The sequence below is a fragment of the Hyperolius riggenbachi genome, chromosome 4, assembly GCF_040937935.1.
Source record: "Hyperolius riggenbachi isolate aHypRig1 chromosome 4, aHypRig1.pri, whole genome shotgun sequence".
NCBI classification, from domain to species: Eukaryota; Metazoa; Chordata; class Amphibia; order Anura; family Hyperoliidae; genus Hyperolius; species Hyperolius riggenbachi.
Window position 1 is genome coordinate 474,462,549 of NC_090649.1, and position 106,894 is coordinate 474,569,442.

Below are 106,894 nucleotides of genomic sequence, written 5' to 3' on the forward strand. Positions count from 1 at the left end.
GGTCCCGGCTTGATGACATCATCAAGCCGGGACCCGGGTAACCGGCAATATGGGGTGGAGTTCAGAGCGGGAATCGGAGGCTCGGGCTGCAGGCTCATCGCTGGAACGAGGTAAGGTGAGAGGCTGCTTGCTGCTCAATTTTTTTAGCCGATCTGTGCACCGAGGGGGCTGCCTGGTGCGGGGTTGAGGGCTGTTATATGGCCACTGGGGGGGGGGGGGGGCTGTTATCTTGGGCTTAAAAAACTAGCAGGCATCAGAAAGGGAGGGGGGAGTAGATCTGATGATTGGGGAACATCTGGTTGACCTGGGGGTGGGGGGGGGCGGGATAGACTAATACTGGGGCACATCTGGCTATAATGGGGGAACATTTTATCCTGGGGAACATCTGACTGTAATGAAGCGTGTTAATATTGGGGGTGCTACTGTCTCTATACTGGGGGGCGCCACATACAAGGGGCACATTTGACTATACTGGGGGACTGATATTGGGGACACATCTGGCTATACTGGGGGGGATGCTTCTTGGGACACATCTGACTTGGGACATAAAACTGGCGGCGTGGTTTTTTTTTTATCACAGATGCGCTTTTTATTTTTAAATTAGAATTGGTAAAGACTGAGAAATAATGCATTTTTTATTTTTTTCCTCTCTTTCCCATACAAATGACTAGAAAGCAAAACATTTTGTTGGACTAAATACCCCCTATTGAAAGCCTAGTTTGTCTTGAAAAAAATGATATATAGATCATTTAGATGTAGTGAGTAGGAATAAAGTTTTTGCTGATTAAACAGGGACATAGCTAAAGCGTCAAATCAGCTCTGGTCCATAAGGGGAAAACAAGGTCTGGATGCGAAGTGGTTAAGAATAAATACATTGTATTTATTCTTTTCCGGGTCAAAGAGTTCACTTCCTGACTCGCGTCAGGAAGTGAAAAAAAAAATCGCTCTGCAACGGCACTTAGAAAAGTGCTTTACAAAAAATCGTAGCCCGAAGGTAAGCGTCGGGAGGGGGAAAAAATCAATCGCAAAACGCTGGCCTCAGCGATTGCTATTTTAGATGTGAACAACGCCTCATTGATGTCACTGAGCAGATCCAGTAGCCATAGCAAAATGATAGATGTTCTTATTAGGCTGTGGCATATACATCGCTTTTCGATGGCTCTATAGTATGGAGAGATTATAGCAACGCCACCATTAGGGCTTGCTCACATGGATTGTAAATGCAACGCTTTCTGTGATCTATGAAACGGGCATGTTTTTTAAATAACGGTGACCGCTTTTACCGTTGTTTGTATAAACTCATCAGTAGATACAGTACCCTTGTCTCATATTATATGCTACGCGTAGCGTCCAGTGTCTGCTGCATTTGCATGCTCCTAAATTCCCCTGGAGTAGCTTTTTTCAGCCAGGGACTCCAGGATTCCTTGTGGGATTAGCAGGGGTTTCCCGGCATTTTTCCCCTTAGGAGGTGAGCTTCCTCAGCTGGCAGCTTGAGAAAGTTTCAAAATGATGTCCCAAGCTTCTCAATGTCCTCTCCACTCACTGGGTTAGGTTCATCCAACAAGATCAGATTTTTATCCTATGAATGCCAGGCCTACCCAATGAATGAGTTGCATAACCTGGTAGAGAAATCTTATTGCTCTCCAGGGCTCCATAAAAACCAATTTCACTACAAGAGTATTGGGAGGCACTGCATTGCTTCAAGATGAACAGCATTAATGCGGATAAAATGGGTACGACTGTTGCGGTAAATAAAAGTGATTACAGGGCAAAGACTAAAGGCCCAATTCCCACTTAGAGCGGATGCAAAATGACACGGTAAGCGCATCTGCTGCGCTTCATCAAACGCCCGCACTGTCCGCTTTACATCAGCTCTGTCCAACCACATTGATCGCCGATACTCTCGTGACTCCTGATTCAGCCACTGCTGACCTCTCCGCTTATTCCAGAAACTCACAGAGCATGGGGCTCCCCATTGGATTACAATAGGTCAATTCTCCCTAGCAACAAGGAGAATTTTACTGGTCCACCATAAACCAATGAGAATCATCCCTGTTGCTGAGGATTCCTATTGGTCTTTTGAAATCCAATGAGGACTAGAGATGGCCCGAACGGTTCGCCAGCGAACGGTTCCAGGCGAACTTCTGTGGTTCGCGTTCGCGAAGAACTGCAAACTTTTCCGGAAGTTCGATTCGCCCCCATAGTGCTTCATGAGGGTCAATTTTGACCCTCTACATCACAGTCAGCAGGCACATTGTAGCCAATCAGGCTACACTCCCTCCTGGAGGCCCTCCCCCCTTATAAAATGCAGGCAGCGTCAGGCATTGGACTCGCTCGTGTGCCTGCAGTAATTAGAGAAGGGAGAGCTGCTGTGCAGAGACCTATAGGGAAAGCTTAGTTAGGCTCTTGTAGGCTTGTTAGCTTGCTCCTTGCTGATTCTTATTGCTAAAAAAACACCCTCAACAGTTCTTTTGAGAGCTAATCTTGTTCTTGTGATCTATTATTTTTGTGTGTGTCCCACTGACACTTGTGTTGCATAGACAGCCTTGGTAATTCCTACTGTGTGTGCCACTGCCAGGCCCAGCACATTCAGTGACTACCTGTGTGTGTGACAGGTGCACATTGTAATACCCATCACTGCATATACTTACCTGTTGTTCACTTCAGTGCAACCACCTACTTACGTGAGCGCACGCAGTGTCACTGTGCCTGTCCGGTACCTGTCTGTGTGTGACAGGTGCACATTATAATACCAGTCATTGCATAATTGTTCACAGTACCTGTGTGCACTGATGTCTCTGTGTTTTCCGCTGTGTGTTGTGCACTGATGTCTCTGTGTTTTCCGCTGTGTGTTGTGCACTGATGTCTCTGCTGTGTGTTGTGCACTGATGTCTCTGTGTTTTTTGCTGTGCGTTGTGCACTGATGTCTCTGTGTTTTCCGCTCTGCGTCGTGCACTGATGTCTCTGTGTTTTCCGCTGTGTGTCGTGCACTGATGTCTCTGTGTTTTCCGCTGTGTGTCGTGCACTGATGTCTCTGTGTTTTCTGCTGTGTGTCGTGCACTGATGTCTCTGTGTTTTCCGCTGTGTGTCGTGCACTGATGTCTCTGTGTTTTCCGCTGTGTGTCGTGCACTGATGTCTCTGTGTTTTCCGCTGTGTGTCGTGCACTGATGTCTCTGTGTTTTCCGCTGTGTGTCGTGCACTGATGTCTCTGTGTTTTCCGCTGTGTGTCGTGCACTGATGTCTCTGTGTTTTCCGCTGTGTGTCGTGCACTGATGTCTCTGTGTTTTCCGCTGTGTGTCGTGCACTGATGTCTCTGTTTTCCGCTGTGTGTCGTGCACTGATGTCTCTGTGTTTTCCGCTGTGTGTTGTGCACTGATGTCTCTGTGTTTTCCGCTGTGTGTTGTGCACTGATGTCTCTTTGTTTTCCGCTGTGTGTTGTGCACTGATGTCTCTGCTGTGTGTTGTGCACTGATGTCTCTGCGTTTTCCGCTGTGTGTTGTGCACTGATGTCTCTGTGGTTTCCGCTGTGTGTTGTGCACTGATGTCTCTGTGGTTTCCGCTGTGTGTTGTGCACTGATGTCTCTGTGTTTTCCGCTGTGTGTCGTGCACTGATGTCTCTGTGTTTTCCGCTGTGTGTCGTGCACTGATGTCTCTGTGTTTTCCGCTGTGTGTCGTGCACTGATGTCTCTGTGTTTTCCGCTGTGTGTCGTGCACTGATGTCTCTGTTTTCCGCAGTGTGTCGTGCACTGATGTCTCTGTGTTTTCCGCTGTGTGTTGTGCACTGATGTCTCTGTGTTTTCCGCTGTGTGTTGTGCACTGATGTCTCTTTGTTTTCCGCTGTGTGTTGTGCACTGATGTCTCTGCTGTGTGTTGTGCACTGATGTCTCTGCTGTGTGTTGTGCACTGATGTCTCTGAGTTTTCCACTGTGTGTTGTGCACTGATGTCTCTGTGTTTTCCACTGTGTGTTGTGCACTGATGTCTGTGTGTTTTCCACTGTGTGTTGTGCACTGATGTCTCTGTGTTTTCCACTGTGTGTTGTGCACTGATGTCTCTGTGTTTCCCGCTGTGTGTTGTGCACTGATGTCTCTTTGTTTTCCGCTGTGTGTTGTGCACTGATGTCTCTGCTGTGTGTTGTGCACTGATGTCTCTGAGTTTTCCACTGTGTGTTGTGCACTGATGTCTCTGTGTTTTCCACTGTGTGTTGTGCACTGATGTCTCTGTGTTTTCCACTGTGTGTTGTGCACTGATGTCTCTGTGTTTTCCACTGTGTGTTGTGCACTGATGTCTCTGTGTTTTCCACTGTGTGTTGTGCACTGATGTCTCTGTGTTTCCCGCTGTGTGTTGTGCACTGATGTCTCTGTGTTTTCCGCTGTGCGTTGTGCACTGATGTCTCTGTGTTTCCCGCTGTGCACTGATGTCTCTGTGTTTCCCGCTGTGCACTGATGTCTCTGTGTGTTTTCCGCTGTGTGTTGTGCACTGATGTCTCTGTGTTTTCTGCTGTGTGTTGTGTACTGATGTCTCTGTGTTTTCCGCTGTGTGTCGTGCACTGATGTCTCTGTGTTTTCCGCTGTGTGTTGTGCACTGATGTCTCTGTGTTTCCCGCTGTGTGTTGTGCACTGATGTCTCTGCTGTGTGTTGTGCACTGATGTCTCTGAGTTTTCCGCTGTGTGGTGTGCACTGATGTCTCTGTGTTTTCCGCTGTGTGTTGTGCACTGATGTCTCTGTGTTTTCCGCTGTGTGTCGTGCACTGATGTCTCTGTGTTTTCCGCTGTGTGTTGTGCACTGATGTCTCTGTGTTTTCCGCTGTGTGTTGTGCACTGATGTCTCTTTGTTTTCCGCTGTGTGTTGTGCACTGATGTCTCTGCTGTGTGTTGTGCACTGATGTCTCTGAGTTTTCCACTGTGTGTTGTGCACTGATGTCTCTGTGTTTTCCACTGTGTGTTGTGCACTGATGTCTCTGTGTTTCCCGCTGTGTGTTGTGCACTGATGTCTCTTTGTTTTCCGCTGTGTGTTGTGCACTGATGTCTCTGCTGTGTGTTGTGCACTGATGTCTCTGAGTTTTCCACTGTGTGTTGTGCACTGATGTCTCTGTGTTTTCCACTGTGTGTTGTGCACTGATGTCTCTGTGTTTTCCACTGTGTGTTGTGCACTGATGTCTCTGTGTTTCCCGCTGTGTGTTGTGCACTGATGTCTCTGTGTTTTCCGCTGTGCGTTGTGCACTGATGTCTCTGTGTTTCCCGCTGTGCACTGATGTCTGTGTTTCCCGCTGTGCACTGATGTCTCTGTGTGTTTTCCGCTGTGTGTTGTGCACTGATGTCTCTGTGTTTTCTGCTGTGTGTTGTGTACTGATGTCTCTGTGTGTTTTCCGCTGTGTGTCGTGCACTGATGTCTCTGTGTTTTCCGCTGTGTGTCGTGCACTGATGTCTCTGTGTTTTCCGCTGTGTGTTGTGCACTGATGTCTCTGTGTTTTCCGCTGTGTGTTGTGCACTGATGTCTCTGTGTTTTCCGCTGTGTGTTGTGCACTGATGTCTCTTTGTTTTCCGCTGTGTGTTGTGCACTGATGTCTCTGCGTTTTCCGGTGTGTGTTGTGTACTGATGTCTCTGTGTTTTCCGCTGTCTGTTGTGCACTGATGTCTCTGTGTTTTCCGCTGTGTGTTGTGCACTGATGTCTCTGTGTTTTCCGCTGTGCGTTGTGCACTGATGTCTCAGTGTTTTCCGCTGTGCGTTGTGCACTGATGTCTCCGTGTTTTCCGCTGTGCGTTGTGCACTGATGTCTGTGTGTTTTCCGCTGTGTGTCGTGCACTGATGTCTCTGTGTTTTCCGCTGTGTGCTGTGCACTGATGTCTCTGTGTTTTCTGCTGTGCGTTGTGCACTGATGTCTCTGTGTTTTCCGCTGTGTGTTGTGCACTGATGTCTCTGTGTTTTCCGCTGTGTGTTGTGCACTGATGTCTCTTTGTTTTCCGCTGTGTGTTGTGCACTGATGTCTCTGCTGTGTGTTGTGCACTGATGTCTCTGAGTTTTCCACTGTGTGTTGTGCACTGATGTCTCTGTGTTTTCCACTGTGTGTTGTGCACTGATGTCTCTGTGTTTTCCGCTGTGTGTTGTGCACTGATGTCTCTGTGTTTTCCGCTGTGTGTTGTGCACTGATGTCTCTGTGTTTTCCGCTGTGTGTCGTGCACTGATGTCTCTGTGTTTTCCGCTGTGTGTCGTGCACTGATGTCTCTGTGTTTTCCGCTGTGTGTCGTGCACTGATGTCTCTGTGTTTTCCGCTGTGTGTCGTGCACTGATGTCTCTGTTTTCCGCTGTGTGTCGTGCACTGATGTCTCTGTGTTTTCCGCTGTGTGTTGTGCACTGATGTCTCTGTGTTTTCCGCTGTGTGTTGTGCACTGATGTCTCTTTGTTTTCCGCTGTGTGTTGTGCACTGATGTCTCTGCTGTGTGTTGTGCACTGATGTCTCTGCGTTTTCCGCTGTGTGTTGTGCACTGATGTCTCAGTGTTTTCCGCTGTGCGTTGTGCACTGATGTCTCCGTGTTTTCCGCTGTGCGTTGTGCACTGATGTCTGTGTGTTTTCCGCTGTGTGTCGTGCACTGATGTCTCTGTGTTTTCCGCTGTGTGCTGTGCACTGATGTCTCTGTGTTTTCTGCTGTGCGTTGTGCACTGATGTCTCTGTGTTTTCCGCTGTGTGTTGTGCACTGATGTCTCTGTGTTTTCCGCTGTGTGTTGTGCACTGATGTCTCTTTGTTTTCCGCTGTGTGTTGTGCACTGATGTCTCTGCTGTGTGTTGTGCACTGATGTCTCTGAGTTTTCCACTGTGTGTTGTGCACTGATGTCTCTGTGTTTTCCACTGTGTGTTGTGCACTGATGTCTCTGTGTTTTCCGCTGTGTGTTGTGCACTGATGTCTCTGTGTTTTCCGCTGTGTGTTGTGCACTGATGTCTCAGTGTTTTCCGCTGTGTGTTGTGCACTGATGTCTCAGTGTTTTCCGCTGTGTGTTGTGCACTGATGTCTCTGTGTTTTCCGCTGTGCGTTGTGCACTGATGTCTCTGTGTTTTCCGCTGTGTGTTGTGCACTGATGTCTCTGTGTTTTCCGCTGTGTGTTGTGCACTGATGTCTCTGTGTTTTCCGCTGTGTGTTGTGTACTGATGTCTCTGTGTTTTCTGCTGTGTGTTGTGTACTGATGTCTCTGTGTGTTTTCCGCTGTGTGTCGTGCACTGATGTCTCTGTGTGTTTTCCGCTGTGTGTCGTGCACTGATGTCTCAGTGTTTTCCGCTGTGTGTTGTGCACTGATGTCTCTGTGTTTTCCGCTGTGTGTTGTGCACTGATGTCTCAGTGTTTTCCGCTGTGTGTTGTGCACTGATGTCTCAGTGTTTTCCGCTGTGTGTTGTGCACTGATGTCTCTGTGTTTTCCGCTGTGTGTTGTGCACTGATGTCTCTTTGTTTTCCGCTGTGTGTTGTGCACTGATGTCTCTGCTGTGTGTTGTGCACTGATGTCTCTGAGTTTTCCGCTGTGTGCTGTGCACTGATGTCTCTGTGTGTTTTCCGCTGTGTGTTGTGCACTGATGTCTCTGTGTTTTCTGCTGTGTGTTGTGTACTGATGTCTCTGTGTGTTTTCCGCTGTGTGTTGTGCACTGATGTCTCTGTGTTTTCTGCTGTGTGTTGTGTACTGATGTCTCTGTGTGTTTTCCGCTGTGTGTTGTGCACTGATGTCTCTGTGTTTTCCGCTGTGTGTTGTGCACTGATGTCTCAGTGTTTTCCGCTGTGTGTCGTGCACTGATGTCTCTGTTTTCCGCTGTGTGTCGTGCACTGATGTCTCTGTTTTCCGCTGTGCGTTGTGCACTGATGTCTCTGTGTTTTCCGCTGTGTGTTGTGCACTGATGTCTCTGTGTTTTCCGCTGTGTGTTGTGCACTGATGTCTCTTTGTTTTCCGCTGTGTGTTGTGCACTGATGTCTCTGCTGTGTGTTGTGTACTGATGTCTCTGTGTTTTCCGCTGTGTGTTGTGCACTGATGTCTCTGTGTTTTCCGCTGTGTGTTGTGCACTGATGTCTCTGTGTTTTCTGCTGTGTGTTGTGTACTGATGTCTCTGTGTGTTTTCCGATGTGTGTCGTGCACTGATGTCTCTGTGTTTTCCGCTGTGTGTCGTGCACTGATGTCTCTGTGTTTTCCGCTGTGTGTCGTGCACTGATGTCTCTGTGTTTTCCGATGTGTGTCGTGCACTGATGTCTCTGTGTTTTCCGCTGTGTGTCGTGCACTGATGTCTCTGTGTTTTCCGCTGTGTGTCGTGCACTGATGTCTCTGTGTTTTCCGCTGTGTGTCGTGCACTGATGTCTCTGTTTTCCGCTGTGTGTCGTGCACTGATGTCTCTGTGTTTTCCGCTGTGTGTTGTGCACTGATGTCTCTGTGTTTTCCGCTGTGTGTTGTGCACTGATGTCTCTGCTGTGTGTTGTGCACTGATGTCTCTGAGTTTTCCGCTGTGTGCTGTGCACTGATGTCTCTGTGTGTTTTCCGCTGTGTGTTGTGCACTGATGTCTCTGTGTTTTCTGCTGTGTGTTGTGTACTGATGTCTCTGTGTGTTTTCCGCTGTGTGTTGTGCACTGATGTCTCTGTGTTTTCCGCTGTGTGTTGTGCACTGATGTCTCAGTGTTTTCCGCTGTGTGTTGTGCACTGATGTCTCAGTGTTTTCCGCTGTGTGTTGTGCACTGATGTCTCAGTGTTTTCCGCTGTGTGTTGTGCACTGATGTCTCTGTGTTTTCCGCTGTGCGTTGTGCACTGATGTCTCTGTGTTTCCCGCTGTGTGTTGTGCACTGATGTCTCTGTGTTTTCCGCTGTGTGCTGTGCACTGATGTCTCTGTGTGTTTTTCGCTGTGTGTTGTGCACTGATGTCTCTGTGTTTTCTGCTGTGTGTTGTGTACTGATGTCTCTGTGTGTTTTCCGCTGTGTGTCGTGCACTGATGTCTCTGTGTTTTCCGCTGTGTGTTGTGCACTGATGTCTCAGTGTTTTCTGCTGTGTGTTGTGCACTGATGTCTCCGTGTTTTCCGCTGTGCGTTGTGCACTGATGTCTGTGTGTTTTCCGCTGTGTGTCGTGCACTGATGTCTCTGTGTTTTCCGCTGTGTGTTGTGCACTGATGTCTCTGTGTTTTCCGCTGTGTGTTGTGCACTGATGTCTCTTTGTTTTCCGCTGTGTGTTGTGCACTGATGTCTCTGCTGTGTGTTGTGCACTGATGTCTCTGAGTTTTCCACTGTGTGTTGTGCACTGATGTCTCTGTGTTTTCCACTGTGTGTTGTGCACTGATGTCTCTGTTTTCCGCTGTGTGTTGTGCACTGATGTCTCTGTGTTTTCCGCTGTGCGTTGTGCACTGATGTCTGTGTTTTCTGCTGTGTGTTGTGCACTGATGTCTCTGTGTTTTCCGCTGTGTGTTGTGCACTAATGTCTCTGTGTTTTCCGCTGTGTGTTGTGCACTGATGTCTCTGTGTTTTCCGCTGTGTGTTGTGCACTGATGTCTCAGTGTTTTCCGCTGTGTGTTGTGCACTGATGTCTCTGTGTTTTCCGCTGTGCGTTGTGCACTGATGTCTCTGTGTTTCCCGCTGTGTGTTGTGCACTGATGTCTCTGTGTTTTCCGCTGTGTGCTGTGCACTGATGTCTCTGTGTGTTTTCCGCTGTGTGTTGTGCACTGATGTCTCTGTGTTTTCTGCTGTGTGTTGTGCACTGATGTCTCTGTGTTTTCTGCTGTGTGTTGTGCACTGATGTCTCTGTGTTTTCCGCTGTGTGTTGTGCACTGATGTCTCTGTGTTTTCCGCTGTGTGCTGTGCACTGATGTCTCTGTGTGTTTTCCGCTGTGTATTGTGCACTGATGTCTCTGTGTTTTCTGCTGTGCGTTGTGCACTGATGTCTCTGTGTTTTCTGCTGTGTGTTGTGCACTGATGTCTCTGTGTTTTCTGCTGTGCGTTGTGCACTGATGTCTCTGTGTTTTCTGCTGTGTGTTGTGCACTGATGTCTCTGTGTTTTCTGCTGTGTGCTGTGCACTGATGTCTCTGTGTGTTTTCCGCTGTGTATTGTGCACTGATGTCTCTGTGTTTTCTGCTGTGCGTTGTGCACTGATGTCTCTGTGTTTTCTGCTGTGTGTTGTGCACTGATGTCTCTGTGTTTTCCGCTGTGTGTTGTGCCCTGATGTCTGTGTTTTCTGCTGTGTGTTGTGCACTGATGTCTCTGTGTTTTCTGCTGTGTGTTGTGCACTGATGTCTCTGTGTTTTCCGCTGTGTGTTGTGCACTGATGTCTCTGCGCTTTCCACTGTGTGTTGTGCACTGGTGTCTCTGTGTTTCCCGCTGTGCGTTGTGCACTGATGTCTCTGCGTTTTCCGACGTGTGTCGTGCACTGATGTCTTTGTGTGTTCCGCTGTCTGTTGTGCACTGTCGTCTCTGTGTTTTCCGCTGTACAGAGATGTAGACAGATTGTGAGCGAGCCAACAGCTGGCAGTAGTTAGGGAGTCCCTGAGCTCAGGCTTCAGCTGTACGATCTGTCCCCAGGGAGGCGACACCGAGCCTCTTCTAGACATACCTGTAATTATTAACCCTTTAAAAAGCAACTATAATTTACTTTCAGGGAGTTTCTTTGAGTGACAAACTTTTTAATTGCTTGTTTATCGTATTATAGGATGTTACTGTATTTTCTGTGCAGGTTTTGTAGATTTTTCCTCCAGTGGTTACTTGTACATCAGTGAATTTAGCATCTCTGGAGAATGACTGCTTAAAGCAAACCTGAAGTGAAAATAAACTCGTGAGACAGATAATCTGTAGAACTATTCCTAAATAGAATTTTCCTGGAGTCCCTGATTATTATTGAATACCCAAGGAGCTCGGGGTGACCCAAAACTACTAGGAAACAATAGGGGACTAGAAGAGATTAAAAAAGCCCTCCTACTAAAATGTCAACACTCTGTGTAGTTTGCCTTTAGGCTTTGTTCCCACTGCAAATCGCTAAACGCAAACGCTGGGCGTTTGGCGTTTTCCTCAATAGTATTTTGAGCGTTTTTTAACTGTATGGGATAGCATTTTTCTGCGTTTTGCGTTTAGCGATTTTACTGCACGTGTGTTGCTCTCCCATACGGGAAATGCCCACTACACAGGAAACAGAGGTGTTTTATGGGTAAACTGCAGTGTTTTATGGGTAAGCTGCAATATTTACTGACTAAAAGCACTGGAAAAACGATGAGGATTGTAAATAGCCCAGCGCTTCTGGGGCAATTTTGAAGCGCTCCTATCTTTAACATTGAAGCGCTAATCGCTCAAAATCTCTCAAATGGTGCAGGTTACGCGTTTGCGTCTCAGCTAATCGCTGCAAAACGCTTAAATGAGAACAGCTACATATACTTAACATTGACCAAGCGCTTTTCAAAATGCTAGCGATTTCTAGCGATGCTGAAATCGCCTGAAAAGCGCTTTAGTGTGAATGGGCCCTTAGGGCTTGTTCAGACCTAGACCGTTTTTGCTATTTTTTTAAGCGCCAGCGATTTTGAAAATCGCATTAAAAGCGCTTGTGCAATGAATCCTTATGGGACTTTCCGCTGACCAAAGCGCTGCCTGCTCCATTTTTTAAATTAGCCGATTTTGCTACAATGGAGGGTATAGGAAAAACGCAAACCGCTCACAAAATTGCCTTTGCGGCGATTGTGTTTGCGCTTTTAAAGGACTTATGAGGCCAAAATCTGTAAAAAAGTAAAGTACCTGCATGTTCTTTAAATGCACGGAGGACGCCATCCGCGCCCTCCGTGCAGTTCCGCCGGGTCCCCTTAGTGATATCGCCCCAACGTGCGCTCGCTACCTCAGGCCGACTCGGGCTCTCCAGCCACTCCTAATATGGCCGCCGGAGCTGGCCGCGGCTGCGCAGTCCGCATTGCCGCGAGTGCAGCTGCGCAGCTCTAGGGCCAACCCCTCCGAACCATGCATCGCGTGGATTGTGGGGTTGGCCCTAGAGCTGCGCAGCTGCACTCGCGGCAGTGCAGACTGCGCAGCCACGGCCAGCTCCGATGGCCATATTAGGAGTGGCTGGAGAGTCCGACCCGGCCTGTGGGGTCGCGAGCGCACGGGGGGGGGCGATGTCACTAAGGGGACCCGGCGGAACTGCACGGAGGGCGCGGATGGCGTCCTCCGTGCATTTAAAGAACATGCAGGTACTTTACTTTTTTACAGGTTTTGGCCTCGTAAGTCCTTTAAGAATAAATTCTTTGTATCATTCTTTTCTGAGTCAAAGAGTTAACTTTCTGACTTGGGTCAGGAAGTGGAAAAAGAAATCACTCTGCAAAAGCGATTAGAAAATCGCTTTACACAAAATTGTGGCGCGCAGGTAAGCGTTGGGAGGGGGGGGGGGGAATCACTCTCAAAATCGCAAAAAGCATCCGTCAGCGATTTCGATTTTAGATGTGCACAATGCTTAAAATTTACACGTGCAGAGAGCAATGTAATGATTACTGGGATTTTTTAATCCAGTGTGTTATGCTAAAAGTATATTTCCCGGATCGTCACTCGGACAGCACCCCTGGATGAGACTTGTCTCCCTCCCCACCGTGGACAGGAACTGCAAAAGAAGAATTTGCATAAGCGACAGGCAGCCTGCTATATAAGCTACTTACTTGCTGCTATACTTCAGTATAGTTTCCTGTCCCGGACGGAGCGGAGGGAGAGGTCTCCAGGGTGCCATCCGTGTCAGTCGGCAGGGGCAGCGTGTAGCAGGACTCCCATCAGAGCTGAGCAGTGATCAGTGGGGAGTCCTGCAGCGTATGGGAGGCTTCTCCAGTGAAGGCGGCTGTGTTATGCGCGCAGGCGCGCGCATGAAGAAGTTCACTTCCGGTTCACCCGGAAGTAGTCACGCGCTGGCGTCCCGCGTGATCTGAGGTCTGCAGAGCGGCAGGGGCCGCGGCGGTTAGAAGCGAATCAGCCGAACAGCTGATTCCAATTAAGATGCCTGACCAAGCGGCAGGGGCCGCGGCGGTGATATGCAGTCAGCCTGCAGGCTGATTCATCAAGATATGTGAGGCTGATTAACATAAATTATGCAACAAGGGTAGCATTGATTGTCTTCAGCTGGGTCTGCTTATGTGTATTTAAGCTAGAGGTGAGTCCATGATTCAGATGTTGCTGGCAATCATGGAGGACGCTTCAGGTTCAGCTCCTTTGCAGTCTGCGAAGTCTGGCCAAGACCCCTCTCTGGCAAGTAGATGTGGTACCTGAAATACTCCTGCTTGTTTGATATATAATATAAAACCTCTAGTAATATTTGTTCCTTGTTTGTGTTTTTTTATAGCCTAAAAAACATGACAAGTCGGACAAATCTGATAAAAATGAAAAGTCTGAAAGGCCTGACAAGGCTGCTGCTCAAACCAGTCAGCATGGTTCAAACAGATCTGAGAAGAAATGTGCAATATGTAACGGTCGTTTATCTTCATCTTCCAAAAAGCTGTGTCAGAACTGTACAGAAAAGGTGGTTAAAGATGAGTCACCCGTCATATTTAAAGATTTAATGGGCTGGATGAGGTCAGAAATGTCTACAGCAATAAAAGAGATTAAGGAATCTGCCATTGCTTCAAATCCTATAGTTCCTTCGGATGTCCCAGGAACTGGTGGAGATATGGACACAGTGCCTGTAGTTACTATTCCAGCATCTCCTGTATTGGATTTATCTCAGCCGGGGCCCTCCGGTTCTAAACGTAGAAGAGAAAGCGAGGTGGAGGATTCAGAATTATCTGAGGGAGAGATTTCTGAATTGGATCATCCATCAGATGGGGAAGTCTCTAATTCTGATAGATCGAAATTTGCTTTCTCTGCTGATTTAATGAAGGACTTATTAGGTGCTATGTATGATACAATGGGTATCAAGACAGAGAAAAAATCTTTGACGCCTTTGGATGAGATGTACAGAACTTTGGCGGAACCCCAGCCTCAGTTTATCCCAGTCCATTCCACCTTAAAGGGTATGATTAAGAAGGAATGGGATAACCCTGAGAAGCGGGCCTTCTGGCCTAGATCCTTATCCAATCGTTACCCTTTTTCTCCAGAGGATCAGGGGTTTTGGGGTCCTCCGCCTAGGTTGGACCCATCTTTTTCAAAGGTGTCAAAGAAGACGGACTTATTATTTGAGGATTTTGGAAGTCTGAAAGATCCAATCGACAAAAAGATGGACAACCTTCTGCGTAGAGCATGGGAATCCTCTTCCTTGACATTTAAGCCCGCTGTAGCTTCAACAGCAGTGAGTAGATCATTGAAGACATGGCTGTTAGAAATGCAGAATAAGATCGCTTCCGGTGTTCCCCGAGAAGAGATTCTTAACGATTTTCCTAAAGTTTTAAATGCCTCTAATTATATTATAGATGCTTCAGATGACACAGTAAAACTTACGGCCAGAACGACTGCCTTAGTTAACTCAGCCAGAAGAGGTATATGGGTTAAAACCTGGAATGGTGACAATTCCTCGAGATCAAAGCTGTGTGGTATTCCATGTGAGGGGGGGCTGCTTTTTGGATCAAAATTAGATGATACACTAGATAGAACATCAGATAGAAAGAAAAACTTTCCAGAAAAGAAAAGACCATTTCAGTATAAGCGGCCATTTCGTCCCCCCAACAGATCTGAGCAGGACTCCAAATCTTCCAAGGGTAAACGTTGGGCCCCGTATAGACCGCAGAAGTCAAAACCCAACTTCAATCCTGCCAAAAGACAGGATAAGCAATGACGCCAGGATCCCAGTGGGGGGGAGGGTTGCAAACTTTTTGGAAGTATGGCAGCCTCAGTTCACAAGTCAGTGGTTGCTAAAGATTATTTCAGAGGGGTACCAGATCGAGTTCAGTCATCCTCCTCCTCTAAGGTTTTGCATTACTCCACAACCCCAGGATCAAAGAAAGTGTCTGGCATTGCAGAACGAGGTCCTGTCCCTACAGGAGAAGGGGGTAATAAGATATGTACCAAGCTGCCAGAGAGGAAAAGGGTTCTATTCTCATGTGTTTCTGGTGAAAAAGCCACAGGGAACTTACCGGTTTATCCTAAACCTAAAAAAGTTAAATCTAAATGTGAAATACAGAAAATTCAGGATGGACAATATAAAATATGTGATTCATCTCTTGCAGAGAAACGATTTTCTTGCTTCCATAGATCTCAAGGACGCATACCTTCACCTGCCCATCCATCCATCATCTCAACAGTATCTAAGATTTGCAGTGCTCATGGAGGAAGAGGTAAGACATTTTCAGTTTATTGCTCTTCCTTTTGGACTTTCCTCTGCACCATGGCTATTTACCAAGGTGATGTCCGAGGTTTTAGCCGAGCTTAGACTGAGGGGAATCAATATCCTCGGATATTTAGATGATTTTTTGATTTGGGGCCCTTCAGCTGAAGTGGTAAGGTCACAGACATTATCGACATTAGACTATCTCCAGCAGTTGGGTTGGCTTATTAATTGGGAGAAATGTTCCCTTGTTCCATCCAAGGTCATAGAGTTTCTAGGTTTTAACATTGATACTAGAAAGGAGAAGATCTTCATGCCTGATAGAAAGATTTTTGCCATTCTAAACGCTGTTTTTTCCTTTCAGAACTCAAGAACAATATCGCTGAGGAAAGCAATGGCAATACTCGGACTCCTAACAGCCTCATTTCCCGCAGTACAGTGGGGACAATTCCACGCAAGAGTACTACAGTTGTGGATACTCAGATCATGGAACAGGAGCCTCACAGTGTTAGACAGGAGGATCTCTATTCCTCACAGCATAAAAGTGTCTCTGTTGTGGTGGCAGGATCGGGTTCACTTTTTAACAGGTCGTTTGTGGAATTACCCGGAACAAAGGATAATCACAACGGATGCCAGTTTATGGGGATGGGGAGCACACCTGGATGCTCGTCCAGCCCAGGGACAGTGGTCTGTACAGATCAGCTCAAGGTCATCAAACAGCAGAGAACTGGAAGCAGTATGGATGGCACTATTACACTTCAAGGATCAAATCAGAGGATCGCATGTAACTATAAAGACCGACAACAGGGCAGTTGTGGCATTCTTAAACAGACAGGGAGGCACGAGAAGTCAGATATTATGGAAGCAGACATCAAAGATTATGTTTTGGTCAGAAAGCAATATCGAGTCTCTACAGGCACGTCACCTAAAGGGGACATCGAACCAGGTGGCGGATTATCTAAGCAGGGAGAGGCTGGACCAGAACGAGTGGTCACTCAACCAGAAGGTCTTTCAGATGATAATTTCACAGTGGGGATGTCCAGAACTGGATTTATTCGCCAGGAGAAAGAATTCAAAATGTCGGAAATGTTGTGCCCTATACCAGGAGGATTCACCTTGGGCGGTGGATGCGTTCACAATCAGTTGGGAGGGTATGATGATGTATGCTTTTCCTCCAATTCCATTACTTTCAAGAGTATTGAAGAAGATCATTCAGGACAAGGCGAGACTCATATTAATTGCTCCAATGTGGCCCAAACGTCCATGGTTCACATTACTTCAGTCTCTAGCGATATCAGAACCAATAGTACTCCCACTGATACAGGACCTGTTGTCCCAGGGCCCAGTATTGCATCCAGATCTGAGTCTACTTCATCTATCAGCCTGGAACCTGAGTGGGAAATACTAAAGTCCAAGGGCTTCTCAGATGATCTGGCAGAAACATTACTCAATAGTAGGAAAATGGTAACTCGGGGAATCTACCAGAAGGCATGGAGAGTCTTTAAGGACTGGTGTGCAAACAGATCTTTTAACAATAGATCTCTTAGGTCAGTTTTGGAGGTTTTACAATGTGGCTATAAGAAGGGCCTCAGTGTTAGTACTCTGAAGGTTCAGGTATCAGCCCTGAGTGTGTTTCTGGAAAGAAAGTTAGCACAGGAAGATTATATAGTTCGTTTTTTTCAGGCACTGAGAAGACTAAAACCATCTATACGATCAAGAGTACCTGCTTGGGATCTCAATACGGTCTTACAGGGTCTATGCGAGTCTCCATTTGAACCTTTATCTCAGGTCTCTGACAAATTCCTAACATTAAAAACCATATTTCTTCTAGCCATTACTACTGCAAGAAGGATAGGGGAGCTACAAGCTTTATCCATAAAGGAGCCGTATTGTGTTATTTCAGAAGATAGAGTAACATTACGCCCGGATGCAGCATTCCTTCCTAAAGTGGTTTCCTCATTTCACAGAAACCAAGAAATTTATATTCCGTCATTTTGTGAGAATCCCACAAATGATAAGGAAAAGAGACTACATTCTCTAGACGTAAGAAGATGTTTATTACATTATTTGGAAAGGACTAACTCTTGGAGAGAGTCAGACGCAATTTTTGTCCTGTTTGCAGGCAGGTCAAGAGGAAATAAGGCTTCTAAGACAACCCTAGCACGTTGGATCAAGCAAGCAATTGTATCAGCATACCAGGTGCAAGGGAAGACGTTAACTTCTTCTGTCAGGGCTCATTCTACAAGAGGTATCTCTACGTCATGGGCAGAGAGGGCAGGGGCCTCTATTGATCAGATATGCAGAGCTGCAACATGGTCGAGTCATAACACGTTTGTGAAACATTATCGACTTAATGTATCTGCAGGCACAGATTTATCCTTTGGAAGGAAGGTTCTGCAAGCAGTGGTCCCACCCTAAGCCTGATCTCTAGTATATCGTCTCATCCAGGGGTGCTGTCCGAGTGACGATCCGGGAAAGACAACTTTACTTACGGTAACGTCTTTTCCGGTAGTCAGGAGGACAGCACCCCTACAACCCGCCCTTTTTGGGTGGAGTATCAGAGGTTTGTATAAGCATTATTAATGTCCGTATTATCTTTTATATTTACTGAAGTATAGCAGCAAGTAAGTAGCTTATATAGCAGGCTGCCTGTCGCTTATGCAAATTCTTCTTTTGCAGTTCCTGTCCACGGTGGGGAGGGAGACAAGTCTCATCCAGGGGTGCTGTCCTCCTGACTACCGGAAAAGACGTTACCGTAAGTAAAGTTGTCTTTTTTGTTATTTATGCAGTGCCCACATTGCCTGATATGCATGCAATGTTTTTATTATTATTATGTATTTATATAGCACCGACATCTTCTGTAGCGCTGTACAGAGTATATTGTCTTTTCACTTCACTGTCGCTCAGAGGGGCTCACAATCTAATCACTACCATAGTCATATGTCTATATCTTGTAATGTATGTATCGTAGTCTAGGGCCAATTTTAGGGGGAAGCCAATTCACTTATCTGTATGTTTTTGGGATGTGGGAGGAAACTGGAGTTGTGGGAGGAAACCCACGCAGACACTGAAAACATACAAACTCCATGCAGATAGTGCCCAGGCTGGGACCCAGAGCTGCAAGGCACTAACCATTACGCCACCGTGCTGCACTTCATCTATAATGCAAGTTGCGTTATTTGCGTAACACGCTATATAGATTGCACACAGCCCGGTAGACATTATGTTTGTCCTATATGCACATGTAAGGTTTTGTGAACATTCCCCTATGTAACAAATAGTTAGGAGCTAAATAGTTTTATTTATAGAAAATGATGCATCAGTCTAACAACAGGGACATTAGAAGCAGAAAGAGGAACACGGTTATTTGCTCTAAACAAGGTATGCTCCCCTGAGGGTCTATTTGGAGCTATGTGTGTTTACGAACAGAACTTCAGCTTGAATATCAGAAGGTACACACACTCGGGACCAGAGAGACTGAGCTCACCAGGGAAAACAATTGTAACCAGAGACATCATCCAGGAAAGTAGTGAACCTGGAGGGAGACGGCAGGTGAAAGATAGAATGGAAGGAGCAGGAAGGAAAAAAATGAGAGTGCTGAGAAAGGGCAAAGAGAAGAAAACCCTACTCAGGGGTCTCAAACTCAATTTACCTGGGGGCCGCAGGAGGCAAAGTCAGGATGAGGCTGGGCCGCATAAGGGATTTCACAATCGCGACGCATCGCCGCCTCTGCCCGCCCCTCTCACTCTTCCTTCACAGAGAGGGCGGGGAGAGGTGGCGATCCGTGCGGCGATTGACGTGAGGAGGGGCAGAGCTGAAGCTGAAAGCTCTGCCCCTTCCAGGAAATGTCGGCGGATTGCCCCCCGGGCGATTTGGGGGCTCTGCAGCCCTTGTTTAGCGGCGGGGATGCGGCGGATAACTTGGGAGCACTAAAGCGAACTATAAGGAAGCTTTTACCGGTGAGGGCCACAAAATATTGGATCGAGGGCCGCAAATGGCCCACGGGCCGTGAGTTTGAGACCCCTGCTCTACATAGTCAGAAGTTACATAAAGGGCCTGATTCACAAAGCTTTTCTGTTAAATTATCTCACCTTATTTATTAACTCACAACTTATCGCTCCTTAAATTACTTAACTCATGGTTTACCTGTCCTTATCTAACTTAACTCCTGGTTTAGCTTTCTTATCTAACTTAACTCATGGTTTAGCTCTCCTTATTTGACATAACTCATGGTTTAGCTCTCCTTATTTGACATAACTTATGGTTTAGCTCTCCTTATCTATGTACCTCATGAATTAGCTCTCCTTATTTTTTTTTTTATCTCATGCATTAGCACTCCTTACAGTTAAGGTGAAAAATAAGTAACCTTTGTAAATCAACCCCCAAATATCTTATCAGGGTTAAAGGACAACTGTAGGGAGGTTGCCATGTTTTTTTTTCCTTTTGTGCTGCACCAGTTGCCTGGCTGTCCTGCTGATCCTCTGTCTCTAAGGCCTCATTCACATCAGGGCCGTTTCTGTGCGCTTTTCACAGCGCACTGCCCTGTGCGATCAGCAAGGTATTGATTTGTCCATGTAACTAAATGTAGCTGGTTCACATCTATGCGCTGCGCTGAGCAGCGTTACAGAAACGTAGGGTTGCATGCATTTCTGTGCGCTGAGCTGTAAAGCGCACAGCAATGCAAGTGAATGGGTCCACTTTTTTAGCGCATAGAAGCACGCAAGCGCATAGAAGCGCATGCGTTTTTTACCCCTAATTGGAGAAAAAAATACATTTACATACAAAAACACAGTTTTATTGACAACTGCTGCTGCTACAGTAAGCAAAACGTGCTTTAAAGAAGCGCAGCGCAACGCACAGAAACGCGGACTAAAGCGCGCACAAGCGCATGCGTTTTTTACCATGCGCTTTAACACGTTTTTCAGCGCAGCAGATGTGAACGAGGCCTAATGCTTTTAGCCATAGACCCCGAACAAGCATGCAGCATATCAGGTGTTTCTGACATTAATGTCCGAACTGACAAGATTAGCTGCATGCTTGTTGCTGACGTTTTTCAGACACTACTGCATCCAAATAGATCAGCAGGGCTGCCAGGCAACTGGTATTGCTTAAAGGGAAATAAATATGGCAGCCTCTATATACCTCTCGCTACAGAGTACCTCTGGTATAAAAAGACACAGCTTGGTTTGATAGTCTGTCTTAAAGTGTACCCGAGGTGGCGCAGGGTGGGCACATAGGACACAGAGGCATGTTCCCTGGTCCATGACTTGCCTCTGTGTCCCCATACGCTACTCTCTGCCCCCCCCCCTGCACCGCTCTATCACCCCCTGAATTGCCGACATGCAGCTTGTCTGTAATCTCAAGGGGAAGGGACGGGATGCCCAATGAGAGCTGGGTAAGGGGAGAGGTGCTCCTGTAAAACACTCACTGCGGGCGTTCCTTGCACCCCCTTCCCCAGTTCTCATTGTGCAGCTCTGCCTCTCCCACGCCGCTCCCCCACATCCTTGCTGTGTCGATACACACAGAGCAGATCTTGCATTGTCGTGACCACAGGGGTCACTGAAACCGAAAGTACAGGATATCTGGCCATAGGAGCGGCGGAGAGCGGCAGTAAGTAAGGCTACCTGATCTGGATAGCACAACACCCTGCCCTTACTTCACTGAGCTGGAGGCGGGCCAAGGCAACACAGTTAGGGGTGGCCAGAGCCTTGCCTGAAATATTTAAAAAAAAAAAAACTGCCATGGACGCAATTCCGAGGGGGTGGAGCATTCTCCTGCCTGCATTATTTATGTCAGATCCCCTCAGTCCTGTATCATTAAGACAGAGACTGGCATGACAGGCTTTGTCCTTTTTTAGTTTATGTACTAAAGGGAACAGAGCTGACCAAGTGTACTCTGCCATTCAATCGGAGAGGGATCTACCTGATGCTTGAATCTGCTGACCATCTGCCAGTGTATGGGCACCTTTAGACTGTGGTAGATTTCAGCCACTTATGAGGCTGATGTATGAAGCTGCGCTGCTGTAGCAGCGCAAGCTCCATGATAGCACCGCAAGCTACATTGAAGTCTACACTATGCGCGGTCTAGCAGTGTAGCGTGCCTTCCTTAGTTACACATGCTGCTTTCACAAGGGGCCCATACACTCAGCCGATTTTCTGGCCGACCGATCGATCAAAATCGATTGATCGGTTGCAAATCGGTTGGCCAATCGACCGATCGACGGCCGATTTCGATGGATTTCCATCGAACTGGCAGGGTGGAAAATCTAGGTCGATCTGATGAGATTGCTAATCATTTTGCATTGGCCCTAATAGAAATCTGATGGCAAAAAAATGCCATCAGATCGAATTTCAATAGATTTCAAACTAAAATCTATTGGAATTCTATCCTGGTAAAAAAAATTCTATAAACACATCAGATAGATCATCAGATGCATTTCTTATCTATCTGCTGCTAATCTGACGAGTGTATGGGCACCTATAGCAACGTGTGTTCCTTTATATGCCGGCCGCTGCTGTGAAGTATCACGACTATGTCAATTAACAGCGGCCGCTCTAGTAAAGTATCGCGGTCGTAATACGTCAAAGCAGCGGCCGGCATTTAAAGAGACTCTGAAGCCTAATACAATCCTTGTTTTTACCTTAGTTATAGTTATGTTCAGCAATATCAAGAGTCCTGAAACCCTGCATTCCCGCGACTGAACGAGGGCTTTATATCCCCCTATGTTCGGGGCAAAATTCCATGACTTTCCAGGTCGTGGATTTTGCTGCCCGGGGAGGCAGAGCTTTGAGCTGTAGCTCTACCTCTACTGGAGTCAATCTGTGCGCGAATCTCCGCCTCTCCCCGCCCCTCTCAGTGAAAGAAGAGTGAGAGGGGCGGGGAAAGGCGGCGATCAGCGGAGATTAACTCTAGTAGAGGCAGAGCTAAAGCGCTGAGCTCTGCCTCTTACAGGAAGCGCTCCCTCATTTTTGCCCCTGGGATTTCGGGGGTGTAAAGCCCTCGTTCAGCCGCGGGATTACACTGGGTATTGCTTCTGGCTCTGGGCTGGATCACACTGGGTATTACTTCTGGTTCTGGGCTGGATCACACTGGGTATTGCTCCTGACTCTGGGCTGGATCACACTGGGTATTACTCCTGGCTCTGGGCTGGATCACACTGGGTATTACTCCTGGCACTGGGATGGATCACACTGGGTATTACTCCTGGCACTGGGTTGGATCACACTGGGTATTACTCCTGGCACTGGGTTGGATCACACTGGGTATTGCTCCTGGCTCTGGGCTGGATCACACTGGGTATTGCTCCTGGCTCTGGGCTGGATCACACTATGTATTGCTCTTGGCTCTGGGCTGGATCACACTGGGTATTGCTCCTGGCTCTGGGCTGGATCACACTATGTATTGCTCCTGGCTCTGGGCTGGATCACACTGGGTATTGCTCTTGGCTCTGGGCTGGATCACACTGGGTATTGCTCTTGGCTCTGGGCTGGATCACACTGGGTATTGCTCTTGGCTCTGGGCTGGATCACACTGGGTATTGCTCTTGGCTCTGGGCTGGATCACACTGGGTATTGCTCTTGGCTCTGGGCTGGATCACACTGGGTATTGCTCTTGGCTCTGGGCTGGATCACACTGGGTATTGCTCTTGGCTCTGGGCTGGATCACACTGGGTATTACTCCTGGCTCTGGGCTGGATCACACTGGGTATTGCTCTTGGCTCTGGGCTGGATCACACTGGGTATTGCTCCTGGCTCTGGGCTGGATCACACTATGTATTGCTCCTGGCTCTGGGCTGGATCACACTGGGTATTGCTCTTGGCTCTGGGCTGGATCACACTGGGTATTGCTCCTGGCTCTGGGCTGGATCACACTGGGTATTGCTCCTGGCTCTGGGCTGGATCACACTGGCTATTGCTCCTGGCTCTGGGCTGGATCACACTGGGTATTGCTCCTGGCTCTGGGCTGGATCACACTGGGTATTACTCCTGGCTCTGGGCTGGATCACACCGGGTATTGCTCCTGGCACTGGGATGGATCACACTGGGTATTACTCCTGGCACTGGGTTGGATCACACTGGGTATTACTCCTGGCACTGGGTTGGATCACACTGGGTATTGCTCCTGGCTCTGGGCTGGATCACACTGAGTATTGCTCTGGGCTGGATCACACTGGGTATTGCTCCTGGCTCTGGGCTGGATCACACTATGTATTACTCCTGGCACTGGGTTGGATCACACTGGGTATTGCTCCTTGCTCTGAGCTGGATCACACTGGGTATTGCTCCTGGCTGTGGGCTGGATCACACAGGGTATTGCTCCTGGCTCTGGGCTGGATCACACTGGGTATTGCTCGTGGCTCTGGGCTGGATCACACTGGGTATTGCTCCTGGCTCTGGGCTGGATCACACTGGGTATTGCTCTTGGCTCTGGGCTGGATCACACTGGGTATTGCTTCTGGCTCTGGGCTGGATCACACTGGGTATTGCTCTTGGCTCTGGGCTGGATCACACTGGGTATTGCTCCTGGCTCTGGGCTGGATCACACTGGGTAGTGCTCCTGGCTCTGGGCTGGATCACACTGGGTATTACTCCTGGCTCTGGGCTGGATCACACTGGGTATTACTCCTGGCACTGGGTTGGATCACACTGGGTATTACTCCTGGCACTGGGCTGGATCACACTGGGTATTGCTCCTGGCTCTGGGCTGGATCACACTGGGTATTGCTCCTAGCTCTGGGCTGGATCACACTGGGTATTGCTCCTGGCTCTGGGCTGGATCACACTGGGTATTACTCCTGGCACTGGGTTGGATCACACTGGGTATTGCTCTTGGCTCTGGGTTGGATCACACTGGGTATTGCTCTTGGCTCTGGGTTGGATCACACTGGGTATTGCTCTGGGCTGGATCACACTGGATATTGCTCTGGGCTCTCGGCTGATTGGCCATCAGAAACTTTTTTTGTGATAGTGAAACTGACTTATGTGGCCTTGTTTGGGAGATGAAAGCAGAGGGGGGGGTTGTTACGTCAGAGCTCAGTTACACAACCTTCTGACAAATTCCTTCCCTTTCCATAATGAGATCACATGTGCAAACACCACAAACTACTTACCAGGCACTTTTTCATGCTGCTCTGCTGGTGTGACTCAGGAGGCCCTGATGTACCAATAATGGACAGAAGCTCTGCATTTATCAAGAGTTACGCTGTGTACCGATTCTTTGCCTATGAAGCTGCCCGTGACTCATACAATGTATTGGCAGATCGACCAAGAGTCAGCTGTCTGATCAGGCGCCATAAACCGCAGGCCAACTCCTGATCAATTCCAGCATGAAATCTTTCGGAATTGGCCTAGTGTCTTCGCTTCACCACCACTGCCCCCCCCCCAGTGTAAAATGTTCTCCATATGTGCATACTTTACCTGTTGGTGTTGGCCGCTTGCTCCGTGCTCCATCCTATGTTTAAATACATGCGCCCTGTATATGTCGACAACCACTTGGGGCATGTGTATGTAGACAGAGCCAGCAACGGACACTGACAGGTATATTAGGCACGCATGGGGCACTGGGGGGCACATTTTGCACTAGGGGAGACAGTGCCTGGGGGTTCCGTTGCTCATCCCCATATCGAACCAGTGCTGGTCGTAATGGAAAAAGCTACGCTTACGGATCATTACGCGTAATTTTACGCTATTACGAAATTACGCTTACGGCATAGACATTCAATTTCGGTACATGTCTGCAATTACGCATTGCCATTACGCGTAAGAATACCGTAATTCAGGTTGTTACGTTATAGGCTTACGCGTAAAATCCTACTAGCAATTAATGCGTAAGGTCATGCTGCCAAGCGGAAAAGTTGACGCATAGATCAATGTTAGGTAGCCGCCGACTTTAAGGGTTAATAGCAAAGCCCCCTTAAGTGCTAAGAGCCTCAAATTTGGAGAATATCTTAAGGAGATCAGAAGGAATAAGAGGAAAAAATTTTTTTTCAAAAAGACCTTATAGTTTTTGAGAAAATCGATGTTAAAGTTTCAAAGGAAAAATATATACATTTAAAAACCCGCCGACTTTAACGGTTAATAGCAAAGCCTGCTTAAAATTTAGGAACACCAAATTCACAGGGTATATTAAGGGGATCAGTGGGAATAAGAGGAAATTTTTTTTTTCAAAAAGACCTTATAGTTTTTGAGAAAATCGATTTTTAAGTTTCAAGGGCAAAAATGTCTTTTAAATGCGGAAAATGTCAGTTTTTTTTGCACAGGTAACAATAGTGTTTTATTTTCATAGATTCCCCCAAGTGGGAAGAGTTTTACTTACTTCGTTCTGAGTGTGGGAAATATTAAAAAAAGACGTGGGGTCCCGCCTCCCAGACCTCTTTAACCCCTTGTCCCCCATGCAGACTGGGATAGCCAGAATGCGGAGCACCGGCCGCGTGGGGCTCCGCACCCTGACTATACCAGCCCGCATGGTCCATGGATTGGGGGGTCTCGGAAGGGGAGGGGCAGCCAAGCTTTCCCCTCCCCCTCCGAGCCCTTGTCCAATCCAAGGACAAGGGGCTCTTCTCCACCTCCGATGGGCGGTGGAGGTGGAGGCCGCGATTTCCTGGGGGGGGGGGGTTCATGGTGGCATCTGGGAGTCCCCTTTAAAAAGGGGTCCCCCAGATGCCCACCCCCCCTCCCAGGAGAAATGAGTATGGAGGTACTTGTACCCCTTACCCATTTCCTTTAAGAGTTAAAAGTAAATAAACACACAAACACATAGAAAAAGTATTTTAATTGAACAAAAAACATAACCACGAAAATCCTTTAATATTCTTAATTAACCATTAATACTTACCTGTCCCTTTAAAAGCCAGTTCCCACGCAATATCCTCGGAAATATACTAATCAGTTACAATGTAACAAAGTTATTACAATGTAACAACTTTGTTACTTTGTAACACCGCCGCACCCGACGTCACTCGCCGCTCACCCGCCAGCCGCCGCATACACGCTAAGTCCCCGCCGGCTCCCGCCGTCCACTCCGCCCACACCTGTCACCCATATACATGCTGGCACCCATGGGTGCCAGCATGTATATAGGTGACATGTGGGAGAGGCGGGGAGGGCAGCGGAGCCGGCGGGGACTTAGCGTCCCTTCACCCGACAGAGCTCTGAGCTATATAGCTCAGAGCTCTCGAAAGCATCTTTGTATTTGGGCTCCAAGGAGCCCCATTGGTCCTTAGCAGACCAATGGGGTTCCATTTTTCCTAATGCCTCCATGGCAGCACCTATGGGTAGTAGTCCCGCCCCCTACCCTGATAGGACAGGTATCTAGATAAATTAAAGGTAGTAGGACTCCACCCCGTCTAATTTTTTCGTCCTTACCTTCGACAGGTGTTCTAGGAGCTGTGCACCCATATCTGCAGTGGTTTTCCCCCAGGTTCAGCCTCTCCTGGGGAGTGGGCCTAATAAACTCTAATAGAGTCTTATGGCCGACCCCGTTTCTGCTGGTCTTTGGGGGTCCATGATGTGCGTCCAGGCTTCCGGAAGGGCTGTCAGGTGGGAGGCTAAAAGCTTCTCTTTGCCGCTCGCCGCACAGACTTTGGCTGGCTAAATGCCGGTGTAGAGGGCAGAGGGTCCAGGCGCGTTTTTCTCCGCCGCTGCGGCGGTTGCACTGCACTGATTGGGCGGCCGGAGAGCGGCATGACGTCACTTCCGGTTGCGCTCCTCGCACCCGGAAGTAGGAAGTGGTCCGACCTGGGTCGCTCTCTGGTGCGCTCCAGGCCTCCAGCACAGTCCTGGGGGTGGAGACTGCCTAGGGGAAGGGCTGGGGAAGCCTTTTAGAGGCAGACAATGGCGGTTTTGGCGTCCTACGTGCGGGAGCGAGGTCTGCTGCTGCTGGAACCGAGCTGCCACTGTGGAACACTTGGGAGTGTACTTCTCCGATCAAGGTGGGTAAAAGAATGTATTTATTTTTTGCCTACCTTACACTTCGCATACCAATCAGCCTCATTGCATGCTGGAGTCTCAGTTTGGGTTTTGTCTCTCTGGTCTGTTGCAGATTGACTCTTTATCCGATCTCCAGTATGGACCCTCTAGCGCCTAATACAGACCAGCCTCACACTGACAGGTAAGTGGTGCTTAAGGTAGGTTTGTGTTTTTTTTTTAGGAAAAGAGTGCGAAGATTCTAAGACATACAATTATGTCTCCTGACAGCCCCAGAAGACTGCAATCAAGCCATTCCTCGGAGGTGGCCAGTACCTCGAAGAGGAAGGATCATCCCGAGGGCGGCTCTCCCAAGAAACATCGCAAAAAGAGATCACGCAAGCACTGCTGGGCATGTGGAGAAAATACTTTGCCAGGGAAACTGGTCTGTGGAACGTGTTTCATGCAAATGTCCCGGGAAGAACAACCACCTGTGGAAGTATCGCAGTTAATTAAGCAGGCGGTACAAGAATCCATGGCAGAGTACATAGCAAACCTGCCACAAACAGCGCCTACCTCAGAACCGGTACCTTCAACCGCTCAACAACAGGCGGAAACAGAGATCCAGGAAACAGAAGTGGGGTTTAACTTCGCCCTGGTAGAGCCTTATGTTAAGGCGGTGAGACAGCCCATCGAGTGGGAAGAGGAATCAGATGAGGATTCAAAACAGGATAAGAAAAGAAGGACCTACTACAAGCATCTTAAAAAATCATGTACACCATTTCCAGTTATGGAGGAGATAAACCAAGTCATACAAGATGAATGGGAAAAGACTGAAAAGAAAGTAGCAATAGCAAACAAGCTGGCCAAGCTCTACCCGTTACACGAAGAACATTCAAAATCCTTAGACAATGCTCCCGTGGTAGATGCCTCAGTAGTCAGGCTGGCCAAACACGTCACGCTTCCACTGGAGGATGCCATATCGTTTAAGGACACTATCGATAGAAAGATGGACTTCGACCTCAAAAAAGCGTACACAGTCTCTGGCGGAGCAATGAAGCCTGCAATCGCATTGACATCTGTAGCGAAAGCCATACATGCCTGGACAGACAATCTGGAGACTGCGATTTCAGGTGATACCGATAAGGAAACCCTAATCGACTCGCTACAAGAATTCAGACTAACAGGAGACTTTTTGGGAGAAGCAGCGGTGGACATCATACGCTCAACAGCGAGGTCTATGCTCCTCAGCGTGACCACTAGACGAGCTCTGTGGCTTAAGTCGTGGGCGGCCGACCCCAATTCAAAGCAGAATTGGTGCAAGATCCCGTTTGACGGAGGCAACCTATTCGGCGAACGCATGGACAAAGCGATAACCAGAGTCACTGGAGGGAAGTCCGGTCTTATTCCGCAGGACCGAAGACCCAAGAGACCATTTACTGGTCAGCAAAATAGAGGTCAGCAAGCGCGCTTCAGAAGCTCCAGATCCTACCGGCCCGGAAGAGATTATAAGAAGACCTGGCAGGGGGGTCAAGCGACCCTTACTAGGCTGAATAAACAAAAGGCCTCAACCTCTTCAGGCACTTCCGCAAAGGGCTTTTGATGGTGCGCTCGCCCGGGTATGCCCGGTGGGTGGAAGACTTCAGGCCTTCGGGCAGATCTGGGCGGACAACTGTCGGAACCCTTGGGTGATATCCACAGTGAGAGACGGGCACAAGTGGACATTCAAGCGAGACCCTCCAGATTCCCTATTTGTACCCACAAGAATTCCAAACTCGCAAGAGAGAGGGACTATCTTAACAACATACATCCAAGACTTACTGCGGAAGAAGGCAATTCTAGCAGTACCACCTCAGGAGAGAGGACAAGGAGTCTACTCACCACTGTTCTTTGTTACAAAGAAAACAGGGGAGCTAAGACCAGTCTTAAACCTAAGAACTTTGAACAGCCTAATCAAGTTACCACGGTTCAAGATGGAGTCGCTGCAGTCGATAATATTAGCCACCAGAGTGGCAGACTGGATGCTATCGATCGACCTAGAGGACGCATATTTGCATATCCCCATAAGACCGGATTATCAGCGTTTTCTGCGTTTTGCTATAGGAGAGAAACACTTCCAGTTTGCCTGTTTGCCCTTCGGAATAAGTACTGCCCCGAGGACTTTTACAAAGGTGCTAGTCCAGGTAATAGCCCTACTACGTCTGAAGGGTCTTCCAGTTTATCATTACCTGGACGACATTATCCTGCTAGCCCAGAGTCAGACACAGATAATGAAACAGCGGGAGACTTTAATACAGACTTTACAACAGTTTGGATGGCTGATAAGTTGGCGCAAGAGCCAGCTACTTCCAACACAAGATATAACCTTCCTAGGCGTGAGATTTCAAACAACCTTCAACTCAGTCAGTCTACCAGAGGAGAAAAAGGCAAACATAATCAGGAAGGTGGAACACACAATCTCGTCTCCTCATCTTCGTGCCAGACAATGCTTAAGTCTACTGGGGACATTGACAGCAACTATACCCATGTTGAGATGGGCACAATGGCACACCAGGCCATTCCAGTGGAACTTCTTGAATCAATGGCGCAAACAAGAGATGCAACAGTGGATAGAGATTACACCGTCAATGAAAAGCAGTCTAACATGGTGGATGAATCCGATGAATCTGTGCAAATACCAACTGATAGAGGAGGTGAAGCAGTTTATGATAACAACCGACGCAAGCTCCAGAGGTTGGGGAGCATACTCAGCAACCCAATCGATACAAGGTGTATGGAAACAACAGCCATGCAGGGAGCCGGCGAATATCTTGGAACTGAGAGCTATTCTACAGGCACTACGCTATTTTCTTCCCCAGATCAGCAACAAATCTGTCCTTATCAGGAGCGACAACCGAACGGCTGTAGCTTATATAAACAGACAGGGGGGAACCCGCAGCCTCAGACTGCTACAACAGATGGCACCGCTAATGCAGTTTGCAGAAGAACATTTGAGCAATCTCAGAGTGTTGTACATTCCGGGGCCGTCCAACAGGAAAGCGGATTATCTGAGCAGAGTGTCTATCGACAACAACGAATGGACCCTGAACCAGAAGGTGTTTCAGACCCTATGCGACCGTTGGGGCAGTCCGGAGATAGACCTGATGGCGACAGCACAGAACAGGAAATGCATACGCTTCATCTCCAGGAATGCATGTACGTTGGCAGAGGGTACGGATGTAATCACAACAGCATGGAACTGCCGACTGGCCTATATGTTCCCTCCGATCCCGATGATCAACAGAGTGCTCAGGAGACTTGCGAGAGAGAAGGTGACTGTAATCGCTGTTATACCATTTTGGAGCCATCGACCCTGGTTCCCACTGTTATGGGAACTAAAGATCAGACCCCCGTGGATGTTGCCGACAACACCAGACATTCTGATACAAGGGCCTATTCGGCATCCGGATCCTCAGAGACTCCATTTAACGGCCTGGCTCTTGAAGGGGAGAGGCTAAGGGAGGCTGGTTGTTCTGAAAACGTCATTACCACCATTCTAAAATCTCGGAAACCTTCGACAAATAGAGCTTACCATCAGATCTGGAGCAAGTTCATCGATTACGCAAGGGACCACAGTTTTGATCACAAGTCCCCAGAACCCTGCAACCTACTGGCATTCCTACAGACCGGTCTTGAGAGAGGGCTCAGCTATGCGGCACTAAAGGTGCAGGTAACAGCTTTGTCGGCCCTAACAAATGTAAGATGGGCTTTCAACCCCCTAGTAATCCAATTCTTGAGGGGCATAATGAAAATCAAGCCGCCTAGGAAGAATGTTTTCTCAAAATGGGACTTGCCAGTAGTACTACAGGCCTTATCGGGGGCTCCGTTCGAACCACTAGAGTCCTGTTCACTGTGGAACCTCACGATGAAGACGGTATTCCTGACTGCGGTATCATCCGCGAGAAGAGTATCTGAACTGCAAGCAATCGGAACTAAGGAGCCATATCTCTGTTTCTTCCCGGATAGGGTAGTCATTCGACCTTTACAGCATTTCATACCCAAGGTCTCCACAGTGTTTCACTATAACCAGGACTGGACGCTTCCCACTTTCCAGGAGGACCAGTCATCAACACCTCACAAACTAGACGTGGGGCGTATGCTCAAATGTTACCTTGAAGCAACTTCGGAGTTCCGCAAAACGGAAACATTGTTTGTAATACCAACGGGTTACAGAAAAGGCGAGGCCGCCTCTTCAAGAACGATTTCATCTTGGATAGTAAAGACGATTCAAGCGGCATACAGGGCTGTCGGTCAGGAACCTCCAACAAATATTGTGGCGCACTCGACCAGGTCCATCTCAACCTCTTGGGCAGCGTATTCAGGAGTGTCGGCGGACCGAATATGTCAAGCGGCCAATTGGAAAACAATTAATACGTTCATGCAGCACTATAGGGTTAACCTAGCTGCAAATTCCTCTATAGAGTTTGGAAAGACAGTATTGTCTGTTAATTCTTCAGTTAATCCATAATGACATAAAATTTTGTTCGATTATTCTGTGAAGTAATAAATCCTTTTTGTTTGGTGCACAGGCAATGGTCTCCCTCCCTCTATTTTTTCTTGTGACTAGTTAGATCCCATAGGTGCTACCATGGAGGCATTAGGAAAGCGGAAAATTGTATACTTACCTATCGGTAATTTTCCTTTCCTGATGCATCCATGGCAGCACATAGGGCCCACCCATATCTCGGTAAGTCCGACAGGTTAGACGGGGTGGAGTCCTACTACCTTTAATTTATCTAGATACCTGTCCTATCAGGGTAGGGGGCGGGACTACTACCCATAGGTGCTGCCATGGATGCATCAGGAAAGGAAAATTACCGATAGATAAGTATACAATTTTCCGCTTTATACATACCCATGCTGGGTGGGAGAAATCTCTCTGTAAATGGACAATTGTGTGTAAAAAAAATCAAACAATTGTCATTTACAGAGATATTTTTCCCACTCAGCATGGGTATGTGTAAAAATACACCACAAAACACATTATACTACTTCTCCTGAGTACGGCGGTACCACATGTGTGGCATTTTTTTGCACCCTAAGTGCGCTAAGGGGCCCAAAGTCCAATGGGTACCTTTAGGATTTCACAGGTCATTTTGCGACATTTGGTTTCAAGACTACTCCTCACGGTTTAGGGCCCCTAAAATGCCAGGGCAGTATAGGAACCCCACAAATTACCCCATTTTAGAAAGAAGACACCCCAAGGTATTCCGTTAGGAGTATGGTGAGTTCATAGAAGATTTTATTTTTTGTCACAAGTTAGCGGAAAATGACACTTTGTGAAAAAACACAATTAAAATCAATACAACAACTTGAGACATGACATTCTGCAGCTCACCACAATAACACACTGTCTGGCTGCGAGTCTGTGGCCGTCCTCCATTCCAGGACAGCAGTGCCACCTCCTCCCTTCTGCTGTGCAAGTCAAATATAACACTGCTGGTCTCCTGCTCCCCCCTGCTCACTCACTGTCAGGCTCCTCACACTGAACAACAAGCTGCTTTTCCCCATGATGACCTCTTCACCACTTCTTGCTTCTCCTCCTACTCTGACTGCATGCTGTTAGTGTAAACCCAGTACAAACATGCTGCCCCTGAAATCTCTGCGCCGGATGCCAATGTTTCACCTAGCTTTATGAGAGAACCGGCCCTGGTACAGAATGGGGTATAGTACTGTATTAGCTGGGCCTATTTTTAACATTGCGTCTCAAGCAACCAGAAAGCACACTTATCCGGCATCAGACGGTCCCCATCGAGAATCTACTGTAAGTTGCACATGACAGCCACACTATTTGAATAAAAAGGGTGGGTGGGGGGGGAAATTAATCAAACGTACGGGATATAAGCTTCCCTGGAACTGGTAAGTAGCTTAACAAAAGGAATTCATATAGCTGGCAAAAATCACTAACGCATATTAACTAATTTCAGCACCCTCCGAGTTTTCTCCACTTTGTGCCACAATTATGATAATCTTTCACCTAGAAAATGAATGTAACAGCCAGGAATGCCCCCCCTCCCGTGCGACTGTAATTTCCCAGGAGCCCGGCTGTAAGTATTATTATTAGGAACATAAAAGATATAGCATACGTGCCGCAGAAGGGAGGTCTCATGACTGCACCGCCGGCATCAGCTGTTACATACCAAGGACTGAGACAACTCAAGCGGAAGACTGAGACTTCTCCCGTCAGTGAGGGGACGCTGGGACAAGTTTATCAGAACCAGTGGAATGAAAATCAGAGCAAAAATGGCTCACACAACAGCTAATTATTAGGTTTCAGATGTTAAATGAAATAAGGACACTGATTCGTAGCGGTAGGTGACCAGTCAATAGATTATTTGGGCAAAAACTGAAATATCTGCTGGAGAAACATCTAATTTTTTGGTTCATTTTCTTACAACAGAAAAACATCTGCATTGTTCGTTACACATCGTATTCTCATTTGTTTGGCTTGAGTGCCTTCAAGGCCTCCAACAGTTATACAAGAAATAATAACCTCCAGTGGCGTACCTAGGGCATTTTACACCCGGTGATGGGTATTATAAGGAACGGAATACGGCATACTAAGCACCCCACGTCAGGTAATGCTAGATATAGGTACCACCAGTATAAGTAATATAGTTGTCCCAGTAAATGTAGCATAGTTGCCCCAGTATATGTAATACAGTTGTCCCCAGGTACAGGTAGCTAGTTTCGTTTCCCCAGTATAGCTAGTATAGTTGCCCCCAGTATAAGTAATATAGTTGCCCTCAGTGTAGGTAGTATAGTTTCCCCCAGTATAGCTCTACTGTATCCTCCCGACACGCCTACTTGCCGCTGATATATGGAGGGGGAAAGAGGCAGAAGGAGGGGACCCAGGTGAGGGAGGGAAGGTTCTGGCACCCCTCCCCACCGCTGTCACCGCTGCCCCTCCTTCTAGCGCTGCTTCCCCTCCTGCTCTGCCGCTGTGGGGGGTCGTGGCGACACTCCCCTCCCAGTCAGACACCCAGTGCACCCAATGGTAGGAACACCCCTGGTAACCTCAGAACCCCGCTACTCTTCCTAAACAGAACTCACTCACCTCCTTTACTCCTTCTCCAATTCTAATATTCCAAGTCTAATGTCCTCAGGTATTTGTCCTACGCTCCATTGCGATTCAATATTCGTTCTAGACGCTCCAGTGTACCCTTATATTGTCGCGTGGCATACCAGTAGTTGTGTATTAGAAGAGGGACATAAAGTGTTGCAAGTCTGGGGTTTCAATCTCTTTCAAAAGGAAGGATTTCCACTTTTTAAAGACATTTTTGTCGCCTTTTTCCCTTATGTAGATATACATCCAACATGTCTAGGGTCATCATGTTCTTCAGTTCCTCTTTCAAGAAATTGAAGAGTGTCTTTCTACTGGGTGTGGGCAGTTCTTATTCACATGTGCCCACATGCCCATGGTTGGGAGTGGTGTGACTGAAAAAAACGATTTTACTTGCACTGAGTTGAATACGTACAGAGTTTTCCTACACTGGATTAATGAACTTCAGGATGGTATGCAAAGCCTTTGGACCATTCATAGGCCTACCTCGACTTAGTATTTAAAGAGGAACTCCAGTGAAAATAATGTAGTAAAAAAAGTGCTTCATTTTTTACCATAATTATGTATAAATGATTTAGTCAGTGTTTGCTCATTGTAAAATCTTTCCTCTCCCAGATTCACATTCTGACATTTATTACATGGAGACATTGTTACTGTGGGCAGGTTATTTAGCTGTTTCTAGCTGCTCTGGCTGTTAGACAGCTAATAACAGCTGTTTCCTGTCTCTGAACATTGTTACATTGTGGCTGTTTGCCAGGAGTACCGCGGTCTTCAGAGGTTCTTGTGGGAGGGATTTCAGCACAAAATCAGTCACACAGCGCCCCCTGATGGTCTGTTTGTGAAAATCATTGTCTTTCTCATGTAAAATGGGGTATCAGCTACTGATTGGGAAAAAGTTCAATTCTTGGTTGGAGTTTCTCTTTAACTGTGTTTTTTTTTTTTTTTTGGGGAGGGGGGTTGATACTTCAAGTGTCCTTTAACACAACCTTCAGTTGGTTGAGATGACTAGTTTAAGCCTTTTTGGCTTAACAAAGTGCAGATTTATGCATTCTTACCATTTTAGGTCACCTTTCGTGTGCAGCCTCCTTATATGTACAGCTGCTGTTGTGCAGTAACCTGCCCATGAGCAGCAGCCCCCCATTTCAAGCGAAGCCTACTCTTCATGTGCAACTCCACTGTGTGAATAAGACACTGATTTTCTATTGAGTTTCCTTCCCTTAAGCCCCATATACAATCCAAATGTTGAATTGACTTCTTATCAGTCTTAAGGTGGCCACACACCATACAATTTTTTAAATATCTGTTCAATTTAAGAATTGCAATAAATATTTCTGACTGATTGTAACATTTTAAAAATATGACCAATGTACCACACACCTATGTTCAATTTTTCCCCAATTATGATAAAAATGATTGGAAACTCTGAGAAAATTGCCGGGGTGTGTATATTAATAAATTGACAATTTACCACACACCATACAATCTTTAGAGAAATTGAAGAAAAATATCTGGCATTCCGGATAGATAAAAATCGAAAGAAACGGGAAATCCGATCGGATTTTTCAGTCGAATGAAAAAAAAGCTTTCGATTTTTCGGGAGATCCGATCGTTTTTATCGAATTGCCGTAAAATCGGATCATTTTATTGTATCGTGTGTGGCCAAGGTGGCCACACACGATACAATAAAATGATCCGATTTTTTTACAGTAATTCGATAAAAACGATCATATCTCTCGAAAAAATCTAAAGCTTTTTTTTCATTCGACTGAAAAATCTGATCGGATTTCCTGTTTTTTTCGATTTAAATCGATCCGGAATGCCAGATATTTCTCTTCAATTTCTACTAAAGATTGTATGGTGTGTGTTGGATTGTTAATTTATTAATATACACACCCTAGCAATTTTCTCTGAGTTTCCAATCATTTTTATCATAATTGGGGAAAAATTGAACATAGGTGTGTGGTACATTGGTCATATTTTTGAAATGTTACAATCAGTCAGAAAAATTGATTGCAATTCTTAAATTGAACAGATATTTAAAAAGTTGTATGGTGTGTGGCCACCTTTATGGTGACCACTAGTGTTGGGCGAACAGTGTTCGCCACTGTTCGGGTTCTGCAGAACATCACCCTGTTCGGGTGATGTTCGAGTTCGGCCGAACACTTGATGGTGTTCGGCCAAACCGTTCGGCCACATGGCCGAACTAAGAGCGCATGGCCGAACGTTCCCCGAACGTTTGGCTAGCGCTGTGATTGGCCGAACGGGTCACGTGGTTCGGACCCGAACGCGCTCTGATTGGCCGAACTGTCACGTGGTTCGGGTAAATAAATACCCGAACCACGTCATATTTCCGCCATTTGTCTGTGGGTTTAGCTTTGGGTAGGCAGGCAGGGTAGTTCGCGCTCCAGCCACGCTAGCCAGGGTCCCCCCAGTCATTGTGTCGCTGCTGGGAATAGTAGTACACCGCTCGCTCAGCCACACTATATAGCATTCTGTTTACTGCCACTCTGTGTCTGCTGGGAATAGTAGTACACCGCTCGCTCAGCCACACTATATAGCATTCTGTTTACTGCCACTCTGTGTACCTCGCTCAGCCACACTATATAGCATTCTGTTTACTGCCACTCTGTGTCTGCTGGGAATAGTAGTACACCGCTCACCCGCCACTGTATAGCATTGTGCTCTGTGTCGCTGCTGGGAATAGTGGTACACCGCTCACCCGCCACTGTATAGCATTGTGCTCTGTGTCGCTGCTGGGAATAGTGGTACACCGCTCAGCCACACTATATAGCATTCTGTTTACTGTTCTGTGTCTGCTGGGAATAGTAGTACACCGCTCGCTCAGCCACACTATATAGCATTCTGTTTACTGCCACTCTGTGTACCTCGCTCAGCCACACTATATAGCATTCTGTTTACTGCCACTCTGTGTCTGCTGGGAATAGTAGTACACTGCTCGCTCAGCCACACTATATAACATTCTGTTTACTGCCACTCTGTGTACCCCGCTCAGCCACACTATATAGCATTCTGTTTACTGCCACTCTGTGTCTGCTGGGAATAGTAGTACACCGCTCGCTCAGCCACACTATATAGCATTGTGTTTACTGCCACTCTGTGTCTGCTGGGAACAGTAGTACACCGCTCACCCGCCACTGTATAGCATTGTGCTCTTTGTCGCTGCTGGGAATAGTGGTACACCGCTCACCCGCCACTGTATAGCATTGTGCTCTGTGTCGCTGCTGGGAATAGTGGTACACCGCTCACCCACCACTGTATAGCATTTCTGTACTGCCACTGTACTGCTGCCAGTCAGCGTGTACTTTAAGGATAAGTGAAATGAGGAAGAAATCCGGTGAAAGAGGGAGGGGCAAGGGAAGAGGTGTTTCCCCTGACGGTTCACGTACAGGCCACAGGGGAGCACCCAAGAAAACCCACTCAATACCGCCCATGTTGTCCAGGACAACAACCCTCACAAATCCAAAAGAACAGGACCAGATAATTACTTGGATGACCTCTCAAGCGTCCAGCAGTGGGTTAAGCAGCACCAGCACATCACGCACGAGGTCCGAGTCCTCAGCCAGTTACAAGGAGCCAGTGGGCACAAAGCTGACACAACCGGCAGCGACACCACGCACACAACTGCCAGATAACCAGTCCGATGAATTACCTCAGGACACAATGGGGTATTCGCAGGAGCTATTCCCAGCCCAACAAACTTCCACCTTTCAAAGGTCAATGGAGGAACAGCCAGAAATGTTGTGCCCGGATTCACAACCATTAACTGTGGGAAATGCACCGCGCACTGAAATACAAGGCGAGTCCGAGGAGGACTCGGAAACCCAAATCCCAGAGCTAATTGGGCAGGAGGGGTTGCAATTGCAGGAGGTCGGCCGACAAGATCTGGAAGACGACGTTGGAGTGAGCTGCGCAGAGGTTGTTCTGGGGAGCTCTACTCCACGGCGGCGGCCCCCCACAATGACATATGACGAGTTTCAGGAGATGGAAGAGGAGGGTATGGACAATGTGGACAGAGACCCAGATTTTGTTTGTGAACGAGAACATCGCCGTCGTAGCAGCAGCACAGATGAGTCTGTTGAAGAACCCACTGCTGCACGAGTTCGCCTTGTGCCACAAGGTAGGCGGCGCGCAATTTCAGGCACCACAAGCGTGGAAGTTCAAGTGAGAGGCAAAAGAGGCGCAAACAGAAATCGCCAGCAAGGCAGGTGCTCCAAAGTCTGGGCTTTCTTTGAAGACTGCACTGAGGATGGTACTATGGCGATTTGCAAGGTGTGCAAGACCCGCCTGAGCAGGGGGAAAAGTATTAACAACCTCTCCACCACCAGCATGAGCCGCCACATGCTATCCAAACATCCCACTCTGTGGGCAAACGTGGCAGGACAGGGTACCAGCAACACTGCCTCCCTTGGGGTCACCAGACTTACCACCAGACCCGCCTCAGCAGCAGCAGTAGCCCAGCCATTGCGTGGTTCACAACATTCACAAATATCAGACGCTGACACTGTCACTTTCCGGAGTAGTGCTCTTGAGGTCTCCCAGTGTTCACCAAACACAACAACCAACAGCCCTTCAGTGTGCAGCCCTACGATTCAGTTGTCTGTCTCGGAGATGTTTGATCGCAAGAGGAAATTGCCAGCAAATGACCCCCGGGCCGTGGCAGTAACAGCCAGCATAGCCAAGCTTCTGGCCTGTGAAATGCTGCCATATCGAGTGGTGGAGACAAACAGCTTCAAGGGCATGATGTCAGTGGCCATCCCACGTTACGTGGTTCCCAGCCGCTACCACTTTGCGTGCTCTGCAGTGCCTGAGTTGCATGAGCACGTGGTCAGCAAAATAACCCGAAGCTTGAAGAATGCCGTTGCCTGCAAGGTTCACCTCACCACTGACACCTGGACAAGTGCGTTCGGCCAGGGTCGATACATCTCCCTTACCGCGCACTGGGTGAACCTTGTGGAGCCTGACAGCGATTCCTCACCTGCTACGGCGTGGGTGTTGCCCACGCCGCAAACAGCTGCACCGCCGTCCCTCCCACTGGATAACAACAGCAGCACCTACCTCTCTGACTCCTTCTCCTCCAACGCATCTCAAAGCTGTACCTCATCCGGAAACGCTAACCCAGCAGCAGTAGGATCGGGGAAGCATTGCAGCACAGCTGTTGGCATGCGTCAGCAAGCGTTGCTGAAGCTGATCTGCCTTGGGGATAAGCAGCACACAGGGGAGGAAATTTGGAGGGGAATAAAGGAACAGACGGATTTGTGGCTGGCACCGCTGGACCTGAAACCGGGCATGGTTGTGTGTGATAATGGGAGTACTCTAATTCGCGCTTTAAGGTTGGCTAAGCTGACACACATCCCTTGCCTGGCGCACGTGATGAACCTAGTAGTTCAGCGGTTCCTGAGGACATACCCAGGCGTGGCCGATCTTCTGTTGAAGGTGCGACGAGTGGCCAAACATTGCAGAAATTCCAGTACTGCTTCGGGGGCACTCGCCAAGATGCAGGAGCGCTTCAATCTCCCCCAACATCGCTTGCTGTGTGATGTCCCTACGCGCTGGAATTCTACGCTGCACATGCTAGCCCGCTTTTGCGAGCAGAAGAGTGCAGTGGTCCAGTACATGACGGCGCAGTACCGAGGCGCATCCGGACAGCTGCCAAGCTTCTGTGGATCCGATTGGGCCAACATGTTGGACCTCTGCCAAGTCCTCCAAAATTTTGAGCAATCCACGTTGCTTGTGAGCAGTGACAACTCTTCAGTCAGCATTACCATACCACTGCTGTGTTTACTGAAAAGGTCAATGTTGAAAATCAAGGAAACAGCTGTCATGATGCAACTGGGGGAATCTGAAGGAGAAAACGATCAGCGTGATGGTACCAACATCAGGCCATCCACATCAGGAAACGCTGGCCCCAGCAGCTATGACGAAGAAGAGGAGGAGGAACAGCTGGAGTTGGAGCAGGAATTTCCTGCCACCACTGACGAGGGCCAGAGCGGTGCACGTTGGACTTCCACAATTCAGCGCGAATGGTCAGCAGAAGCAGACCAGGAAGAAGGTGACGACTATGATGCATCACAACAACTATCACAACGCTCACAAGAGGATGATGAGGATTCTGGCAGGACTCATGGCTCAATTCATGCTTACTGCATTGAACGCGACCCACGCATTGTGCGCATTCTGGACAACACCAATTACTGGGTTTATACCCTTCTGGATCCACGGTACAAACACAATGTTCCAAAACTGCTTGAAGAAAGAGTCAGACAGGTCAAAATGGAAGAATACCAGCAGGCCCTTGTGGAGACTTTAGAGAGGAGATTGACATCCTCCCCCTCCTCTAGCCAGTTGTACGCCGACAGACTGACTTCCGCAAACCCAGGACGACCAGGAGGGCAGCAAACAACACAAGCCGCAGCTAGTGCCCAAAAGGGAATGGTATCGGCAGTGTCCTTGGAGTGGGAAAATTTTATGACACCCATGCAGCAGCAGCCCACAGAACAGCAAGCGTGCAGATCCACCTCCAACACTGATCGCCTGGAGAAGATGGTCAAGGACTACATGTCAGATGGCGTAGCTGTGTTGAACAATCCATCTGCACCCTTCAACTATTGGGTATCTAAGCTAGACACCTGGCACGAACTGGCAATGTACGCAATAGAGGTGCTGGCTTGCCCGGCAGCCAGCGTTATGTCGGAACGCTGTTTCAGTGCTGCCGGAGGTATCGTCACAGATCGGCGTATCCGCCTCTCCACAGAAAATGCAGACCGTCTGACTCAAATTAAAATGAATCAATCCTGGATTGGAAACGACTACGCAACACTCCTGGACCCCAACCAAGTAACATGAACAATGACCATCTGTGATGGGTTAGCGTTTCCGGTCCCTGTTTATTGAACCTCTCATCTTTATTACATTTATGACTGCATGGCGGCAAAAAGCATTGCTATATCCGCACGCTATTTGTCCTCATGCAAGGCCTGGGATGCTGTGTCTCAAAAAGCGTGGCCTTCTCCTCCTGCGGCTCCTCCTGTTCCCTCACGTGTGCTGCTGCTGCTGGGTTAGCGTTTCCGGTCCCTGTTTATTGAACCTCTCATCTTTATTACATTTATGACTGCATGGCGGCAAAAAGCATTGCTATATCCGCACGCTATTTGTCCTCATGCAAGGCCTGGGATGCTGTGTCTCAAAAAGCGTGGCATTCTCCTCCTGCGGCTCCTCCTGTTCCCTCACGTGTGCTGCTGCTGCTGCTGCTGGGTTAGCGTTTCCGGTCCCTGTTTATTGAACCTCTCATCTTTATTACATTTATGACTGCATGGCGGCAAAAAGCATTGCTATATCCGCACGCTATTTGTCCTTATGCAAGGCCTGGGATGCTGTGTCTCAAAAAGCGTGGCCTTCTCCTCCTGCGCCTCCTCCTGTTCCATCACGTGTGCTGCTGCTGGGTTAGCGTTTCCGGTCCCTGTTTATTGAACCTCTCATCTTTATTACATTTATGACTGCATGGCGGCAAAAAGCATTGCTATATCCGCACGCTATTTGTCCTCATGCAAGGCCTGGGATGCTGTGTCTCAAAAAGCGTGGCCTTCTCCTCCTGCAGCTCCTCCTGTTCCCTCACGTGTGCTGCTGCTGCTGGGTTAGCGTTTCCGGTCCCTGTTTATTGAACCTCTCATCTTTATTACATTTATGACTGCATGGCGGCAAAAAGCATTGCTATATCTGCACGCTATTTGTCCTCATGCAAGGCCTGGGATGCTGTGTCTCAAAAAGCGTGGCCTTCTCCTCCTGCGCCTCCTCCTGTTCCATCACGTGTGCTGCTGCTGCTGGGTTAGCGTTTCCGGTCCCTGTTTATTGAACCTCTTATCTGTATTACATTTATGACTGCATGGCGGCAAAAAGCATTGCTATCCGCACGCTTCTTGTCCTCATGCAAGGCCTGGGTTGTGTCTCAAAGCGTGGCCTTCTCCTCCTGCGCCGCCCTCTTCCTGTTCCATCGCGTGTGCTGCTGCTGGGTTAGCGTTACGGTTACCGGTCCCTTTTCCTGGAACCTCTTCTCTGTATTACATTTATGACTGCATGGCGACAAAAAGCATGTTACCTGTGCAAAGAAACATGACATTTTCCGCATTTAAAAGACAGTTTTTCCTTTGAAACTTTACAATCAATTTCCTCAAAAACTATAAGCTCTTTTTCCAATATTTTTTTCCCTCTTGTACCCACTCCCAAGGTGCACATACCCTGCAAATTTGGGGTATGTAGCATGTAAGGAAGCTTTACAAAGCATGAAAGTTCGGGTCCCCATTGACTTCCATTATGTTCGGAGTTGGGCGCGAACACCCGAACATCGCGGCGATGTTCGGCGAACGTTCGCGAACCCGAACATCTAGGTGTTCGCCCAACACTAGTGACCACTAAAGATCCAATCTTTTTCATCCAATCTTACCATTTCTATCTAATATAAGGGAACTGCCTATAGTATCCAATTAATATATTCCATCAGTTTACTCTTCTACTACATAGATTTGGTAAGATTGGATGAAAAAGATTGGATCATTAGTGGCCACCATTAGCAACTGCTTGAACAATAGCAAGAGATTTTTTTTAGGCGTTTTCACAAGAAAAGTTGTGAGAGCCTAAAGGCCCATACACACGTCGGATTTTTTTAAACGACGGGTCGTTTAGACGTCCCGTCGTTCAGTCGTCCGGACGTCAAATCGGGCGTGTGTGCAGTCCGTTGTTCAGCTGATAAGACTGGTCTTGAGCGATCCGCCTGAACGACGGGACGTCCAAACGACCCGTCGTTTAAAAAAATCAGACGTGTGTATGGGCCTTAAGAGGCCGCTGCTGAGTATGGGACTTTAGGCTTTGGAATGCCACTTCCCCCACAAGGCATCGGTGCAAGTTTTGGTTGACCCCCATTTACCCCAGTACTTGCTATATCTAACCTGCGTTCCTTGTTCCGACACCCAAGGAGGCTTCTGATTGGAGACCAGCAACTCCACACAGTCTTCACTTTAGCCATCATGTTCGGGGTTCCTGTCAGGCCTTCATGGCTACCACAGCAGCACGGGGCCCACAAAGTCACCATCAACTTGACGTTGTCCAGGTCTTACCACAAGGAGGTAGCGAGAACGGAACCATCTGCAGCCTTCTCATTCCATTAGCTGCCTCCTCTCCCATTTACAGCAACATTGCACAAGGGATGGTCAATGAAGAGAATAATTACGAGTTGGAAATGGACCAATCAAATTTCACCTTAGTGAGACTCGAATGGTCTATATTCAAGCTGCTTTCATATAAGACTTGCATCAACTCGGAATATTTGCATGTCGTTCACCATCCCTATCGAGCATTGGTTTGGCTGCTAGCTGCGTATCTATGAATATGCCACTGGGAGATTTGGGTGCAGGGTAAAGCCGACATACAGCTTATCCTGGTCCTGTACAAGTTCCCACAGCGCCAATTACTATTCCCCCTCCAGGTCGCAATAGATAGTGGGGGAATTATGTCATTCGAGTTCCAGCTATCACTAGTGGCCGAATTACAGTGCTTTAAAAGTAACTTAAAGTGGAATATAACCCAGCATTTCAACTTTGCTCTAAAACATTATTTACAGCATATTATATGCAACCAGCATTTTTTTTTACTAGACCAGCATTGGAAGGGTTACACACAGAGCTTTAAAGTTCCGTGGAGAGAAATGCTGCCGCAGCCGAAGTTTAGATATATACATTTAAGTAAACACAATGTAACAAGTGTGGAATGTGACACACACTCTGACTGTGCAGGAGCTCCCGGACACAGAGAGAGAGTGAGTCACATTCCCCACTTGTTACATTGTGTTTACTTAAATGTATCTATCTAAACTTCGGCTGCTGCAGCTTTTCTCTCCACGGAACTTTAAAGCTCCGTGTGTAACCCTTCCAATGCTGGTCTAGTAAAAAAAAAAAATGCTGGTTGCATATAATATACTGTAAATCATGTTTTAGAGCAAAGTTGAAATGCTGGGTTATATTCCGCTTTAAGCTCGGTCTTCTGATGGCGCCAAAGTTACTCACTGTAATTCCTGTAACGGCCTATGGTGGCACCGGCTACTCCCAAATCTCCTGCGCTGTTCTAACAGCGATCGTGCTAATGTTGTACCACTCAAGGCAGTGCAGCACTGAGCAGCCATAAATCTCCGCCTCTCCTCCCCCACCTGCTTGCACCAACATGTTTTTACATGTATGAATCACGCTTTTGGTTAATATATGGCCAAAAATTGATTGAAAGTGAATGAACTGGATGTGCTGGGGAAAATAGATGCCCAGCAGATTTGATCAAAGAATCAGCCAGAAATGTTGATACGTCTACGGACAGCTTTGGTTTCTGAGTTATTGACCAGCAGTGTTAGCAGCTGATAGACTGCACTGAACTATAATGGAGCATATTGTGTTAATGTGTCACTGTGACATTGGCAGGTATAATGTCACTTGTGTAATATAGTAGATTAAGCAGATCTAAGCTCTGATGTTAAGGTCTCCTGTTTTAAATTGTCCTGGTCCAGGAAGGTTAGTTATAGAGAAACTGTAACCAAGAACAGAACTTCATCCCAATCAGTAGCTGATACCCCCTTTCCCATGAGAAATCTATTCCTTTTCTCAAACGGATCATCAGGGGGCGCTGTATGGCTGATATTGTGGTGAAACCCCTCCCACAGTGTGATGTCAGCGCCTCACAGCACTGAGGTCCTGACATCACACTGTGGGAGCCTTGTTGCATTGTGGGAAATAACAGCTGTTTTCCACCTGCCAAAAAAGCAAGCAGCAGCTACTTCCACTGACATCACCTGCCAGCAGTAAAAATGTCACCATGTGGTAAATGTCAGAATGTAAATCAGGGAGTGGAAAGATTTTACAATGGGCGAACACTGACTAAATCATTTATACATAATTATTGTAAAAAATAAGCACTTTTTTATTACACTGTTTTCACTGGAGTTTCTCTGTAAGATATTAGTTCCTATCTGAAAAACATTAGATATTTACGGCCAGTATTACACCTGGCCATTGCGGTGCAGTGCCCCGCCCCAATCGCACAACAACGCACAAATCATCATTCATATGACCCTGCAGCAGAGTGCGCCGACAAGGTCATATGCACAGCACCGCACACCCCTCACTTCCCCTCACCATGTGATGTACTCCCTGCTGGACAGGATGTACGTCACTGGGACTCCCAGGTTTTCCCATCATATTTCCATCGTTTCACGCATCCGCACCGTCAACATATTTAAAATCAGAGTGTCACCTATTGACTTACATTACTTCCACCGCCGCTGTGTCGCGGCAGAAGTCCGACCGTAATGCGCAGTTGACTTTGCGGCGGCTGATTGGGCACTTCTAGCGTAATGCGGCAAGTTTGCATTGCCTTGCATTGTTGCTTTGTTACCCTACAGTAAAACAGGGTAATGCAGCGCACACTTGCAAGGCAAGTGTAAAAGGGACCTTAAAGGGAGGGTTCACGGTAAAATAAAAATACTAATCCACTTACCTGGGGCTTCCTCCAGCCCGTGGCAGGCAGGACGTGCCCTCGACGCCGCTCCGGAAGCTCCCGGTCTTCTCTGGTGGCTCACCCAACCTGGCCAGGCCGGCTTCCAGGTCGGGCTTTTGTGCGCTCCAACGTGCGTCTCACGCCATCGCGCTGACGTCATCGGACGTCCTCCAGGCTGTACTGCGCAGGCGCAGTAGCTCTGCGCCTGCGCAGTACAGTGAGTAGGACGTCCGATGACGTCAGCGCAGCCACGTGAGACGCAAGTTGGAGCGCACAAGAGCCAGGTCGGGTGAGCCACCGGCCTAGGTGTTATTTTTTTAAACATGTCCGTGGATCTCTCCTTTAAGCCCCATCCGCATGGATCGTTCCCACGTCACCGTCCTCAGCCTTCTCTGTCGCCGATACCGGGTCCCGTAACTTCTTCCAGTCGACGCAAGTGCAGTGCGCTCCCTCCGTACTGAGCAGGCGCATGCGTAAGGCAGGCGCCGGAGAGAAGGAGGGAGTCACTGTGCATGCGTAAAACTGGCCGCGACTGGCCAAAGTTACGGGACCCGGTACCAGGGACAGAGAAGGCTGAGGATGGCGGCGTGGAAGCGATCCATACGGATGGGGCTGGGGGAAGTCCCAGCCAGATACGTATAAATCTATTATCTTATTTCGTCTCTGAGTCTCACTCTCTATAAAAATCCAACATGTCAGATAGCGTACACGAATGCCCACCTACCTAGGCTGAGTTATATCTGGTGTGGATATGTATGCCAGCGTGGGTGTTGGGAAAGCACAGTTCTGATTGGAATAAAAGAAACCAACAGGAAGCATAAGCTCCGAACTTCCAGTTCCTGTTTTATGCTAAAAATAAATTCCAGGAAGCTTAATATAACTCCACAATACACAAGATTTTTTCATCGCTATTCAGTAAATGCAAACGTTCCAGTAAGTGCGTTCATCTGTTATTAAGTGGCAAACCAGTGTAGCCTGATGATGTCAGAACATAGTGAGGATGGCTGAAAGGTGAGTAATCTGACAGGAGAGTGACTGTACTGACGTGCACACACCCACACGTGCCCAGTGAATATTGTTTTAACAATTTAAAGTGAACCTGAGGGGAGAGGTATCTGTAGGCTGCCATATTTATTTTCTTTTAAACAATACCGGTTGCCTGGCCGCCCTGCTGGTCTATTTGCATGCAGTAGTGTCTGAAGTACACCAGAAACAAGCATGCAGCTAGTCTTGTCAGATCTGGCAATATTGCCAGAAACACCTGATCTGCTGCATGCTTGTTCAGGGGCTATGGCTAAAAGTATCAGAGGCAAAGGAACAGCAGGACAGCCAGGCAACTGGTATTGCTTAAAAAGAGATGCATATGGCAGCCTCCATATAACTTTCACCTCGGGTTCAGGAACCACTACAAATCGCTAGCGCAATCGCGTTTTGTAAGTGATTTCACGAGCGTTTTCTGGCGATTTTGGTAGCGATTTTAAAAAGTGTAAGCTTTTTGCCAGCGATTGTGATAGCGATTTGCAATGAGCGATTTTAATTCTGATTGGTCCTATCAATTTATTTAATTTTTTTATACAGTGTGCAGTGATTTAAAATTACACACCAATCGCTATGTGTAGCAATTCATGAGCGATTTGCCAGCACTTCAATACTTTACATTGAAGCTCAAACACTCCCAAAATGCTGCATGTTTTGTGGAATTTGTTAGATTTATTCACATTGGCAGAGCGTTTAGGGAAATTGCTAGCGATTTAAAGCGATCCCTAAACGCTCAAAAAAGCGCTTTAGTGGGTTCCAGGCCTAAGACTGCTCAGGATTCGGTGCTAAGGTCCTGCTGTGACTGCAATGGGAACTCTGCATCACAAACTTTTCAGCAATCCTGACTATGCAAAACAGTATCTAATATGTAACCCAGAACTTGACAACCTTCAGTAAATCGACACTGCATCTTCAGAAGGTGTCAAGTTCTGGGTTACATATTAGATACTGTTTTGCAGGGCAGTTTTTAATCAAAGGCATTCCAGGCCATTGGTTCTGGGGGGTGCAATGCTCCTGGTTAAGCTCCTCCCTCAAATTAAGCCCTGTCCTCCATTGCACCTCCTTCTGTCCCCAAACCAAGCCCTGTCCTCCATTGCGCCTCCTTCTGTCCCCAAACCAAGCCCTGCCCTCCATTCCGCCTCCTTCTGTCCCTAAACCAAGCCCTGTCTTCCATTGCGCCTCCTTCTGTCCCCAAACCAAGCCCTGTCCTCCATTGCACCTCCTTCTGTCCCCAAACCAAGCCCTGTCCTCCATTGCGCCTCCTTCTGTCCCCAAACCAAGCCCTGTCCTCCATTGCGTCTCCTTTGGTCCCCAAACCAAGCCCTGTCCTCCATTGCGCTTTCTTCTGTCCCACTTTGTGCCTCCTTCTGTCCCCTACATGTGGTAGGAGATGCTGGGCACTAGGCTGAGCGGTGAACTGCGCTATACTCTGTATTTACACACTAAGCTGGGGGAGTGCAGGAAGGGGGTGTGCAACAAAATGCGAGAAGATCAGCAGGTTGCTTGTATCTCGGGATCCCCTTGTATTATGTATCCACCTTATACGGTACTACGTACGTACGCGTACTGACAGCCACTGTGAGATTGGCAGTGATCATGGGCTCACAGAGTTCTGCCATCATAGTAATAGCAGAGCGAGTGGCTTACATCGGCGGTAGCGGTGTGTTTGTGCGGCTGTTCGTAAGCTGTTAAATTGATATATTTAAAGTGTTAATATGAAGTAAAATGAAGCAGGATTGAAAGGACCAGTGTGGTTCAAATTATAAAACAACATATTTTTCTTATGAAATCTTTATGGCATGCGTAACTAGGGGTGTGCCTGAGCAGGACAGGAAAAAAGGGCGCATGCGGCATGTGGACTAAATGGGCGCCGCCATAGGCACCAATACAAAATTGTGGCTTTGGGGCGCCATACCGGAAATTTGGGCGCCCAAATCCCGCTATTTTGTAGTGAGCCTCGTTTTTTTCTTTTTTTCTTGCCCCGTCAGCCCCGTGCAGTGAGTAAGCGGTGTCTCTGACAGATTGCACCGGGGGAAGAGGCACAAACAGGATGCGCTGAACCCCGCATTCCCAACCACACATTCACGCCAGCCGGGGGCTGTGTGGACTATGCCATGTACCCGACCCGGGGGGGGGAGGGGGGGCTGCCAGGAGGAGCAGGACAGCTACCATGCCAGTTGTTGGTGAGGTCAGATTCCCACAATGCAGAGCAGTTTGGAGCCGCACACACGCCGGGCCACGTCTTTCTCGGATACGAAAATAAAGGTGCTGTTAAGATTCTCGGGTCTGCCTGTCACTGCAGTGATCAGCTAGCAGTGGATTTGATTCACTTTGCACATTACTATGTGTATGCATGGGAGTGTCCCATCACCTGCAGGGTGATTGTTACATTAATGGAAGCATTTAGGATCCTGAGTTCCCAGCAACCTTTGCTGTTGCATTGAGCTGTCTAGGCTAGCTCTAGCGCAGCTGTTACTCAGTTCCCTGATCCCTGGTGTGTGCATCTTGTGTTCCTGTCCCGAGTTCATGGAATCCTTGCTTGTATGTCTGTTCCAGTCCTGAGTTCTGAGTTCCTGGATAAACCTGCATATCTGTTCCTAGATAAACCTGCATATCTGCTATTACTTATCACAATTAATTGATCTATATCTTGTTTTTTCCGCCACTAATTAGGCTTCCTTTGGGTGGTACATTTTGCTAAGAATTATTTTTTTCTAAATCCATTTTAACAGGAAGATTAAGAAAGAAGTGGAAAAAATTCATTATTTCTCAGTTTTTGGCCATCATAGTTTGAAATTAATACATGCTACAGTAATTAAAACTCAGGTATTTTATTTGTCCCGGTTATTACACCATTTAATTAAATTATGTCCCTATCACAATGTATGGTGCCGATATTTTATTTAGAAATAAAGGTACATTGGTACTTATACATTAGCCGGGCGCATCCTCTAGGTGGCGACAAAACTCCACCAGAGTTACATCTTTCCCCATGGCGGCCTGGAGGGGGAATAGTAATTAGCGCCACCTGCCGGATACGCCCGGCTATCGGATAAGTAGCGGTGCATTTTTTCAATTTGCGACCATCACTATTTGCAAGCTTATAATTAAAAAAAATATAATAATGTACTCTCTTGCCATGCATATTTAAAAAGTTCAGACCCTTAGGTAACTATGTTTTTGTTTTTTTTAATTGTAAAAAATTTTTTATTAAAAAAATGTATTTGGGTAATTTTTGGTGTGGGAGGTAAACAGCTAATATTAAATGTAATATAATGTAATTATTTAATAAAAAAAATGTATGTGGGTGTAGTTTACTATTTGGCCATAAGAGGGCCGCAGTCAAAAAGTCCTGGAAGCAAACTATTTCACTTCCAGGAACTAGAAAGAGGACGGGAAACATTTTTTTTTTGCAGAAAGACCACGGCCTCTGATACGAGACAGTCGTTTTTTTTTGCGGGGGACTTCGATCGATGAATGGGAACTATATTCCCATTCATTGATCTGGGGGCTAACGGCAGGCGGCGGGAGCGCGCGCCTCAGGCAGCAGCAGCAGCACAGTCTATCTGGACAGATATATCCGTCCAGATAGACTTAAGTGGTTAATATATACAGTATAGATATTATATTGTACTAACACTGTTACTGTGCGCACTTTTTTACCCATGCCTTTAATTGGCGTACTCGTGCCTAAGGGCTTGGCAAGGGGTGTGGCAGGGGCATTGCTTAAGTTTCCCTCTTTCTCATCTCAAAAAGTTGTGAGGTATGAGTATGGTTGAGGTGACCCAACAGGAAACTCATAAGGAAATTCCACTAATGTGATTGGTTTTGACAGCAGAACTTTTCAGCTACATACCCACGTAATGTATTTTTGCGGAACGTGTGATCGTTTCCGTGATCTCACGACATGGGTACATGTGCACGATTAGACGAATGACGCTTTGTGACGCGTGGCAGTAACGACTGTCACGGAGGAACGGGTGTTTAAGATCCCCGACGACTCCCGCGATTGTTTGAACTATGGTTCGCGCCCATTGCGTGACGTTGCGTGGAACACGGGTAGGATGAGGAATCCGGAAATGCTCGTTCGTCAGGCCGCGTCATTGAGCGTTCCCTGACAGCTAGCAGTGAGTACGGGGCTTAAGGTTTCAGATAGGTTGTAGTTATAATACCCTATATGCTATTGTTTATTTATGCTATTAATCAATTCTTTTTAGGAATATGTGATGTCAATCGTGATTGTCAGGTTACCTAGTAGGGAATATAATCGCTATTGTTACAGTTATGCAAAGCCTATGTAAGGCAAGTGATAACGACGAGGCTGAGGGCGGAAGTAACTCTGATGGGTAGGGGTAAGAGTATAACTGCAGCCGGCGTACTGGCAACGCTATCCTCTGATGAGTCCTGGTGACGAAATGCGTAGGGCGGAGCCAGTACACCTGACGTGGATCACGTGTTTGGATGGTATACAGAAGTCCGGGGAGGTGCGGGAGCCAATACAGCTGGACGCCGTGGACGATTGGTGAAGCAGATCAACTGGACCCGTGAGACTTGCCGTTATGACATGCTAATATCCCTATAGGGAGCTTGTAAGTGTTTGGAGGGCGCGAGAAGCGCAGTTGATTTTTACTGTGAGCTAACATATTGCGCTATGGACATTTTTTATCTGTTTTATTAAAGGCCTTTTTATACTTGGATGTGGATATCATCACTGAAGGTCCTAGTGATACATATGTATTGTGCGAGATTGCCACCTGAATACGGTGGTGCATATCTGGTGAGCTTTTCTGATTTATGAGGTGGTGGGCACCACGCATGGGCACTGTTTATCACCTGCACGGTGGAGGCATGCCAGCATACCTCTTGTGACAGTATTACGCTATGTAAAGTTGTCTTTTGTAGGAGTGATCATTGGAAGCGCGCAGTGGAGTGCATCGCAACAAAAGTCAAGCTATATACAGGATTGACCACAGCGCTCCCCATAGTGAAGACCGGAGCTGTGCGGGGAGGCTGCGCCGATTGCTGGATCCAGGCTGGGTAACGTATAAGCGGGGGAGCCGCGGGGATCGGGGGGTGCTGGAGACTTCTTCTAGCTAGCCTAGTGCTAGCTAGAGGGTTTACAGCCATTTGCCACATTTATTAAAAAATCGGGCAAAAAGTAACAAAACCTCCTGAGCGGCGTAACACTCAGGAGGTTAAGCAGCTGGAAACGGGCACCAGAATAGAATAAAATATACTAAATAACTGTTTAAAATAGGAGGTAATGGTTGACTTACCTCCCATAATAAAGTCCAGATTCAGCATAAATCAGACTTTAATCAACAAGCTCCAAAACTGGCAGCGTGTTTCGCAGGCTTTCACCCGCTTCTTCGAGCAACTTAGCTGAGCTCATAGCTAGAAATAGCACCTCCATGACCCCTTTTGTTGTTTTTTAACATCTAGGGAGAAAGACATCTTAGCCTGAAGGGTACCTTATCTAATCTCCCCATACAGTGATTGCCTTGCTGGCAACCCATCTTTGTGAGCATTATTTCACTACATGTAATATTGGAGATTGTCTGACTCAACTTACTACACTGTCAGGGGCTCTCTTTTTTTGTTTTACAATCCCCTCCCGACAGGTTTAAACTACAGTGTTTTCTGGCGATTTGAAATTCAACCTTTATTTTTTTGTTCACATCCTGAGTTCATGACTGGATTTGTGGATTGGCCACATAGGCCCATGCCTTGTGCGCTGGGGAATCTGGGGCTGTGCATCGGCTCCAGCTGTCCCCCCGCGCGGCCACAAGACATGCAGATCAGCGCCGGTGTTAGTGTAAAGACTCTGTAAAGACTGTTGATTCTCACTGCCCCCCACACGCCCGCCTGGCCACCCACACAGCGACGGACTTCCTTCTGCATAAAGTTCCTCGCCCAGCACCGGCGCTACCTGCAGATCATTAGCAGCTCAGGATAAAGAGAGGGCTACAAGGGGGAACATCTAGCTACCTATACTGCGGGCACATCTGGCTACCTGTTTTTTGGAGAGGGGGATTGGGGTGTTGTTGGTCAGGGGGTGGCTAGTGGTAGTGGGCCTTGGACGGTAAAAAGTACAAATCTGGCCCTGCCTGAGTTTCAATCATATGGCTCTTCAACAAAGCAGATATTCTGGACTATTCTGCTGCAACAGGAATACTGCAAATAAAATGTCCTGCCAATAAAAGAAGGAGCATGACTCATTCTGTTTACCGAGGCTGTCCTTAGTGAGGCACTGCTGTGCACAGACCATTCACTGTATGTATGTATACATCCACCCACTGTCATTACACAGATCTATAAGCTGTGGAATGTGGGCAGCAGAGCTGGCACTTCAATGAAGAAGATACAGGTGAGTGACTCCTATCCAAAATCAGACAGCTAAGCTAACCTAATCTGAGCAAGGTAGAAAAAGCCCATTGTGTGTTTTTCACGCCCCCCCCCCCCCCCTCAATAAAGCTTTGTCTATCATGTAACCTGCCTCCTTCACATAAGCATGACTCACTTGGTTACGTGCGAGGTCTCAGGTTGCCATGGCTGCAGAATACAGACATGTAGTGAGAGGACGCAGGCATCCTCTGTCAGTACATACATGGCCTGATGTCTGCAAGGAATTCAAACGATTTGAGCATCACTAGATTTATTTACTAAAGCATCTTTCCAGTGGCGTAGCTGGAGATTACGGGGCCCCATAGCGAAACTTTCATGGGGCCCTATAGCTGTAGGCACTCTTCGGCCCCTTTCACACTGGCTGTGGCAAAACAGGGTAACGCTAAACCAATGTAAGTCTATGGGGCATTTCATGCTTGGTGCAGTGCGATGTGGGGCAAGTCTCCAATATGACGCACAGGCAACAGAGCGTTACGGGCCAGCATGTGCGGTGACGTGGAGCGACCGGAAGTCATGCAAGTCTATGGCGACACTGCTTCTTTAACCACTTGAGGACCGTAGGCTTACCCCCCCCCCCCCCCCTAGTGACCAGGCTTTTTTTTCCTAATTAGGCCACTGCAGCTTTAAGACTTTGCTGCAGGGCCATCTAACTCAGCACACAAGTGAGTCATCCACCCCCCCCCCCCCCCCCATCCTCCTTTTCTGCCCTCCAATAGAGCTTTCTGTTGGTGAGCTCTGATTGCTGCTGGGGTGTTTGTTTGTTTTTTTGTAAATATTTATCTTTTTCATTATCAATAAAAGTGACTTCTTGCAACTTCAGAGGGGACAGCCGTGTCATACACCTTAGATCGCAGCGCTGTACGATGTAAATAGTCGCCATCTAACTGTCCCTAGCGGCGATTGCCGCTGGGAGACTGATGACAGAGAAGAGCTCCATCATTCAGGTGGAGATGCGCGCGCATTGGCACGTTTTTTCACTTCCTTGCAATACATATTTCCGCCACAGGAAGTGAGCGTTAGAGAGCCTCTTTCAGGGCTCGTGTCCACTATCGCGAATCCGCATGCGTCCAACGCATGCGGATTCGCACATGTAATGCAAGTGGACGGGCCTGTTTCCACTGTAGCGTTGTTGAGGTGCGTTTTTTTCAGCGGTGAAAAAACGCACAAAAGAGCCGCAGAATTAGCCTGCAAGTGGAATGCATGCGAATCGCCGCTAATGTATTTAATAGGGAAATCCCTGCGGCTTTGGTATGCGAATTTTCATGCGAATTTGCATGGAAATCAATGTAAATGCACACCGGCACTGCCATGGTTAAATTCGCATAAAGCATCATTCATGCGAATTTGCATGAAAATTCGCATACACCCACATGTGAAATTCGCATCCGCATGCGAAGTTTTACCGCGGCAATTCGCACCCCAATAGTGGAAACGAGCCCTCAAGCTCTCAGCATACATGAATCCCATTTCCGTGCATTAGCCCAGGTATTTGGGATGGCTTTTTTTTTTGGCATTGCGGTGCGATGAGATAGTCTGATCGCACCGCACTGAAAACGCTGGTTAGCAGCGTGAAACCGCCCTTCAGCAGTGCCACCTGGATATGACATAGTTGGGAAATTTACATTCTCATGCATTCTACATTGTGTATACCTGTAGTGTATGGACACTGAAACAAAGTCAGAGGGTGGAGGAGCATAGGAAAGTTAATAGTGAATACATCAGGCGCCACATGCAGTCCCCCCCCCCCCCCCTTCATACACACACACTCCAGGGCCCCACAGCAGCTGCGTTTCCACTGGACACACTTGTATCCAAGCAGACATTTGCCACCTTATACAAGTGATTTCTTCAGTTAGAATAAGTTTAAGGAAATGTGGAGGTCTTTGTATGTACCTTAGTACTCTTACTCCTGACAGTAGAGAGTCTAAATTTCACCTGTCTGCTTTTTTTTTTTCTTTTTGAAAATAGTAACACAGTGAGACTGAAATGTGTACATCCTAAGGATCCAACACCCAGGTCCAACCAAAACAATTTGGTGTATGCAGTTCAGGGTATTGAGTACAACGATTTCTGAACTGCAACATCCGCTCAGCAGGAACACAGGCTTAAGGTTCGTATACACGTCCGATAAAGATTGTTTGTTACGAACGATTCGTGACGTTTACACGATATTCAAATTAGACCGAAAAGATCGTTCGTAATGAACGATTGTGTACACACGTGAACGATATAAGTATAAAGTACTGAACGACGAACGATAAAAAAATGCGTGCGCAAACGGAAGTGACGTTATGACATGCAATAAGAACATGCGTACTACTCCACAGATAATCATTATCGGACGATCTTTGTACACACTGCAACGATTGAACGATTATCTTTTCCAAAAAATCCGCCGTGTTGGATCGGTCGGATTGAACGATAACGGTCGTTATCGTCCAAAAAAAACGATCGTTGGAAAATTTGGAACGCACGATTATCGGTCCGATTGTCGTTATCGTTCGTTTGCGAACGATCGTTATCGTACGTGTGTACTCAGCTTAAGAGTTTTACATGTCAATGAGTGACCACAAAGGCAGCGTGAAGAGACCAAATTGCAGTACAATATATTTATATTTTAAGTGTAGCTATGTAGGAAGTGTGAAATAAAAGTGACACAGCAACAATTAGCCACTTCTTCAAACACAGCATACAGCAACCAAAACAATTTAAGGGAATCTGAAGTGAAAATAAACGTATGAGCTAATGCATTGTATGTGTAGGACAGGTAAGAAATAGGACATTACCGTAGTAGCAAAGCGACAAGTGTTATATTGTTTCCAGTACAGGAAGAGTTAAGAAATTATAGGTAACTATGCAAAAGAGCTTCTCTGAGCTCTCTGACCCAACTTGGGTAGGAGACAGTCTTATTTTCTGAAGCACCTATACATCAATGAAACAGTGAGAGGCAGCTTCAGATGAGGTTTTACTGTGGGGAAGTTCAAAGGGTCATTAGCTCTGCTCTATTTCATAGTTTAAAATACAGAGTATGGTTTGTAATTGCAAATATGAAATGATGCAATGTTATTTAAAAAAAAAGCTAACTGAAAATAAAAATATGAGACTTTTTTCTTTGCTACTAATGTTCTACCAATTATCCGTACTACAAATACAATTCATTATATCATAACTTATTGGGGTGTTTTTTTTTGCTTCAGTGTCACTTTAACTAGCTATATACAAAGATTTGGAATTCACATTACAGGTAGTGATGGTCATGTCTAGGAGAACTCATGGAGAAGCATGTGATTTGTTTGATCAGCTGATAGATTTACTGATCACATCCTGCTTTAGCACATGATCATGACTAGCAAATCAGAGACTTGCATATCTATCACCTGACCAAAGTGATCACATGCTTCTCCATGAGTTCTCCTAGACATGACCATCACTACTTACTGGGCAAAGCAGGGCAGAGAAGGATCAGCAACAGGTTGAAATTGGAGCAAGAAGAACAGGAAACAAAGGTGGGTCCAGTAACCATGGCAGCCAACACAAGACAAACTGAACTAAAACGGAGCCCAGGCGCATCTGCGCAGGTAAGTATCTATTTTATTTCAATCCGTCTGGGGTACACATTAAGTTCCACGGAAAGCTGTAGTTATTAAAGTGGAACTGAAGTAAGAGGTACACGGAGGCTGCCATATTTATTTCCTTTTAATCAATACCAGTTGCCTGGCAGCCTTGCTGGTCTATTTCTCTGCAGTATTATCTGAATAACACCAGAAACAAGCATGCAGCTAGTCTTGTCAGATCTGACTTTAAAGCCTGAAACACCTGATCTGCTGCATGCTTGTTCAGGGGCTATGGCTAATAGTATTAGAGGCAGAGGATAAGCAGGGCTGCCAGGCAATTGGTATTGCTTAAAAGGAAATACACATGGCAGCCTCCATATACCTCTCTCTTCAGTTCCCCTTTAAAGGGAAGGTTCAGGGAGGGTGGGTAAAAAATAAAAATCAATTTCCACTTACCTGGGGCTTCCTCCAGCCCGTGGCAGGCAGGAGGTGCCCTCGCCGCCGCTCCGCAGGCTCCCGGTGGTCTCCGGTGGCCGACCCGACCTGGCCAGGCCGGCTGCCAGGTCGGGCTCTTCTGCGCTCCAAGGCCCGGAACTTCTGCGTCCCACGCCGGCGCTCTGACGTCATCGGACGTCCTCCGGGCTCTACTGCGCAGGCGCAGAACTACTGCGCATGCGCAGTAGAGCCCGGAGGACGTCCGATGACGTCAGAGCGCCGGCGTGGGACGCAGAAGTTCCGGGCCTTGGAGCGCAGAAGAGCCCGACCTGGCAGCCGGCCTGGCCAGGTCGGGTCGGGCACCGGAGACCACCGGGAGCCTGCGGAGTGGCGGTGAGGGCACCTCCTGCCTGCCACGGGCTGGAGGAAGCCCCAGGTAAGTGGAAATTGATTTTTATTTTTTACCCACCCTCCCTGAACCTTCCCTTTAAAGGGAACCTGAAGTGAGAGGAATAGAGAGGTTGCCATCTTCATTACCTTATAAGCAATGCCAGTTGCCTGGCTGTCCTGCTGAGCTTTTGGCTTTAGTTAGTGGCATAGCCAAGGAGCTGTGGGCCCCGATGCAAGTTTTACAATGGGCCCCCCCAAGCAGTCTATACATAACAATTGATACAGTGCACCAAAACCTGCCAATGGCAACTACAGTGTCAGAGGTACAAGAAAGGGGGTGGGGAACAGCTTGTTAATGATTACCACTATTCAAAGCATCTATAGAAGTGATTCTTACCAGCACAGGACCAATAATGAGCTGATGCTGCGGTTGAGGGAGGGCCCCTCTACCCCAAGGGCCCTGGTGCGGTCGCAACCTCTGCACCCCCTAATGCTACGCCACTGGCTTTAGCTGTGTTAGGGTCACACACTTGCAACAATCATGCAGCCAGCGGAGTCACACCTGAGTCACAGCACCTGATCTGCTGCTCATTGTGAGTGAATGAAATCAGAGACGCTATGCTAGTGCGATCCGCAATTACATCACACATCATTCTGGCAATGCACTGCTGCATGGTGTACTGAGCAGTGCAATCCCAATCAGTGCAAATGCAAATATTTCCGAGTTCATACAGGGTTATGTAAATTTTTATGCAAATATATGCAGCTTGGAAATGTACCAATCAAGTCCCACCAAGGTTTAAATTGATTGGTCCACTTTCAAGCTGCATATGTTTGCATAAAGAATTTACATAATCCTTCCTTTTCATCTCATTGGCCATCCCTACTTTGCAGCAGAGCGTCCAGCACCATCGTGTGTTTCTGTAAGCCGTATGGAATATAAGAAAGCAAGTTTAAAGTGAAGCCGAACCGAGTAAAATTATTTAAAATAAACACATGATGTACCTGATTTAGGCCTCTTGCACACTGCATCCATTTCCGATTCCGCTTTTTAATCGGTTTTTACCTCCGATTCCGATTTTTAATCTGTACTGCATGCTGCGTTTTTTTATCCGTTTTTCTGTTGAATGTATTCAGGGAAAATCGGAATTGAAAATTGGAATCAGAATCAGAAAATGGATTTGCAGTGTGCAGGGAGCCTATATGAGGTCTGATTATACCAGGGGGTGCATTGTACACTCTCCGAGCTGCATTACAATACTGGCTGATTATACGAGGTCTCCTTATGCCAGTGAGTGCATTCAGGCCCGTTTCTAGGGCCGTGCGGCCGCCCTGAGCGCTATTAGGAGGGGGGCGCTGTAATGGAGGGGGGAGCAGCAGCCGCGGGGAGGGCAGCCCAACCTTTCCCTCCTTTCCTCTCCCCAGACCGCGCTCAGTGCTCCCCCCTCGGACTGCAAAGTTGGCGCAGGGAAGCGCTCACTGTAAATAGTAACTCACCTCCGAGGTTCCAATCGCCAATCACTCACTCGCCGCCGGTCTCCTGCATAGACGCTGATACACGCTGCTTCCTGTTAAACAGGAAGCAGTGCGTGTATCAGCGTCTATGCAGAGCAGGAGACCGGGGGGAGCACGTAGGGTGGCCGGGGAGAGGAAGGGAGGGAGAGGTCGGGCTTCCCTCCCCGAGGCTTCGGCTCCACACTCCATTATAGGAGGGGGGCACCTACCTACCTAACCTATATTTGGGGGGCAGCTACCTAAGCTAACCTATACTGGGGGGCAGCTACCTATCTAACCTATACTGGGGGGCACCTACCTAATCTAACCTATACTGGGGGGCACCTACCTAATCTACCCTATACTAGGGAGCACCTACCTAATCTAACCTATACTGGGGGGCACCTACCTAATCTAACATATACTGGGGGGGGGGGGGGCAGCTACCAATCTTACCTATACTGGGGGCACTTATCTAACCTGTATTGGGGGCACCTACCTAGCTAGCCTATACTGGTGGCAACTATACTGGCTACCTATATTGGAGGCACCTACCTGGCTAACCTATACTGGGGACAACTATACTGGGGCACCTATGCCTGGCTACCTATACTGGGGGACCTATAGCTGACCTGGCTACCTATACTGGGGTACCTATTCCTGGCTACCTATACTGAGGGGACCTATACTGAGTGCAACTAAACCTGGCTAGCCTATACTGCGGGCACCTATACCTGGCTCCGCGGGGGGCGCAATTTTTACACCCTCGCCCTGGGTGCATTTTAGCCTAGAAACTGCCCTGAGTGCATTGTACCCTCTCCCAGCTGCATCCCAATACCTGCTGATTATACGAGGTCTCCTTATGCCAGTGAGTGCATTGTACCCTTCCCCAGCTGCATCCCAATACCTGCTGATTATACGAGGTCTCCTTATGCCAGTGAGTGCATTGTGCCCTCTCTGAGCTGCATCCCAATACCTGCTGATTATATGAGGTCTCATTATGCCAGGGAGTGCATTGTACCCTCTCTGAGCTGCTTCCCAATACCTGCTGATTATATGAGGTCTCCTTATGCCAGGGAGTGCATTGTAGCAGTCACTCCTCCTGGCTCAGATCCCGCAGCAGCAGATTAGGAAGCTAAATGCAGCTCTAACCAGGCCCAGATACAAGGCATCATTTAATAAACCACAATAGATTTGTCATCTCTTTTTCATCACACACATTTACATCAGCTCGCAGCTACGGAGGCCGCAACCTGCAATTAACACCGACTGTTCAAAATAGTAAAGAGATGATGCACACCGGATCTTCCTCTGCAGCCAGAGAGTAGCGAGGTTCTAGGGAAACATAGCAGCAGAGAAAAATACGAAATATTAAGAATAATCCTCTATAATAAAACCTAACTGTCCCTGCGTCATCCTGTTTCATCCAAGAAGTTTCAGCATGTAGTGTTGGTGGTATAGTGGTTAGGATAGCAGCCTACAGAGCGGTAGGCCTGGGTTCGATTCCTGGCCAATGTATGTGAGTTGGCTTTTGACATGCTACAAATCCCTAAGCAAGCTCATTATTCTCTTGGATATATCATAATGGTACATGCTAGGCTGGCTTCAGCATGTAGCATTGTAGTGTGTTGTGTTGGTGGTATAATGGTTAGGATAGCAGCCTACCGAGCACTAGACCTGGGTTCGATTCCCGGCCAATGTGAGTTGGCTTTTGACATGCTACAAATCCTTAAGCAAGCTCATTTTTCTCTTGGATATATCATAATGGTACATGCTAGGCTGGCTTCAGCATGTAGTGTTGGTAGTGGTATAGTGGTGAAGAGAGTTGCCTACCATGCACTCAGACCTGGGTTCAATTCACGGCTAAGCTATGTAAGCTGGCTTTTGAAATACTACAATTCCCTGGAAGATGAGACCCTCCAAAGGTAGGGTAGATATACCTGTTTTCAGGCAGAAATCAGTTTGGTGGGGAAACAAATTTGAATCACGTAAAATTTTGCAGAATTTTAAAATTTTCAGCGGAATTCCGTTTTAGCCCTATAGCAATTTCGTTCCGTCATATTGGAACCGGAAACACCAAATTCCGTCCAGAATCGCGGAAGTCGTGGGAAGCGCTGCCATCTCTCCCTGCTGTATAAAAACCAGATGAGATGACTGAAGCATATGTAATTACAACTCTGCCTGGCACCCGCCACCCTACTGAACTCTCTGGACCAGAACTCTCTGTGTATAAGCAGGGGTGTAGCAATAGAGGGTGCAGAGGTAGCGAACGCATCGGGGCCCTTGGGCCAGAGGGGCCCCCGAAGGGCCCTTCCTCAACTACAGTATTAGCTCTCTATTGGTCCTGTGCTGGTAATAATCACTTCTATAAATACTTTGAATAGTGGTAATCATTAACAAACTGTTCCCCATCCCCTTCTTGCACCTCTGACACTGTAGTTGCCATTGGCAGGTTTTGGTGCACTGTATTAAAGAGTGCTTGTGGGGCCCCATTGTAAAACTTGCATCGGAGCCCACAGCTCCTTAGCTACGCCACTGTGTATTGGACTATTGCACTGTGTATTGCACTGGACTGACTGACACTCGGCATAGAAGACGAACCCCGACTTTTCAGAATAATCTTAAGGGTTAAAAAGTAGTCTTATACGCCGGTATATACGGTAGTGGAAATCTGAAATTACCGACAGATTTTGGACTAGCCCATCTTTACATGGAGGGGGGGGGGGCGGACGAGATGTCAGACCAGAAAACGCAATCACAATCGGTTTCCTGCCTCAATTGTCGTTGTGTTGCCAGATCAGAATCTTATATCTGTGGATACCAGGCAGTCAAGCCTGGGGGGTCTCTGCTGTCTTCATAGGAATTAGCAGAGTTCTTTTCATTAAAGCCAGGTATGCTCACGGGAAAGACCTGTGATTTGTAATTAGCATATGACTAGAATCTGGGCCTTTGCAGATCTGACACTCAGATGTTTATTAACAAACCAAGAGTCTTTTCATACATGGAGAGCCCAGGAAGCTAGTCACAGCTTGAAACCAGACTCCCTGGCACCGCTAGGGGCAGATTCAAATGCATGTGGTATATTATTTTTTTTTTTTTTGCATATTTACGAAATACCGTAAATAGTATAGTTATGAGAGCGGTATCATTGGATTTGTAGAGTCGGGCTGAATCTTTTGATACCAGGCTAGAGGGGCAAGGGGCCTCTACAACCAAGTTATTAAACTTCTCAGGAACTGGACCCCCTACCCTAATCATGTCTGATGTCATAGGAATTGTCATCATCTGAGTAATATTAATCTGTTATCAGCGCCACTGTGGCATTTATTGGTTTTGAGTTACAGCGTTGTATGGAGTTTAAACCTGAATCTCTCTCCAAGGACTTGAACTATGGTTGGTTTGTAATTCAGATGGGGCAGGCATTGCCACACCCCCGAACCAGCTTCATCAAAAGCACATTGCCAGCATGCAGACCTCAGTCATCCCCTGTGTACCATCACCTGATCAAGCCAGCCAGAGGACCATGTGGCTGGCGGTCATTTTCCTGGACTGAAACAACATTTTCCATGTGCTCAGATTTTCCCAGAAAGGATATATTTCCACGAACCTAAGTATTTTCTTCTCTTTTATTTTCATACTGGCTATTACTGTTTCTATAATTGTTGATTTTAATAATTTTCTGTATATATTAATTATTTATATTGCATTTTAATAAAACAACGTTTTTTGTTTATTTCGCTACCCTATTATTCATCCACACAGAAACTGAAAGCGAGTCTCTGAAGAGACGCTACTTTTGTCGCTAGCTAGACAGAATAGAGTGTGTTTAACAGTTTTTATTTGCAGGTCTAGACTTAGCCAGTCAGTGGGCTCCTCTGTCCCATGGTAACAGAGGTGGTGGCAGTTATACCCTGAAATAGTGTGTAATTTGTAATTACCGTAACTCACAGGCTCCCTTCCAGTCGGTCTGCTGCCAAAATTCCAGCAGTTTGTGCGCACCGATTGCGACCACAGCTTGCATGGTCTGTGTGCTGAAACCGATTGGAAGGCATTTTGCGGTCCAGCCACTAGGGGTCCTGTGACAGGGGTTCTCAGGGTTTTCATTATTTTTAAAAGCACTTAGTGAATGGCAGTTGCTCCGTCCAACTGCCAAAAAAGTGTACGGTGAGCAGGGAGGCTGGCCAGCATCATTGTATAAATCTTTTTCAGGGAATGTCTTTATAAAGAATAAAGGCCATGCTGAGAATCCCCCATGAAGAGATGGACTGACCCAAAACCTGTAGGTAATGTCAGATTTCTACTACCTACTGTAAGTGACAGCAACATAGGAGAAAAATAATGTATGGCTCATTTTACTCTGGAAGAAACGTACTTCTTATTTGTATGAGTTTTAAATTTTAAGATTTTTGCGACATTTCCTCTTTAAGCATATGGTTGGACATCAGTTTGTGAGCTCCTTTAGAGGACAGTTAGTAACACAAATTGCTCAGTGTACTGTGTAAAGTGCTGTGGACAAGGTCTGCACACTTTAGGAATGCTTTATGGTAACAAAAGAGAGTGTCTTCTATGGGCATCTTTCTCACGTATTGGACAAAAAGATGCTTTAAGTTACACCTGAGATGAAAAAAAAAGGTTATACATACCTGGGGCTTCCTCCAGCCCCATTCAGTAGGCTCAGTCCCTCGCTGTCCTCCTCTGCCTCCTAGATCCACCGCAATTCAGTCTGGTAACCCCGTCAGTTGGCGTCAGTCGGCGCAGGTGCAGCGCGACCACGTGTGTTTCTCCGTCATGCTCTCGAGGCTGGGAGTGTTCTGCGCCTGTACTGTGCAGGTGCAGAACTCTCCCAGTGACGGGAGCACGACGGGGCGCAGTACACACCGACTAGCAGGATTACCAGACTAAATTGCGGAGGATCCAGAGGGCAGAGGAGGACAGCAAGGGACCGAGCAGCCTGGAGGGGGCTGGAGGAAGCCCTAAGTATGTATAAAACTTTTTTTTTACCATCTCAGGTACCCTTTAAGCGCGCAGGAAACAGAATCCAACCTGCTAAACTGATCTTCCCTGTAAGAATCGCCAGAGAGAGATGTGGTCAGAGTTCCCAGGGTGTCGGTAAACGTCCTGGTCAACCAGTCATCCTAATCAGATGCCTATCGCATGCCACAGTGTAATCAGTGGATCGCTGGAGATCTTCTGTGGAAAAAAGCAAACAGGAAATAAGTGCAAAAATGTGTGTACTAACGTTGCCATGGAGTTCCCAGAAGTCTAACTGGAATGGTAACATTCCTCATGCAGAAGATGCCCAATCCTCCAGCCCAGCTGAGCTGACTAGTTTACATACAAACACACGCTTATCCTGTTTATCAGCGACGAGAGGTCCTGGCTGTCACCCATGTCACAATCCAGATGTATTTCACAGGCTACCTACAACATAACAGCTCCCAACTGTTAAAAACAGTGCAGGAGATTTGGGCGCAGCCGGTGCCACCATAGGGAACACTTAAAGATTTCAAAGGCTGAAAAATGGTGTATGTGTTTTGGAATGGGATGGGTAAGAATCTAATTCCCCTTCCAGCAGGCTTCCAGGTAAGCTGTTAGCTAATCTCACGTCGGAGCAGTGCTTTTCAGCGCAGAAAGATGAGGGTGCAGCCGGCGCCACCATAGACTGTAATAGGAATTACATCTATGGCGGCACTCAGTGAGTAACGTCGGCGGAGCTGAAGTAGCTTTTAAAACACAATAATTCGGCCTCCAGCAATAGCTGGAAGCCGAATTATATAATTCCCCACTATCCATGGCGGCCTGGAGGGGGAATAGTAATTAACAGGGCCAGGACTTGTGCAGAAGCAGGACCAGCCATATATCGGCTGTATCCTGCGCCCAAGTCTACCGGCGCCGATTTCAAATGTATGCTCTCACGTTTGCTTCCTGTTTGTCTACACAGAAAGCAGAAATGAGACCTGATCACATCAGAGGCTTGCAGATCAACCGCCTGATCAAACTTATCACATGCTTTCCCATGAAATCTCCTAGAAGGCAATTTGCTACAAATAAATGGATTATCTTCGGTATTTCACCACCACTCTTTACAGTTGGCAGGCTGGGGGAAGAGCATAACTGCAGAAACAAGAAGGAGGAGATTGCAGGATGGTTTTGCTCGTTATGCTGAGTGACTGGAGTACCTCACAGGAGTTACAGGATGGACACAGTTGTTTAGCCACTGTTTGCCCATTGTTAAATATTTCCTCACCCTGATTTGCATTCTTAAATTATAACAGGTGGTCTTTAGTTCCCGATCACCGATCAGTGTCCCCAGCAGAAAAACCGAAGCGCTCTTACTAGAGGCTTCAGTCTTTCTGCAAATAACATTTTCCGCGTACTCCTTGTGATTCCGGTTAGCGAGAATCACAAGGAGGAAAAAAACTCAAGGTGGCCATCTTGTGGCCAAATAGTAAAACTACATCTAAATATTTTTTACATTACAATTTACACATATAATAACATTAAAAATTAACTGTTTATTTCCCACACCAAAATATTATCCAAATAACATTTTTAATGGAAAAAAAATTACAATTAAAAAAAAAAAAAAAAAAAGTTACCTAAGGGTCTGAACTTTTTAAATATACATTTGAAGGGGTTATACTACGAACATTTTTTTAAATGATTAGCTTGTAAATAATGATGGACGCAAAACGGAAAAAATGCACCTTTATTTCCAAATAAAATATTGGCGCCATACATTGTGATAGGGACAAAATTTAAATGGTGTCATAACCGAGACAAACGGGCAAATAAAATACATAGGTTTTAATTATGGTAGCATGTTATTTTTGAAGCTATAATGGACGAAAACTGAGAAATAATGAATTTTTTCAATTTTTTCTTATTAATCCTGTTAAAATGTATTTATAAAGAAATAATTCTTAGCAAAATGTTCCAGCCAAAGAAAGCCTAATCAGTGGCGGAAAAAAACAAGATATAGATCAATAAATTGTGTTAAGACGTGATAATGTTATTAGCGAATGAATGGGAGGTTGTTACGCTTGGTGGTATATCCTCCACGGTCGGCACACAATGCGGATTCTGACGTGAAGGAGGTACACACGTTAGCACAAGGAACCAGGATATCCCCAGTTTAGTGGAGGAGAGGACTGACTCCAACAGGAGATGTGACGTACAGAGCAGGCGTAGATCCGAACAGCCACAAACAATCCTTCCACTGTAGTGGCTCAGCGCAAAGTAGCGCTGAGCGCATAAACCAGAACTCAGAAGATCAGGACAGGTAACAGAATGAACGTTTGCTTAACTAGTCACTGCTTAAGTGACAGCAAACGTCCAAGACAAGACAGACTGGAATGAGGCAGCCAATGCGATTGCAGCGGTGGCGTGCCTCACAAGGACAGGACAGAATAGTCGGGAAATAGAGTCAAAGAAGGCAGACGTAATACACACAAATATACAATAGCTATGATTTCCTAGCGTATTACGGTTACAGCTATCAATGAACTATAAAACGACTACCTGACATATGTATATATCGGCGATAAACCGATATATGACATAAGCAAGGAACACTAAGAACTGGAGCAGGAGTAGGAACAGGACTGAACTAGCTAAGCACTGGTGATCACGATACGCGCAACCTACCAAAACGTGCTGGAAACTAACTGACTGAACACAGAATATAAACAGTTCGAGTACGTATATATCAGCAACACTGATGTATTAACGTAACACGAATACCAAGAAAATAACAAACGTGCTAGTATGCATATATATTGGCGATGAACCGATATATGACGCAAGACAAGCAAAGTAACCAGGGCTGTGGAGTCGGTCCAAAAATCCACCGACTCCGACTCCTCAGTTTAGGATTCCACCGACTCCGACTCCTCGACTCCGACTCCTCTAATTTGCATATTACAATTTTGTTGATTAAAGGTATGTAACATGAAATTCGTCTCTTAACTGCCAACGCTTAGGAATTTTACAAGACAACTGAAATGAGAAGGATATGGAGACTACCATATTTATTCCCTTTAGTCATAGACTAAAACTAGTACTTGGTAAGAGTACTTGTAAAAGGTACAGGCCGGAACAAAGAACATCTATCAGGCCCTAGGCAATGTAAGTGTGGGTACATGTAAGAATGATGTGCAGGTGCTCTGCAGGGGAATGAGGAGATTCTTCCTCTATTACACATTCTTCATGCACAATCTGAACAAAGTTTATGGGTGACAGACAACACCTCTGTGTTCAATGTGCACAGCATTCTCAGTGGATTCCCTGCAGCTCTGTGGGGAGTGCATATGTAGAGTATAGTACTACTGTGTAACAAAGTAAACCTGAGACAGATGAAATTAAAGTTTTATACAGACCTGGGGCTTTCTCCAGCCGCCTTCAGGATAATCAGTCCCTCGTTGTCCTCCTCCACCACCTGGATCTTCTGCTATGAGTCCAGGTACTTGAGCCAGTCGGGCGTAGTGCGCATGCACACACTCTGCCGCCAGGAGCATACTACACCTGTGCAGCACTATTGCGCAGGTGCAGAATGTTCCTGGCTGTGGGAGCGGCATGCGGCCGGACAGCGCTGACTGGCTGAATTACCAGGACTCATAGCAGAAGATCCGGGTGGTGGAGGACAGCGAGGGACGGATTAGCCTGAAGGGGGCTGGAGGAAGCCCCAGGTATGTATAAAACTTTACTTTTCATCCGTCTCAGGTACCCTTTAATTTGTAGTCACCAAACCAAATTTTACCATATCAAATTATTTGATTTCATCAGCAAAGGGAGTGCATACATTTGCATAAATCAGCATCAGTGCAGAATTATTTCCATCTCATTGACCATCTCTATTAGTGACACAGCTACACATCAGGCTTTATTCTTACAGCATAGATGTTATTTAGTATATATAAGAGATTCCTGTGTACACATCATATATACAGTCACAATCAGATATGTATATCTGACCTTAAAAATACGGGGACTGCTTGATTGAAGCAGCACAAGTAACTAATTTTGATTGGTTTATTTCATTTTTGTGGACTAAGCACAGCTATTACTGTATATATACTGTATATATACATTATTTTTAATGACTATTATCTGAGAAATAGAACATTTTATCATATTTTCTATTTTAATTACAGTTACAAATTCATTAGGAGTCGGAGTCGGTGCATTTTTTCCCGACTCCGACTCCAGGCACCCAAAATTGCCCGACTCCACGACTCCGACTCCACGACTCCGACTCCGACTCCACAGCCCTGAAAGTAACAACTTCTGATAACAAGAGCAAAACTAGGAGGACTCGCTGACCCCTTCGCAGAAGTCAGCGCAGTCCACAGGCACTAGGAACGAGGTGGGGGCTGGCCAGAGTAACAGACAGAATCTGAGACTATGATAGCCCATGGAACACTGCAGGAAGCAGTCCTTTATACTGAGGTCATCCAATGGGAGCAGACATGCAGATTCCCACACAGGTGAATGGTAATCAATCACAGGCTGACAGCAGGAAAGGGCAGACAATGATATGCAGCCTGCAAGAAAGGGATTGCAGCTCCATTGCAACAGACAGGGCTCTATTCATAAAAAACTTGTGGCGTAAATACTCGTAGAGGTAAAATACCGCAGCGGTATTTTACACTTCTGGGTGGTCATTCAAAAAAATCTTGCCAGCTGCGATGCTAGAGCGGAGATCTCCCGCTGAAAGCTGGCGGTAAGCTGTCGGAAGGCGTGCGGAAACACTTCAGCCGGCAGAGTCTCTCCGTGCACTGCTCTCTCTGGGAGGCCTGTCCCATTCACTTGTATGTATTTCGCAAAATAAGAGGAAGCGGTATTTCCCGTCCACATACCGCTTCCTCTAAACTTTATGAATGGCCATTTTGTTACTTTTTTTTCTAGATAAATCTAGAAAAACACTGCAGAAGGCGGAAATTTCTCGCTCTGCTGGGGGATTGTAGATTTTCATGCGGGAACAGCTTTTATGAATGCTCACTTTGCTAAATGGTCGGGAAAGTCCGCTGTTTTGAGCGGAAAACTTGCGGTAGCGTTTTATGAATAGAGCCCAAAGTGTTTGTTTTCACAAAAGCATATTAATCTGTCATTAACTTCAGAGCGACTGCAGATGGAATCAACGCTCAGTGTAAGAGCATGCAAAACTATGCGAACAAATGCACGCAAAGAAATAAAAAACTGCTTGTCTCCAGTAAAACTGCGGCCAGCAGTACATGCTGCAGAAGTGATCATAACAGAGGTGAAAATTGCTTTGATGCAGGAGGTGAAAAATCCCAGCGGGCTGAAATGGTTAACCACTTGAGGACCCACCCTTTACCCCCCCTTAACGACCAGCGCTGTTGTAGCTGATCTGTGCTGGGTGGGCTCTGCAGCCCCCAGCACAGATCAGCGTGCAGGCAGAGCGACCAGATCGCCCCCCTTTTTTCCCCACTAGGGGGATGATGTGCTGGGGGGGTCTGATCGCTCCTGCCTGCGGGTGTTGCGGGGGGGGGGGCACCTCAAAGCCCCCCTCCGCGGCGAAATCCTCCCCCTCCCTCTCCTACCTGGCCCCCCCTGGAGATCCGGGCTGCACAGGACGCTATCCGTCCTGTGCAGCCAGTGACGGGACGTCCCCTGTCACATGGCGGCGATCCCCGGCCGCTGATTGGCCGGGGATCGCCGATCTGCCTTACGGCGGCCCGCAGGCTATTCACAGAGCCCCCCGCCGTGAATTGACAGGAAGCAGCCGCTCGCACGAGCGGCTGCTTCCTGATTAATCAGCCTGCAGCTGGCGACGCAATACTGCGTCGCTGGTCCTGCAGCTGCCACTTTGCCGACGCGCGTTATGAGTAGCCGAAAAAGTGCGGGCACCTCTGGACTAGAACGTTGAATATGGGTGGGGAGGATATGGAAGTTATCCTCACTAGGAACGCCCCCTTGTACTTGTGTTGCCGGAATTTTAGACCTGTCAACAAAAACAAACCCAAAACACTGCTACTCCTGCTTCCCTTCGCGGTCTTCTTTAAAGCTATGTATCCACCTGGCAATTTTCCCGACAACGTCACCTTGTGGGTACAGTAGCACAATTGCAAACATCGCATAGCGTCGCGCGATGACTAAAGATCGACAGGGTGGATCGGATCTTTAAGATTTCCGCCGACACAGCGCAAAGTACCCTGATCGCTGGAAGTCTCGCTCGCGCCGTGTATGTTAAGTGACCTCACGCTCAGCCCGCCAACAGGAAGAGGCGTCGCTATCGACCGTCGCCAAGGGGACGTCGCAGGACCCGTCGAGCGGTGAGTACGCAGCATAAGACAGCGGAGGATTGTTCATGATCATTATGTCCGTACACAGACCAACTTTTAAAAGTAAAGTTCAAGAAATACGTATATTCTAAAAACCCAGGTAACATAAACGGGGAAATGCTGTACATATAATTGAGGATTGTGGTGAAGATACAATTTTGAATCAATTTCCTCTCTGATAGTAACCAAAAGTTATTGTTCATTTCTAGGGAAGCAAACTAATCAAAATGGTAAAATCTGCTGAAATTCTCCATCACAACAATTGGCCAATGTGTGGCACCTGCAGAGGCAAAAGCGCCCAATATACAGAGCTTCAGCACCAAGAATGTAGCAAAGGGATGTACAGAGGGTGGGGGATGTGCACCTTCTGCTGGAGGAACTGGAAGCGTAAATGGAGGGGGATGTGAAACCTCCAGCATAGGACTAAAAAGTGAGGAATTACCAACACAAAAGAGATGCAATGGGGGATGTGACATAACTGTGGGAATAGAGAAGGGGAAGGAGGAGGGGAAAGTGTGTGTGTGTGTGTGTGAGTGTGCGTGCGTGTATATAATCTATCTCTATATGTACATATACCTACTGACAAATACTGTAAACATAGGTGTTATGTTAGTAACAGGTGAAGTCTGTTGGGAGTTGTATTAAATTAAATTAATTTAATTGTTATAGTTTTTTTTTTTTTTTGTAAATAACTTTTTTTATTGCAAATTTTCCATGGTTTACAAACATTCTCGTAGCATGGTGAATGCTATCATTGGCATTTTACAATATTAAACTGGTACAAACTGAGTGAACATACAATAAGGTAACTTAGTATAAGCATCAGGTAATTTAACAGTAGTAAGGTGAAGGCCTTTTGAGAGATTGCTCTCTCAGGGTGCCTCCGTACCAAGAGAGTACCGCAACTTGGATACTTAATATTCTCTTTAGCTTGTCTACTCTAGAGAATACACCGGGGGTACCTTGCCGTATATAATGCTTTGAGGTTGGTAGACTGTGGTTAAAATTTGGTACCGTGAGGCCTGGAACCCACTGTAAAGCGCAATCGCCAACGCTAGCGTTTTGTACGCGCGTTTTTGTAGCGATTAATGAAGCGTTTTCCGGCGTTTTTGTGAGCGTTTTTTAGAAATGTGTAGCGTTTTGTAAGCGTTAGCGATTAGCGTTTTTGTGCAAGCGTTTTTCAATTTCATTGGTTCTTTCAAATTTTGACAGTTGAGCCAACAATTAAGGCACTATTAGCTCATCATTGTTGATGTTAATAGCTATACACACCTGATTGTGGTAATGGCATCATGTGGTGTATAAAAGTAGATTGACCCAACATACTGTGGGGGTTTTGTAGAGGAGTAATTTGAGACAGAGAGAGACAGAGAGAGAGAGAGAGAGAGAGAGAGACAGAGACAGAGAGAGATTTGTTGTGTGTTTTGTGTTGCTTCATCATGGAGGCATGTGCTTTGACCATCCTGATGACTGGAGCTGCTTTGGTGGCCAGATGCAGGAGAAGGGCACATAGGTACTGGGTGAACCCCATGCTACAGGAAAGGGAGAGAAAGGGCCAGTTTAGGACTCTCTACAATGACCTGCGTGCAGATGCTGAGAAGTTTTTTGGATATACCAGGATGTCCATTTCTAGGTAAGAAGGCTGCTTATGTTACAATAATATACCCTTATTTGTATGTTTACCATGTGTTGAGTGTTTTTTTTTTTTTTTTGATATTTTATAGTGATGGCCATCATCAACATAATTTAAGTATAAATGTGTTCAAATGTCTTACACTGTAGTATGTGAAAAAGTACTACATAATGTTTTTAACATCAGAATTATGTTACAAATAACACTAAATAAATGTCATCAATATATCTCCAAGTTATGGTGAACATACACACACAAAATAAAGCACACCAAGATGTTAGCAATGTTTTTATTATGGGAATGTAAAGCTAACCAATCCCACAAACATGAGTCCCCTTAGCAGCATCAATTTGTTTATTGGTGGTTTATAATCAAATTTTGGTTGTGTATTAGCAAAAAGTATAACAAGGATGTTTTATGTCATGGTAGTACAAGCCACAATTTGTTGTCTGTGCAAATATGACATTTACAATCCACATAAAGTGATGTTTTGCACATGTTTCAGACAGAAACCTACTATATTAATATAGAGTGTTTTTGGTTATTGAAAAAAATATGCAATAGTTTCTTGACCACAATGTATGTTTTTGTTGCTATTTTAGCTTTGACTTCCTTCTGGCCAAATTGAGAGATAGTTTGCGGCACCAGGACACACAGATGCGCAAATCTATTTCTCCTACTGAGCGCTTACTGCTTACTTTGAGGTAAATATTTTGGACACTAACATATGCATCCTATAATGTTAAACAAACGATTGTTAAGTAATGTACTATAAACAATGAACTTTGTTATACTTCCCATGGCTACTGTAACAATTTGTGCACAACTCCACATCTATATTTGTAGATGAGACACTACTGCAGCCAAATAATCTAGTACTGTACAGATGGCATTCAGGGCCCTTTTCCACCAGCGCGTTTGCGCTGGCTGAATCACAAAGTCGCAAACCGCTAGCGATTTTACAATCGCTACGGTTTGCTTTTTAACATAGGAATCGCAGTAGGTAATTTCCATTACCGCGATTCGTTTTTTACCCGAACGAGAACGCGCGGCGGAGCGATATTTGCCGCGATTAGCGATTTAGCATAGCAAAATCGCGGCCGCAAAACGTCGGGGAATCGCCGGTTTTGCGATTCAGCAATCGCTAGCGTTCAGCGTAAACGCTAGCGACTGCAGGTGGAAAAGGGCCCAAAGGAGTAGAAGTTGTTTGTTTGCCACTACATGCACTGATAGCCAGGGCCAGGGGGGGGGGGGGGGGGCAGATGTGTAAAGAGTGTGGCTCCAGATGTTAGAGATGTAGTGTATAGGAATAAACACATAAATCAGGCCATGAACCAGCATAGTAATGTTGCAATGCACATCTTTAGTAGCTCCAAAATAAGCACTACATAAGTATATAGGGCTGACAGCCATTGCAGTAAAATCTAGTTTGTGGCTGAACAAGCAGATTGTGTCGAGTTGTCTCGCCAGGAAAAGGAGGGTAGTAATATTTTAGTAATTGTGCCAATGTCATCATGGTGATTATGGCACCATTTCTGTACTTGCTGGTGTGGAGATTTGTGTGCTTCTATCCAATACAGTACAGATGGAAACCATTTACTACAGTGACGAGTACTAATAGAAAGGCTGCATATATATTATATAAAATATAATATCATGTTAATGTAGTGAAAGCATAAGTATGTAAGGGAACATACATATACATGACAAATCTTTTGTCAACGGAATTTGTACTGGACCTATGTTTGAAATTGTGCACGCATTGTTAGAGTAAATGTGGTCACTAATGTTATATTTAGGGTTTCATATGAACTGAAAGTAACCTATGGGTGTAGTATTTGCGCCTGACAAATGCAACAAAAAAGGTGAACTACCTAGCAATTTGTAACCAATCTTTCCAGATAACTAATTGTCCTCTCGTCTCATCATTTCCAGAAAAGAGGTTTGCTTGGGTGCAGCATTCTCACTTGGTTGCTGAGGCCGTGTCTGCCCAATATCTGTATAGAACACTTGATCTTGTGTTTGCTCCATATTACTAGTTTGGCCTTGGTAAGGGTGCACATAGCCCATATTGCTTGATGGTCTATATGGATAATTGGGGTACCCATACTCAGTCTCATGCTGATAATAGCTGTGCTGGTAATGTAAATTGGTATAAGGTTGCTGTCTATGATATGGTGCATTTGACAATGGAGGTGATGGTGATGGTGTTGAAGATGAGGATGAGCTTTGTGATTGTTCTACCGAACTAGATGGTGTTTTTTAATGGCTTTTTTTACTAGATCAATGATAGCCTGTCTTAGATCTAAAATTCGATCCTCTGGTACTTTTTTCATATATGGAACCAGACTTACTGCAAAATTGTAGTGATCACAGCTAGCATGATGTAAGACACCTACAGCTTCCTGCATCGAATTTAACACACCTGTTATGATCATGTCTGCAGCGTTTACTGCTGGCTGCAGTGGTATTGTAACCCAAGCAGTTCTGATGTCATTACATGCATTTTCTTGCATAGTTTGGTTTGCACTTAAACTAGTTGCTGATTCCATCTGCAGTCGCTCTGAAGTTAATGACAGTTTAATATGCTCTTGTGTAAACAAACATTGTCTGCTGCAGTGGAGGGGCAGTCCCTTTCCTGCAGGCTGCATATCATTGTCTGCCTTTTCCTGCTATCAGCCTGTGATTAATTACCATTCACTTGTGTGGGAATCTGCAGGTCTGCTCCCATTGGATGACCTCAGTATAAAGAACTGCTTCCTGCAATGTCTCATGGGCTATCATAGTCTCAGACTCTATCTGTTACTCTGCTCGTGCCCCACCTCGTTCCTGGTCCGTGTGGACTGCGCTGACTCCTGCGAAGGGGTCAGCGAGTCCTCCTAGTTCTGCTCTTGTTCTAGAAGTTGTTACTTGCTTGTCTTGTGTCATATATTGGTTCATCGCCAATATATACGCATACTTGCGCATTTTGTTATTTTCCTTGTATCCGTGTTACGTTGATATATCAGTGTTGCTGATATATACGTACACGAACTGTTTATTTCCTGTGTTCAGTTAGTCAGTTTTCCAGCGCGTTTTGGTAGTTTGCGCGTATCGTGAACACCCGTGCTGAGCTAGTTATCCTGTTCCTGGTCCTGTTTGTGGATTGCGTTCATCTCTGCGAAGAGATAGCGAATCCTTCTGAGTCCTGTTCCCTGTATTACTCCAGTCCTAGTCAGCGTTCCTGCTTATGTCATATATCGGTTCATTGCCGATATATACATATGTTAGTCAGACCTTACAAATAGTTTCATTGATAGCTGTAATTGTAATACGCTAGGAAAACATACTTATTGTATATTTATCTGTGTTACGTTCATCTATCTCGATCCTGCTATTTCCTGTCTCTCCTGTCCTGTCTTTGTGAGGCACGCCATCGCCGCAACGCATTGGCTGCCTCATTCCAGTCTGTCTGGTTTTGGACGCTTGCTGTCGCTAAGTAATCGCTAGCTGGCAAGCGTTCATTCTGTCTACCTGTCCTGATCTCCTCAGTCCTGGTTTATGCGCTCAGCGCTACTTTGCGCTGAGACGTTATTACGAAAGTGTTTGTGGCTGTTCGGATCTGCACCGGCTCTGCGCACCACAATCTCCTATTGGAGTCATTCCTCTCCTCCACTAAACTGGGGATATCCTGATCCCTTGTGCTGGTGTGTGTACCTCCTTCACGTCAGCTTATGTGTTGTATGCTGACTGTGGAGATTACACCTCCAAGCGTGACATTATGGTAGCCCCATTACCAATCCCTATTGTGGGGGGAATTTTCAGAAATTATGACACTGTTTGTCAGGGGTCCTGCTCCTTTAAAAAATTTGAAAAGCTTGGTCCTGAAGTTACAGACAAATTTATATCAGAATTGGTTAAAGTTCTGGCCAATCCCGACTTTCGGGCTTCTGCAATTTCTACCTGGTCTGATTGGATCGTTTGTGCTCTTTTTAAGGGCAAACTTTTTGATTGGGCAATCGATGTCTTAGATCACACTCAGTTTAGACAAAGTCCTTTGCAATTTATAGCTTTTGTAATTCACAATTGGTTGCGCATAGATCCATTGCCTTTTCCTCTTAATGAACTCCTGGCAGCAGGCCAATCAGCTGCTCCTTCAATTGCTTGCAAGAATGAGCAGCAAGCAGAAAGTGTTACTGATAATTTTCCTGCAGCTTTGAATAAATCACCAAAAACCGCAAGGTCAAAGGCAAAACGCAAACGTTCTAAGAAACGTGTCCAATCTGCAGAATCGTTATGTTTAGCGACTGCGCATCAGACCTGCAATGAGATTCTGCCAGATAATGAAATGCAATTGTCTTTCAGGGGAGTTAAATGGACTTATGAAACTACTAATGAACTTTCATCACTGGCTAGGGAAAATAAAGATTTTTGTTTAAAAGAATTATCTGAGTATGATTATGAGGATATATTACAGAGTATTGAACAAATCAATCTATTCGTGCAGCAAGAAAAATTTGCATACACTACAGTCCAACACTTGCTACAGGTATTGGAAATCCTTAGGAATAAGAAATCTGCCAATCGCCTGTTAAATAATCCAATGTATGTTTCTGCCAAAACCACATTTGCAAACTGTGATCTGCCTGTTAAGTATGCTTGGAATCCTCCATTTGAGAAAGGAGAGATGGAAGCTCTGGTCGATGAATGGAAGAATGATTCAAGTTCATTTTGTCAATTTTACAGTGCAAAAAGTGAATTAGTATTGAATGCATGCATTAAGTCTGCCTATAACCTAATAAAAACTGGTGTGTGTGGGTATGACCTTGTGGCTCCATTGATCGATGTGTGGAAAATGATTTTGGACGATTTTTATGCGATTCAATCAGTTGATACCAGGGAAGACACACTGTCAATTGGAGACTGTCCCACTTCTCCAGTTACTGAGTCCCTGCCATGTCTTGTGAATGTTCCTGTAACTCCACCCTGTACCATGGATAACTCAGTGTTACTTCCCAGTAAAACGAAAGCCACTGATACTTTCTTAACTTTGCCCTGCACAAATTTCTCAGCAGAGAATCCAGAGGTCCTGCTGACTTCTGAGTCCAGCCTAGCCAGTACTCATGAGTCTTTGTTCAGTGAAACAGACACCAGAAAAATCTTGCCTGTCTCTGCAAACATTTCTGCAGAAATTACCTGTGTTAATAAAGTTCAACTCCTGTCTGATCCAGCAGATGCCAATAGATGCACTACATCAGTTTCTGAGTCCCAGCAATCCTGTCCAGAAACCTCAGAACCCCAGCATCTGAATTTTCCAATTTCACAATTGAATGGTGATTCAGATGCGCAAACATCGTGTTTTGATCTTCCTGTTTCTACACCTCACTCTAGTTTCATGAATAACTCAGAGCGTATGCTATGTGAATCCGAAATCGCAGAATTATTACCGTGTTCAGAAAATGTTCCAGTGAACTTGCCCTGTACCATGAATTGTGCAGTAGATCTCTCCAATGAAACTCAGGTCACAGAATCATTATGCTGTCCAGCAGGTGCTTCCATGGTTTTGCCCTGCAATATGGACTGTTCAGTGATCCTGTCCAGTGAAGCTGTGGTCACAGAGTCTTATGCTTCACCCAGTACTTTGGATACTTCAAACCCTCTAGCAAAAGACTCTGAGGCACTGCTTACCTCAGTGGGTGTTGCAGCAATATTCACTTGTTTAGCAGCTGTCTTAGAATTAAAGTCCACTCTAAATAAACTTGATGAATCTTTGTCTAAGGAAGCAGAAGCCATTGAAATATTGTCCTCGTCAGCAAGTGTGTTAGATACCTTGCCCTGTACACAGTCTGATTTAACCAATGTTGTTGAGTCCTTCTCCAGTGTTGTAACAGCCGAGGAACTCCAGCCCTGTCCTAAGAATGTTTTAAAGGTCTTGCCCTGTAACATGGATAATTCTGACTCGCTGGAAAAAATAATAGAAATCTCAGAATTTCAGTCCGGGTTAATGAGTGTTTCTGAAACCCAGCCCTGTATCCTGGAAAATTCTGGTTCTCTGGCCGGTGTGGCAGAAGTTCCAGTGTCCCCTTTCTGTCCAGTGAGTTACTCAGTTTTGCCTAGTTCAGTGGGGATTGCTGCACTACTGACTTGTTTTGCAGCCCTTCATGAGCTCCAATCCAGTGTATTTGATGAGTCTCTGTCTAGTCCAGAAGAAGTTATGGGAACCCTGTCTAGTTCGGTGCATACATCAGAAGATTTGTCCTGTCTTGTAAATGCCCCTGAACATGATTTGTTAATAACCTTGCTGGAATCAGAGACATCTAAGTCTGATCCTGCATTTTTTAGTGAGAATCCAGTAACTGTGAAGTCTAGTCATGATGATTTTTTTTTGCCCAGTCCTGGTTTCGGTCCTGCCTTGACTGACTTTGAGGTTCGCAGTTCCTTGACATGCCCAAAAGTCTCTCTTGTGCCGGTGTGCCCAGATGTGCTTCGTATGCCAGAGTGCCCAAGTGTGTCTGTGTTGGCGTGCTCACACGCTTCCCTAGTGGAGACATGTTCTGATGTTGCCGGTTGGCCTGCATGCCCGGAGATGGTTCTGGTCCCTAAAAACCCTGATCTTGATGTTTGTCCTTGTGACCCTGACTCTAGAGTTGCCCTGGGTTCCATAGGGGTTCTTGATGGTTCTCCATGTGAGCCTAAGGGGCGTTCTGACCTGTGGGGATCTCTTTGGAGCTTCCAGGTGTTCTGGGAGATCTCTGAGGAAACTTGTCCTGGTACCTTGGACTGGTTCAACTGTGGGTTTTGTGTTGGTAGGGACAGTTCCGGTGGGCATTGCAAAGGCTTTGGCGTTTTTGGACAGTCCCGGGAAGGCGGTGGGTATCGCTCAGAGAGTTTCTGGGTTTTTTTTTCTGGAAGTCGTGGTTCTGATGGGTGTCACACTGAGGCTTGTAGTGCTGACGGGCATGGTTCTGTAGGTTCTGGTTCTGATGGGTCCAGTCTTGTGGGGCCTGATTCTGGAATTTGGTCTTGCCGGGCTGTCCCGGTCATCATGAATTATCAGTCAGATTGTTTCAGTTTTGAAAAGCGTCTGGTATCCGCTTTTAAGGGGGGGGGGGGTAATGTTATGATCATGTCTGCAGCGTTTACTGCTGGCTGCAGTGGTATTGTAACCCAAGCAGTTCTGATGTCATTACATGCATTTTCTTGCATAGTTTGGTTTGCACTTAAACTAGTTGCTGATTCCATCTACAGTCACTCTGAAATTAATGACAGTTTAACATGCTCTTGTGTAAACAAACATTGTCTGCTGCAGTGGAGGGGCAGTCCCTTTCCTGCAGGCTGCATATCATTGTCTGCCTTTTCCTGCTATCAGCCTGTGATTAATTACCATTCACTTGTGTGGGAATCTGCAGGTCTGCTCCCATTGGATGACCTCAGTATAAAGAACTGCTTCCTGCAATGTCTCATGGGCTATCATAGTCTCAGACTCTATCTGTTACTCTGCTCGTGCCCCACCTCGTTCCTGGTCCGTGTGGACTGCGCTGACTCCTGCAAAGGGGTCAGCGAGTCCTCCTAGTTCTGCTCTTGTTCTAGAAGTTGTTACTTGCTTGTCTTGTGTCATATATTGGTTCATCGCCAATATATACGCATACTTGCGCATTTTGTTATTTTCCTTGTATCCGTGTTACGTTGATATATCAGTGTTGCTGATATATACGTACACGAACTGTTTATTTCCTGTGTTCAGTTAGTCAGTTTTCCAGCACGTTTTGGTAGTTTGCGCGTATCGTGAACACCCGTGCTGAGCTAGTTATCCTGTTCCTGGTCCTGTTTGTGGATTGCGTTCATTTCTGCGAAGAGATAGCGAATCCTTCTGAGTCCTGTTCCCTGTATTGCTCCAGTCCTAGTCAGCGTTCCTGCTTATGTCATATATCGGTTCATTGCCGATATATACATATGTTAGTCAGACCTTACAAATAGTTTCATTGATAGCTGTAATTGTAATACGCTAGGAAAACATACTTATTGTATATTTATCTGTGTTACGTTCATCTATCTCGATCCTGCTATTTCCTGTCTCTCCTGTCCTGTCTTTGTGAGGCACGCCATCGCCGCAACGCATTGGCTGCCTCATTCCAGTCTGTCTGGTTTTGGACGCTTGCTGTCGCTAAGTAATCGCTAGCTGGCAAGCGTTCATTCTGTCTACCTGTCCTGATCTCCTCAGTCCTGGTTTATGCGCTCAGCGCTACTTTGCGCTGAGACGTTATTACGAAAGTGTTTGTGGCTGTTCGGATCTGCACCGGCTCTGCGCACCACAATCTCCTATTGGAGTCATTCCTCTCCTCCACTAAACTGGGGATATCCTGATCCCTTGTGCTGGTGTGTGTACCTCCTTCACGTCAGCTTATGTGTTGTATGCTGACTGTGGAGATTACACCTCCAAGCGTGACAACACCACTTTCAAAAGAACTTTGTGATCTCCCTCCGCCACCTTGGCGCCTTCCTCTTGAAGTTACTTTCGTAGTTGTAGTTTTGGTTGTGGAGGTAGTTGGCTGCACAGGAGACAATACATGAACACTACTAGTATTCGACGTTTCATCACTGGGTGTGTCAGATGTGCTTAATAAAGATAAAGTACTGTTATCAAGTCCTTCTTCTGCATCATCATCCTCGATTTGGACCACAGGTTCTGCAGGAATGTTATCTTGTGTCCTATGGAAGGACAAAGTTAGATAAGGATTTGAAGTGTCAACATTACATGTGTTCAGATATGTGTGTGTTGGGATATAGAGATAGCTAATGTAGGCGACTACTATTGTATACAAACGATAGTTTACTTACTCCTCCAAATCCATAGTGGGTCTTAAGAATGCAAGTTCAGTAGTGTAGCTGTATTTTGTTCGATTTGATGCAGCGGAACCACTTCTACTCTCTTTCTTTTCTTCTAGGAGCTCCCTTCTAAAGTTGTCCTTAATGGACTTCCATCTTGTTTTCACTTGTTGTACTAGGGGCAAAGAAACACACACACTATTAATATATATTTTTTCTTTTCACAGGTTTCTTGCTACTGGTCATACATATGTGTCATTGCATTATCAGTTTCGTCTTGGAAGGACAACGATTCGAAGAATTGTTTTGGACACATGCAGCTTAATTTGGGAGATTTTGCAACCGGAATTTCTTAAATTCCCGGATATGGCTGATTGGGAAAAAATTTGTCACGGCTTTTGGGTGAAAACCAATTTTCCTAATTGTGTGGGTGCTGTGGATGGCAAACACATCCGAATTGTCATGCCTCCAAATACTGGCAGTAAGTATTTCAACTACAAGAAATACTTCTCGATTGTGCTGCTAGCAGTAGCTGATGCCAACTACAGATTCAGCTATGTGGATGTGGGTGCGCAAGGAAGCAGCAGTGACTCCGGCATATTCCAGCACAGCCGTTTTGGTGTTAAATTACAAGAAGGAAACATCAATCTCCCTCCTCCTCGCCCCTGGCCACACACAAATGGACCAGATAGGCCACTGGTCTTCATTGGGGATGAGGCTTTTGCCCTGTCTAATCACATGATGAGGCCTTTCCCACAGCGCAGTTTGAACCCTGAAAGGACTGTTTTTAATGTTCGCCTGAGTAAGGCAAGAAAAGTGGTGGAGTGTGCCTTTGGCATAATGGCTAATAAGTGGCGTATCTTCCACACCAGCATGATGATGGACACTGCAAATGCTGTAACAATTGTCAAGGCTGCATGTGTCCTACACAACTTCGTCAGGGACAAAGAGGGCATCAATGTGGATGAAGATGTTCCACCACCTCCACTGGAAGCACTAACAGCATCCACTAGAAGAGGCACAATATCTGCTACCACCCTCCGTGAACAGCTAACTTTATATTTAAATTCTCCAGAGAGCTGTGTGCATACATTATAATTTTGTCGCTTATGGGGTTAAAATGATGTGAACAGAGCAGGTTGCTTCATATTATTTTCATTGTTTGTTAATAAACCTTTTTTGGAATACGTTACACAGCCTTTTGGTTTCTTAGGGACAGAAGCAGACATGGAAACATGTATGTCACAAGCAGTATCGATGTATGATGTTACATACTATATACATCCTCCAGGGTTTCAGACAATGAAACATCATCAATCGATTGCATGTATGTATGTATGTGTCTATATATATATATATATATATATATATATATATATATATATATATATATATATATATATACAAAGTTTGATCTATCTAATAACAAAAAAGGTACTCACTTTTAGTATCCTGAAGCTTGGGTGAAAGGATATTCCAAGTAAAACCAGCCTCCTCAAACAGTTCTTTGGTAATGTTGGACCAGATTTGGTTAGCTAGCTGGTTCAGTTTGTGGTCTTTGTTTGTCTTGGTATACAAGACATCATGCGGCTGCACTTTAGATATGACATCCTCGGTGGAAAACCACTTATTCCTTGGCATTGTGGCCTGTAATGGTCTCTACACACAGCCTGCAGCTCTGTGACACTTCCGTTGAGCCAGCAAGACGTCCACAGGAAACTTGGCTGTGAGAATTGTGGGAATAACTAAGCCTTCTGGGTAAAACGCAAACAAAACGCTATGCATAGCGATTTAACAGCGTTTGCACAGCGCTTCTATACTTTACATTGAAGCGCAAACGCTCCGAAAATGCTGCATGTCCTGCGTTTGCGATTTTGGGAATCGCAAACGCTCCTGTGGAATTTAACACATAGAATCACATTAGCTCAGCGTTTTGGAAAAACGCTAGCGCTTTCAATCGCTCCCTAAATGCGACAAAAAACGCCCTTGTGGGTTCCAGCCCTGAGAGTTAGGGTTTATTTCTTATCTGTAGTCGCAGAGGTCTTTGTCTACACAGTTTTATGACTCGGACTTGCGACCTAGGAAGGATGGTCTATCAGAGGGAGTGTGGAGGGGGGGAGGAATTGTTATAGTTTTATATGCTCATTTTGGATTATTCTAGCAGCCATTTGCATTGGTACAACTGTTAGATGGCTTAAGGCCCGTACACCGAATCAGGTCATTTTGGTGCACGATGTTCAGTGCCGAGTGCCATAGTTGGGCGCAGCCATAGCGCTAGCGCTATGATGCCCCCCCCCCCACGCGCAAGAGTAATTTGGGGCTCCGCCGATTGCCAGACCCCGATTTACTCTTTGAGGGGGTATAGTATTTAAAGAGACATTGAAGCGGAAAAAAAATGATGATATGATTTGTATGTGTAGTACAGCTAAGAAATAAAACATTAGGTGTAGAGACATGAGTCTAATATTGTTTCCAGTACAGGAAGAGTTAAGGAACTCCAGTTGTTATCTATGCAAAAGAGCCATTGAGCTGCACAACTTTCAATGTTGCAGAGAGCTCTGTCTTCTGAAGCTTATTATCTCAAGTGTCAGTCACTGGATTTTCTTTTTCTCTCAAGAGGACAGGTCAATAGATCACTGGCCTGCTCTGAAAAATCATTTAGAATGCTGAGTAGTGTGTAAACTGCAAATATTAGAGAATGATGCAATGTTATAAAAAACACTGTATAGCTGAAAATACAAATATGAGAATATTTTCTTTGCTACTATGTTCTAGTAATTATCCGTACTACACAACCAATTCATTATATCATAAATTTTTTTCCCGCTTCAGTGTCTCTTTAATGCCGCCAGAGATTTGAGCGGCAGCATGGAGAGCCGCGATTTGGCTCACCTGTGCTCAGCTCACCCGCACCATACGTTGTGTTGCTATGCAAAGGGACGGCGGGACGACAGAGCATCATGTGCGTGACGTCACGTGGTGGGCAGGGAAGAGGCATAAACAATGTTTACCTTTTCTCGAATAGATCATCAAGGGGGTCTGTATGGCTGATATTGTGGTGAAATCCCTCCCACAGTGTGATGTCATGGCCATGATCCTGACAGTTTCTTGTCTGTGAATCTCATTGCATTGTGAGAAATAACAGCATTATCCAACTGCCAAGCAAGCAGTAGCACCCTCTGTGCATAGAACTCTCAGGAATGAACATTCCATACAGATCACCTGGCAGAACCAAAGATGTCATCACCAGTGATACATTTCAGAATGTAAATCAGGGAGAGGAAAGATTTTACAATGAGCATGAGCAAACACTGACTAAATAATCTATAAATGAATATTGTAAACAATAAGCAATTTTATTCATTGTGTTATTTTCACTTCATTTCCTCTTTAACCACTTTAGGACCAGAGGTTTATACCCCCCTAGTGACCAGGCCATTTTTTACAATTCCACACCTCACAATTTTAATGGTTTATTGCTCGGTCATACAACCAGGGCCGGTTCGCCCATGAGGCAGGTTGAAACGGGATCCTCAGGTGGCAAAGTCCGGGGTGGCGGCACCCGCCTGGCCGTGGGTGTGGGGAGCCGCCGAGCTGGAGGGGGTAGCTGGCAGGAAGGGGGTATTGGGCCCAGCGGCGGGGAGGGAGGTCGGACCCCCCTCCCTCACCTGGGTCCCTTGATCTGCGCTCCCCCTCTAGCTTTGAAGTGCAGCAGCAGCAGCGTATTAATACCAGGCAGCGGGCGGGGATGACTCATTTCTTCCGCGTTCCAGCATGCGTTCCACTCTCGTCACTTCCTGCAATGCCGTCCACTTACAATACAGTGGGCGGCATTGCAGGAAGTGACGACAGTGGAACGCATGCTGGAACGCGGAAGAGATGAGTTATCCCCGCCTGCTGCCTGGTATTAATACGCTGCTGCTGCACTTCAAAGCTGGAGAGGGAGCACAGATTAGGGGACCCTGCCACTGGGCCCAATACCTCCTTCCCGCCCCTACCCCCTCCAGCTCGGCAGACCCCCACCCACGGCAGGGGGGGGGGGGGGCGCCGGTTTCTCACAAGTTTGCCTCAGGCGGCAAAAAGTCTGGAACCGGCCCTGCATACAACTTTAGCACCCAAGTGAATTTTACCTCCTTATCTTCTCACAAATAGAGCTTTCTTTTGGTGCTATTTGATTGATGCTGCAATTAATATTTTTTCATTATTAATCAAAAAACTGTCATTTGTAAAAAAAAAAAAAAAAAAAAAAAGGATTTTTATATCCCCCCAAATTGGCCCTAGACCAACATACATATATTAAACTATACATACATAGGCATATGCCTATTATAAGGATTAGATTGTGAGCCCCTCCGAGGGACCGTTGAGTGACAAGGCACTCGTTTGTACAGCGCTGTGCAAGATCGCAACACTATAGAATTTTTTTATTTTTTTTATTACAACTGTTAAAACAGCCTGCCAGCTCTGATCCTGGGCTGGCAGGCTGATCTCTATGGCTCTGTGTTTACAGTGACGGCAGCTCACGCTCGTGCATGCGTGAACGCCCGTCAAATAACGCTCCTCGCAAGGTGATCCCATATGGCGGTGCTGAGGAACAACAGAGCTACTCTGCGGCCACCAATCTGCGTTAGCCGGTCGCAGAGAGGTTAAAGTGTACCTACCTTTTCGCCATCCAATAGCAATCAAATCACACTCACTGGAAAATAGCTCTTAAGCTGGGAACACTTTCAGTTTGATTGATGGGAATCGCACGATTATTTCCAACCTGTCAGATCTGTTTTTGATCAATAGAGTGATCAACTTTGAACAGTTATCATTGGAAAATCGATCCCTTTTATCGATCGGGAGCAGTTTGGACACATACACACAATACAGCTTCCCATCAGATTACCCGCCGATCGGACAGGAAATTGCATAGTGTGTTCCCATTACTGGCAGCTTTCTACCATGCTGAATAAATTCAAGAACACAGAAAGGTGTCCCCTGTTTTTCTCTGGCCATTGTTCACAGAATATTTTGGGTGTGCTGCTTTCTTATCAGATAACAGAGGTTTGACAACTGAGGGATTGCGCAAAAATGACTTATCGTGAATTTCTTTAAAATACATACTTGGGTGTGACCTGTTATCTGCACTGTACATTTACACATTCTCTGCGGGTTATTACACTCAGCAAGTTTTTTTTTCCTGTTTTTTTTTATTGGTGTAGGTGAAAGCCAGAATGGTAAAATCAATATCCTGATTAATGGACGGAGGTATTGATGGATGAGTGGGTGAAAGGGGTTACGAAATGAAATGAACGCCGGAATGAGGAGGGCCCATACATGCAGGGGAATAGTCAAGGTTGTCATTAATAAGAGAAATGCCAGTGTATAGAGTGTGCAACGACCAATATCAAAGGTTTGTTTACACTAAGCTCATGAAAGCTGAGATCTCATTGGTTGCTGCATAGACCAGGTCCAAACATGTATTATCAATATACCAATATACCGGCGTATAAGACGACCCCCCAACTTTTCTAGTTAAAATAGAGTTTGGGATATACTCGCCATATAAGACTACCCCTCTTCCAACGCACACCAAATAAAAAATTAAAAAAACATCATTAACTGATGCTATGTATGAACACATACTGGTGCTGTACTGTATGTGGTACCCAATATATAACCGTATATAGGCAACTGACTGGTTGGATTGGTCAACTCTCCCTCTCCCTAAGTGGATTGGTCAGCTCTCCTTGTCTACCTGTTTATCAGAGCGGTATGGAAGAATAGATCGCGCTGTATCCGAGCAATTTTCACCTCTTATTCATTCAGCAATAACTGTTACTTATCACAATGAATTGATCTATATCTGTAATGCCTGGCAGATCTGCTTTCTTTCAGCCACTATACCCCACTCTATCACCATCTTCTTCACCCTATGTGGTACGTCCCCGCATGAATGGGAGGTGAGGAAATAACACCTGCCCAACTTCGGTTACACCCAGGCCATGAAGGTGCAAGATATAGCAGCTGAGGCCGAGAAAGCCAGAGTACCACCAGAACAAACAAGACTATGCAGCTGGGTGATATTAGATAGTGGAGGAGGTTACACAGATCACCCCAGGAGTTGTGGACAAGGGAGCTTGATTGCTCAGAGCAACCGCAGCTCTGAGCTTCCAATAACCACCACAAATTACCAAGACACAATGGTTGCTCAGGGCGACCGTAGCCCTGAGCCTCTTATGCCCAGCACAATGAGTAACAAGACAGACAACAGACAGACAAACGGAATGCTTGCCAGCAAACAAGACACACTGGTTGCTCAGGGCGACCGCAGCCCTGAGCCTCTGACTAAGTAATAAGACAGACAATAGAGAGACAGACTGAATGCTTACCAATCTAATTGCTGGGAGCAAGCATCCACACTGACTTGGACAAGACAAACAAGTAAGAGCATAACTAATAGTAACCGCAGCCTATAGTTCCGTCCACAGGAATAGGACTAGCAGGAACAGACAGGAGGATTGTTTGCTCAGCAATAGCGAACATCCACACTGACACAGACAAGACAAACAGGTAGGAGCGTAACTAATAGCAACCGTTGCTACAGTCACGTCCAGAGGAACAGAGAAAGCAGGAATACTACCAGTCACCAACGTGGTGAAGGCAGTCTCCAACTAACAGGATGGTAAAGACTTCACTGTACCCCCACTGGGTGCAGTGAATGTCCAGGAAGGCAAGGCAAGATAATGCAACACAAAATACAACTTTCACACCATGAACCCAGCAAACAACTAAGACTAAGCTGTATGCTATGTCGGGCGAGGTCTGGAATGAGAGGCAGGTTTTTCTATGGATATCGGCCAATGTGAACAGACATGCAAATTCCCACACAGCTGAATGGTAATCATGCAATCCTGTGTTACACTGATTGAAGGCTGCAAGCTGCCTGTGAATGGAAAGGATTCTCATTACAAATGCATGCCAGATCATGCAACCACATGCATGTAAGAAATCCACAGTTGTCTGGCTGCAGTTCAACTGCAGCCAGCCATAGCCGGATTCATGACAACATCCTGAGCTACTCTGAACTGCAGATTGAATGCAATGCAGCAGAGCCATGCAGATTTTTCCTGCATACAAACCTGCAAAGTAATCCTGACAAGTGGAAACAGCCCCATCCACTTGTATTGCCTATGCAAATTCGCATGCGGGAAATGCATGAGAATTCGCGATAGTGGAACCGGCCCCTTAATTTCAAATGTCGTTTATTGTGTTTATTAAAAAAAAATATGTATGTAGATGTAGTTTTACTATTTGTCCATAATAAGGCCTCAGTTTTTTTTATATTTCTATCCTGTAAGCAAGCCCTCTCACTTACAGGAAGTGAAGGGAGGACGTGATATTTTTGTTGTTGTTGTTTTGAAAGATCAAGGCTTCTCATAGAAGCTGATGGTCTTTCTAATGGGAACTTAGATCATTGATCTCCGGGCTAAAGGACCGCAGCACGGGAGCGCGCGGGCGTGCACGATCAGCTACAGGAGAGCACAGCAACGCGGCGGCAGCCTTTTGGACGTAGCAGCTATGTCCAAAAGGCTGAAATGGTGAAAATAACTTTTCAGCACTTTGCAATTTATTGCTTGCTCATAGCTTTAAGGTGCGTACACACTAACAATGTACGTTGCCTGTTGGGGATCAGGACCTGATCCCCTTGGGCGACATCTCTGGGCCGGGCTGCACACATGCGTGTTTTTCCTGTTCAGTGCACACTGCTAGATCCTGGAAACTGTTAAATGTATGTTACTCAGCAGGGAGGTGGCAGGGCCCCAGTCACTGCGGGCCCCATACAGGGCTACTGGTAGTCCTGCCCTGTCGCCGGCTCCGAATTGGTGCTTTTTGGGGTGTACACACTGCCCAGAAACTTCACATCCCACTGGAGGAGTGTTTGGCTGCACAAAGGCGGAGCTTATCACTCTTCCACACTTGGGCTAAACCATTGACTGTCAGCAAAAGTGAAAACTCCCATATCACAGTCTCTCTCAGGTCGGAGCAGTGCTTTTCAGCGCAGGTAGATTTGGGCACAGCCGGTGCCACCATAGACTTTAATAGGAATTACAGCTATAGCGCGCTCAGTGAGTAATGTCGGCTCTGTCTTCTGAAGGAGCCGAAGTTGCTTTTAAAACACTGTAATTCGGCCTCCAGCAATAGCTGGAAGCCGAATTACATTATTCGCCACTATCCACGTGGACCTGGAGGGGGAATAGTAATTAACACGGCCGGAAACTTGTGCAGCAGCAGGATCAGCATTATACCGGCTGTATCCTGCGCCCAAGTCTACCGGCACCGATTTCAAATGTATGCCTCTCAGGTACCTTGTAGAATAGCTGTGTCTCTGCAACAAAGCCTGTTATTAACCATCTCTGGTACGTACTGTATATATATATATACGCCCCTGTATTTACGACTAGCAGATCAGGGGCATATATATACACACACACACACACACACACACACACACACACACTCTTACCGCCGCGGCCGCCAATCACAATTCCTGCGCTGTTTCTGTTCTCCATCGCTGCATCCCTGTTCTGCCATTATTGGGGTATGAGAATCATCTATTCTCAGCCCCGATCACTGTGCCTGTTATGAATGGGAGAGAGATGCATCTCGCATTCATAACTGCAAGGAAACTGTTACACACACTTTGGTTCCTATCAACTGTAAACAGCAGACAGTGAACTAAGTGTAGTGCCACCTGGTGGCCAAAAAGTAAAATACATCCAAATATACCATAACACGCTTCTACATTCAAGCGTTTATTAAATATTTATTATTTTTTAAGGCTGCCACATTGATTTCCTTTTAAATAATGCAAGTTAACTGGATGTCCTGCTGATCATGTGTCTCTTATGCTTTCAGCCATAGACCCTGAACAAGTATGCAGATTAAATGTCTCTGACTGAAATCTGACTGGATTAGCTGCATGCTTGTTTCAGGTGTGTTATTCAGACACTACTGATGCCAGAAATATCAGCAGGACAGCCAGGCAAGTTGTATTGTTTAAAAGACCACTCCAACAACGTCTAACTGACAAAATAGTGTGCAAGTGAGTAGGGAGGCTGGCTGGTATGCTACTATTTTGGCAATTGAACTGCCATTTAGGAAATGCTTTTGAATACAAAGAAAACCCTAAGAATCCCCTGTGAGGAAATGGACTAGTCCAAAACCTGTCAATTCTGTCAGATTTTTAACTGCTTACTTTTTTACTGGAGTGGGGAAATCAATATGGCAGCCTCAGATCATGTGACCAAACAGTATTTTTAGCTGCAGAGACCACAGAAAAAAAGAACATTTGAGGATATCAGACGGTTTATACAAATCTGTTCCCCACATTAAAGAAAAAAGAAAACACTTCTGAGGTAGTTCTTTAATCACTCGCTGCCCCTCCTCCATCATTCAAATCATTGATATCCTTTTTCCTAATTACACTGTGTTCCACCCCCAGCAACCTAATGACAGCAGTTGCTATAGAAACAACACACAGCATTAATGCTAAAGAAATTGATTTTTGGTTCTCTGTGGCTGGAGCTGAATGCAGAGCAAAAGTGACCCCGCAGAACCAATCATTTAAAACTGACTACTAGAACCGGCCTTCAGTTTTCGAAACAGGCATTTTCCGCTCCAAATTGGTATTTTTCTGCCATTTGGTAAAGAAATGATAATTTGATATTGTTGGCAGGAAAATCTGGTTTTACCGTAGCTACTTCACCGTATTCTTTTCCCCAAGACTAATAGTGAAAGGGCAGAATTCAAAGTAAAAGTGGCCATGCATCTATCGACTTGGTGGCCGATTGACCATCTGATTCAATAATTATCTAATCGGATGAAAATCAGTGCCGCCAAGAGCATGCCCGATGGACGATATGACCAATTTTGGGCTGAGCATGTGGATCGGACATGCTGCAAGATTTCGGGCAGTCGTGGTCGATCAGGTGCTCGTCGGTAACGGCAAGCGATATCGGGAGGAGAGACGAATGCAACAAAACCCCTGGCGCTGTACCCACTAAAGTCAAACCTTCCTGATGTTCAGTGAACTATACCTGTCCGTGTCCGCCACTGGCTCCGGGTTCCAGCAATACATGCGTCCCGTGCGAACAAGTGGGCATGTGTGACCTCGCACGCGCCCATGTTACTTTGGCAACCACGTGCGGCAAGTGTATGGAGATTGCGGACAGAGCCAGGAGTCATTGGTGGACACGGACAAGTAAAGTATAGTGCACCGGGGGGGGGGGGGGGCGCACATTTGATATTAAGGGGGACAGCGTCAGGCGCCCAAACTGTGAGGGTCACCAAGAGGAGGCATAGGAAGGGTTGTGAACATTAAGGGGGGAGGGGGGTTAAAGTTTCATTGGGGCCCCATAATTTTTAGGTATGCCCCTGTGCAGTAGAATATAAGTGCTAACTAGGGAGGAACCATTGGGAAAGTTAGAGGTACGGGTGGATTTGGTTCCAGAATACAGATAGTTTCCTAAAGAGAGACAGTTAGGCCTGGTGCACACCAAAACCCGCTAGCAGATCTGCAAAATGCTAGCAGATTTTGAAACGCTTTCTCTACTTTTTCTGTAGCGTTTCAGCTAGCATTTTGCGGTTTTGTGAAGCGTTTTTGGTGTAGTAGATTTCATGTATTGTTACAGTAAAGCTGTTACTGAACAGCTACTGTAACAAAAACCGCCTGGCAATCCGCTCTGAAGTGCCGTTTTTTAGAGCGGTTTGCGTTTTTCCTATACTCTACATTGGAGGCAGAAACGCATCCGCAATCTAAAATCTGCAGCAGCCTGGGAGTATGCGTTTCTGCAAAACGCCTCCCGCTCTGGTGTGCACCAGCCCATTGAGATACATTACCCAAGCGGATCCGCAGCCGCAAGCAGATCGCAAACCGCAGCAGAACCGCTCTGGTGTGCACTAGGCCTATGATAGGGAAAAGGTGCCAACATCAGGCGGGTAGCAATAGCCATAGCAGCTGCTATGCTGCCCTGAAGCATAGGGGGCCCAGTGGGTACTACTGTATTCACTATTAAAGGGGCACGATGGCGAAAAATGGTAAAGTTTAAAATATGCGCAAACATAAACAAATAAGAAGTACGTTTCTTCCAGAGTAAAATGAGCCATTAACTTACCTACTGTCAGTGGCGTAGCTAAGGAGCTGTGGGCCCCGATGCAAGTTTTACAATAAGGCCCCCCAAGCACTCTATACATAACAATTGATACGGTACACCAAAACCTGCCAATGGCAACTACAGTGTCAGAGGTGCCAGAAGAGGATGGGGAACAGTTTGTTAATGATTACCACTATTCAAAGTATCTATAGAAGTGATTATTATACGCACAGGACCAATAGAGAGCTAATACTGCCGTTGAGGGAGGGCCCTTCGGGGCCCCTCTGGCCCAAGGGCCCCAATGCGGACGCTACCTCTGCAACCCCTATTGCTACGCCCCTGCCTACTGTAAGTGACAGCAACATAGGAGAAAAGTAATTTATGGCTCATTTTACTTGGAAAAAACGTACTTCCTATTTTTCTATGTTTGCACATATTTTAAATTTTTCGCCATAGTACCACTTTTACTTTCTTACATTTCTCCACCCTCTGACTTTGTCTCAGTGCCCATGAACTATGTGTAGTGTTAATTGCTAGAGATAGCTCGAACCTCAGATTTTCAGTTCGCGAACCTCCGCAAAAAGTTCGGTTTGCGCGAACTTTCGCGAACCGCAATAGACTTCAATGGGGAGGCGAACTTCGAAAACTAGAAACATTTATGCTGGCCACAAAAGTGATAGAAAAGTTGTTTCAAGGGGTCTAACATCTGAGTTTTTGCATGGCGGAGTGGGATAGACGCCAAAAGTCCCGGGGAAAAATCTGGATTTGACGCACAGCAGCGTTTTAAGGGCAGAAATCACATTGAATGCTAAATTGCAGGCCTAAAGTGCTTTCAAACATCTTGCATGTGTATACATCAATCAGGTAGGGGTTGATGGCAGTGGCACACACCTTGTGAACACTGTACTTTTGGTCCAGGGCCGCACAAAATCACGATAGCTTGAGCTCGAACAGACCTGCCTCTGTCTGTTTTGCCCATATTGTGGGGGAATGAAGTGAAAGGTATGCACTAACTTGACTAATACATTGTGCAGTCACAAAGGTGCAGTGAACAGGTATGCAGTGACTGGTATCAATACAATGTGCAGCTGTCACACACACACAGGTACCGTGAACAGGAGCAGTGACTGACTGGTATATAACACTGCGTGCGCTCACGTAGGTAGGTAGGTAGGTGCACTGAACAGGTGGGTATGCAGTGATTGGTATTACAAATGTGCAGCTGTCACACACACAGGTAGTCGCTGAATGTGCTGGGCCTGGCAGTGGCACAGTAGGAATTAACAAGGGACCAAGGTCCCACCAGCAGCTGCGACTGACTGACAGGGCTGTATATGCAACACAAGTGTCTGTGGGACACACACGAAAAAAAAAAATAGATCACAAGAACAACATTAGCTCTCAAAAGAGCTGTTGAGGATGAGGAGTGCTTTTTAGCAATAAGTATCAGCAAGATATAGGGTACTGGGAAAAAAACACAAAGACAACGGGAGCTCAAATTGTGCAGTATATCACAGGTAGATCGATAAATAAAGTGTTTGAAAAGGGACTACTCACAAAGGTGGGTTGCACACGGGGCAACCGACCACTTCAAGCAGGTGGAGTGTCTTATACCTGACTCCACTCAGGTAAGCCAGTGATCCTGGAGGCGGTCACTCTTTTGGTAAAGAACCTCATGCACTCTAAAACTATGAGGTGGTATAGGCTCCACCTCAAGTATGGTGCATGGGACTCCCCTCACTGGAACGTGGAGGGGAGTATGACACAGAAGGGAGTAAAGAGGCGCCCAATGGAGTATAAAAGAGTTAAAAACACTAAAAGTTGGCTGATGGTGTAATGGTTAAGGGCTCTGCCTCTGATACAGGAGACCAGGGTTCGAATCTCGGCTCTGCCTGTTCAGTAAGCCAGCACTAATTCAGTAGGAGACCTTTGGCAAGTCTCCCTTACACTGCTACTGCCAATAGAGCGCGCCCTAGTGGCTGCTGCTCTGCTCTGGCGCTTTGAGTCCGCAAGGAGAAAAGCGCTATATAAATGTTATTTGTCTTGTCTTTGTCTAAAAACGAAATTGTTGAGGTGGCTTACCTCATAGACGACAACTCACTTTGAGTAGAAATGTTTATTAATAAGCACAGGCAACGCGTTTCGTGGGATCTAGCCCACTTCCTCAGGCCAAACAGTGCCACTGCAGTCTAATAGCCGCATTCGGGCGCCTGTGCTTATTAATAAACATTTCTGCTTAAAGTGAGTTGTCGTCTATGAGGTAAGCCACCTCATCCTTTTCGTTTTTAGTGTTTTTAACTTTTTTATACTCCATTGGGCGCCTCTTTACTCCCCTCAGTATCAGCAAGAAGGCGCAACCTAACAAGCCTAACACAAGAGTATAACTAAGCTTTCCCTATGTCAGCAGGTTCTCTTCCTTCTCTAATTACTGCAGCCACATGAGTGAGTGAAATGGCTGACGCTGCCTGCGTTTTATACGGGGGGGGGGGGGGGGGGTTGCTCCAGGAGGGAGTGTAGCCTGATCGGCTACCCTGTGTCTGCTGACTGTGATGTAGAGGGTCAAAGTTGACCCTAATGATGTAATATAGGGGTGGGTCGAACTCGCATATAGTTTGCGGTTCACCGCAAACGCGAACCACCGAAGTTTGCACAAATAAGTCTGCGGTCGAACCGTTCGGGCCATCTCTATTAATTGCATGAGAATGTAAATTGCCCAATCAACTCCTATCCATAGGGTATAGGGGCAGGTGGCATTGGTTAAAAGTACTTACATCTGAGGGCCTGATGAAAGTTTTGCTATGGGGCCCCGTGATCTCTGGCTATGCCACTAGCCAACATTGTGTGGATATTATAACGCTGGAGGAGACATCCTCAGTGAAGCCTTGTTGAAGCAGGAGGGCTGTTGCTGAGCTGGCCACACCTCCTGGTTTTGTACGCTGCTAATAAAAAGCTCGGTCCTTGGAATGTCAGTTTGTGTTTGGTGAGCTGTGAAACAAGCAGAGATTTCTTGTAATTGCTTCTAATGACATTACGCCTGTATGACTCCAGCCATCACATGGCTTGGGGTGTAAGTCACAATAAGCACAGGACATTTGCAGATACAGATCTACACTCACCACCAGACTGTGCTCGGAAGGCAATGTTGTACCTGGTATGACTTTTTTTGGTAGGGCACCTTTTTCAGCCCACCTCAAATCTCATCATCTCAATGACTTAAAGGAGATATCCGGGAAATTTGAATAAAAAAACGCTACTTACCGGGGGCTTCCTCCAGCCCCAAGCTCCCATGACCTCCCTCGCCGCACCTCCGCGCGCAGCCGTTCGCAGGAGCTCCGTCCCGGTCCCCGGCGATGTCAGAGCGACCTGGAGGTCGCCCTGTACTGCACCTGCGCGATCGGCGCTGTCAATCACCGCCACGTGGGCCGGAGCGGACTGCGCAGGCGCAGTAGTTCTGTGCCTGCGCAGTCCGCTCCGGCCCACGTGGCGGAGATTGACAGCGCCGATCGCGCAGTACAGAGCGACCTCCAAGTCGCTCTGACGTCATCGCCAGGGACCGGGTTGGAGCTCCGGCTAACGGCTGCGGGCGGAGGTGCGGCGAGGGAGGTCCTGGGAGCTTGGGGCTGGAGGAAGCCCCGGGTAAGTAGCTTTTATTTTATTCAAATTTTCCGAATAAAACTCCTTTAAAGCCCCATATACACCATACAATTTTTTTTGTCCGATTCGATTCGATTCAATCCGACATGTCCGCTCTGGATTCGATTCAATTTGCTATTATTTTGCAATAGCAAATTGAGTTGAATCGAATCCCGACCGGACATGCCGGATTGAATCAAATCAAATCAATGAATCGAATCGGACAAAAAATTGTATGGTATAGATGGGGCTTAAAGTGTACCTGAGATAGTCCCTGGCAATAAAATATACATAACCTGGGGCTTCCTCCAGCCCCCTCCGGCCTGATCACTCCCACGCCATCCTCTTCTCCCTCTCCGTTTGCCCACAACTGGCCCCAGAAAACCCCAGGTAGGGCCAGTCGCCACATGCACAGTCCGGCAAGACGGTCCCCTATCTCGCTCCAATTACCGGAAATGTTCTGCGCCTTCGCAGTAGTACTGTGCAGACGCAGAACACTCCAGGCGATGAGAACACAGCAGGAGCCTGCGACCGGGACGCGCATGCGCAGTTGGCCCCAGATCGGAGGACTTTCCAGGGCCAATTACAGGCGAATGGAGAGAGAGAAGACGATGCCGTGGGAGCAATCAGGGCGGAGGAGGCTGGAGGAGACCCCAGGTAGATAGATTTTATTGCTAATCCCCCATCTCAGGTTCCCTTTAAAGAGGAATAAATAGAATTGCTTATTTTTTACAATATTATTTTTATAAATTACGTTTCACAGAGAATGTCTCTTTGTCAGTAACAAAATTTTCAGCCTTAGTTCTTCTATCCTAGAAGTTCCTTTGCCTGTTCTAATGTGCTCTGTCTTACTGCAGCTTTTCCTAATTGCACAGTGGTTGTGTTATCTCTGTTATATGATCTAATCTGTTTTCTTCTGTCGGCATAGTCGGACTAAAGCTGGAATGTGTGGAATGTGTGGAATGTGCAGGGCTGCTTGTGATTGGTAGAAGCGATACACACCCCCTCCAGGCCCCCTGCAGGCTCTGTTTGACTCACACACTCTGCTTATGTGAGCCTATCACAAGCTGGTTAGTTTGTTTGTAAACACTTCCTAAAACTGGCAATTACAAGCCAGGATTGCAGCAGGGAGTGGCAGAAACAGCACAGAGGGGCCCAGGAGAACATAATGAATAGAATGGTATGCTTTTTGCTGTAAACATTTTAGAGTACAGATTCTCTTTAAGGAACTACAAGTCCCACAATGCATTGTGGGAGTTTGACGGCCACAGTCATGATTCATAAAGGCAAATGCATTGTGGGACTTGAAGTTCCTTAACAGCTGGAGAGCCAAGTTTGCAGATCACTGGACTAGTCTATCAACTTATGAGGGATTCTCAGTATTTCCTTTATTCTTTACAACAGCTCTCACTGGAAAGGATTTATATTGAGATGTCGGACAGCTTCCTTACCTGTTTGCACATTATTGTAGCAGTTGGACTGAGCAACCGCAGTTCAGTGCTTTTGTAAATTAAGAAAACTCTGATAATCTCCCATGAGGAGATGGTCTAGTCCAAAACCTGTCAGATTTTTACAACCTACTGTAGAAGCGACATAGGAAAAAAAGTAATTGATAGTGCATTTTACTCTTGAAGAAATGTACTTTTATATGTATATATGTATTTTAATCTAGTCTATCTACAAGTAGTATGTTTGAAAAGAAACCAGCACTGGGTTCCCTGGTTGAAATCCCAGCCAGAGCACTATCTGCATGGAGTTTTTAAGTTCAATCCATGCCTGCATGGGGTTTCCTCTGGGCACTCCGGCTTCCTCCCACACCCCAAAAACATACAGATAAGTTAATTGTAAAAACAAAACAGAGGACACCGAGAGCCCAATAATGCAATATTGTCTGGTAAGCTCAATATATAATATAATGTCAAAGGTTCTCATACTCACAAAGGTGGGCTACCATCAGGCAACCACTTGACAGGCAGGTGGGGAGTATTAGTACCTGACCCCACTCAGGTATAAAAGTCGCGCTCTGTAGATAGGAAAATGGGGAAAGAACCCCTCCACCAGGGGTGGACTTAATCGTGCTGTAATATGTACGAACAGAGGCGCCAAGCAGAGTAAAACAATGTTCTAAAAATGATAAAAAGAGGGAAGTCGAGGTGGACTTACCTCCCTCTGGTAGTGGACATATACTCAAATGCAGAGTAAAAAATATACAATTTATTCACAGCTCCATAAAATCGCAACGCATTTCGCGGTCAACAGTCCCGCTTCATCAGGCAGTGCAAGAGCATATAAAACTGGTTCAGGTCCATAAAGCGTGTGAGCTTTATGGACCTGAACCAGTTTTATATGCTCCTACACTGCCTGATGAAGCGGGACTGTTGACCGCGAAACGCGTTGCGATTTTATGGAGTTGTGAATAAATTGTATATATTTTTACTCTGCATTTGAGTATATGTCCACTACCAGAGGGAGGTAAGTCCACCTCGACTTCCCTCTTTTTATCATTTTTGGAACATTGTTTTACTCTGCTTGGCGCCTTTGTTCGTACATATTACAGCACAGATAAGTTAATTGTCTTCCCAGTAAATTGGCCTTAGACTATGATACATACACTACACAATACATACATAGACATATGACTATGGTAGGGATTGGATTGTGAGCTCCTCTGAGGGACAATTAGTGACAAGACAATATACTCTGTACAGCACTGCGGAAGATGTTGGCGCTATATAAATGCTAAATAATGATAATAAAACAGGTACAGTGTGTATGGTGACATTGGACTGCACTGGCTGTACAGTATTTTCATCTAGAAAATGTGATAGGATGACAAGTGAAAGACTCCTTACATGTTATAACGTGTACAAAGCCTTGTGGCTAGTGCCCTCTAATGCCACACAATGGTATAGCAGTTAGCAGGTATTGCTGTTCTCATTAGTGACGTGTGACAGATCTATCCATGTGCTCACTCTGGTGATCTTTACCAGCATCTCAGTGTGAAATATTGTTACCCCATGATAGACTGTTATTATCATTCATGATTTATATAGCACCATCATCTTCCGTGGCGATGTGTAATGGAAGAAACACAGGGGTGCTGCTAAGGTTTCCATGGCACCGAGCAGCACATCAGTTGTGTCCCCCTCCAGTCAGAGGACCCTTCTCCATAAAAAAAAAGTAGCTAAAGGTGCCCCCCACCCCAAGGGTCCACCCCCCCAAGTTCCCCCAGTGTAGGTAGCCACCCCCAGTGTAGGTAGCCAAGGTGTCCCCTTAGTATAGGCTGCCACCCTCAGTATAGGTAGCCAAGGTGTTTCCCCAGTATATGTAGCTACCCCCAATATAGATTGCCAAAGTGTACCCCAAATATAGGTAGCCTCCCCCAGTATAGGTAGCCAAGGTATCTTCCCAGTATAGGTAGCCTCCCCCAGTATAGGTAGTCAAGGTGTCTCCCTAGTATAGGTAGCCTCCCCCAGTATAGGTAGCCAAGGTGTCTCCCCAGTATAGGTAGCCAAGGTGTCTCCCCAGTATAGGAAGCCAAGGTGTCTCTCCAGTATAGGAAGCCAAGGTGTCTCTCCAGTATAGGTAGCCTCCCCCAGTATAGGTAGCCAAGATGTCTCTCCAGTATAGGTAGCCTCCCCAAGTATAGGAAACCTCCGCCAGTATAGGTAGCCTCCCCCAGTATAGGTAGCCAAGGTGTCTCCCCAGTATAGGAAGCCAAGGTGTCTCTCCAGTATAGGTAGCCTTCCCCAGTATAGGTAGCCAAGATGTCTCTCCAGTATAGGTAGCCTCCCCCAGTATAGGAAACCTCCGACAGTATAGGTAGCCTCCCCCAGTATAGGTAGCCAAGGTGTCTCCCCAGTATAGGAAGCCAAGGTGTCTCTCCAGTATAGGTAGCCTTCCCCAGTATAGGTAGCCAAGATGTCTCTCCAGTATAGGTAGCCTCCCCCAGTATAGGAAACCTCCGCCAGTATAGGTAGCCTCCCCCAGTATAGGTAGCCAAGGTGTTGCCTCCCCCCGGTATACGTAGCCTCCCCCAGTATAGGTAGCCAAGGTGTCCCCCCAGTATACAGTAGGTAGCCTCAGCTGATAGGCGTGTGTACAGTAGAACCCGACCTCGAACTGATCCACCCGACGGACCAACTCACCTGTGCGATGGCTGATTCTATTGTGCATGCCACGTGACATCACGCACCTTCTGCTTTGTCATCCCTCCGCCCATCCCCCCCCCCCTGCATAACAACGTGTGTGTCGGCAGCTATACATCTGACTTTGCGTCTGTCAGCATCAGCCCAGCGATGTCGCCCAAGGGGATCATGTCCCTATCCCCAATGGGCGACATCCATCGCAGGTGTGTACGCACTTTTACTCTATACAGGTGAAACTTGAAAAATTAGAATATCGTGAAAAGGTGAACCTAATGTATGAAATAAACTCATTACATACAAAGGGCTTGATTCACTAAGGCAAATAGCATGTCTTATCAAAGTGAACACGTCTTGTCAGAGTAGCATACGAACCCGCAGGGGCTCAGGGCAGGACGAGTGGAGATCTCGTCATTGCAAATTAGCAGGCATAAGTTTGTAGCGCTAGTTATACTACTCTGACAAGGCATGTTAACTTTGATAAGGCAAGCTATTTGTCCCAAAGTGAGATATTGCAAGCCTTTGTTATAATGTTGAAGATTATGGGTTACAGCTTAGAAAAAACCCAAAATCTCAGACCATTAGGCTTCGTTCACATTGCGTTCCGTTTACTTTGGCGTTCGCGGTTGTCGTTTTTGGAGAAGTTTTTTTTTTCTCCTCCCGGCGCTTGGTTGGGTGATGCGGTTTTTGTAAAGCGCTTCAATAAGCGCTTTTTTAGAGTGATTGCGTTTTTTCACTCCCTAACGCCATTCAGAAACTGAACTCTTTGACCTGGAAAAGAATAAATACAATGTATTTATTCTTAAAAACGGGAACGTAATCGCTGCACAAAGCGAATTTGTGAGCTTTTTGCGTTTCTCCTATACCTTCCATTGAGGCGGAATCACCCCAAAAATGGTCCATGCACAGCTTTGCTGCCCGCACAGCGCTTGACCCGCGCTGATATGAACCTCCTCATAGACATTAATTGCACAAGCGTTTGGCAGGCGATTTTTTTGTAAATCGCCTGCGTGTGAAAGAAGGCCGAAAACGCCTCCAGTGTGAATGAGCCTTCAGAGTTTTGGGAAAATGTTTAATATTCTCGGCTCAAAGCGCCAGACTCTAATCAGCTGATTAACCCAAACCACCTGCAGAGGGTTCCTATTTACCTCTTAAGTTGAATTACTGAAATAAATGAACTTTTGCACAATATTTAAATTTTTTAAGTGTGTGTATTTATTTGTCATGCGTCTTTTTTTTACATTTCCCACATTAGTCATTGGTTTGCTTTTTAAGGTAAAATTCAAGGGCGCCTGAACTGTAAGAAAAGAAAAACTTAAGCGGTTACATACTTACCTCAGTAGAGGGTAGCCCATGGTTGGCCCAAACACTTCAAAAACCCTCCTACAGCTCACTGTTCCAGCACAGGGTCCCTGTGAGGGATGAACGTTCTGAATCTGAACGCTGTTCTGAATGAATTGCCGCCTCCGTACGCTGCTCTTCATGATGCGGTCCAGCTCTCAATACGTCTTTCTTGGAGGAAGTAGCAGAAGATCTTGAACGCACAATGGAGGGCAGCGCACAGAGGCGGTGTCAAGGGTGAGGTAATCCCCCTTCTACACTTCCATGTGCTTGAAATTCGTGTTTTGTTTCGATACATTTGGAACGGCGTTTTAATTCAAAACTCTCATCCCTTGTCCCTGTACCTATAACTATTTAAGCCACGGCAGTGGAATAGGTTACTTCCTGACTGGAACACCAGAGTAAGTACCGTACATGCCCAGTGTAATAAAGTCACCGTGCACAAGCTATTTGTTCTTCCGAGGTAAGTAACTTTTTTTCCTTTTGTAATTCTGTGACATTTAAACTACATTGCAACACTTGCATAGCAGTACTTATAATATACTAATGCCTTTCTGTTTGCTTGAAGTGCAGTAATTCTATCTTTCCTCCTGTTACTACAGTCTCCCCTGCCAGGCATGCCTTCCAGCATTACTCTACTCTCATGGCAGCTCAACATCCTAGCAGCCCAGCTGAACTAGGGTTGCAACGGTATGAAATTCCAGGGTATGATTACCGTAAAAAAAAAAATACCACGGAATGCTGGTATACCGTATTATACAATTATTTGGACCTGGGGCCCCCCCATACCATAAATAATGTACCCCCACCCAGTAGTAGGTGGCTGCAGCATAGGTAGCCAGGGATAAGTGTAGCCAGTAGTTTTTTTCAAAATTATGCAAATTTTTATGCAAATGTATGCAGTTTGAAAATGGAACAATCAATTTAAACCCAGGTTTAAATTGATTGGTCCATTTTCAAGCTGCATATATTTGCATAAGAATTTGCATCAACTCGGAACAATTTGCATATCTGCAACCGTCCTTAGTAGCCAATAGTAGGTGGCCGCAGCATAGGTAGCCAGAGATAGGTGTATCCAGGATAGGTGCCTGAAGTTTAGAGAGCAGTGGCGGCGATAAGTATATACTCACTTGCCGGGTCCTGCACGTTGTACTGGCTTCATTATACTTCCTGTTCTTGCATCATCGTCTTGTAATAGCGGCCAGGGGGGGCTGCTTCAGGGAAATGTGACGCAAGAACAGGAAGAAGAATGGAGCCAGTAAAGCGTGCAGGACCCGGCAAGTGAGTATCTACTTATACCTGCCGCTGTTCGTGCGCCCGCTGCTACGTTACATCCCCGCCGCTACAAGCCCTGCCCCCCAGTAGCCCCACCCCCAGAAAACCAGTAAAACTAGATTGTGCATGACATGATTACCATGCACAATCAAACCGCGGTATACCATCATACCGGTATACCGCAGCAACCCTAAGCGGAACACCCCCAGCCTGTGGCACTCTAGTCACTTGGACAGCTAATACCCAGACAGCTCATCTGTACACGCTAGCACTTCAAAGGCCCAAGCTTGCCCCCTACACTCTAATGCAGGGGTGTCAAACTCAATCACACAAAGGGGCAATATCACAAACCCAGTCCAAATTGCGTCCCAATTTTTTTTATCAGGATTTCAAGGAATATTTAAGTCAGGAAAAAAAATGATTTTTAACTTACCTAGGTCTTATTGCATCTTCCTGGAGTCGTTCTGTGCCCATGACATCCTCCAGATCCCCTCCTACCAGCAGCGTTGACGCCCGCAAAGCTGACCCATTGCCGCACGCACCGATTGCGCTCCTACAGCCAGGAGGGTTCTGCGCTTGCGCAGATTGCTCCCGGCAGGTCCCAATCAGGGTGCGAGCGGCTCGGGGCCGTGCATGCGCAGTAGCTGGCGTCAGGCCAGATCTGCAGCTGCCGGAGGGAATAAGGAGGTAGTCGTGGGCATAGGAGGACTCCAGGGGGCTGCAAGAAGTACCAGGTAAGTTAAGATCACTTTTTTCTGATTTAAATATTCATTTAACATTTATTGAACAGTCTGAAACTCAGTGGCGTAACTCTAGCAACCATGGGGGCCTGCTCCTCCCTCTTTGCCAGAGTAGCAGTTTAATATTTACCAGTTCCAGGGCTGCTTCGGGTCTCCTCTGGTCTTCCTGACAGCCACACGCTCTATGCTGCTTACCTCTGGCTCCTGAGGCATCATGTGATTAGGAGAGGAGGTATAGAGGAGGTACAGAGCCTGCAGCTGCTGGGAAGAACAGAAGAGACACATCATTGGAGCAGGTAAATATTACACTGCTCTGCTACTCTGCTGTGTGGGGAGATGGTTTTGGGGGTAACATGTGTTTCTTTACCAGCCACAGAGGTTTGAAAGGTTTTGATCCCCATCCACCAATTTTGTTGGGGGGGGCTAGTGTGATGCTGTCACCGGTGGGCTCCTTTGGATGGGAAGACAGTGTGTGGTCGTTGTTTTGCTGCTTACAATGATGCATATTTGAAGCTCTCGAGGGCCACATAAAATGGCAAAGAGGGCCGCATTTGGCCCGCGGCCCTTGTGTTTGACACCTGTGCTCTAATGTATGTTCTAATAGTTTTGCCTGTCTCACTGTATATCTCCCATGCTGTCGTTATGTCTGTCTTTTGCTCTTCTGCCATTGCCATGTGAACCACAAAGAATTCCGAGAACAGCGCTCGCTGTACTTGGCAAATAAAGGTTCTGATTCTTTGCAATTGGTGTGTGAAAGTTCTAGAGGTGACTGACTTTTCAGGGAGGTCTGTGTGGGGTCACCATGACACAGCGTTTCTCTGCCGCTCCCATCAGGAAATCCTGTGTCATGCTCACCACAGCAATCTCTGTCTCACATATGATGCATTGCCTGGAATTTCCATACCACAGAGTAGACCGCAGGGCACCGCCTGACCTGCAGCTGTCAGGGAGGTGCCGTGTGCCCAGCCAGCTGCTGCTCTGTGGAGAGGACAGCAGATTATTCATAGGACAACAACCTGCCCAGTTCTACAAAAACAGCAGGGAAGGGAATAGGACAGGTGAATACAGGTGAAACTCGAAAATTAGGATATCGTGCAAAAGTCCATTTATTTCAGTAATTCAGCTGAAACCGTGAAACTAATATATGAAATACTCATTACATGCAAAGCGAAATATTACAAGCCTTTATTATAATTTTGGTGATTATGGCTTACAGCTTATGAGAACAAAATCAAAATCTCAGACCATTAGAATATTATAAAAATGTTCAAAATTCTGGGCTAAAAGTGTCAGACTCTGATCAGCTAATTCATCTAAAACACCTGCAAAGGGTTCCTATTTCATATATTACTTTCACCTTTTAAGTTGAATTACTAAAATAAATAGACTTTTGCACGATACTCTAATTTTTTGAGTTTCACCTGAAACCTATAGGAAATTGCTGTACAGTGTGTTGGCATGCAATAGATCCCTGTCTGATCAGATAGCTGGTAGCAGATTGAAGCAATGTATGGTCACCTTTAAAGGACTCCCAAAGTGAAAAAGGAATGCAATCTTTACCTAGCTGGGGCTTTTTCCGGCCCCTAGAAGTCTTCTGGGTCTCTTGCGCTGCTCCGGTGCTCCCCGCTGGCCATCTGTAAAACTCGCTGGCGGGTCGGCGCATGCGCACACCCACTTCACCAGGTGCGTACTGCCCCTGCACAGTAAGTGCCTGCGGGAGCGTTCTTGCATGGCCTCATGCGCAGAAGCAGTGATGGGTCGGCGGCCAGCGGGACACTAGAGCTGCGCGAGGGACCCAGAAGACTTTTAGGGGCCAGAAGAAGCACCAGGTAAGTAAAGATTGTGTTCCTTTTTCACCCTAGAAGTCCTTTAACCAGCTGGGCGGTATGGACGAGCTGCCGCTCAGGCCCTGCTGGGCCGATTTGCGCCAAATAAAGAGCAGCACACGCAGCCGGCACTTTGCCAGCCGCGTGTGCTGCCCGATCGCGAGCAGCGGCGAAAGGGGGTCCCCCCAGCCGCCTGAGCCCTGCGCAGCCGGAACAAAAAGTTCCGGCCAGCGCTAAGGGCTGGATCGGAGGCGTCTGACGTCAGGACGTCGGCTGACGTCCATGACGTCACTCCGCTCGTCGCTATGGCGACGGTGTAAGCAAAACAAGGAAGGCCGCTCATTGCGGCCTTCCTTGTTTATTCTGGGCGCCGGAGGCGATCGGAAGAACGCCTCCGGAGCGCCCTCTAGTGGGCTTTCATGCAGCCAACTTTCAGTTGGCTGCATGAAATAGTTTTTTTTTAATTTAAAAAAAACCCTCCCGCAGCCTCCCTGGCGATCTTATCAGAACGCCAGGGTGGTTAAAGTGGAACTGAAAATCCTGTAAAAATGAAGTTTTACTTACCTGGGGCTCCTGCCAGCCCCCCTGCAGCCGACCTGTTCCCGCAATGCTCTGGTCCCACGCCTCAGCTCACTTTCACTTTGCGCAGTCTAGGGGAACGGTGCCTGCATGGCCCTGGCCGCACACATCCTTAATCACGTTCCCCTAGCTGGTCGCGTACTGCGCAGTAGAGATTTTCTCGTACAGGAACGGGTACTAGGATACGCGTGGCCAGGGCACAATGGAGGTCGACTTTGAAGTCGGCTTCCAATACGAGGAAGAAAAAGTGAGCCAAGCGGGGGAACGGAGGATCGGTCCAGGACTGCGAGGGCACAGGGGGGCTGCAGGGAGCTGGCAGAAACCCCAGGTAAGTGAAACTCATTTTTTTTTTTTACAGAGTTTTCAGTTCTGCTTTAAGCTGAGTACACACATCGGATGAAACCTTTGCAAACTGAGGAATTAATCCACCGCATAAGTTTGCCCGAAAGGTTTGAAAGACTGATTGGCACTTTTCCGTTAGCTGGGCGCAAGTGTAATAGGGCAAAGTAATGTGTCTGTCGCGTAATAAAAGTGGAATACGTGTAACTTGTAACTAGTTTTTACTGGCCGTCTCGCTGCGGCCAAATGTACCACAAGTGGAGTTAATTCAATTAAATTCGGCTCTCCTCCCCCTTGCCTCTCTCCTATACAATACTGGCAGCCGGCGGGGACATGCATCTCCCCCCAGAGTCGTTCATCGCGGCAGGGAATGCTGCCGTTCGTTCTTGCAGAGCGGGTGCTGGCAGAAGCAATGGCTGCTTGTTTCTTGTGACCAACGACTCTGGGGGTCACGCGTGTCTCCCAGCTGCCAGTGTTCTATAGGAGAGAGGCAAGGGGGAGGGGAGGAGGCAGAGCCGAAGCCGGCGGCTTCATCTGTTACATTGCCCTATTAAAGTTGCGGGCGGCTACAGGCTCACAGAACATATTACTTTGCTCTATTACACTTGCGCCTGGCTAACGGAAAAGTGCCGACTGATTTTTCTAAAGAATCTGCACACATGTAAAAGATCAGTTCCTGCAAAAGACCCCAAAAAATACTTTTTTAGTATATTTACTTCCTTCTTTTTCAAGCATGCGCTGTGCACTCAAAAGTTAAACAAATATCTGCAGATCTCATACACACCTTGTTTAACGGACAGTCGTCTGCTTAATAGATTCACCAGGATGAATCTGAAAGATTAAGGCTGGTTTCACAGTGGGACGTTGCGTTTTAGGGGACGTTATGGTCGCATAACGTGCCCCTAACGCAACGCCTGGTGGTGTTGGAGCAGGACGCTGCCAAGAGCCGCGTTACAAGCAGCTCTTGGTGCGCCTGCTCTGTCGGAGGCACTGCGGAGACCACGTGAGCGGAGCTCTCCGCATCACGTGGTCCCGCCAGCCAATCCGCGGCCGC

General features: G+C 46.6%; 1 protein-coding gene across 1 annotated transcript; it reads left to right on the forward strand.

Annotated features, from left to right (window-relative positions):
• The first annotated feature begins 17,908 nt into the window (after window positions 1-17,908).
• On the forward strand, window positions 17,909-81,929 carry LOC137570998 (uncharacterized). The gene is made up of 3 exons (XM_068279693.1): window positions 17,909-17,967; window positions 72,619-72,720; window positions 81,049-81,929. Exons 2-3 carry the CDS (start codon window positions 72,674-72,676, stop codon window positions 81,917-81,919), a joined length of 918 nt encoding a protein of 305 aa, XP_068135794.1. The 5' UTR covers window positions 17,909-17,967; window positions 72,619-72,673; the 3' UTR covers window positions 81,920-81,929.
• Window positions 81,930-106,894: the final 24,965 nt, after the last annotated feature.

What these genes read in the sequence shown, in the direction of transcription:
- LOC137570998 (XM_068279693.1), top strand. Translation starts at nt 72,674, where the DNA reads ATGCGCAAATCTATTTCTCCTACTGAGCGCTTACTGCTTACTTTGAG. An exon ending in CGCTTACTGCTTACTTTGAG is followed by an intron (nt 72,721 to 81,048) that starts GTAAATATTTTG and finishes TTCTTTTCACAG; the next exon opens with GTTTCTTGCTACTGGTCATA.